The sequence below is a fragment of the Abramis brama genome (assembly GCF_963993115.1).
Source record: "Abramis brama genome assembly, chromosome: 22".
In the NCBI taxonomy this organism is placed as follows: Eukaryota; Metazoa; Chordata; class Actinopteri; order Cypriniformes; family Leuciscidae; genus Abramis; species Abramis brama.
In genome coordinates this window covers 23,811,662-23,955,840 of record NC_139984.1, presented here as the reverse complement: position 1 = coordinate 23,955,840, position 144,179 = coordinate 23,811,662, and the positions used below count along the sequence as shown (strand labels likewise).

The 144,179-nt window shown below is 37.2% G+C and overlaps 9 protein-coding genes across 13 annotated transcripts in view; 6 read left to right on the top strand and 3 right to left on the bottom strand.

Moving 5' to 3' along the window:
• Nucleotides 1-18,847, top strand: part of LOC311073911 (L-rhamnose-binding lectin CSL3-like) — a 22,679-nt gene extending 3,832 nt beyond the window's left edge. For 2 of the 3 annotated variants that reach the window (XM_084100026.1, XM_084100027.1), the window contains exons 4-11: nt 16,808-16,847; nt 16,924-16,947; nt 17,033-17,089; nt 17,197-17,332; nt 17,449-17,558; nt 17,696-17,740; nt 17,888-18,008; nt 18,248-18,847. In XM_084100026.1, coding sequence (XP_083956152.1) covers nt 16,808-16,847; nt 16,924-16,947; nt 17,033-17,089; nt 17,197-17,332; nt 17,449-17,558; nt 17,696-17,740; nt 17,888-18,008; nt 18,248-18,353 — 639 coding nt within the window. In that variant the 3' untranslated portion in view covers nt 18,354-18,847. Of the gene's footprint in view, nt 1-11,746; nt 16,848-16,923; nt 16,948-17,032; nt 17,090-17,196; nt 17,333-17,448; nt 17,559-17,695; nt 17,741-17,887; nt 18,009-18,247 lie in introns of all 3 variants that reach the window. The other variant, XM_084100028.1, reaches the window with a different exon arrangement.
• Nucleotides 18,848-24,761: 5,914 nt separating this feature from the next.
• On the bottom strand, nt 24,762-30,181 carry LOC311073173 (L-rhamnose-binding lectin CSL2-like; the record flags this gene model as incomplete). The annotated part of the gene is made up of 7 exons (XM_084098655.1): nt 30,068-30,181; nt 29,962-29,985; nt 29,448-29,841; nt 29,207-29,316; nt 29,001-29,045; nt 28,697-28,817; nt 24,762-24,867 (listed from the first exon to the last, which is right to left on the bottom strand). Exons 3-7 carry the CDS (start codon nt 29,621-29,623, stop codon nt 24,762-24,764), a joined length of 558 nt encoding a protein of 185 aa, XP_083954781.1. The 5' UTR covers nt 29,624-29,841; nt 29,962-29,985; nt 30,068-30,181.
• A 3,214-nt stretch (nt 30,182-33,395) lies between these two features.
• On the top strand, nt 33,396-36,101 carry LOC311073691 (ciliary microtubule-associated protein 3-like). Of its 2 annotated transcripts, XM_084099638.1 has the most exons (6): nt 33,396-33,526; nt 33,605-33,750; nt 34,104-34,202; nt 34,299-34,426; nt 35,051-35,168; nt 35,316-36,101. In XM_084099638.1, the coding sequence occupies exons 1-6, from the start codon at nt 33,433-33,435 to the stop codon at nt 35,379-35,381; spliced, it is 651 nt and encodes a 216-aa protein (XP_083955764.1). In that variant the 5' UTR covers nt 33,396-33,432; the 3' UTR covers nt 35,382-36,101. The 2 variants fall into 2 exon arrangements, with proteins under 2 accessions (XP_083955764.1, XP_083955763.1); XM_084099637.1 differs by having other exon boundaries at nt 35,051-36,101.
• taf8 (TAF8 RNA polymerase II, TATA box binding protein (TBP)-associated factor) lies at nt 35,600-40,801 on the bottom strand. The gene is made up of 8 exons (XM_084099636.1): nt 40,571-40,801; nt 39,856-40,015; nt 38,672-38,770; nt 37,316-37,378; nt 37,096-37,220; nt 36,836-36,983; nt 36,592-36,734; nt 35,600-36,228 (listed from the first exon to the last, which is right to left on the bottom strand). Exons 1-8 carry the CDS (start codon nt 40,616-40,618, stop codon nt 36,088-36,090), a joined length of 927 nt encoding a protein of 308 aa, XP_083955762.1. The 5' UTR covers nt 40,619-40,801; the 3' UTR covers nt 35,600-36,087.
• A 1,743-nt stretch (nt 40,802-42,544) lies between these two features.
• On the top strand, nt 42,545-66,314 carry ankrd52a (ankyrin repeat domain 52a). The gene is made up of 28 exons (XM_084099630.1): nt 42,545-42,709; nt 43,340-43,423; nt 43,629-43,707; nt 44,795-44,865; nt 46,157-46,357; nt 47,183-47,270; nt 47,410-47,552; nt 49,009-49,221; nt 49,371-49,449; nt 49,538-49,652; nt 50,026-50,108; nt 50,460-50,577; nt 50,786-50,854; nt 51,065-51,205; nt 51,287-51,349; nt 53,058-53,169; nt 53,292-53,363; nt 53,478-53,679; nt 53,767-53,854; nt 54,467-54,584; nt 54,671-54,890; nt 54,973-55,060; nt 55,375-55,461; nt 55,581-55,726; nt 55,833-55,915; nt 56,519-56,601; nt 56,807-56,898; nt 57,217-66,314. The coding sequence occupies exons 1-28, from the start codon at nt 42,683-42,685 to the stop codon at nt 57,465-57,467; spliced, it is 3,216 nt and encodes a 1,071-aa protein (XP_083955756.1). The 5' UTR covers nt 42,545-42,682; the 3' UTR covers nt 57,468-66,314.
• Nucleotides 64,698-75,395, bottom strand: slc39a5 (solute carrier family 39 member 5). The gene is made up of 12 exons (XM_084099631.1): nt 75,334-75,395; nt 74,523-74,691; nt 73,934-74,127; nt 73,696-73,846; nt 72,096-72,273; nt 71,828-71,997; nt 69,019-69,138; nt 68,826-68,883; nt 68,566-68,712; nt 68,235-68,315; nt 67,956-68,146; nt 64,698-67,287 (listed from the first exon to the last, which is right to left on the bottom strand). The coding sequence occupies exons 1-12, from the start codon at nt 75,351-75,353 to the stop codon at nt 67,138-67,140; spliced, it is 1,629 nt and encodes a 542-aa protein (XP_083955757.1). The 5' UTR covers nt 75,354-75,395; the 3' UTR covers nt 64,698-67,137.
• Nucleotides 75,396-75,500: 105 nt separating this feature from the next.
• On the top strand, nt 75,501-86,848 carry rnf41 (ring finger protein 41). Of its 2 annotated transcripts, XM_084099632.1 has the most exons (8): nt 75,501-75,598; nt 75,741-75,879; nt 78,105-78,204; nt 79,800-79,915; nt 80,288-80,559; nt 82,584-82,719; nt 82,816-82,919; nt 84,528-86,848. In XM_084099632.1, exons 4-8 carry the CDS (start codon nt 79,826-79,828, stop codon nt 84,880-84,882), a joined length of 957 nt encoding a protein of 318 aa, XP_083955758.1. In that variant the 5' UTR covers nt 75,501-75,598; nt 75,741-75,879; nt 78,105-78,204; nt 79,800-79,825; the 3' UTR covers nt 84,883-86,848. The 2 variants fall into 2 exon arrangements, with proteins under 2 accessions (XP_083955758.1, XP_083955759.1); XM_084099633.1 differs by lacking the exon at nt 75,501-75,598 and having other exon boundaries at nt 79,809-79,915.
• A 1,250-nt stretch (nt 86,849-88,098) lies between these two features.
• On the top strand, nt 88,099-120,228 carry dgkaa (diacylglycerol kinase, alpha a). The gene is made up of 24 exons (XM_084099293.1): nt 88,099-88,347; nt 101,601-101,689; nt 104,238-104,314; nt 107,169-107,298; nt 108,572-108,646; nt 108,736-108,785; nt 108,902-108,976; nt 109,264-109,380; nt 111,987-112,104; nt 112,328-112,416; nt 113,365-113,484; nt 113,694-113,792; nt 114,580-114,666; nt 114,784-114,857; nt 114,968-115,042; nt 115,228-115,313; nt 115,412-115,501; nt 115,584-115,744; nt 115,911-115,975; nt 116,972-117,062; nt 117,427-117,604; nt 118,307-118,424; nt 118,761-118,821; nt 119,163-120,228. The coding sequence occupies exons 2-24, from the start codon at nt 101,614-101,616 to the stop codon at nt 119,238-119,240; spliced, it is 2,190 nt and encodes a 729-aa protein (XP_083955419.1). The 5' UTR covers nt 88,099-88,347; nt 101,601-101,613; the 3' UTR covers nt 119,241-120,228.
• A 982-nt stretch (nt 120,229-121,210) lies between these two features.
• On the top strand, nt 121,211-137,829 carry tamalin (trafficking regulator and scaffold protein tamalin). The gene is made up of 8 exons (XM_084099197.1): nt 121,211-121,627; nt 125,303-125,355; nt 126,224-126,278; nt 129,569-129,671; nt 131,638-131,731; nt 132,350-132,416; nt 134,102-134,168; nt 136,578-137,829. Exons 1-8 carry the CDS (start codon nt 121,418-121,420, stop codon nt 137,078-137,080), a joined length of 1,152 nt encoding a protein of 383 aa, XP_083955323.1. The 5' UTR covers nt 121,211-121,417; the 3' UTR covers nt 137,081-137,829.
• The last annotated feature ends 6,350 nt before the right edge of the window (nt 137,830-144,179 follow it).

Genomic DNA, 144,179 nt, shown 5'->3' with positions numbered 1-144,179 from the left:
CTTAAAGACAAATGTTATTAAAGAATAGCATTGCATCAGAATCGCATCGTGCTTTATAGTGTAGCATTTCATACAGTGTTCACCTCTCAATATAACATATATTCTGGAGCACAGAGAAGGATTATCATTCACTGGTGGTGTGCCATTAGACTGCAGGCTGCCTCACTTCCACACTTAGATTGAGATGTCAAATGTAGGAGCATGCTGGGAACTCTGGTCTGTATTAAAGTGTGTCAGTCAGGTTACTCTGAGCATGGGACAATTTTAGCCATGTCCTGTTATCTTATCATTATAGTATGTGTACAAATATTTGCTATTTGATGGGATTGATGGGAAGCAGTTCTTCTGTCTGTTTTTCTGTAACATTAATGACAGATTAATCTAATATTTTTTTATCAGGATTTAGAAAAGTATTCATTTTAACATCCTGTTACTTAAAGGCTTTATTTTATTTAATTATTTTAATTTTGATAATGAATCATTTATAACTACTACTACTACTACTATTATTGTTATTATTAATCTATTTTTTTACAATTATTATTTTATGCAACATATTTTAATTCAGATGCGATTATCAAAGTTTACCCTCCCCGTATCCTCATACGTGCATCACTTCTGTTTTGAATATGGTGACATAATCCATGTTGTTCTGCTGTCTCCATAGTTACAGATCTGTAGTCATAAAACAGGAAGAAGTAGTCTATGATCATGATGTCTATTCATGCTTCTACAGTTACTCTTGTCTGTCATGTAGTCGTTTATCACACCATACATGTTTATTTCGCTAATCTGTCCGAGTGATGGAATGGTGTTACTTTATAAGACGTCACTAGTGATGTTCATAGATTCAAGATTCTTTCCGTCCCTGCCCATAGTATCCGATTTATCCATCCCCCGACAGCCTGGATATTTTAAACAGGCCGAGCAAATAGGCCGAGATTAAAAACACGAGAAACAAAACAGCCCAGTTGTTACATAACTGAAACAGAGCTCTGCGATGTGCCTTTAAAAGCTGCAGGCTGTCAGGTGATCACAGGGGCACCGTCATCTCAGTTCACCGAGACACCAGCACGTCTCTCCGATACACAGATGAGACACTGAAGATCTGGGGGGGCTGATGGGTAGAGGAACAGTTATAGGAGGACAGAGGGGAGAGGAGGACACCTGATAGACAGGAAAAGAGAGAAGCCAACTGTAATCAAAGTGCCTCTCTTGCTCTGTCTTTCACTTTCCCACTCGTTATGTGGATTTTTCGAGATGCTGCATTTGTGTGGTCATAACACAGAGAGAGAAAAAGACCCAAGAATTAAGTGCTGCGTCACAATGAGCGAGAGAGACAAACTGAGGGAGAAGGAGACAGAAGGATCGTGCGAGCGTTCGAAGCAACTATGGGTCTCTGCGATTACAATGAGCGTGTTTGTATGCGTCTATTAGCTATCGATTTATGTAGACATGTGTCTGTCTGAAAAAAACAGCAGCGATTCTGCTGTTGCAACAAGATGAAAATAGAGCGAGCAGGAGAGGGTGGAGGTCTGGTGGAGAGTGAGAAGGAGGGAGGGAGAGAGAGAGAGAGAGATTTTGGATTAGTTGCTACGTCACTTTTTCACGTCGAGAGGAAAACAGCAGCTAGGAGGAGAGGATTCGGACATGTGTGCTTTTCTCCTACCTGTGAGTGTATTCCAGCCCTTTCGTCTGCTCGTCCGCCTTTCACCCTCGTCTTCTCCATCTCTTTTTCTCTCCCACTCTCTCTGATTTCACATTTTAGTTCATTTCTCCACAATCGCAGCTCCAACATGGATGCTGAGAACGTGATAGAGTTTCTCGAATTGTGTGCGCAGAGGTTCGGTGTGCAACAACGTTTGCTGGGCGTGTGATGGCGTCGCGAGGTGTGTACGGGGCGAAAAAACGGTTAACAATACAAACGCAATAACAAAACAAACGCTGCTCTCTAACGTTCCTGAGAGATACAAGAATAGTTGACATAAATGCAGTTGTTTACCTTGTATTCAAGCCAACTCGTCGGATACCACAAGTGTCAGTACCGTAATTGCGATACGCATATTTACGGTTGATACTGAGACCGATATACGTTACAACATCTTTTCTGGCTCCTCGTAACAGGTAAGTGATTTAACGGGCTATTTACTGTTAGGCTGACCTGAGACCAGTCTTTGGCTCCGTAAGACATCATAACAAGCGACTTACTTTATGTATTGTATGCCCCATATATTGGGTAGGATGATAGAAGAGCAGGTGGAAGTGGTGCTTCGGCTAAATTTGTGATCTTTTGGCAGGGAAGAGGGCAGATGTCACACCTCCATCAACAACATTTGTTTCTGCAGAGTTACGAGAAACACAAGTGGTGACGCAGTCATATTTTCAGAGCGTGACTGTTTTAATCTCTGGTTCTCTCTCTCTCTCTGCATCTCACCTTTGATTTGGGGGTTAAATTGTGTCCTGAGGAGGGTCACGTTGATGAAAAGGATCTAAATGTCATGGGAGGGATCCAGGGAAAGAACTAGAATGAGAGAGAGTGAGAGAGAGAGAGAAAGAGAGAAATTGTTTACCTTGCTCTCTTGGTGACTGTGCACTGGCTGGCGTCCAGTTCACATGCGCTAGACTTCCCAATGCAGCCGCATCTGAGAGATGAGTGACAGAGCTGTGCTCCTATCAGGCGCCGGTTGCTGCTTCCGACTATTTGAAGCTCCAAATCCCATTGGATTAGCCCTGGAAAGCATCTGGAGAGAATAATCTGATTGGCTGGAAGGTAATGTTATCATTTGTGAGTACTCAAACAACCAGTTGGTTCTAATTCATTGTTACGTCAGAGAGTTGTTATTTTAGAGAGCTGTTACTTGGTAGAACCGCACTATGGAAAATGTGCAAAAGTGTGTTAAAGGAATAATCCACCCAAAAATTAACAATCTGTGAACTTTTGTGACTGGTTTTCTTTTTTGTGGAACACAAAAGGAGATATTTTGAAGAATGTATATGTTGTTTGTCCATATAATGAAAGTCAATTGGGTCCAAATAACATTCTTCAAAATATCTTTGTAACAACTTTAGGGTGAGAAAATTATTTTAATGCTGTATAAAGGAATAGTCACCCTCATGTCTTTTCAAAAACCCATAAAAAGAAGATATTTGGTGAATGCTGGTAACCAAACAGTTTCAGTTCCCATTCACTTCCATTGTATTGTCAAAAGCTACCAAAACTGTTTGTTTACCAACATTCTTCAAAATATCTTCTTTTGTGTTCCACAGAAGAATAATTCATACAGGTTTGGAACAACATGAAGGTGAATAAATTATGACAGAATCTTAATTTTAGGGTGGACTAAAAAGTAAAATGGGTTGCTTTAGCTTTTTCATATAAGCAATAGTTAAGATTAATTATCAGCACATTATCATGTACACAGTGTGGTCTAGTTAAAGCACATGCTGTTTCATTATATCGAATGATTGTATGACTAGAATTGTCATCTAATTTTTTGTTATTTGACTTCCTTTTTAATCCCTCCTGATTTGTCACAATCGGTCAGTTGCCTTCTTTCTTTGCTAGTTGACCGCTGAGCTTCTTGTTTAGTCAGGCAGTATCATAACAGCGTCTTGCCAATGAAGTTTGTTTACGTGTACGCGATTTGTTCTATTAGGGAGACAGTCCTGTCCTGAAACCTGTTGCGTGTCGAGCGGCGCTGTCCCCGGGTTACGTCCGACTGTGTGTGTTTGTGTGTGAGGCAGAGGCCTGCACTGCAGCTGTTAATGCTGCATTAGACGCCACAGACCGGAGCGCTGGCAAACGTTGGTGGCACCAGAGGGCCAGAGGGGACTGCATCCTCGTCAACCTCATTCTCCCTATCACGTGGGAGGGGCTTATTTATGGATGAATCTCACCACACGAGTTAACCCATGGGCGTCTGGGTTTAGCATCGTGTTGTGACGCAGATTGTAACTTGTGCTGTTCTTTCCTGATTTTTAGCCTGGTATTGTTGCACCCTGTGATATCGGTGTCAGGGTAGGCTATTTCTTCCAAGAACTCAACTTTACTTTTATATTATGGTGATGTTGTGATGGAAAACAAATATGTTTGTGAAGTGAAAGTCTGCGCAAGTGAATGCGTATAAAAAAAAAAAAACTGGTCAGTTATTCGCAATTGAGCTTTAATTTTTTAAAAAGCTGTTCTTGTCTCGATCCAATAGTTTCACTTTTAAATTGCGTGAATTGCATTTTTGAGCTTTATAGGCAATCCATAGAATTTTGGACCACAAAAAGAATTTGGCATGAATTCAATTGCATTAAATTATTTTTTGCAATGACATTCATTGGTTTTAAATGCACTTTGTGTCCAAATATTTTGGTGGACATTTATTTATTTTTGAAATTTACTACATTTTAAATGTAATAGATAGATAGATAGACATTTTTATGAACTTATTATTTGTTTTAAATGACATTTTTTCATTAATCACATATTTACTCATTTATTTCTTTTTTCATTTATCAGAAAAACAAAGCTACCCCTTTTAAGTCTTTTATAAATATTGCACAACAGGTCGAAGGCAAACAAACAGGCAGAAGAAAGTGAGAGGGGCAACCAGATACCTCTAAACAGCAACTGTCGCCATGCTCTCCTCTCGGTCGGGAAACTCCCACGAGTTCTGTCCTATCAGCCAGATAAGGGTCACCGAGCTCCTGGGGCATGTTTCAGCTCCGCCACACGGCTCAAAGCAAACACAGACTGCAGGCTTTGAGCAAACTATAGAAACTAAAAAAATATTTTGACATCCATGAATTGCTTTACTGAATCTCTCTTAGTATTAGTCTGTGGGAAGGGACACTTGAAAAGATTTAGGACTTAAAACAAGATTTAGAAGGAAATTGTAATAAAGTTGAGGGATATATGTCGCATGAGTGGGATGTTTATATGGCAAAGGGTTTGGCTCTGAGGACGCAGATAAGAACAAAAAACCTTGGCAAAGCGTCAGTCTACAGGGCAGTACCTGCCGCCACACCCTCGCCGAGTGCTGGCGTCAGGAATCTCCCTTCCAGATTACTCCATTTCCTGCGCTCACTTCATTTTGAAGAGACTGCGGTGGTAGAGGCAGCAAAACACAGAGTAACAGCCTAAATGAACATCTCCTTTAAAGAGAAGCTCGATCCTATATGCCACAGGTCTAGTGAGTACTTGTCGTTTGAGGTTTAAAAACATTTTTTTACATAATTCTATCGATTTTAAAAGCCAAGCAAATGACATTTTGACATGGTTGAATGCATTGATCTTTGGTCATATACTGTATGCTGACCTGCTTTTGCTGTTAAATCTTTCCTGGTTTGCCTGCGTAGGCGCTGCCTCACATTCCCAGGCTGTGTGCGTGTGCCATTGAGGGACAGATGAAACTGCTGTAAGCATACAGGGCGTTCTCTAGAGCCGTGGTGCTCAACTGGTTTTCCATCAGGACCTAAAGTTTACAACCTAATGCAGTTCAATTGTTCACATGGTTCATGTAAAAGTAAACAAAAATGTATTTTTGTATATTGATGGACCTGTGCAGTTAATGAAAATGTAGGTAACACTTCACAATAAGGTTTCATTGGTTAACATTAGTTTACTACATTAGTTAACATTAACTAATAGTGAACTGTACTAGGGATGCACCAAAATTTTCAGCTGAAACAGCTATTTTTGGTTTCAAGCCAAAAATCAGTGAAGGAAACAGTTTATTTCGTCTATTTCGTGCACACAGCTTGGATAAGCAACAGTTAAACATGTCAGCTTGTCAACACTAGCTCTGGATTGAGAATTTTAATTTCTCTATTTTAATCAGATATGGTTTCATAAATCTAAACTCTTTTAGTCTAAGGTGTTTTCTGATGATACGTGAGCAAAACTTCACAAAACATTGTGTGCTTTGTTACTTTTAATATTAAGCAAAGTCTCATCTTTAAACGTGAACCGATTCTCATCTCTTTACTCCTAGTTATAGCACAAAATAAAAATGGGTGAACACCAGAAGGTATGTTGAAAGAAACATTACAGCTTACCGAAATGAATCCTGTTTCATGTAATCGCTCGATCAGTGTCCCAACCGATGAAAAACGTCTGTAAAACAGCTTGTAGGCTATACAATGTCACTTGAAGTTACATTTGCCTTAGGAAAACTCATGTCAATAAACTCATTAGTTAGCTCGAAAAACTTTAGAGAAGAGCATTTTGCTATATATATGCATATGCTTATATTTTTACTTAATCGGTTAGTGATGTCTTTATTATTTAAAGGTTAATTCCGGTATGTAGCACTTTGAGTCTTTTTTCTGGTTTGTTATGGATGAACTAGAGTGGTGGACACAGAAATTTTCTGTCTCGACTTTTTGACTCGTTTAGAATCGCCTTTGACCGCTTCAGAGTGGCTGGCTACGGGCATGCACGAACATGTCCTTAACCCTTTAAGGTACTACTCAACCGTTTGGTAGACCACACTTTAAGTCACTATATTTTATTGAAAAATGCATCAAGCTTAACTCAACCTGAATGAGCCATCTCTATCGTTTGGTGTAGTTGTGCAATGCTAAAAAAATCCACTAGATGGCACTGTGTCTGTGAGCAGCATGCCTTTTCAGTGTTCCTTCAAACAGCACGTGACACAGCGAAAATTTACTCATCCTTTGATGACGCATATCGGCGGGACTTTTAAAGGTAAAACTATTTTGTTGACATATTATCGTTTCAGAGGAGTTGTTAAACAGAATTATGTAACTTAATTAAACAAAAATAAGTCTTATAAGGGTCAAATAATTTTTTCAAAACATGCTCTACCAAACGGTTGAGTTGTCATTTTATGGTAGAGAAGTTAGCTAATGTTGGTAAAATTAGCTAATGTTGGTAAAATGAGCTATTTACAATGAACAAAAGGGTTAGTGTTGTTAAAATGATTAATTTTATATTATTCAATTACATATTTGATGAAAAATATTTGATCAATATAATTTTTTCACTATTTCTGGGAGAGCGGGCACAAAGTAACACTTTTTGACTTTCTCAATTTGTGTAAATCTACTTATGGTTCAGAGTATTTATTTTTCTCCACATTAATTTCCCACATGTCTAGTACAATTATGTGGTTTTGTTTTATTAATACAGTATATACTTTTTTCTTGATAAGAAAGAAGATACCCCGAAAGAATGGAGGTGAAATGTGACAACATGCCCCATAGGTGGGGTACATTGTAACATGTGAGGGGCACATTGTAACATGACCATAAAACAGCTTAAAATGTTATCTGATCTAATAAAAAAAATATACAAGACAGACTAAAATATTTTCTAAATAAAATACAATTATTAACTTTTTCATATAAAATAATGGCATTTATTACGGAGTCCCTAGTCCCACTTTGTCAAAAAAAAAAAAAAATTATAACTATCTTGTGGTCTCAAGATAGTAACTCGTGGCCTCAAGATAATAACTCGTGGCCTCAAGATAGTAACTCGTGGCCTCAAAATAGTAACTCGTGGCCTCAAGATAGTATCTCGTGGCCTCAAGATAGTAACTCGTGGCCTCAGGATACTATCTCGTGGCCTCAAGATAGTAACTCGTGGCCTCAAGATAGTAACTCGTGGCCTCAAGATAGTATCTCGTGGCCTCAAGATAGTAACTAGTGGCCTCAAGATAGTATCTCGTGGCCTCAAGATAGTAACTCGTGGCCTCAAGATAGTATCTCGTGGCCTCAAGATAGTAACTCATGGCCTCAGGATACTATCTCGTGGCCTCAAGATAGTAACTCGTGGCCACAAGATAGTAACTCGTGGCCTCAAGATAGTAACTCGTGGCCTTAAGATACTATCTCGTGGCCTCAAGATACTATCTTTTTTTGACAAAGTGGGACTAGGGGGGCTCTGTACTAATCAAATCTTGGGTGAAGTTTTACACACACACACACACACACACTCACACACACACACACACACACACACACTTGATATGTTTGGAGCCATCAATAGCAGCCATCAGATTTTTTATTGGTCAAGAAATTGCACTTAATATGACTTGTTCTGAATTTTGTTCTTTTATTATGAACAGACATCTCAACCGTTTGGTAGAGGACTGTATCTAAAATACTGTAGGGTCTAATTTAAAAAAAAATTTTTGATTGTTGTTATTGTTATCATAATTGAATAAAAAATGCAAAGAAATAATTTTTCCTTTGCTTTTTTCATGGTGCGTACCTCAAAGGGTTAAACCAACCCAAAATGTTAACCTTAAAACGTTCGTTTTCAAAACTGTGCAAATCACCGAGTGGTTAGTGATGTTCGTTGATGTTCCAAAACAAGTAGCGTAGCGAAATACAGTTTCTGTCGTGTTTTATTTGGCATTTTGTTGGAGGACTCATTGCTTGTTGATATTACTGCGCTTCAGACTCAAATATCGAGCGGAAGTTTATACGCGGTTGTGAGGTATCTTGAAAAAATAGTTCCACTATAGCAAATAACACGGATTGAAATCATACATTGCGCCGATATATTTGTTTTTAATCATCAACGAACACCACTAACCACTCGGTGAGTTGCACAGTTTTGAACACGAACGTTAAGGGTTGTTTTAAGCATAGATATCATATATAAACGCTAGATGTCTCGTGCGCGCTGCTGGCCAATGGAGGTCGACGTCCGCACGTGGCGGCCATCTTGCCACAGTGTGCTCGCTCACTCGTTTAATGGTGCATGTACTTTTAAATAACCATAACTTGCTAAATTTTCTACCGATTTTCAAACGGTTTGGTTTGTTATAAACGTCAGAGATGTAGTTATGACACTGCATACATACACTGCATACATATGAATAATTATAACATGTATGTTCAAACATTCGGAATTATAGCCACGTTAATAACGTTTGTAAGAAACCAAACCGTTTGTAAATCCGTCAAGATTTCAGCGAGATAAGAGGATTTGTGTGCGTGCTGATCACTTACCTTAATTCACAGCTTCACTGTGACAAGATGGCCGAACGGTGATGCCGGCATCCAAGTGACTGCGCCATAAGACATCTAGCGTTTATATATGATATCTATGGTTATTACAGTTTTATTTTCGTTTAAATGTTTATATTTCACTATCAAACTGAGTAGAAACAATTCTGTTATTAAAAAGTTTACATAAAAACTGCCTTTTGTGCAATTAAAATGTTTGTACTAACTCAGTTTTAGCTATTTGAGTGTTGATTATTAAATTACTTTAATTAATTTATTATTGATTGTCAGTTGCGGATTTTGGCCAAGCGCATCCTGACTTTTCAGTTTCGGCCCAGAATTTACGTTTCAGTCTATCCCTAAACAATACTTCTAAAGCATTTATTAATCTTAGTAAATGTTAATTTCAACATTTACTAATACATTATCAAGATCATAATTTGTATTTGTTAACATTATATGAACTACATTAAATTACATTAACTACATTTTTATTAACTAACATTGAAAAATATATTCTTACAGAATGTATTAGCCTTTGTTATTGTTAGTTCGTTATTGCAATAACCAATGTAAATTATAGAGACCTTATTGTAAAGTTTTGCCAAAAATTAGTAAATTTATAAATAAAAGAATTATACTATTTTACTTGTATACAATAAAATAAATTATTTATCATGCTACAATTAATTATAATAATAATTTTATATATGTATAACATTTTATTATTTGCATTTAGCTCACTGCCGTCAAGCCACTGTAGAGCATTGAGAGGGAGCTGTTAGTAAATGTCTGATATCAATATTCAAGTCAGTATTCTCATTTGCTGAGAGAAGTTACAAATTGCATGAGAAATACAATAGGTTTCAGTTTGTAAAGTGGCTGTAGCTATGGAGACGGAGGCAGGGATTGATCCCTTATAGGTATGAAGCTATACTGTACATACTTTCTGTATGTTTGCAATTTTCCACTTGAAGCCCACAAACTCCAGGCTGTTCACAGTTCTTCATCCATGCCAAATTTGCTTAGTCAGATTGTAAATCAGCATTGTCTTGTGTTTATTCATTATTCACAGGCATTATGCCACTGCATTTGCTTGTTATGGGTGCCTTATCTATAGCTTATGAAACCACGTTATCTTTTATCCTCCGATCGATAATTCTGCTAATTATATTGCTTAACGTCACGAAACATTTCCTTATGTGCGTTTAATGTTTAAAGCGAGTGGCCAGGTGGAGGGAGATGTGCAGGATTAAAGTAGCCTGTCTGAGCTCTTTCTGATTGTCTTTAGTAGGTTCTGCAAACTAATAATCTTGGTTATCCTCCGTGAAATGAGTCTAGCAGTGTTGGGTTTCCTTCCAGAACTGGAGGTGTGGGCTTTTTTGTCATGTTTTATGGTTTGAGTTGTGAATCTGTCAGAGAGGCTTGAGATTTGAGTTTCTGCTCTTAAATAAAAGCTCAGAATAGATAGTAAATGGAGATTATGTGATGAAGGTTTGGCTAGTTAACAACGGCCGTTTACTCCTACATGCCGTATACTTAACTACACCGTTCCTTTGACAGTAGCTGTGTAGATGTTTTAACAATGCTTATTTCACTGTATTATAAATAGTATTAAAATTTTTATTAAATGTGATTTATATTAAAATGATATAATTTGTATAATTACTTATAAATAAATTGTTTGTTTAATACATGTATACTAAATTAATAATTTAATGGACAAATTGCGGTTGGCACAAACTACGTTGATCTTTGTTGCAAGTGAACCCATAAGGCCCTATTTTAACGATCTAAGCGCATGGTCTAAAGCGCACGGCGCAAGTGCACTTAGGGCGTGTCTGAATCCACTTTTGCTAGTTTAATGAAGGGAAAAACCAGAGTCTCATCTCCCATTCCCTTTTAAAGCCAGTTGCGCTCTCACCATGACGGATTCACTATTTACATGGCGGAATTTGCAACGCTTCTCCAGAGAGGAAACGGATCAAGCACGCGAGACCATCTACGGGACAAGCCGGATTCCACCGTATCTTTATGTACACGATAATCATGTTTTACATTGTTTGTGTGCTGCTGCGCGTCCATGTGTGTGTAATAAGCAGAGTGTACACGCGTTGTGGACCCGCTTATAGGCGCACATTACTAACACGCTCTTTAAATAACAAAAAAAATACTGCACCATTGACTTCAGACCAGGTTTTTGTTGGTCAATGGCACAGTCTATTTCAGTTGCCTCAAAATAACAATGCGCCAGAACACACCTCATTTTCAGACCAGCACGCCTATGGGCGCACACATGGGCGCAAATGCATTTGCTATTTAAACAACGTGGCGCAGGACGTGAAAATGATAACTGCGTCGGGCTGAAACTAGCAAAAAACACTTGCGTCGGTTACATGGTTTTGTTAATGGTTTGTCATCTACCTAAATACTATTACATTTTATATAAATATTATTAAAATCATTATCAACCATTAATATTTATTTTATTAAATATTATAAAATGTATTATAAACATTATTAAAATGATTTATAATGTTAATATTTTGTGTTAAATGTTATTCAATTTATAATGAATAATACTGATGTTATTATTAAATATTCATATTTTATTTTGTTAAATAATATTCATTTTATTTTATTAATTGAGAAGTGGAAGAAGTTTCTTTTGCACTGTGGAAAAATACTACCTGTTTATTTAGCAACAAGAGGTAGAAATTATTACAAATATACTGAATGTGACTTAATATTCTGTTTTCTGTCTTTTTGTCTGAAGCCCTGCCATCTGTGACGCTGTTGCGTTATGTTTCGGCACCTGACGTCGAAGGAAGGCCTATGAAGGAGTCTGACCGTGTCTCCTCTTGGAAGCTGGTTTCAAGTGGTGGCTTAGAGTACTGAAGAAATTAATCTAGCACCATTTGAAATCAGTGTTCTTGGGGTGGGAAATGCATCACTGTTTATCTGGAAAACTGACAACATTCATGCTTTAAACTTTGTATACCTCTTATATCAAATTTGACTTCAAGACCTATGTCCTTTACCCAAGGTTGACCGATTTCTTTTGGTGTTCAGAGTCTTTTGGGGTTTCTAGCACCATTTGAAATCGGTTACAATGAAGGACAGATCTTCATTCTCTACTACCGAAACATCTCTATTACCGTATATTTAACAGAATGTTTCATGGTCTTGCCCCGAGTACAATAATTCAAAATTAATCATCAAGATAATAACAATAAACATAGTGACATTTATTTTATAGTATTTTGCAATTATATACAATACACATGATAAGTAATGCTATACAACATAAACTTTACAGTCAAACACAAAAAAGTGACTTTTTTTTCTTTCAAAGTCTCAGTCAGACAGTTGATAACTTGTTACAATACCATACAGTACCACTAGGTGGCATGCTTGCTTATTATTTGTGGTTAGACACATTATTATACCGAGAATGAAATGAAACTAGCATGAACTGCTGTCATTCTGTGCTCTCTGTACGATCTGTTGCCTAAAATGGTTAACTTTTTAATGTTGTATTTATATTTTAATGCAGTTTTATTGATTGCAATAAAGACGAAGCTAATGGGAACGTTGGAATAAGAAACAGTGTCTGTAAATGGACACGTGCACGCAACATTTTTCCAGCACTTCAAATGTTATTTTTCATGTGATGACCAAAAACATAATTTGTTCATCCTTTCGAGATTGTCCCCATTTGTACCCCATTTGGCCTGGCCATTTAAGTGACTAATTTCTAATTACAAACTAAGTATTACACTATTTATGTTTTTAAAGCTACCTCAGGGTGTGATGATGCCAACACATCAAAAGTGACATTTCACCGGAAGTTTTCCAGCTGGCTTATATTGCGGAAGTTCTTCAGAACGTTCTGTGCATATGGTCAATTGAAGATGAAAAACGTTTTGAAAATTCTAAATATACTTTCAAATATTCTTTAATAAATTAATACTTTGCTTGGTTATTTTATATTAAAGGTGCAATGTGTGATATTTCTGAGGATCTATTGACAGAAATGCAATATAAGATCCATAACTATGTTTTCAGTGGTGTATAAAGACCTTACTTAATGAACCGTTATGTTTGTATTACCTTAGAATGAGTCATTTATATCTACATAACCGCGGGCACCCCCTTCTATGAAGGTCGACATATCGTGACGTCATGTTTCTACCATAGCCGACAGCGAACAAACAGCGCTAACTTGAATGAGAAGCAGCAGAATACTCAGGTTGTCCCTGACTGCAAACGTGGAGAAAAACATGCTGTCTGAACGACGACTCGGACATCATAACGTTAGCTATTTCCCCTTACCTAGCTGCTTTGATGCTCTTATCCATAGATCTTATCTTATACTAACTAGCATGGAAACAGGCTATGGTAAAGTCAGTGAATAAAAGACTAACACAATGATGAACAAGTAAAAATAATCGAAATAACATGTGGTTTTACTGAATAATTAAGTAAATATAATTTAATATAAAATATAATATAAAGAAACCTCATTGCTTGACTTGCTACTCTCTGCTGACTCAGACGACGACATCTTCCGATCCTACGTCGGCCACTGTAGCTTCTCATTCGAGTTTGCAATTTGAAGGATTGGCCTTGAGTGACTGATTGCTTGCAATTCGCAAATCTCACCACTAGATGCCGCTAAAAAATCACACACTGCACCTTTAACCAAGTAAAGTGAAGTGAAGGCCAAGTATGGCAAACCATCCAAGTTAGTGCACACACATTAGGAGCAGTGTGTAGTGAACACACAAACTGCAAACCGTGGACACATACCTGGAGCAGTGGGCAGACATTCACTGCGGCACCTGAGGAGTGATTGGGGGTTAAGTTCCTTGCTCAAGGGCACCTCAGTCGTTTCCTGACCGTATTGGGAACTGAACCCTTGACCTTCAGGTTACAAGTCCTAACCAAGTCTGATAACCATTAGGCCACTGCCCCTGTCAACAAATTATTTTATTTTTTTTATTTTTTTTGAAAAGCACTACCAAAAACTCTTACTGACCCTAATTTTTTACCCTAATTTTTAGAGTGTATACGTCAAACTATTGACTTCCTAAATAGGAGACACAAGTTGTGTCAAGTTGATATAACAACATATCCAGGTATTTGTAAGTCCCAAACACAAGGGTCAGAGAGAACAGAGTTCACTGCAGGAACAGAACAGCTCTTTCTTCCATAACATCTATGATCACACACAAAGCATTTTAAAAAACGATTTTAAAGATTTGCTAAGAATTGCAGTAGTATCTGTTGTTCATACAGTACAATCATTTCTTTTGCTCGGAAAGAAGCAGGTACCAGACGGACAACATACGGACGGATGTTTCTTGGAAGCGGTCAACGTTTTAGAGCTGATGAAGTGATCATCCAGTGGAGCATGCCGTGTGGTCAGTTGGCCCATAGTTAACTGTAACAACCTTTATCTCCAATCTGACACATGAAACAACTTATCATGAGAACAATTACTAAAATTAGAAGTTTTAATTGTGAAGTGTTAGAATGTAGATTTACTCACCGCAACCGAGCTGAACAGAGCCTCCTTCACATGTGAAATATTTTTTTGTTTCAACACCTGGAGAGAGAGAAAGGCTGTTTAGGATGCAATAAAAAAAATTTTTACATAGCAAAACAACTCAATAAGGGCTTACCTTGTCGGCAAGGTAAAAGTAAAATTAGTGCTGCAAAATCAAACAGAAAACATTCAAATATCTATAGATGATATTATCAAAAGTCTCAAATTCGCATTGCAAGTCAACGTAAATTTAAATTATGCTTTCTTAAATTAAATAAAGAAACTGACTTTAGATTTTGTGGCATCATGCTGATATGTTTGAGAACAAGGAATAAACCATACTATTTATAAAGCTTTATCTCTGGATTAAGATTAGCTTGTCACTGATAATGTCAAGCTCTATGCCAAACAAGTCTAATGGCCCCAAATCAAAATGTGTGATATAATTCGACATGTTCTGAGGAAAAGTTAGTAGTTGCTGATCTTGTTTTGGCCTAAAGATGCTAATTATTACCATGCTGGACCTTACACACTATACAGCAGGTGTAGTTTTCAGATCTTTGATTGGTCATGCAACCATTCCTACTCGAGCAGGAATTGAAACGGCATATGTCCGTTACATTAGTTCATTTTAAATGTATTTTGACCCATAAACCTGAAATGTTATGTTCTTGAGGATTCTTCATCCGTATGTTTTGATCATATACCAATTTAAAGATTTACTGCTTTGGATTGATGATGAAAATCAAAGCACAGTATTCGAAAAACAGTAGAAAACCAGTAGACGAAAAGTCCCCAGATGACCTACTACTTCACTCAACTTGCAGATGACCTACTACTTGCATTCAGTGGACACTTTACTATCCCATGATGCCACAGGAGAGGATTTATGGATCACAACTGACTCTGAATAGCTTAATGAATTCCAACAAGTATTAAATAAAAAAATAATAACTCTATCTTACTGCAAAGGTCTAATTTTTTTCTTTTCACCTTTTTTTTTAAAGGTGAAGTGCATCTCCCTATGCTGACACAGTACTAAACAAAGCTAATTAATTCATAACTACTCCAAAATAACATCGTCTGCTAACAGAGATAACATGCTTTTTTTCGCGTTCACTGTGATTCTGCTTTTTATTAGGGTTAAGGCCCGGACACACCAAGCCAACGGTCAGGCAATTCAATTTTTACGCAAGACGCAGCCGACATGAGGCGACAACACAGTCAGCTTTCATCACTGTGTAAGACTTGATTTTCCTGCTAAGACAAAAGCTGAGATAAAACGCACCCTGCAATAAAGCAATAAAACGGACCCTGAAGTGAAGACCTCAAAGAAAGAGCAGTACATCGCCTTGTCCAAACTTTTCTCCTTCCTTATCTCTGCATCCCCCTCTCCCTCCTCCCTTCTTTTCCCCCCTGATTCAAGTCACTAAAAGTTCACTGAGAATGTCTTTACTATGTTATATCTTGTGAATCTATTGTTTTTTCCTTTTTAAGTTTGGTATCATTTTGTCTCAGTGTGATTGGTAAAATGGTCTTAATTTCATTGCAGTCATTGGTTCTCCTTTTTGGGTGGTGTCTCTTCAAGATATCTGATAATTCTCTCCTCTCCCCTGAAACCAGATGCACAAACAAAGGAAAACAAAGGAAACAATACGCACTCTGACGTCACAAGCTAAAATCCCCTGGCAGGAGTTTTCAAAAAAGTTTGGTTTCAGTGACCGGATACTACTTTTGCGTGTGGACGAACCGCTAAACCGCATATAAAAATCTGCAGTTTTGAAAATACCCGTGTTCATGTGGACTGGGCCTGAGATGCACCCTGTGTATTTGGCTCATTTGCCATGTCATGTTCTCATTGGTTTATGGTCTTGTCATGTGGTTTTCAGTTGTGTCTTCCCATTGGTTCATTGTGTTGATTACTTTCAGGTGTGTCTTGTTATGTCATTAGTCCATAGGTATTATATTTCCATAGTCTTTTGTCAAGCTTTGTTCTCAGTAACTGCTGTTTGGTGAGTCTCATGTTCATGTTTCTTTAGTCAAAGTCATGTTTTGTTTATTTTCAATAAATTGCGTTTGGATTCAACTGTCCTCCTATCAGTGGGCTAAATATAATAATGTAATGGAATTCAGTCCTTTAATGCAATAATTTGAGAGCGAAACAAAGTGTTTTGGAATCTTGTTCAAAATTTCAGAACATCTGAATTTTTGCATTTTGTTTTTGTTACAAATATTGTGTGCTCATGTGTTCCCTTAAAATAATACTAGGGCTTTCCTTCTGTTCAGACATTCAACATGCTGGTGCAAAAGCTAAGCTGGCTCACTTGTAAGTACTGAATTAGAACCAATTCAATTTGCATGATTTCAAGTGTTTTAACTCGTTGTTGTTGTTGGATTTTCAGTGCTGCTGTTTCTGTATCAACATGGTAAGGCAACTAATACATGTGCAGTCTCATTAAAGACTTTCAGGTGCAGAACATTTAAGTACTATTACTTGTTTCCTCTCTTCAGGTGCAGAAGCAAAAAAAACATTGGTCTGTGAAGGAAAATCTGCAGGTCTACACTGTGGTGAGTAATTAGTCCTTTAAGTTATATGTTTGGCTTTTGTTCCCAAATAAGACCGTATGAGTGTGGGTAACAGGATCATGAGTTATTTTTCTTCCTTTAAACATCAGATGTGGGTTTCATAAAGGTCATTAAAGCCAACTATGGGCGGACCACTTGCAAAACATGCACTACTGGGAAACGAGCTAATCAGATCTCGAATAAACACTGCCGCGCAGAAGCGTCCCTCTCTATAATGTCCAATCGGTAGGTTTAACCGATAACCGATAAAATAAGTTTACAATTTCAGTGTATGCATTAAGCATAAGATTCAAGTTGTTTATAATATATTAAGTAATTGTCACTGTCTGTCCATGAATCAGGTGTGATGGAAGAAAGAACTGTACTGTTCCTGCAGTGAACTCTGTTTTCTCTGATCCTTGTGTTGGGACTTATAAATACCTGAATGTATCTTATGAATGTGTCCCAGCAAGTAAGTAATTTCCATCGTTCACTTTGAAGTTTAATATTTTATAAAGGCATAGCAAATGAGTATAAATATTTGCATATCTTGTACTGTAGTTACTGTATTTCTGACCTCTGTCCCCCCTCACCCAAAAAAACCTGTAGAAAGAAATGTAACCTGTGAAGGTCGTCAAAGCATCATTAAGTGTTGTAAGTACTTTTCTTTCTGTATTTTCTTTACTATGCTGAGATCAGTGTATAGCCTCATGTCCACAATGCTTTGAATGGATCAGTGCTGCAGTACATGTTGGCAGAAATCGTTTTTTATTAAAGTGATTGATGGGTGTCTGTCACAAGGTAAAGGTGTTATTCATGTTCATCATGCCAATTATGGAAGGCGAGGTCTCTTAACCTGCCCTCATAAATTCGCAACCACAACAGACTGTTACTCTCCTCAGACCAGCAGCCTGCGTTCCAGGTACAGCAGCAGATACTTCATCTAGAGTAACTTTTAGACTTTAGGTCACACTGTCTTCAGCTATTTTTGAAATGTATATAAAATGTATCCAAGGGACAATGTACATTGAGAATCATCATCCTGTGTATTAAATAGCTAACACATGGACAAAAAATATAGACTAGTTTGCGATGGTAGAATGATACAAGCTACTGAAGCTAGTAGACAGTCTTTTCTAATTCCAGTTTTTCTTTCTTAAGGTGCGACGGGAAGAAGTTTTGTCATCTAAAAGCATCAAATTCATTCTTCTCTGATCCATGTGTGGGTGTTTATAAGTATCTGGAAGTGACATACAGCTGTAAATAATATTGACCATCCTGCCACAAATGCACCTTTGTCCATGTGTCATGTTTGTCAACAAATGATAATAATGGAAAGCAAAATAAAAAGTAGAATCCAGATGCTTTACAAATGGTCTATCATGAATTTCAGCACAAAAGTATGTATATATGTATATAAAATATTTTTTTAGGTGATGCTTGTGGGATTGTCTGTAAAATATATCGGGTTTTTTATCAGAATAAGCGACTTAGTTTTACAATTTTCAACTTAAGTAGGCCTATGTTAAATGTAGTTGAAGCTACTTCTACAGTTGAGTTGATTTTAAGGCAGCAAATATATTTATTGAATGGTGTAAAAAAAAGCTTTCAAAATATGGTTTTCAGTGATGCCATTACCATTTTTGGCTCCCAAAGAACCTCTCAACTTAAAAAAAACACAATTGTTGAACTTATAAAACAAGAGTTTTCATTTCTATTTCCTATAAAGCTCTTTTGTAAGAATTTGTATTGTAAAAAGCACTCTAGCCTACACTGTAAAACATCCTAACATTTTCAAATACGAAACCGCATGGTCAATGGACTCAAGGTGTTTACATTGACAAAATCATTGGAAACATTTAACAAAATTCTACAATACAAATAATAATTCCCATACACGAGCTTAAATACTCATTCATTTAACATTTTAATTTAAAAAGGAATAAGAGACTTCTTAAAATGATTATATCTACACATCAGAAATCTGTACCGTCTTCCAGAAGGTAACAATTCATACTCTGTCTGAATGCAGAACATGCAATGGATCAGCTAAGATTGTATGAGCTTCTCTAAGAACCGATTGTTCAGTGATTCAAGTGGCAAAAATTCCTTTCTCCCACTGGTCTTCATCGCTATTTTAACCAAGCGTGCAAGCTTCGACTTTACCTAAATTGTAAGGTTACCAACCAGTAATGCCATATCTGATTATGCTCTCTATAATTGCCTGATAGAACAACCACTTAATTTTCTGGTCCTCTCCATAAAGTCTAAGTCCATGCACTGTAAAAAATTTCTAACCCTCCCAAATCAAAAATTTCAAGTGACCGATAACATCTAAATTTTTAAGTGAAATTCTTGTTGCAATAGTCTGTTAACATTGGCTCAATGAGAAATATGTCAGACTAATTGAAAAATTTAGATGTTATCGGTCACTTGAAATTTTTGACTTGGGGATGTAATTTTTTTTTTTACAGTGTGCATGGGAGAACATATTGTATCCACATGAATCCCCCAACTAAGTGTATTATCCATATGGATACCAAGGTACTTGTAGGAACCTACTGGATGTTTCATGTAAAAGCTCTTGTGTGTGATCACCTAGTGATCTAAGGGCAAAAATCATCTTACACACTCAGAAAAAAAGGTACAAAAGTTGTCACTGTGGTGGTATTTTTTCAAAAGGTACACCTTTGTACCTAAAGAGTGCATATAAGTCCCTCAAAGGTACATATTGGTACCAAACGTGCACATATTAGTATCTAAATGGTACATATTAGAACCATTTTGAAGGGTATTGTCCCAGTGACAGCTTTTGAACATTTTTTTTCTGAGAGATTAGTCTTTTCTGTATTAAAAATAAGATGATTTAGATCACACCACTCTACAAACCTTGATACCACTGAGAAATAAACTGACATATCAGTATTCTCATACAAAAGACTATGTATCGCTGTGTCATCTGAGAATTTCACTATAAAATTATTATAATCACAACTTGAACACTCGTTGGTATACAATGTAAAAAGGATAGGAGAACTGACACATCCCTGTGGAACACCTGTGCTGATATTTTTCAGCTCCGATAAAGTGTGATTGAATCTAACCTGTTGGGACTGTTGTTAACAGCATCTTCTGAACTACGGCCCTGCCTGTATGCGAATTTTAATGGTGCAAGTACAGAGTTAACTTCGGTCTTTAAAATGGATCATATACTTCTCAACTTTTCATTACACAGGATGTCAAGGCTACTGGCCTAAAATCATTGTTTTCACTCAAACCTGTTTTGTTTTTTTTGGGTAATGGAACAATTATAGATTTTTTTCCATAGATCAGGTATAATATGCAGCATTGGTTGGAAAATGTTAGCAACATGTCCATCTCAGGTGGCTAATTTGTGCTTCCTTTGAGTTATTCATGTAAAAATCTGTTTATTTAATTATTTTTTGGTAAAGTTGCAAGTCACTTATCCTAGTTGTCCTGGCATACAATGTTTTGCACAACTTCTAATTTCCTTAAATCTTTTTAACAGAGATGAAGAGAGTGCATGTTAGCATGACCACAAAGATTCGTTCATGGGAAATACTCTAGGTTTAAATAAACCACAATTATCAATATACAACATACCCTCTAATACTCAGAGGTTGCTTTATTGCTGCATATAACTATATCAGTGACTTTTTGATTGAACTATGCTCATTGTAAGTGGTGTTGGGCTTCTTCTAATCTTATGTTCAATGTAACTCAGAGTGCTGTACAACAAGAGGATAAAAATGGACACTCATGTCCAGCTTGATGAAGATATACACTGTTAAAAAAAACCTGTGAAATTTACGGTAAAAAACTGGCAGCTGTGGTTGCCAGTATTTTACCGTAAAAAATATGGTGGCAACCATTTATGTTTTACGGGATTTAAATTTACAGGCAAAAAAACACAATGTAAAAAAAACTGTGAAATTTACGGTAAAAAAAAGTCAGCTTGGTTGCCAGTATTTTACCGTAAAAAATATGGTAACAACCTTACTTTGAAAAAAAAACAAAAAAAACAAAACATCAGCAGGATTTAAATGTGTGGTAAAAAAAAACATCAGCTGTGGTTCCCAGTACTTTGCCATAAAAAATACAGTAATAAACTTTTAGTTTTCACGGGACAACCCTTATATTTCATAAACCAGTAAATGTTATCATCATTTTCCACAAACTGAGGCACATATTAATGTTAAGAGGTGCACAGTGTCATACACACAAATACAAAACACCATCATGGTGACACACACATGACTCCAAATAATGCCATAAACATTCATTAAACAATATATGATGTAATATAAACCCCAAATGTATATAACTGATAACAAAAACCAAGAAGAAACATAATTGTTTGAATGAAATAGCATCAAATGTGAAATGTCACACAGGGAATTCTGGGAATGTCAATTTAGAGAAACAACAAGAAGAGAAAAAAGAGACGAGCAGAAACAGAAGAACTACAACTGACTTCAGCCACAGCCTTAGATGAAATCCACTGAAGATAAAAAACCATTAAATCTGTGAAGATCTCAGCAGAGGAGGATTAAACAACTCCACAAACAGCATTACCAGCTTCACTTATTACTAACCAGACTGACTTTATTTCTGTCATACATCTACAGTTCTGTTTGAGAATTAACAGAGGTTTAGATGTTGATGATTTATTGTTTCATTTGAAGTTACCATGATGGAGATCAGTGACTGCTTTAGTTGGGCTCTTGACCCTTGACTTTCTAACACTAGTTTTTTCTCTGCCTGCTGTAACTCTGTGTTTATAAGACATGTTGATTATGGCTAAGAAATCAGAGAGAAAATGAATCATGTGATATCGGTTATGTATCGATGATGGCAATCACCATGTTTGTTTCACTGAGCTCTCAAAGTGTCTTATCTTTGATTATATGTGTCATCAGTTTTACATTATTGATTGTAGTAGTCCTATGATTCTACAGCATGTGATCCATCGGTGTTGTGATAATCTGAAGAATTTTTAAAACAGTGTGCACAATAAAAGTTTGAACTACTGTATCTTTCAGACACACACATACATCAAGAATCAACGTATGAGTCTCAACAACGGTGATGATAAAAGTGCAGTGCACTTGATGGAGCCTCCAATCAAAACTCATCAGTATCTCCCAGCATGCATTGCAGCAGGAATAAATTATGCTGAATTGCCTTAGTATTTTCTTTTATTACTATATCTGCTTTTATTTTTGATGTTGTTTTTGATGTTGTTTTTGTTTTAGTAGCTTGTTTTGTGATGTTCAGAGTTTTATCTGATTATTTTGTTGATTGTCACCGTTGTTGAGATTCATACGCTGATTCTTGATGTCTGTGTTGGTTTAAATAATGCAGTAGTTCAAAACCTTTTTTCTACACCAAGTATTTTTCAGATTTTCACCAAGTTCTTCAGATTATCTGTTGCTCACTGCTGGCTCACGTGTGGGGTTACAGAGATATTATGCTCAAAAATGTGAAATATATAAATATTATAACTTTGCTCATAAAGTGAGGGATAAGACTCACAGAGATCAGTGAATCAGGCCACTACATGTCATCATTAACCTGCCAACATTACCAGGTCACATTTTCTCTCTGACTTTCATGCCACAACATTTGTGTTATATAAACACACAGTCAAGGCAGTCAGAGTAAATCTAAAGTTAGAAAGTCAAGGGTCAAGAGCCCAACTACAGCAAACACTCATCTCCATAATGGTAACTTCAAACTTTATTATTTTCAATAAAACATAGTCTGAACCTCTGGTAATTCTCAATAATAACTTTTATTATGACAAATTGGTTTGTAATACAATATTTTTTAAATTACAGGAAACCACATCTGGCAGTTTTTTTTGTTTTTTTTTACATAAACTGAAGTTCAATGCCATAAAACCTAAAATATTACTACCGTATTTTTTACGGTAAAATACTGGCAACCACAACTGCCGTATTTTTACCGTAAATTTCACAGTTTTTTTTTAACAGTGCAGTTTTTTTCCGTAATATTTAGATCACTGTTTTTTACCGTAATTTTTAGTGCGATGATGTAAAACTCTGTAAAATTAGTAAAAAATTGCTACCGTATTTTTTACGGTAAGGTACGGTAAATGCAACGGTAAGTTTTTTTTTACAGTGAAATCCGTACATTTAACAGTATATTACTGTAAAATTGCATGAAATGTCCCGTGAGAGCTATTACAGTTTTTCACTCTTTATAGTAAGGGTACATACTGTTAAGCAATTAACATTTCTTTTCCGTTGCTTTTTTACAGTCTTTTACCATTAAAATTATGAACATTTTTTACAGTGTAGTCAAAGTAAACTAGTAAACTAGTAAACTAAAAAGACAACGGAATTCTAATGCATATCTATGCAAATTATAACACACATATTCAAACATGGATACAAAAATGTTAATCACTGGTTAATTTTACTGTATATAAATTCTTCTTCCCTTTCACAGATTCTGTGATAAAGCCGTCTTCAAATACTTTAGGATCTGAACCACAAGCCCCCACTTTCGGAAAATGCGAGTTCTCCTTGAAGTGATTGTCCACTTGATGATGAAGATGTGACATTCAAACTCTTCTGTTTCTTTGGTTCATCCTTCTGTAGGCCTAAGTTTACAAATAATGCATTATTCACTTCAGCATATTGTTTTTCCGCAACTTTGTGATGCTTATTTTTTTAGTGATGTAATATTCATATTCATTATTCATTCATGTACTTTTCAGTAATACAGGTATAACAGAAATGTTCTACAAAAAAATTATAAAACTAGCACTGCCATAGCATTTTACTGCTCTTTCATGTATTATAACAGCTCCTGCCGATCGACTGTCCTGCACAGTTCATCTCCAACCCTAATCAAACACAGTCTTGCCTTTAATTTTCAAGTGATCCTGAAGACCTTAATTGGTTGCTTCAGGTGTGTTTGATTAGGGTTGGAGATGAACTGTGCAGGACAGGCAGGATTGGGCACCCCTGTATTATAATATATTTTGTTCAAGAGATTATATAGCTGCTGTACTTCTTTAATGTACTCTAGGTATTTATTTTGCAGTGTACTGTACACAACAATATAGTATATTAAAGTGTTCTTGATTTCAAAGTGTGTCTTAATATTTATATTAAATAATTTTTGCACTTTTAAATATAATATTTTGAATAAAGAAAAAACAGCTTTATAATAAACTAGTAGTGTAATGCTAATACATTTCTAATGAGCTCAAATGCTATTGAAATGTTCTTGAAGCACATTAAAATGAAGCTTCAAATATATTAAAAGTATATTGAGTATATTGTGAATAGCTTAAAATTGAATTTACTTGAAATACACTTAATATTGAAGTCAAAATAATACATTTAATATGCACTTAGTAAAGTATCATTTAAATATATTAAGAATGTCCAAAAAAGCACAATTTAAATGTACTTCCTTTTCACCTGGGTTCTCATTTGTTGACACATGATCAGTAATAATTACAGATTCATTATAATCGTTAATTTATTTTAAGATGACCCCATATTTCAATTTATTGTTTTGTTTGGTCTTGCTGGGGAATAATTTATAATTTAGCCCATTTTCATTTAAAACACACAAAACATATAAAATAAATGTATGTGGTAGGATAAGCACAATATTATTTACAGCTGTATGTCACTTCCAAATACTTATAGACACCCCGACATGGATCAGAGAACTCAGAATTTGAAGCATTTAGTTGACAAGACTTCCTCCCATTGCACCTAAGATAGGGTAAAAAAAACAGCAACCAAAAATATTATGTATTATTATTATTAACATAGCTTGCCTTGTGTATCATTCTGATGTCTATTTGTTTCAAATTTAAATTCAAATAATTTTTATGTCTATATATTCATTTGTTAAGTAGCTATTTAAAACACAGGATAATGAATGACAAAATGTACAGTAGGGTGGGCGACATGACCAGAATCTTACATTTAGACAATCTTACATCAATCTTACATCGCACTACGAGTTCAAGATCGCAATACGAGTCATTTTATTTTTATAATAATTATATATATTTATTTTTGCTTTAAATAAGGTTTTTATGATATCAACATTGAACATTGAAATGTTATAATTCTCAGTACCAATTTTGATATCACGAAAACATTAAAGGAGAACTCCGGTCAATTTTAACATTGAGCTCATTTTTTTGAAATGTGCTGTCAGTAGCCTACAGAGAACAACGACAAAAATCGGTGTTGCCTACACCGTGTTATCCTCTTTTTAAAATTTGCACCCTGTTGACTTAAATGGGGCAAGTTTTAAACCTGCTTTTAGCCTCTTAACATCCTTGATGTGTCATTACAAGTGCACAGCCAATGTGAGTGATTCCTTCGGGTGAAAAATCGAGTTCAGAGTTCACGCGCGTGATCATAGGTAACTAAGCAACAGTGGAGAACTCGACAATCGACTACTATGGACTTCGACTGAAAACAGGATGTAAATACAGGTACCGGTATGTGCGCTGGCCGAATTAACTTAATTTTTATTCATATCTTTCACATCTACTGCAGTCAGATTCACCGTGTTCACTCTGAAGGAATCACTCACATTGGCTGTGCACTTGTAATGACACATCAAGGATGTTAAGAGGCTAAAAGCAGGTTTAAAACTTGCCCCATTTAAGTCAACAGTGTGCAAATTTTAAAAAGAGGATAACACGGTGTAGGCAACACCGATTTTTGACGTTGTTCTCTGTACTGACAGCACTCCAAATTTACAAAAAAATGAGCTCAATGTTAAAATTGACCGGAGTTCTCCTTTAAAACTAGCCCAAAAAACCCTAATTTAAATAACTAGGAAGTTAACGAAGACAAGTAGTCTTCACTATATCAATTAAATACATTTATTACGCAAGTGATTCAGTCAAGAGCAGTGTATGATTTTCTTTGTTTTTGGTTGTTTGATTAACTAAATGACACAGATGTGCTTTTCACACTTGAAATCACCCTGCAGGTTATTCTAAACCCTGGGTTGCAAATCCTGGGTTATCTTGATTCACGTTTCACACTGGTCATACTTTACCAGAGGTTACCAATGAATCCTGGGTTCTCTTACGAGAGGTTCTCTCATATTGCGTAAGTTGCTTACGCTACGGGTAAAGTAATCTTTTCTCGAGATATTGAAGCCAAAAATTATCCTTAATTTTGTATTTATTGTCAATGCGTTGCAGCAGCTAGCAGACCTAGAGCGGGCTTACTAGCTCACCCATTGGCTGCTCTGCGGCAACTGCAGCAGCCTACCACTGAGCCCTGCATGACGTCGCGCCCTCACGCGTAATAGCCCGCCAGAATGGGTGTGGCTTAGCGTATATAAGGACGGGCTCGGGGGCTGCTTACCTGATTTTCATCTCTTCAGCGAAGCTCTCCGCATCGCTGGATCTCCTGAGAGAAGCTGACGCCATCAACTCAAGCGACAAAGCACGCCCCCGAAAGCACCTGAAGAAGCCGGACGATCCTCGCCGCCTTCAGCCATCCGTGCCTGCTACGCTATCCGGCGTCATATCCTTCTATTGTCTGTGAGTGCTTGCCGCCGCGACACACACTCTCTCTAAAAGAGCGCGAGGCATTTTACGTACAAATGCCTCGTACTTCCTGTGGCTCATCTGCGCTCTCTGCCTGGGCCGTGACCACACAGCCTTCTCCGCGCTCCCTCCCGGATGCACAGATGCCGGCTGCCGCCCTCACTGTCGACGCCCTGGGAGATGAAGCGGACGAGGACGCCATTAACGACAGCTGTTCCCTCTTGGCTTCAGGAAGCGAGGATTGGTCTGGTTCCAACCCAGACCCCGCCCCTTCCCTCCAGGAGTCCGGTGGGTTTCGGGCCAGCGTGGAGGCTGAGCTTATTCAGCCTTCCTGCCAGAGCTCCACAACGAGCTCACTAAATCGTGGAACGCTCCATTCTCTGTGAGACTTCACTCCTCTATCTCCTCGACGCTCTCCCAAGTGGACGACGCTAGTGAGAAAGGATACAAGTCCATTCTCCCCGTGGAAGAGGCGGTAGCAGCGCACCTCAGTACGCCCTCCGCTGGATGGCGCGCTAAGGCTGCCCTCCCGTCTAAAGCCTGCCGGGCTACTTCAGCTTTCATTGGCCGCGCCTTCAGCGACGCGGGACAAGCTGCCTCCGCCCTGCACTCGATGGCCGTGCTCCAGATCCTTCAGGCCGATCTCCTCCGTGAATGGGACGAGAAAGGCGCGGATCAGTCCATTGTGACGGATTTAAGAAGCGCGACGGACCTCTCTCTTCACGCTACAAAATCCGCGGCCCAGGCCATTGGACGATGCATGGCCTCGCTCACCGTTACAGAGAGGCATCTCTGGCTGACACTCACGGACATGAGGGAAGCTGAGCGGGCTGTGTTTCTAAACGCCCCGCTCTCTCCGACCAGCCTCTTTGGCCCAGCTGTGAGTGGGATTGTGGACTGTTTCTCTGAGGTACAGAAGACCACTCAGGCCATGAAGCTCTTCTTACCTCAATGCTCGAGCTCCGCCGCGGGCCGCTCTCAGAAGCAGCCGAACATCGAAGTCGATGTTAACCTCCTCTGCCCTGTTAGAGCGCTAAGGATTTACATCACGCGCTCCGCCGCCTTCAGGCGCTCGGAGCAGCTGTTCATTTCATTCGGTGGACGCACTAAAGCCCTCGCCACCTCGAAACAGAGTCTGTCCAGGTGGATTGTTGACGCTATCACGGCTGCATGCGTCTAAAGACCTGCAGTGCCCTTTGGGCGTTAGGGCTCATTCCACTAGAGGCATGGCCTCTTCGTGGGCTTGGTCCAGCGGGATTTCTTGGTCCAGCGGGATTTCTCAGCGACATTTGTACGGTGACAGGCTGGGCCTCCCCCTCTACATTTGTTAGGTTCTACAACCTAGAAGTTCCTGCCCTGCACTTCCTGCCCTAGACTTCTGTCAGTCTAAGTTGCGAGTATGTTCTGCTCAGGTTCGTTCACGCGCAGGCTACTCTCACGCTAATCTTAGCTCCCCTGGCTGAACTACACTGTGAGGACAGTTATCCACGTGTCAGTATGGACCGGCTGTGCCGCTCTGTATTCTTGGCCACATGATACTGTGTGCTTATGTACATGTACTGGCCCACTCAGGTTGGTCGTCTTATTCCCACTGATCTGTGGGGTGTGCCCTTGGGACTATATGTGGTTGATGCTGGCGTGCACGGCGTGTGCACAAAATCTCTCAGACATCGCGTTGTGCATATCGAATTGAGTTCTTTTCGCTGCTTATTGCACTTGAATGGTTTAAAATCACTTATTTTAAGCCGCATCTCTTAAAATTAATCCAAATTATACACTTTTGTGGTAGCGAAGCACTACAATAAGATGAGCATAACCAAGATAGACAATAATACAAATCTCTAGTGGTTGACTAATTCCTACCAGTTTATCATGTCTACCAGTATATCATCCACCCCTAATTGTCCCTTATGTATATTTTGCATAATGTTTTAAAATAGCTGAAGATTGAACATTTACGTGTGTGTGCGTGTTCTGATGTCTTAAGTGACTCTAGATGAGTGTATCTGCTGCTATACCTGGAACGCAGGCTGCTGGTCTGAGGAGAGTAACAGTGTGGTGTGGTTGCTAAATGATGAGGGCAGGTTACAAGATCCCGCCGTCCGTAATTGGCATGATGAACAAAAATAGCACCAGTATCTTTTGAAACAAAAACAGCACATTTTAAAACAGTAATTTATGCCACCATACACTGTAGCTGGACTTATCTATTCAAAATATTGTGGGCATGAGGACCTTAGGGGCTCTATGCTCTACCTTTTTTGATGCTACAGTATGATCTCAGCATAGAAAAAATGTACAAAAAGAAAAGATAGATCTTACCACAGACAATGACGCTTTGGGTAAATTCACAGATTACACTTCTTACTAAAATTAGTTTGAGGAAAATGGGAACAGAGGTCAGTAATAATAACAGTAAAGACCAGTTGTATATATGTAAAGAAAATAAAACTTTAAAGATTTTTTTTTATTAATAATCAACTTCAAAATCTAGGATGAAAATTATATGTATAAAACCACTGGCTTACTTGCTGGGATACATTCATAAGATACATCCAGGTATTTATAAATCCCAACACAAGGATCAGAGAAAACAGAGTTCACTGCAGGAACAGAACAGCTCTTACTTCCATCACACCTGATTCATTGACAGACAATGACAAGTAGGCCTATAAGAATAGCTTTAATATACTATAGACAAAATAATTACACTTGTAAAATTATGCATAAAATGAGATTGTAAACTTTTTTGTTATCTGTTAATCCTACCGACTGGACATCGTATAGAGGGATGTTTCTTGGAAGCAGTGTGTATTTGAGAGATGATTAGCTGGTTTTCCACTATCACATGTTGTGCGATCAGTTCGCCCATAGTTGGCTTTAATGACCTTTATGAATCCAAAATCTGACACATTTAAAGAAAAAAGAAAAGAAAAAATGAACATGAGAATTGTGGTAAAGTTTAAGCACACTGTACATGGTTAAATTCCAGGCTCAAGATCCCCGCCTGATCCTGTTCTACTGTCTTGCTTCTTGTCTATCTCGTACTGTCCTATTTAGACACAAAAGTCCAAAACTATAACTTAAAAATGATTGAATTACTCACCACAGCTGAGATACGCAGATCCTCCTTCACAGGCCTGTGTTACTTTTGCTTCTGCACCTGCAGAGAGGAAACATTCTGTTTAGGCGAAATTATATAAAATTACATGAAAAAATAAATTGCAATGTAATAATGTCTTTTTTATTTAAAGAGACTATAAACATTTGTCAACTGCCTTACCTTGTTGATACAGAAACAGCAACACTGAAAATCAAAATCAAATAGAAACTAATTTAAAAACTGAACATTTGAAAACATACTTGATTGGGTCTAAATCAGTACTTACAAGTGACCCAGCTTAGCTTTTGCACCAACATGTTGAATGTCTGAACAAAAGGAAAAATGGAAGGAGACACATGTGCACACCGTTTGTATTTATAACAAACACACACCATTATTGGTTTACTGTAGATAATGCGGAAAAAGAACCACATGAGGATATGATGACAAACAGGTTAATCATTTATCGTTAACTTGATTGATTGTACTTTGCAAATGTTTTATGATTATATGGTCTCCTATTTTATTGCTTTGTTTTGAAGTTTCAGTCACCTTTAGAACTTTTCTGGAAAATGTGTTCCTGTTGTGGGATTGCCTGATTTTGTGCACACTCCTAGAGCTTTCATTCACTGTGTTCTGTGCTCATCTCGGACAGTCCAGCAAAGTGTTTCCCAATCCTGTTTCTGCAGACACACCCATGTTTTTGACGTATTTGTTGAATCTCTTTCTAATAAAACACATTTGATTCAACTCATCAGCTTGTTTCCTGGTCACGTTAGCAGTCCGACTCACAATGATTTTTATGCCTTTGCCTTGTAAACTTTTTCATATTCTCTTTTCTCGGTCAAATAATCGCACTAGAACTACAGTATCAACAAGCAGACGCATTCTGGGATTGTTCTGTTGAAGTCGCTAAAACGCTTTCTGGAAAGGGGAGAGAGGTTTAACGTTACACACACAGCTCTTACTGGCCTACGTCCGTTCCAGTGGCGGAGCCAGAGGGGGGTCCGGGGTGGCACTGGACACCCCTGACATGCGATTGGCCACCCCGAGTGCCACCCCAAAATTGTATTTGCTACTGGCAGTTGCTGATGCTGATTAAAAAAAAAAAAAAAAAAAAAATTACGTTCGCCGGCAGCGCGGCGCGCGCGCAGTTTTCAAACGGACGAGCAGAGGACGAGAGATAGTTGCAAGAGACCGAACTTCACCGAATAAGAAAACATCATAGCCTATTTGAAGTAAGTTTTTAAGGTTTAGCATCAGGGGGGTGTGCTCCGAACACATTCGGCCTAATACACGCATACAGTAGGCTACCTTGCCGTGTGTACGTTGTATACAAATGTTCTAGCTAATGTGAGGATAGGAGATCAAAACGCAGGCAAAGAAGAGCAGAAACAAGCGATATCATAATGCGATCACTAGGACTGTGAAGCTTTATGGGTGTAGGGTGTTGATGGACTCGTTCTACTGTGTTTTGGTCATCATTAAATCTGATCTAGATGTAGTCTTTGATAAAAATACGATTTTCTCAGCTTTTTGCTCATGTTGCTTTTTATGAAACTTGCTAACATTCAAGTGGTGATAAAAGAGACGCACAAAGCTAGAATAAAACAGATTTTTTATTTTTTTAAAGCACAGGGTCTGTTCTTTCTTTTGGTATGTTCAGATATTCATACAATACATTTTTTTTACTGGAAAGAGTTAAGATAAAAATGTTGGTAATTGGATGATGATTAGAATATGATTGGAATCATATTTTAAATTTGGCATATTTTTGAACAGGGTCAATTAAAAAGAAAGGGAGAGATAGGCTTTAAGAGTTCTTTTTAATAAGCACAAACATAGTCCAGTCATTTTATGAAAAAAGGTTTAACAAATTGCAACAGAAGCAAACTCAAATAATTTTGTATCCTCATATGTCCTGAGTAAGGAAAAAAAGTCCAGAAGAATCCCATTAGGGGAAAGTTTTGAAAACTGTTTCTGGGGATTCACTTTTTATTTTACCTTTAGTCTTCAGCATTTTCCTTACCATTGTCTCCTGTTCTTCCTTCAGACTCGTCCCCCAGAAACAGTCCCACGGACCCAGCCCCAAACCCCGTCTCTTAAAAATGAATAAAGGCTGGTTTCTAAAGTACTTCTTCCTGCCTCTATGTATTAATGCTCATGGGTAGCCTAAATGAGTTACATTCAGACCTTAACATTAAGTATTTTACAGTTATAACAAGATTCAACCAGACATTTTCACCTGGCTATACCCAATGTTTAGATCTGTTGTGCAAATTAGCACATACATAATTAGATTATGCACCATTTGTCCATGTTAACAAACAATTTAAAAAAAAACTTGTAATACATTTTTTGTTTGTCTTGATGCAAGTAATCAACTCAGTAATTTTCATGGTGATATCTAAAGGTTAAAATTTTTACCCTATTCACGTAAGAAAAAGAATGAATAGGTGTATGAATAGGATATATTTGGGTCTTTTTTGAAACTTTCCCCTAATGGGATTCTTCGGGACTTGTTTTTCCTTACTTAGGACATATTGAGGATTCAAAATCAGTTGAGTTTGCTTCTGTTGCAATTTGTTCAAGGTTGACCCCCATTTTGGCTTAAAATGACTGGACTAACAGGCAGATCAGATGCAAACAGACCCCAGCCCTTGCATCACCACTGGCTAATCAGAGTCAGTGTGGTCAGACTTCAGGACCAGCAACAGTTCAGAGCATCTACCAGACACAGGCAGTCAATCACATACCAAATTCAGGAATTTAAGTTGAGAAGATTTTGCCAGATTAAAAGGATAGTTCACCAAAAAATGAACACAAAAAAAATTATAAATTAAATAATTAGAATTAGAAAGAATAATTATAAATTATTATAATGAAATAATTATGTTGTATTAAATCTTCCTAGGATAAGATTTTATATTGATGGGCAATAAAATTGTTTAAATTTTTCAATGTCTGCTTGATGCCTGCTATATCTAATTAAAAAAAAAAATTTGTTGTAAATGTTAGGGTTTTTTTGTAAATAAATGCAGCAGTTCATAACAGACACATTCTACGGTATCTTATCTTCTTGGTGCTTCAGCTTTGTTTTCTGCAAATATTTTGGATGTTCAACATTATAGACACAAACAGAGTGACCCAATTCCTTCCATAAGCTTTTCCATTGTGTGTGTGTGTGCGTGTGCGTGTGTGTGTGTGTGTGTGTGTGTGTGTGTGTGTGTGTACCCCCGCAAGTAGCAGTGGCCACCCCCTGGCCACCCCATGTATAAAACTCTAGTTCCGCCACTGGTCCGTTCACTCCCTTTGTGTGTGCATGGAGTTTAATAAATATTAGAACCTCCCGCACCCCCCTGATGAGAAATTATTTTAGGTTATATCATCTTATTTATTGTTTTTTATACAGTATATATATTTCTATTAGGCTATTAGCTATATTATGTTATGTTATATTATCTTCAGTTAAAACGAAAACGCATAGGCCTATCTGTTCACTCAAGAGGACTTCACGGACATCATGGCTATGTTGCAAATATTCATGTCAAATTTAACACGCGGAAGCTTTGGTTTACAAATGGCGTACCATTTTTGCTGCATACCCCTCTGACACCGGGTAGTTGCCCCATAGACATAATAAATACGTCTATGGTTGCCCCCCTTGCTATGTTTATGCATTGCACCTGGCTAGTTGCCATGGTTACTAGTAAACATCAGGACGCTATGGCGACACGGGGCGCAGGTAATTTTACCCATTTTCCAGACATCTTTTTCCATCAAAAATGAAATTTACTAATTGTTTTTTTTAACAACTTTCAAGCTCCACTGGTCGCGTTCGGCAGCTGCCAGAAACGTCTTATGTTCCCAACACACTTTGCGCCTAATCGCATGGGCAATGAAATGCTCGCACTGCACGGCTCGACTGACTCCAAGAAACTAGGACCTGGATGTTACGACAACCACACGGTATGCATGAAAGTAGTGCAGTTAGTAACTTATAAGTTAAAGCTGCAGTCCGTATCTTTTTGTGTTCAAAATTTACAAAAATTATATAATGAGCGAGTACATCATGGAATTGTCTTATCCTGAATCACTACGGTAAGTTAACTTACACCTATAATACATATTCGGCGGCTACTAAGCCCAGCACGTGCGTGACTCGCTCTTGACATAAACAGAGAGAAGTAGCTCCGGCTACAATGTTCTTCCGCAAAATGCACGCAGTTCTGTTTATTAACTGCTAGAGCTCCGAAAGTTACTGACTGCAGCGTTAAGCAACATGTTAGCCTATTCTTTTCATCTAACTTATCAGTTCACAGGTGGGCACTCTTATATATGACCTCCAACACAGACCTGAGAGTAAGAGGGGGTATGTGTTAGGAGCCCGCACTGCACCACGCTTTCTGCCTCCATTTAAGGTACGTTAGGCCTATATTTTTTGCATTTCTAAGTAAAACCACAACCATTTTCTTAGTTTTTATTAAAACAAAAAATTGCATCCCCTGTTTTTATAGACAGCCACCCCTTCACCACAGAAATACCAGCAGGACTGGACGCAGTCTAAAGTGTGTCCTCCAGGAAAAACTCCCTTCAATAGTACCACTGTAAGATCCAGACCCTCAAATGCAGACTCCAGCCCTGGGTATGATCTTTTTTAACATTTGAGTATGAGTCTATCAAAAACTGTGTGTTTTGGTAACCAAAGCAACTAATCTAGAAAAATAGTGTTCAACTTTTCTGGCTCCGTTGTCCTCAACAATAATCGAAGGCCCCATGATTTTTCCAGTTGTTCCTGATTTACTGAAAAAAAATGATTAGGGATTAAGTAAAATATGCTAGAGCTTGGAATAATGTATTATAACATCTAAAATGAAATATCCCCCATATTTATTCTATTATTTATATACTGGGTTGAGGCAAAGCACATCTAAAGCATTAACTAAAGAGAAATGTGGGGTCCAAAAATGAAAATGTTTCTTTCTTTTTTCTTCATTTTTGTATTTAATTTAATTGTTTTGCATTACAAACCATATTACCAATAACAATCAGTGAATGTTGAATTGAAAAATCAGCATGAATTTCAGAATGACCATCTTGAACTCCACAAGTATGTGAACCTGATGGTGATGTTCTCCGGCATTATTTGGGAATGATTCAAAGAGCATCTATGTGCTTCTGTATAAGCAAGAACATCCTAAAATGTTTAATTCCAGGTTTAAAGTAAATAAATCCCAGACTTTCTATGTATATCTTTCTTTTTTTTTAGTCCAGGGACATATGCTCACAATACCATCCCAAACAAAAGGGTGTCGTGGCCAATGAAATTCGGCTCTCCAGACTGGTCAAAACTGCCGTTGCTGGAGAGAAGAGCACTGCGGACAGAGGTACAGATATGTCTGACACTCTTCTGCAAATTACAAATCAAAGAAGCAATAAAAGTATCTACACATTAACAGCCTGTTGAGCTTAATGTATTTTTCCTTGGCTGATATATTCGTTTCAGTTTTAACTTCATGTGTTTGTCCATGCAGCTCCTCCATGACAAAGAGTTTAGGAAACAGAGGAACAGGGTGGCATATCTGAGCTTGTTTTACTGATGACTCTAAAATACTACCACAAAAATGCAGTGTGATTCTCAATGTATACAAACATTAAAGTATTAAAGACAAGTTCTACTTGTTTCCCATTTCCATTTCATAATATGTCCAGTTTGAAACCAGTTTTTGAGGTGTCCTATATTTGACACAATCCAGGTACATTACTTAAAATTTAACTAATTTAGTAGTGTGTAAAGTAACAAGACACAGGACACATGTTTCTGAGATGGAGATGTTTACTTTATCCCCACGTTCTGGTTTAATTTTCAACTTGTCCTTTTGAAACAACAGCTTAAAATAAACAATAAAACACAAGTATTACCATCATTCACAAATGAGTAACAAATACGTACAAATCAAAAGAGAATGTCATGTTTCTGATGTGTGGAGAACTGTAAAAACTAAATGACATTTCAAGGGAAGGCTTATCAAAACAAACTGCCAAAGATCAACTGTAAGGGGTGTTACTCTTTAGGGAAGTTGCCTGTGTGAATTCCATCTAAAATTTGTGAGATGTACAGAACAGTCTGTTACAAGAATCCAGCGTCAGTAACATGATGGACCACTGCGTTTCCAAATTGCAGTTGTTGAAGACTCCTCCAAGTGTTAGCTGTTACTTCAAGGGGCACAATGTGATAAGCAAGTGCTAAGAAGTCATCATTCATCATAACCTGCTGATGTAGAAGTAGCCGAGACAAATCAGTTTTCACTTTTTCCTTCTCACTTTCGGCTTTTTGACTGGCCGTAGGTATGGGTTGTCAATCATGTTTTCCTCATTGGCCTTCCCTGTAGGCACAGAACCACCAGGTGGCAGCACTGCGTTCTCCTTATCTGCACCCGAGTCATCCTAGAAATGGAAAGAAAAATAATATATTTTTTTAAATGTATACTATTAGAATAAATTTTACATTATTATTATTAATTTATTATATATATAAAATGTAACATTTATAACATTATAAATTAATAAGAATGTACTTCTCTCTTCCAATAGTATGCATTGTATGTATATAAATAAATAAATAATAATAATAAATATATATATATATATATATATGTGTGTGTGTAAATAAGCACATTATTATTAATTTATTTTATTATTTATATGTATATAAAACATTACAATAAAAAATATAGAAAAGCAACAGAAAAGCAAACATTTTCTTACATAAATCAAACATTTTGACAAGGAAAAAAGCTTTAGGCTTGCCTGAATGATGTGACTGGGGTTGTTCTCTGTGTCTGTCTGGTCGTCCTGCTCGGATGAATCCGTCTCTTCCAGGGTCTGTAGCTCTAGTTCAGAGGGCAGCAGGGCGCTCAAGTAAGGGATGGAGCTCGGCCTTGCAGCGATCACTGACAGATGAATAAACAGATGAATAAACATTCACTAGGAAGGCAAAAGGTCAGTCAAAGTAAAATGGGAAACTAGTGATATATGGGACAGAAAAACTCACAAGGAAATGCACTGATGTCATCCTTAAAAAGGCTTTGTGTCTCTCCGGTCTTGGCCATGAAGCGTGTGAGAGCACGTTCCACATCTCTTCTTTGTGATGCCGCCTTCTCTCTCACCACCTGGTAATCTGACACAGGCTCTCGAAAGGTCTAAAACACACAAAAGTGAGATTTGCTGAATGTATGTGCTTAATGTTAGCGGTTGTTAAGCTGAGTTAAGTTGCACAATAACAGGGCAACAGGTAATCAATAAAGGACTTACTGGTGTTTTGATGTATGTATGAGGATCTGGGAACTCTGGGAAGTGGCTGGGGATGTGTGGTGGATGAGTGCGCTTATGTCCAGCCATGAGGGCTTTTGGGACCACTGGAGCATTTGTTACTGGAGCTGTTCAAAGCAGAAGTGTTGTACATTTAAAAAGGAACAGTTAAAGCAGATCATATAAGATAAATGGATATATTAGTGAAAAACGGTGCACATACGTGCAGTTATGACCATCCTTTGTGATCTTTTGGCATACACTGGAAGAGTATCCACATTAAAACCTGCAAATGTGACAAAGTGAACCTCAGATGAAAATGTTTCAACCACAAAGAGAAGTACAGAGCCCCTTAAAGGAACACTCCACCGTTTTTTGAAATAGGGCTTATTCACCTTCTTTCCTACATTTAGATAGGTGGGCAAATGCATTTTTGTCTCAGTGCATGCATTGTTTTAGTTTGACAGGGTCGGTGCTAGCTTAGCTTAGCATAATGAATGGAATCCTTTGTTGCCAGCTAGCATGTCCTGAGTAAAAGAAAAAAAAAAACACCTAATTACTTCTTGTGGCCTGCGTATTCACAACGAGTACAAATAGCGATGCAGATTAACACTAGGCGATTTCCTAGGCAGATATTGACTTATATATTAAGGACTATATTAGGGGGAAGCACAGCTACTTGGGCGTGATATCTCTGCGCCCAAGTAGCAGTGCTTCACCTGTGCTTCCCCCTAATATAGTCCCAAGTCAATATCTGCATAGGAAATCACCTAGTGTTAATCTGCATCGCTATTTGTACTCGTTGTGAATACGCAGGCCACAAGAAGTAATTAGGTGGGGTTTTTTTTTTATATATTACTTTTACTCAGGCCATGCTAGCTGGCAACAAAGGATTCCATTCATTATGCTAAGCTAAGCTAGCGCCGACCCTGTCAAACTAAAACAATGCATGCACTGAGACAAAAATGCATTTGCCCACCTATCTAAACGTAGGAAATAAGGTGAATAAGCCCTATTTCAAAAAACGGTGGAGTGTTCCTTTAAGGGACCTTAAAGAGAAAAAAATGTAAAAAAAATATAGACTTTTTACAGTAATAGACATTTTTTGCATGCTCACACAGTACAACTTCCATTTTATGTATACTATGACCTATTTCCTTTGTGCGTCACTGCCATTTTATTATGAAGAAAAGGAGAGTACTGATGTGCATGAATTAATAAAGATCTATTTGCTAAAAATGTGGCTTTCGTTAGGGCAGTATACCTCTAATATCACAGCCTTACGTCCACTTATCCTCTGTGACGGCTGAGAAACTGCTGTGAAATGGGCTGATGCCACAATACGGCTGTGTGCATTGTCCTACTTGCCAAGTTCAAGGGTCCATTAAAAAAGACAGATACAGTAAAAGTGCTCAAACTGCCTTTCGTTATGGCAGATGTCAAATTCATGTGAAAAAAGTTTCTTGTGCGCACGCAAAAGTCTGTACATTTTTTATTTTTGCAAAGGTCCCTTTAGGGGCTCTGTAAAGAAGTGCAATCATTTATACTTTAACTATATATCGATGAAAGGAGAACCAACCCATTTCGACCAGAGTGATGACCACATCAGAGAGGGTAGGGGTGCTTCTAGCTGTGTGCTCACAGTTTGCCCTCGCACAACGTCCAACCTCAGTGATATCTATCACAAGACAATAAGACTCTTAATAAGGAAAACCACATAAAATAAACTTCTGTTCATTTTGAATTTGAAATAAAAATTCAAACTCAATACTAATAGTATAATTATGAAATAAACAAAATAATAATACAAAAATGTAAATGTTATGCATATACACACTTATATACAGGTGTGTATATATAAATATATAATTTGTATAATTCATGCTATTTACAATATACTAAAAATAAGATAATTAAAATGATACCATGGAATTAGCAGGGTATGTTTTGTTAGTAACAGAAATTCCAGGAACTCAAAGTGTTTCTTACATTCCTGGATAATATTTATCTAAAGCTGGGTTCACACTGTACGATTTATAATAGTCCTTAATTGCTTGTCATTGTACGGACATGATCCCTGCTAAAAGCCATGTCACACTGTGGGATCTGTTATCATTAATGTTAGACTGGTGACTAGCAAACAGACAGAATTTCTATCATTCATTTTGCGTTAATTAAAAAACAAGACTTGTGTGTGCAGCAAGTGGCGATTTGCTGTTGTCTCACTTATTGCCTCAATAACAGACTCCAATCAGTTTTTGAATTGGCGGTTGTCATAGGAGAAGCCACACTGCAGGACTGCGCCTCAAAACTTCTGACACTGCCAGAATTTTGTCTGAGGTCAAATTTGATTCCAGTGGTTATTAATCAGCTGCCCACTGCTCTGGGTGTGTGTGTTTAATGCTCACTGCTGTGTGTGTGCACACATTCCGAGTGAGGGACACCATACCTGGATAAACGTCACGTCACTTTTACTTTACAGTGTGAACCCGGCTTTACATCCCTGGATGGTCTGACACAGGGTTCACCAATCTCGGTCCTGGAGGGCCGCTGTCCTGCAGAGTTTAGCTCCAACCCCAATTAAACGCACCTGAACCAGCTAATCAAGGTCTCACTAGGCATACTAGAAACTTTCAAACAGGTGTGTTGGAGCTAAACTCTGCAGGACAGCGGCCCTCCAGGACCGAGATTGGTGAACCCTGGGACTCTGACACATTTGACAAGCCTCACAGGTGACATGCTTAAGATAAATGAAGGACTCACAGCTCTGCAACATCTCAGTGAGTGTCTCCACCGCAGCTTTCTCTGCGCTCTCAAAGCCACACTCCGTCAGCAGAGAGCTGACCACCACCTGCAGTGTGCGTCTCCGAGCCAGCTGATAGTTCTCTGTAGGACTTGAGCTGGTCTTGCTGCTCCCAGAGCGCTGCAATTATTAAAAGAACAGAGTATTAAAGAGCAGGATGTCCCGTGCAATTTTTTTTCCTGATCTGCATTTATAAAAATAAAAAAATAAGGCAATTGTTTGGCCGTCTCAAAAACAAGTGTTGGTTCCTGCCATTTATGGTTCTAATCAAAAAGTTGAAACCAGCCTTAGATGTTTTGCTGGTTATCCAGCCTGATCAAACTGTGAGACAGGTTAAACATTTTAGGGACGGTGGTAGCTTTTTGGGTGTGTGTCTGTATTCCAACAGCATTTCTGGGCATATGATGCAAGACCACTAAGTTTTAGACTTTATGCTAACAGACACTGAACTGTTATTAGATAGCTCAGCAAATGTATTGACCACATATCGTTTCTATTTATGCATAACATTTTTTATTTATTTTTTAAAGTGCTTGCATATGAAACAGTGTCTACTTCTAAATATAGGAATCATTTGCCCTTAAACATGCCTTATATTTAAACAGAGTCATAAAGTTATTGTTGTTTGGCTAAGCTAACAGGCTGCAAGCAAGAGAAATGAAAGGAGATATTTACGCTTCCGGAGTTTAAAGATCCGCTCCCCATCATTACAGGGTCTGCCATTTTTTTACTCTAGTGGTTTTCCCTCTGGTGTTTAATATTCGCAAATAAACTCATTGTGCGTTCTGCGTTTACTAAAGACTGTATTTGTTTTTTTGTTTTTTTATATTGAGTGAAAATGGCAACCCTATCAGAATTTCCAACAGGGCCACCGGAAGGTTGTGGTTTTTGGTGTGTTTCCAAAGTAAAAGTCAACTAATAAACTTGCAGACGTATAGAGTAAAAAAAATATATAGATAGATAGATAGATTTGTGTGTGTTGTCTTTGAAGTCATCTATATGCTATTGAACTCCTAAACGTTGAAAAAAATACTTTTAGTAGATATGCATATTTACAATTGCTTTAAAATACAGAACAGTTTGTTTGGATGCATGAACTTTGACTTGAACAACACAATATATGGGACGCGTTTCTCCAACATTCATTTAAAAAAGCATGATCCTAAAACTAATCTTAAACATTCTAAAATGTTAACTGTTAAATGATAAGCGAGAAAGCTTTGTTTGCTCGTTTATTTTATTTGTTTGAACAGAAGAGGGCATTTTAGCTACACATGAACTCCATTTTGTAAAGCAAAAACCGAGCCAAGGATTAGAATCACTTTCTTACAGAAGACGCCTCATCTTGTTGAATAATAAGGAAAACAATCAAATCATCCTTCAGTATAGAACATCTACTTTAAAATCTCATAAATTATTTAATAGGTCTACAATATTTTTTAGTTATCATTAAGACCAGCATTAAAATATTTTTTAACCAATCTTAACATTTACATCATTTTATAGGCTATTAATTAGTGAAATTATTTGATTTGAAATGATTTAGAAATCATGATATTGTGATTATACTTCATTATAATTTTATCTATTTTTAACAGTAGGAAATTAAAACAAATGTGCATATGTTTGTTCAAATGTAAAGCTTTGCTGGAACAATATGTATCGTGAAAAAATGTTTGAATTGCAAATGTTTCTTTACAGGTTACACAGCAAAAGTGGCACAAAATAGCTTCTGAAGTGGCATTAGGTGTCTTTATACAGACTGTTTAATGCTGCTCAGGTGCATTTACACAGTAATTTTAACAGTATACCTTTATTCTAAGGGCTATGGTGAGTCAGAGCAGACACATTTTAGTCTGGCTTTTATGTGGTATTACGTCTTTACACAGAATTTTGAGCAGGCACAGTGCAGCCTTAATTCAGCTGTGTAAAAAATGGCTTTACTGTACTCTAATTGCAGTGTTGGGGAACTTGCACTTTGAAACTCATTTTCAAAGTTTGCATTTCCAGGCTCCCAAAACGGCATTGTCGTGTAAATGAACGTTTTCCGTTTTTAGTTGAAAACAGTGACGTGCAAACAACCCTTAAACTGAGCAAGCGTTTACTCAAAAACAGAATATTACCCAAACCTGCAATAATTAAATATGTTAAATAATATAAATATAGGCTACTTTTGCCTGTGTATTTAATCTGATTTTATTAATCAATGTCTTTGCTGCTGACCTTTGATGATCAAATTCAACCATAATAATAAGCAAAAATTACATTAGATAAGTTCAAGTAAAAGTGTTGAACTTTCTTCTCCTGCCTCCAATTCTTCTGCAATCCAGAATGGTAATTGTAATTAGTTACTTTTTAGAAAGTAACGCAATATTGTAATGCATTAGCCTACTCTTAAAAGTAACTTTTTCTAACACTGTCTAATAGTTGGTAGAATTTTTTTTTTATTTAACACAGTGAATATTTTCTAGTATTCCTACAATATCAAGCTTTCATGCACAGGATAAAAATGAAAATATATTTATTTTTATAAATGAAATATATAACTATAGTTATATTTTTTAATATACTTTTATAGAGGGGTCCCTTGCGAGGGTTAGCTCACGGGCATTTATTTTGAAAGTTGGTGCACCAGGCGGCCATCACGCTGGTGTCGCTATTTTCAACTGCCTCACCAGCTAAAGACGCACTCATCACGTCTATAATCGCAACACAAGATTGTAGTCTTGGTTTCCCAGCCTCGATTCTTTACTGATGAGGGACTTTCGGCCCGACTGACACAGGGAGATGGGGGTACTCAATATTTCAGACCAGGTGAGGGATATTAAAACTCCACGAGTGGCATAAATCAAGCACATTGTTGTTCGCTTTCTGCGCTTGTATGCACAGCCTGATATGTTAGCTAGCTTCCCGACGATGGATTATTCTATTTCCCCTATAGTTCTTGCATCAAAACGTGGGTTTTTTGTTATTCATTTTGGTAAAAACCTCACGGGTTCACCGTATAATGAGGGTAGGACTACCATAGAGGGGTTATAAATGAAAAATATCCCTTCTATCACGCCCAGACGTTAGCCAGCTAGCCTAATGAGCTGGGTGTCAGCCAGCCGCATAGGAAAACATCTATTGTGTGTTTATGTTTTTAAAACGCACATGTTTATTACCCTATTTAACAAATACTAAGCTATTTAGGAAATGTCTTTATATAACAACATTGTACGCATATATATATCCCATCTACGTAGATACAATAGCAATGTGTGTTGATTTGCTGCAGCTTGTTAATGATATTCAGTGATAATCATTTGATTATAATTATACAGCTATACACCTCACAATTGGCACTCAAAGTTATGCACTCAGAAGTATTTAAAAACAAAGGGTTTAAATTTGTTGTCATATTTCATAGCAGTTTCGTAATATCCACCTTTTTTCCTTCTCCAGCCGCCTCTGGTCCAGGCCATATTTAACAGAAATGCAGATGAAGTGAAGTTATTTTTGCACAAGAAAGATGAAGTCAATGCACTGGTATGTTCTGAATGGCATATATTAGTGTGAGCATGAATTATGTGCATCATCTGCTTGTGTGATGGCATAAAATATTAGTACGAATGGACAGATTTTCTGAATGACTGCACATTTGGCCTGTGTGGGCCTGTAAAAATCGCCAGTGTGGAAAAGAAAGTAAAAAAAAAAATCTGTTACCTTTTTTCACCCTCCATTCTCGTGTCAGGACCAAGAGCGCCGCACACCTCTTCATGCTGCTGCCTGGCTGGGGGACGTTAATATAATGGAGCTTCTCATCAATGCAGGTATGAAGTTATACAGCACTGCTGCCACCACATGTAGTATGTTTTTATTGGTAAAATGGATAGTTCTGGTCTCAAATGCTGATTGGTCAATACAGAATTCAAGCCTTGCTCAAATGCATAAAATAGTAACATTTATGGCCCATTTGCCTAAATTCAGTCTACATCAAGGTTTCCTTAATGGGGGTTTGAGAGTTGATGAAAAGCTAATAATGAATTACAGGCCCCGATATACTCACCGGTGAAGTTCTTTTTCGCTGTGAATGTTAAAATAGTGGGTATTACTCGCTTTTGTGTTTTGCCTCCCTCCGCCATTCTACGCTAGCGAGACCATGCACGTATGTGACGAATGACGAATTGCAGCCTTTGTGAATTCACCATACCACTATGCTATAGTATGGTTTTTAAATGGTATTAATAATCCGTGCAGCCTTAGAAAACAGTCTAATAATGTGGTTGATGAATTCTCGCCCGTGGAATGTGCCATTTCTTGTATTTTGCTTGTTACTTGACACAAGTAAATTGCAATCTACTACTGTAATTACAAATTACAGTATAAAACATACTGTAAATTACAGTATAAAACATGGAAAAACAGTGTCCGTGTCACTTTCATTTAGAACTACAACTTCAATTTCTCCTATATAGCAGCTCTCCAGTATGTTCTCATCTGTGTGCAGCTTATAATATAAGAAGTATAATAAAGTAAATGCTGCTTCACGTAAACAAATGTTATGAGATTAACGTGTATTCTGAATCTCAATATTTGTAAATTGTAACTTTTTGTTAGCAGTAGCAAAAGGGAGACATTTGCAACATTAGCGTGAATTTGTGACCTGTTTGGAAACAATCATTATTTTTGCCTTTTCATTTGCTGATGGAAATTACACACTTTAATTTACTAAGGGTTTTAATAAAAATGTGTCCATGTTTTAATTATTGTGTAAATTGTCACAACTCTGCTGCATGTCACAATGCCCTTTATCCATGAATGGAATTTACAATGTAGAAAGATGTTACTTAATTGCTAGTATTTGTCTTTTTTTTAAAAACTTCATTATTTCTTTTTTTACTTCACTTAACTGCATAGGTGCGAATGTCAATGCAAAGGACCATGTGTGGCTGACACCATTGCACAGAGCAGCTGCTTCCAGAAACGAGGTAAGCAGCACGTGTGATTTACGCTATGTTCAGACTGCTAGCAAAAATCTAGTTTTATCCAGATGGGTTTTTGAAAATCTGGACAGCAAAAAAACACCACATGAAGACAGATTTATTTTTTTTCCCACATTTGGAAGTGGTTTGAAATGCAAATCAGGCAGACTGTCCTGAAATGACCTGATTTAAGAAAAAATCTGATTTGCCTGCAGTCTGAACTAGGTACCGGTAAGTCACGATACCAAAATTCCAGTAGTCGGTACCAATACCATTAAAATTTTACAATTCTCTGTAACAATTTGAGTACCACAGCAAAATCTGTTGGAACAATTTTTCTAATTTATTTAACTATTATTATATTAAATATTAAATTTAATTCAATAAGTTTATAATTTATGATGGTAATCATGAGTAAATAATACATATAAACATTGAAGGATACATGCTGTTTAAAAGTAAACATTGTTTCTAAAAAAAAGATCAAGTGAAAAATAAGTAACCTATGCACACATTAATGTTATTATCGGTAGTATTATTATTACTACATTGAGACGAAGCTAAATCTTCTGTACAACAGTAGCCTAATATAATTATTTCTTATTCTATATAGTTTTTCTCAAATGAAACGGTAAAATGCTAATGAAGTGACTCAGAGCGGCTGTGGAGGTGAAGTTCATGCATTCATGTCCTCATATCGTGAGGCAACAGAGATTGAAGACCCTGCGAGCGTCACGTGTGCTTCAGAGTGTGTGTGTGTGTGTGTGTGTGCTAAATGAAACCGCACATCTGTGCCATTCATGATTAATATTTAAAAAGTATTTTTGCAGTTTAATATTCACAGAAACTAGTATATATTGTGGTATATCGTCTACAGTGCTCCCAGTAAAAACGTTTGACAAGTCATCTTTTTTTATATAGCGCTTATTACAATACACATTATTTTCAAAGCAGCTTTACAGTGATAACAGGAAAATAATGCAACAGTTTGTTTCGGCTGTACACCTGATCTGGAGCCCTGCGCTTAGATAAACACAGAAGCAACAGAAAAGCAGTTGCCTATTAGTGGGTACTGAATATACTCGGTACTACAGAAATGCTGGTATCGTCACGTTTTCAAAATTTCAGCACCGACTTGTGTACTGAAGTACCAGTGCTTTTGACAACCATAGTCTGAACATAGCTTTATATGCCTGAGTGGAGGCTTAGTCTGAGTAACCGCTTACTCATGCCATTGTTTAGCATTTGAGCAATTTAATATAATTCATGCATTGTTTTGTTTTGTTTTTTTACCCAGAGGGCTGTGGGGCTGCTGCTGAGGAAGGGAGCTGACGTGACCGTACGGGATAAGTTCTGGCAGACACCACTGCACATTGCGGCAGCCAACCGAGCCACGCGTTGTGTCGAGGCCCTGCTGCCCCATGTGACCAGCATGAATATGGCCGATCGTACGGGCAGATCGCCCCTGCATCATGCTGCTCAGAGTGGTTTCCAGGAGGTAGGGTGGAATTAGTCATCTAATGCACTGCATTAAAAGACAGGGTGGGCCATAAGTCCTCAACATCTTTATTACAGCACTCCACAAGGCTGTGAAAGTGCAAATTGCTATTTGAGCAAATACAGATACTTCAGTTTTGACATGTCTCTTTGTAGTTGTTTTAGGTAACCTTTGCTGCATTTAGTCTGTGGTCCTCATTTGGAAATGTTTATATAGTTGTCTCAATACCAAATTTCACTAGTAGTTGCCAGTAAATGTTTTACAATTTAGGCCTGTCACGATTATTAATCTCCTGATTGCGTTTATTTAAGATAATGGCAAATTGTGTGCACGGTCACAATAATTGAAATAGTTTATATAAATTTTTGCTTCCTAACATGTTCATTGTGTCTGCTTAACTGAATGCATGACGTTAAAACCACATCTTATAGCTGTATATTACTGCCATATGGACATTCATTTAACACCCTTATCTCAGGCTGATAACAGAATAACATTTAAACAAGCATTTTCTGTAAAACTGCTTTGAAACAATATGTATTGTAAAAAGTGCCATACAGATGCCATACTTTTGGTACATTTAGTACTCAATACTGCAAAAACTGGAATCATTACAATAAATAAAAAAATATAGAAATCAACATGGTACTGAAGTACTAGTACTTTTTACGTCCCTAGTGCCAGTTTGGTTTTAAATCTAGGCCTGTATTATGATAAAATTGTGACTGATTGTTTTTTAAATTAATTTCTAATGGGTGCCTCTAATGCCCAGATGGTTTTGATTAAACAGATACAATGTTACTTTGTGCTTTTGCTGCCAACTAGATGGTTAAATTGCTGCTAAACAAGGGAGCCAATCTGAGTGCCAGTGACAAGAAGGACAGGCAACCCATTCATTGGGCAGCTTACCTTGGTAAGTCCATATTTGGATCTCCTTGAAGTGTTTTACTTGTTTTCTGTAGCTAAATAGTAATTTTCCTTGTGTTAGATTGTGTTTCATCATATTTTGCTAGTGGTGATTCTAGTAAAACTAACCTGTTTGTTTCTCCCAGGACATCTGGAGGTGGTTAAGCTGCTGGTGTCTCAGGGCTCAGATAAGAGCTGTAAGGATAAGCGGGGATACACCCCTCTCCACGCTGCTGCTGCCAGTGGCCACGTCGATGTGGTCAAGTACCTGTTACGTAATGGAGCCGAGGTTAGCACTCACAATTGTTACTTTACTTTTTTCAGAATTGCACGTTTATATCTCGCATTCTGACCTTATATCTTGTGATTGTGAGTTTATATCTCGCAATTCTGAGAAATAAAGTCAGAATTGTGAGATAAAGTCGCAATTACCTTGTGGTTTTTTTATTATTATTTTTTATTCTGTGGCTGAAACAAGCTACCATGAATATCATAAATAATTTGGCAGGTAACCAAATTACTTTTCAATAAATAAATAATAAGGATCAGTACGAATTAGTTATGTCCAGTGTTGGGGAAAGTTACTTTTAAAAGTAATGCATTACAGTATTGTTACTGCGTGACTAATTGCCTTACATTTATGGAAAGTAACCTGTTGCAATGCTTTTGTGTTACTTTTTGACGGCTGGGCTTGCTTGTTTGTTTGTTGTTAACAAGTGGCACATGTAAATGCCCTTTCACACCAAAAGTGAAATGAATAAAACTCGGGCTGAAAGAAATGCATATTCACACCTGTACAGTAAAAGGCGCAGCTCAAACAAACCTTTCAGCTGTGCTGCCTTTCTGGACTGCAGAGGAAAGTCGTTTTTGCTTATTATTATGGTTGAATTGGATCATCGAAGGGCAGCAGCAAAGACATTGGTTAATAAAGTGAGATTAAATACATAAAGTAAGTTTGTATTTTTTAACATATTATTGCAGGTTTGCATGTTACTCCCTTTACTTGTAATGTTTTACCCCAGCACTGGTTAATACACAGTCACGATTTGCTTGGTGGTTGCAAAAATCTGTATAGTGCAGGATGAGTCATTAATATTTTTTTTGTCTATGTTCCCGGAAGAGAAATGTGGTTGATCCATGGTTTACAGAATATTTTATGCCATGGTGTCTGTTCCTCAGATTGATGAGCCTAATGCCTTTGGAAACACTGCTCTCCATGTGGCCTGCTACACGGGTCAAGAGGCCGTAGCCAATGAGCTGGTGAACCGTTTGTTGTTAACAAGTGGCACATGTAAATGCCCTTTCACACCAAAAGTGAAATGAATAAAACTCGGGCTGAAAGAAATGCATATTCACACCTGTACAGTAAAAGGCGCAGCTCAAACAAACCTTTCAGCTGTGCTGCCTTTCTGGACTGCAGAGGAAAGTCGTTTTTGCTTATTATTATGGTTGAATTGGATCATCGAAGGGCAGCAGCAAAGACATTGGTTAATAAAGTGAGATTAAATACATAAAGTAAGTTTGTATTTTTTAACATATTATTGCAGGTTTGCATGTTACTCCCTTTACTTGTAATGTTTTACCCCAGCACTGGTTAATACACAGTCACGATTTGCTTGGTGGTTGCAAAAATCTGTATAGTGCAGGATGAGTCATTAATATTTTTTTTGTCTATGTTCCCGGAAGAGAAATGTGGTTGATCCATGGTTTACAGAATATTTTATGCCATGGTGTCTGTTCCTCAGATTGATGAGCCTAATGCCTTTGGAAACACTGCTCTCCATGTGGCCTGCTACACGGGTCAAGAGGCCGTAGCCAATGAGCTGGTGAACCGTGGGGCAAACGTCAACCAGCCCAACCACCGTGGCTACACGCCCCTTCACCTGGCTGCCGTGTCCACTAATGGGGCTCTTTGCCTGGAACTGCTGGTCAACAACGGTGCTGATGTCAACATGCAGGTCTGGATAGGGAATGGGATTAGTTTATTAAGACCACCCTGTTATTGGATGATCTAAATTTACTTTTTTTAACACTTTAACAAGGTTTTTAAGCAAGACAGTGTGTGTGTGTTTTTTTTTAAGTCAGATATTTATTTTTTTCTCTGCAGAGTAAAGAAGGGAAAAGCCCTTTGCACATGGCAGCCATTCATGGACGTTTCACTCGCTCTCAGATCCTCATTCAGAATGGTAAGTTATCTTTCCTTCTTTCCTTTTCCACTTGATTTCAAATTCCTTTTGTAATATTTAAACCCTGTAATTTCTCTTGTCTCCTCAGGTGGGGAAATAGATTGTGTGGACAGATATGGCAATACACCTCTTCATGTTGCTGCTAAGTACGGCCACGAGCTGCTTATCAGCACCTTGATGACAAACGGTGCTGACACAGCCAGGTAAAGAATCATGCGTTTGTTTGGGTCTTTTTTGTAGAGATTGGGGTAAGATCGTCTCCTAAATGTTGACAGCTGTGCATAATGTCTCTATCATATACAGTCTTAAGCAAATTATCTGGCTGAAGATCATGAATTACTTAAACATTTATGCAAAATGTTATTGTAAAACAAATGTTATTTTAAAATGTAAAAAAAATGTATATTTATTTTAATTGAGTTAAAAGTGGCATAGCTTAACCCACTCTATATACACAAGAGACAAGGAATTTGCATTTACATAGAAACTTGATTCTAATCTCTTTTTAGTTTGCATGTAATCTGCTTCTGTGGCATGTGTAGTGAAATACTTTGCTTGTTTGTCCTCTTTCTACAGACAAGGGATTCATGGGATGTTTCCTTTACACTTAGCTGTGCTCTACGGGTCCTCTGACTGTTGTCGTAAGCTACTTTCCTCAGGTATGCACACTTACTCCCTACAAATTACAGAAAAGGCCAAAGGAAAATTATTTTGTCCCTTAGTCTGTATTATATATGTCCTTGTGCCTTACACACATGCACCGATTGTAGCAAAATGGTACTAAATGATTGTCATGTTATGTACAAATGGATTTACAGAGTGATTCAAGTAATACCATGATGATGCCATGGTCCTTTTGTGTGTGTTTTGTTTTGTGATAGTTTAAAGTCTTGATATTCTTAATTTTCTTCCATTAACTGCTTTTCACAAGACTGATGCACATCCAGCTATAATGAAAGTGTATTCCCCTAACTATCATTGCAGTGACTGTGTGCGTATCTCTTTTGCAGGTCAGCTCTACAGCATTGTGTTGTCAATGAGTAAAGAACACGTGCTCTCGGCCGGATTTGACATCAACACCCCAGACAATTTTGGGAGGACCTGTCTACACGCTGCTGCCTCTGGAGGGTGAGACTGCAGCTCTACTTAGAATGGGCTATTTAAAAAGCCACTGGCCCACTTTTTCAGGTTTCAGGTGGCCTCATTAACAGTGTTTTATGCACACAAATGCCAACCAAGGTCATTTTGCAGATGTCACTCAACAGCCACCATCTAAAAGTAATTGAAAAAGATGTGTAAAAGATTTATTTATGCATGCCTTATTTTCTTTACTCAGAAATATTGAATGTCTCAACCTGCTCTTAAGCAGTGGAGCTGACATGAGCAAGAAGGACAAGTTTGGAAGGTACACATCTTTCTATCTTTCTATAAAATGGGATGCTTGTAATTGGTCATGAACGCATCTGAAGTGTGCCTCATGAAAAGAATCTTCATGTCAACTTATTTGCCAAGTATAATTTCTTATTTTAACTTTTGGCTTGAAATATGATGTGGATATCTTTTTATGAGATTCACCTGTATGTTAAGTGTTAGAATGTCTGTGTCTCTCCTTCAGGACTCCTTTGCACTATGCGGCTGCTAACGGGAGGTATCAGTGTGTGGTCGTTCTGGTTGGAGCGGGGGCGGAGGTCAACGAGCGCGACCGCTCTGGCTGTACACCTCTACACTACTCGGCTGCATCGACTGCGTTCTGCAGGTGAAATGCGTTTACACACATCTATTAAATATAATAGTTCACGGTGTACACAGCAGTTCTAATGTCTGGTGTCTTTTTCAGAACGGATCGACCCCATGCCAGCACCCATCAGAACCAAGAAGATGGAGAGAAGGAATCCTTCCTGTAAGTCCACAAATATTTCTTTCCTGAATTTGACACCCACAATTTTTTATTATTATTATTGTTTTGTGCCGCATCTTTGCACCTATTACCTGGTTAAAAAAAATAGTTTTGTGGTTTCCACACAAATATTAAGCAGCACAACTGTTTTTCCAAATCAGCATATTAAAATGATTTCTGTAGGATCATGTGACACTGAAGACTGGAGTAATGATGCTAAAAAAATCAGCTTTGCCAACACAAAAATAAATTGCATTTTAAAATATATTAAAATAGAAAAGTTATTTTAAATTGCAAAAATATTTCACAAACTTTAATCAAATAAATTAAGCCTTGGTGAGCATAAGAGACGACTTAAAAAAAAAAAACATTGAAAAATTTAAAACGCCAAACTTTTGAACTGTATTGTTTAAAGCCCTATTCGCACGGGATTAGTATTATCTGGGGACCTCGTGTGATTTAGAAATTACCCCCCCACGTCTGAATTTCGTGTGGCGCATTCGCACGGGATAACCGAAGCCTGTGATTTTACTCGAATTTACTGACTTATCTCCCGGATATGATGTCAATAGGCTATTGCTTGGAAATGACTTGGCGTTATTATAGGTCTAGCTGTATGATATCATAAACAGAAGAATGTTCCTCACCGCATGCTCAGTAGCGTAACTTTAAAAAGTGGGTGGGACGGGGGACGTGGGACGGGGGACGGGGGACGGGGGGATTTATGAATGCGTGAATAAATGCATAAATCCGCTAAATAAAATATGTATATTAAAATGGTCTAGTGGTAGAACTTTTGCCAAGCGTGTCAGAGGTTCGGGGTTCTAATCCACACTCGTATAGGTTTTTTTTTTTTCCTCATCAAAACCGATGTTTATCAGTGGTTGTATATCAGGCAAGCATACGTTTGTATGCATTTTGTTTTGTAATTTCACCAGAACGAATAGAGTCTCCACAACGGATTGAAGCGCACGCCCGAGTGAAGACTGTGCGCGAGCCACAAGAGAACACAGTATCCGCGCCACTGATCGCAGCGGCAACGAGCACTTTGATCACTTGATTTCAAAAACAACACATTTCAGCGCTAGATCGCCTCTTACAAACTAACTAAATGAATGCTCTGCTAGTTAACTGGGGATGTTTTATTTATTTGTATTGGTACATTCGTGCTGCGAGATGTTTCAAAAATGGTGGGGACATGTCCCACCCGCAAATTACGCCTATGTATGTCATTCATCTCCATCTAATCATGGTTTTCAGCTTTCTCTTTCTGATAATTGTAGTTGTATCGTATCATGGTGTATAGCATATGACCCAGCACCCAAAATACTATCAGAACACTCCAACACAGCCTCCATTCTTCACGAAAGATGGATAAAAAAGCACACAGGAAACAAAAACTTTGAAAAAATTATATACACCCTGTTAAATCACAGAGATGCCGATTCGCACGGGACTAATATTATCACAGGACCTCGGTGTTCGCCGAAATATGGTAGGTCATTTGCGGGGGAATTTTTACTTTACAAATTACAGACATGGCCGATTCGCACGGGATTAAGATCACAGACAACCTCCGCAATTATTACAAATTACTAGAGGTCGCCAGGTAATACTAATCCCGTGCGAATAGGGCTTAAGTATGAGAAGTTGTTTTGGGTTATTACTGCTTATTTCAGTCTTTAAATCCCATACATTTTTATACTTTTAGGTGTGTGGAGCATTTGTTGGATAATGGTGCTGATCCATCTCTGTGCAACACTAAAGGATACAGTGCTGTGCATTATGCTTCGGCCCACGGCAACAAACAAAACCTGGAGCTGGTGAGATTGACCTTTCACTCTAGCATTGTTCACTGATTTTTAGCTTTTTTATTTGTTTAATTTTTTTATCAAAGTTTAACACTTGATGTATGCTATATCACTTTTTGTTCTTTATTCTGTAGCTTTTGGAGATGTGCTTCAACACACTTGGAGACAATGAAAGCAATGGGTCCGTCAGCCCACTACACTTGGCGGTACGAACGAAACAACAGCTATTTATTCAGGACATATAAATCAGCAGATATTCTGTAATTCTGCAGAACTCTGCCCCCTGTTGGTTTAATGTATATATTGATTATTCTTATCAGGTGGAGTCTGGTCACTGGGAATGTGTCACAGTGTTAATTGAGTCTGGAGCGTGTGTGGATGCGTGTGACCCGGTGGGGCGCTCTGTGCTTTATGTGGCCTCTCAAAGAGGGCATGCCCGCTGCGTAGAGCTCCTGCTCGGCCAATCAGCAGCTTGCCTGCTCACGGAAAACTGCAGCAAATGGGGCCCTCTTCATGTTGCAGGTACAGAATATATGTATGTGTGAATTAGCTTGTGAAACTTATCATTATGCAGGAGTTTGACACATTCCTGTGTTTGTTTGTTGACAGCTGCCAACGGCCACTCAGAATGTCTGCGGATGCTGCTCTGTAGTGAGGGAGGAGCTGATCTTGTTAATGTTACAGACGCGGAGGGACAGTACGTATGAGCTCATGGCTCATTTGTTTTCTTTAAAAAAATATATATATTTCTAATTTTTAATCGCAGCATTCAGTATTAATATGCAAGAAAGCAGATGACAAGTAATGCATAATGCAATTAATAATGGCCCAAATATGCAACAATTTGGAATGAGCTCATTAACATATAGATTTTTTTATACTATTGAGTTTGTATTATAATATTAATATAATTGTATTTATATTTTTAAATGTATATTGTTTTATATTAATATAGCTAAAAATATTATTGAAATTAATAATTATTATTAAAAATATATTATAACTTCTTGAAATGAAGACTTGAGCCTGTTTTGAACCACATTGCAATTAAATATTCATTATTATTGCATAATATTCTACTAATATTCCAAATAATAATAAATATGATCTGCTACAAATCAAAAAGAGATATTTAAGCATTTGTAAGATTTTAGTTAAGTACTATTCATCTCACACCCTGTGCGATGATTATTTACTGAAATCATACTTGTTCATACCATATACATTTCAGAGATGTAAACAAAAAAAGACAATTATTCATTCCAGTTGATTGTGTGTTGTTGATCTCACTGTTTCCCTGTCTTCATAGAACTCCACTAATGCTGGCAGTGCTGGGTGGACACACTGACTGCGTGCATCTTCTGCTGGAGAGAGGAGCTTGCCCTGATATGAGAGACAGGAGAGGAAGAACAGCCTTACACAGAGGGGTGAGATCCTGAAAACATTACTAAAGTTTGCAATGCGTCGTAGTCCTCATGATGTGAGGGGTTTCTAACCAGGACTGTTTTTGTAGGCGGTGATGGGTCGGGAGGACTGTATAACCGCCCTGCTGTCCCACAATGTCTCAGTCCTCAGCAGAGATTTTCAGGGGCGAACCGCGGTGCATCTGGCTGCCTCTTGTGGCCATGCTGACATTCTCTCCAATCTTCTTTCTGCTGCTGACCACTCCCATCCCCACGACCCAATCACAGACCGCCACGGCTACACACCCGCACACTGGGCAGCCTATCACGGTAAGAGATCGGACCTTATGAGCCCCTTAACATTACTAAAACTATATTTGGTTAATTAAGTGACGTGTTATTTGTGAAGCAGGTCATGAAGACTGTTTGGACGTTTTACTTGAACTTAAACCATGTAGTATCCAGGAGGGAAACCCCTTCACCCCACTGCACTGTGCTCTGTGAGTATTGAAGTATTTCTCTTTTTAGTTTCAAAGGTGGTGTACTTATTTTCAATGTTGTAATAATTCATGGAAAGACTGAAAAAAGTCAGGGAATTCTTTTTTTTTTTTTTTTAAAGTCATGTTATAAATAATTCTAGTTATTATTCACTCTACAATATTTTTAATCCTTTCATTTTTTTTGCTTATTTTCTTATATTTGCAGTTTAGACTGTATCATTGTTTCCACAAAAATATCGTTTCATGAGCAGCAATTCATTTAAGGCATGCATTTTCTAATCGCTATGCTGCATGTTCTTGTCATCGCATTGCAGCATTAATGGCCATAGTGGTTCTGCAGAGCTGCTGTTGGAATCCAGTGTTTGTAATTTGCTGGTAAACATCAGGGATGCCAAAGGAAGGTTAGTGCAAGTACATGTTTAAATACAGCTGCTTTGTAGTAGCTGTCAAATACTTACAAATTGAAAACCATTTCATAAATTGTACTAGCTAAATGACTGTTCTGACCTCTTGCTCCCAGGACCCCGCTTCACGCGGCCGCAGTTGCTGAGGACGTGGCTGGGCTGCAGCTGGTTCTGCGGCACGGAGCTGACATCAACGCCGTGGACCACTCAGGGCGTTCTGCACTGATGGTGGCCGCCGATAATGGCCAAAGCGGTGCCGTAGGTAAGAGTTTCACCATGTGTCATATGAGTAATCCCATACTGAAACCCTCAGACATTGTAAAACATGACTCCTTAGTTTTAACAGATGTTTTCATTGTTGTATGCAGCCCTGCTGCTGCACAGAGCCAAAGCTGACCTGTCCCTCCTGGATGTGAACAAGAACACTGCCCTGCACCTGGCCTGCAGCAAGGTAAAAGACATAGCTAGGGCCCTAGGAAATTAATGAAATTAATTCCATTTTAATGGTTGAATTAAATTTTAGCAATCAAAAAGCATGTCACATGCATTGAAATCATGAAACTTATACAATTTAACAACTTAAGTTTAACAAAAAAAAATATTTTAGGGCACAATTTCTTTATTTATTTTTTTCACAAATTATGTTTTATCTTTCACAAATTTATTTTTTATTTTTTATTTTTTTTACAAATGGGTTGTTTAAAATGTAATAATCAAAAAGCATGTCTAATAAATTGAATTAATTGTAATAATTTATTGTTACAATAGTAGGGATCTATGAAATGTTTTATTTTTTAGGTTTTAAATGTTCTACCTTTTTTTTACATAATTATTATTTTTTATTTTATTTTTATTCTTAGTTGTCTGTTTTAATTTAATTTGATAAATGTAATTTTTGAAAATGTAATCAAATGAAATGATTTACTGTTAAAGTTCAAATTAAAACATGGAAGAAAAATCGATATTCCTTAAATACATTTTTTATATTTTTAAAAACTTGTTTAGACTTGTCAAATGTGCGTATTGCTAACATTGTGAATATTACTGTTTAAAGGCTCATGAAATGTGTGCCATGCTGATCTTGAAGGAAATCCACAACCCTATCCTCATAAACGCAACCAACAGTATGCTTCAGATGTGAGTATCTTTGTCACAGTTTGCAAATACAAGTTAAAGGTTGTGCATGGCTCTGTATCATTATCAGCTCTTTGTTTGAGCATCCTGACGCAGAAAATGGGCTTTGTTTACCTTTGTGACAGTAATTATACACACCACCTTGTCCCAAAAGCCCCACCTTGGCAAAACTTTTAGCATTGTAACTTTAATTTGATCTATATTTCAGGCCCCTCCACATTGCCGCCAGGAATGGCTTGGCCACCGTGGTTCAGGCCTTGCTGAATCGTGGAGCCACAGTGCTGGCAGTGGATGAGGAAGGTAAGACAGTATAGAACAGGAAAATTCATGTTTTGTGATTTTGGTTAAAAATTGTTAGTTGCTCACAGCAGTAAATGACAATGTGGGTGGGACAAATGTTAATACTGTTGAAGTTTGCATTCTAGTAACAAATTTTACACATTGATTTTAGTTCTGAACATCGCAAATCTGTTGATTATCACCAGTTTAGGTTAGCCAGATTAAAGGGATAGTTCATCCAAAAATGAAAATTGTCATTATTTACTCACCCTCAAGTTGTTCCAAACCTGTATGAGTTTCTTTCTTCTTCTAAATGTCTCTGTTTTTGTGATGTCACAGGTCATACGCCAGCCCTGGCTTGCGCATCCAATAAAGCTGTTGCTGACTGCCTAGCTCTCATTCTGTCAACCATGAAGCCTTCCTCCTCCACACCTTCCTCATCCTCACCCTCTTCTCCCAGCCTCAACCTGCTCAAGCACTGTGGCATCACCGCCGCCTGCCCCCCCCTGCCCAATGGAGGCCTTCACCATGGTTACGGCAAAGATCGCCATGGTGCTACCATCGGCTTGGATGGCTGCTTGACCGAGTGAGGCGTTCTTACTTGTTAAAAAAAAAAAAAACCCACGTGGTCGCTTGGTTTGGTCCTCTCTACACACCTAGATACACCTATATGCAATTACAGCCACACATCCCTCCTGTGCCAGTATCAGAGCTTTTCTTCACGTCTCGGTAGAGAGCGAACACGAGAGGACAAATTTAGCTATTTATTTCTATTTATTTCCCCCCACTTTCCCTTTCCTCCCACCCCCTGACTCCCATCTTAGATGCTGTCCATTCAATATGAGTCTAATAAGTCTAAAATCTGAATCTAAGCCATCTATTCGAACCAGTATCCATCACTGGCGAGTCAGTCCTTTTATTTCTTCATTGCAGTCGATTTGACTCGGTTTGTTAGAATTATGCAGCTGTGTGTCTCCATGGTAACAGTGATAATGGATGGGTTTCCATATCATGCCTCCTATTTGCGTGACGCTGTGGCCTTGCATAGGAATTTACAGCCTGCCCTGAGGAACAATTTAAACGGGTTACACTAGATTTGCATGAATTTGCGGGACCATGTATTTGATAGTGGTCTTGTGTGTATGTTTGTGTGCGTGCGTGTTTGCGCTGTGTGTGTGACATCCACTTTTGCGCAACAGTCCTAGTTTTTCATCCCATACTTGATTCTTACTTTTTGAGGTTTTTATGTGAGGTGCAATCTGATTTAGCACAGATCAGGAAAAAACAAACAACCTAACAGAATCATTTTGACAGAAGGGAAACCATGCTACCTTAAGCCAAAAGACCAATGACCTCCTGGTAGAGGGGTCTGATATAATATAATGCTTGTTTACTGTTAGAGAGAAAAGGGATAGTGTTTGGATGGGTAAATTCATATTAGGTTTACAATAAAGGTAATAGGTAGTCCAGATCACTGTTTGCAGGTGGGCAGAAGAAAGAGGAGTTTAAAGTGTCATTATTGGGGGCGTTTAAAACATTATGAAGATACTACACTAAGGAAGTATAGAAAGCACAAATGTCATTACAGATGCAAACGTCATACACAGTACTTGCTCCTTGGGACCTTCGGTTTTATTTATTTTGGTTTGTTTTGGGTTGGCAGGGCCTCATAAAATATCTTCAATAAATCTACTGCTTTATTCGTTTATTGTTATAATATATATAACAATGGAGTTGCTTTCATAGTGCCTACTGAATTAATTTTTGACTATTTAGTGTCCAATTAGTTAAACACACCATATGCACTCCCCAAAGTTGTTGAGATGGTGCTTTGACTAGTGAAACATGAGTTGAGTATTTCACTATAATCCGTTATGAAATGATTAGCTAAATAGATGGATGTTTGATTCATGTATCAAGAACCCACTTGGGGGAGTGTACATGTCAAAAAATGAAGTGTTGAGGCTGATTGGACCTTTTTACATTTGTTTATGGTGTTGGGGAGCAGTCATGGGTATGACCAAAGTTGCGTGATTTCTAAATAGCATTTTATTAGGCACTTGCAGATATCCAAAAAAAAAAAGCATTATCTTTTCAATTATAAACCTTTTCTTTTCAATAATATTCACCCCTGCTCTATATAAAATGCTTCCTTATTGCCAAAGGTAGATTAATTAATAAAGTTAAGATTGTGCTTCCTTTAGGTTTTTTGCACCTAAACACAAAATAACAACATGTGAATGAGTGTTTTTGAAACATCCCTTTTTTTGTGCACCACAAACAGGCAATATATGCTCAGTCAGTAATGAGACAATCAGTTGAAAGGGCTTTTAATTTTGCCATGGATTTCTTTTTTCTTAAACAAGCAAAAGCATCTTTTTTTTTTCTTTTTTTTACAATTAGGAAGATCTATTCCCCTTAATTCAACACATCTACGAACTAATGCATACTTCAGGTATGAAATGTGGACTTGTTCTCAATTATACCAATACTATTATTTTCACTACAGTATATCAGGATTTTAGTGATGTAGATATAGTAGTATTGTAACTGATATTTTATTGATGAATGAAGGTGCGTAGAAAAATGAAACCGTAACGTTAGATGTTTAAAGGCTGTGTGGAGAGCATATTTATACTGATTTATGAAATGACCTCTTCGTCATTGTAATGACAATTTTTGGCTGCTTAAACAAGATTCTCCACTCTACGCTAGCCTGATATAAAGCACTTGCTTGTTCAGTTACAAAAAAGGTTGGAAAAATACGCTTTTGCATCTATCACAAGCTGTAAATGGGCAAATATCTGACCTCTACTTGCATGCGTGCAAATCGGATTAGTCGAGTTATATCAGTGTTTTGCCTGGGAAATATCTCTAAACTTGACTAAGAGGAAGTTGCTTTGTGGGAGTTTAATTCAAGCTTATTTACCTGTACTTGATCTTGACTTTATCACGTACACTAACTTTTGCTGGGGTTTGGTGGAGGGGAAGTAGTGTGTGTATAGACAGCACAGGGTACGATAATGAAGTGCAAGTTGATTGAGCTTGGAAGTTTTTTGCACTGCCGGTTATTCTGCTTATAGTTGTAGAAAAAACAAATTATTATTTATAAATTTAGTCTAGCTAGTCATACCACACTTAGTTGATTTCGAAAAACAAGTGCCCGTGGAGCCTGTGATTAGTGATGCATTTCATTTGGTGGAAAAAAAGTGCTGCTTTCGGTTTGTATCTTGGAGCTAATTTTTTTTAGAGGTGATCTTTGTCTATTTATTAGCGATAAAAATTCTTATCCAGCCAAAACAAACTAAAATGTACTTGTTTTAATTCCTCAAATTTCTAATTGTCTTATTGGCATTGCACTAAAATTGTTGAATTGTTTCGTCGAATGTATGCCGTGATAAAAGCAGCTTGCTTCGATGTTGGTGAAAATCTTGTATGCAGTAGTTGGCGATTGAAATAATTAGCTTGACGACAGGAACTTTGGAACTGAACCCTTTCAGAGCTTTTAATAGATTGAGTTGGTGCATCTGGTGTTCTGTGTTCGAACAATAAGGGAACCGGTCACAAAGTGGCAAGACTCTTTTTCTTTTTTTCTTTTTTTTAGGGTAGAGTATAACTTATAAAGGGGAGTTTCCTCCCTAAAATCATTTAGTGCCATAACTGTTCTTTTCCCTTTTTCATTTTGACACATTTGTAAAATGTGAATGAATGATTCTTTGGGTTCAGTTTTTGAGTGTGCATCAAGACCATTACCAAAAAAAATAATGAAGTCCAAGCTAACATAAGCTACTGTGCCCATTTTTATATATATATATATTGTAAAATGCCAGTATATTCACAATCAGACTGTCTCAAAATGCCAGTATATTCTTAACTGAGCTATACTGATGGGCTGGTTAACTCTTAGTGGAGCTCCCCTCCATTTGTTGAAGTGGACGCTTTCAAGGCTAAGCCATAACTCAACATTTGCCCTTATTAATTGAATAGCCGGAGTTGAGTCATTCAGTCAACGGCTCCTTTAAAAAGAATATTTTCTAAATCTTCCATTGTAATTAATCAAACCCACGAACCATTGATAACTTGAGGTTTATGTCTACGCAATGGAATTATGAAACGCCTTAATTTCATTATTAACTGAAGGGCAAATTTGAAATTTACCAAAATGACACATTTACTTAGCTTTTCTTGTTTTCTTCTGGATCAACAAAATGTGCAGTTTAAGGAGCTTTTTGTGTTCGTTTTTTTACGCAACTTTGCTATGAAGGGCCAGCTTTCATTGCCTGTTGACCAAGCTATAATGGTTGCAGTTACTTGCAGGCAGTTGTAAACTAGAGTTGTCTAATAATTGTAACCATTTTGTTGGAAAGCAGATTAATTGTAGCTAACTCAGTGTCCTTATTGTATGTCCATCCTTGCATATTTGTACCGATATCATTTGTTTTTCTCGCTAAGGTATTAATGGCTGATAGAATGTCTGATTTACCTCAGCGGACCTCAGCGTCCCTACTACTTGAAGACACATCCATTTAAGGCAATACTCAAAACACCTGTTTCATTTAACCTTTGTCTATCTCCCAACTTTTTGCCTTAAGAGGAAATGGTATAGTTCAGCAGTCGCAGCACTTGAGAGATTTTGTCGTTAACCTGGGATCTCATTTCGATGAGATTCATAAGAAGCACAGTTTTACAGGTTGTTTTGCTGAAAGATGTACCATACTGGCTTCTGGCCTAAAAATAATCATTTTCATGGAATTTATTAGGAGTTTTTGCACTAGGATATAGAAAAATGAAAAATGTTTTTGTTTAACACGTATGCGTATTTAGCTGTACAAAATAATTAGATTTTTAATATTTGACCATGAAACTAGAAACACTTTGAGGAAAAAAAATTCATGATTTAGTTCTCCTGGTTCTAAGTACTGATTTTCACACTTGAATGTGACTTATGAAAACATCATAATGAAAGTCTGCAGGGAAAAAAAAATCCGTATTGGAACGACTTTGGAACTACATCTAAAATCCATCGGTAAATTCTTTTTACAAAACAGGTCAGATTTTGTCCCCAGTTTTTTCAGTGTCTTGATTGAAACATTTAAGTTGTAAAACTTGTGTATTGTTATAAATGCAAATATTTCTAACAAGGTAAATAACAGAAGCACAAGATGTGCAAGATGTAATTCCTCACGTGTGGTCGGTATTGCCTTGACGTGGCAATCTTACCTCATCAACTAGCAGTCCTTAAAATCTATCGTGCTATAAATACTGGTACATGTAATTTGGGTGGGCTTTTTAGCTACGCATGATCCATGCAACTAGAATCCTAAGGTCACGCTCCAAGGCCTTGAAATGGGAAACATTGGAGTTTTCAAGGGGTGCTCTTGAACTTAAATGATGTCCTTCACCCTGGCTTAGTGTTACTTCACGTTTCTACTTTATAAGCGCTAATAGTTCAAATTGTAAATCTGCAAGCGAATGATCTAGTCAGAAAAAAAAGCTGCTTTTTGTTCTCGCCAGCAGCTTGTTTTCATAAGGCTATTTAGAAGACCATCGGAGCCTGACTGATTGGCTGATCTGACAGGGCACGTAGGGATCCCTTTAAAATACATTTTCATATTTAAAAAAAAAAAAAAAAAAAAGCTATGCAGGAATATTTTCTTTTTATCTCACAGAGTTGCATAGTGCCACCAGAGATAGCCCAAGAGCTTCACTGACCGATCACGGACCTTCAGAAGTTCATCTGTAAATCTAACACCGACCTCACTTGCTTGTTGGCTTCGGTTGAGAAAATGACTGCTTTGCGTGGCATGCTGCTATTTCTTTGGAGTCTGCAAGCATCTTCATCATCTCTTTAAAGTACTACACTTTGTGACGAGTGTGTGGGATTGTGCCTTTTGTTATCAAGTACATGCCACAGGGTATGGTCTTCCATTAAACACCTTTAGTGAGCCTTATGAATGAACAACTGTTGTAAGTTTCAGAAATAGCCACCATCCACGAGGTTGCGTTTTTGAGCCATCAAAACCTGCGATCAAATTTGTCACAACACCGCAAATGAATAAATAACCTTTGTAAATTTACTTCAACCACAATGGCGAAACATTTGATCGGTTCTAGCTAGTGACCTGTTGAAACTCTATGGAAAAAAAACGTGTTTAGTTTTACAAAGTGTGATCTCTTAGTGAAGTAGACGTGTGCCGTGTCGTTTTCGTGTGGTAATGCATTGGAGATTAGTTGTAACCCAGTGTCTTGTAGAATGTTGGCATGACTCCTTTTCTCTATGTTGTATTGACGTCAAAGTATCCACCTGAAATGGACTGAAGTGCAATAACTTTTTTTGTGCGCCATAGTATCCTTAATGGAGGAAAATGCCCTCTTACATAATCCATCATGTTTTGTTTTTTCTTCCTTTAAGCAGGGTATTTAATTTCACTTATTTATGTTTTTTGGATTGTATAAATTTGAACTCCTTCCTGCTTTGCCTTCGTAAGTGGCACTTTCTTGTGGAATGTACAATGGACTTGGTGGAAACTGTGATAGGTGTCAAAGCCTTATCGATACTTCTTGCTTACTGGAAAGATGGCATTTCTGTTTGTTCATCAGTTGATAGGTCAGAGAGTGCCGTTTTCCATGAACCTTCTTCTGCGCCACTTAAAGTCAGTGTCTGCTTTTTGTGGCATGTTAAGCATTTGTGTATGTTTGTGGGGGGGTGTTTAGACCTGTTAATTTACCTCTGATCAATTGATACCAAAAGCAAAGTGCATTGCCAGGAATTACAGTTCTTTTTTGGATTAGAGATTGTGATAGCTGTATTTGGAAATGGTATCTTGAATGTTGTTGTTGTTGTTGTTGTTGTTGTCGTCACCAGTGAAATATGCAGGTTTTTATTTCTCCCCACACAACATTTGAACTTTGGGCCATATGTTCTGCGGTACCAAAGAACGTTTCATTGCTGATCTTTGAATCGGGTTTTTTTTTTTTTTTTTTTTTTGACATAAAGATCCCAATATTTGTTGTTTCATGCCTTTGTAAATTTTTGACAAATTCAAAAAAGAAAAATGGAACTTGTACCATAATGAAACATTCCTTTGAATTTCATTGAACAAAACAGAGATACCATTGACGGTTAATACCAGAAGTCATATAATAATCTTCAAAGTAACTTAACTTTAAGCTCTTTCATTTTGGCCTCAAGCAATCAATGACTTCATATTTGATATCACAGGGAGCACACTGAATAAAGTAATCTAGTATTTCACAACATAGGACCAATGTATGTCTCTGTAGAGATGGCCACTTGATTTCATTCAAGAACAAGCAATACATGTATCAAGAGACAATTGTATATTTCTAAAGATTTGTTGGCTCTGGCTGCTTTTGGCCTGGCTATGTAATCTGTGGCACCTTAGGTTAACACCCTCTTCTTGTAACTGAAACAAACATAAGAGATTTCAGTGCTGAGAGAGCCTTATTTCAGTCAAACTGAATGTGAATTGGATGTGTGCAGGATTTGGCCATTTCAAAGCGACTGGCTTTAATCGAGCGGACCTCCTGCGTTCCGTGTTTGAATCCAGTTTCACTAAGACCTGCCGTCTTTAAGACTTTCCAAAAGATTGCTGTTTCAAGAAAAGCAAAAATACTACACGGTGGCTACGTTTCCATCGCCAAAATGCTGAACCTAAAGGCTGGGATGGATGAAAGGCTCATTTATTTCTGATAAAACAGGGTTACCGTCAAGCGCCGCTTGAACATGCCAAGTATTCGACTCTGTGATGTGACGGAAACGCATTACGACGTGAAGGAAATGTGACCCTGACTTTAAAAAAAAGCCACCGAACTGCACTATTTACTTGAGAATTGAAACCCAAGCTGCTCTCTGCTAATTGTTTAGACGATGGAAACGTGGTCACGATCGTGTAGGGCAGCACCCGGTGTGTATGTGTTGTGCGTGCGAGTTCGACAAACAGGGGTCATATCAACCCTGTATACCTCATCGACATATCTGCAAATATTCTTATCCTGTCTATCTTTAAGTTAAACGTGTAGGAGATACCATCACCAGCAGAAGCCTGGGACCATTGCAGGGTCTATGACATCACACCAATTCCATATCAAACAATAAGATCACGACTTGCTTGCCGCTTCAAGTCTGACCCATACCCGCAGTGTCACAAACACAATGGTTTTAGAATTAGCGAAACGTGAGGCATTTTAAGTAGCATTATCCTACCTCTGTGTTACAGCTTGATGCATCTAAATCTCCACCAGTTGTTGACAAATGGAAATATATATGTATATGGAACAGATATAACTTATAACCAACAATCGGTGATATAAGACAACAATTAGTGTACTCGACTGTGTGTCTGTCTGTGTGTAACATGACATTTGTAAGTGTATACACGAGTACCACTGGAATGTGAAGCCAGACTGTATTATGATTTTATTTTTTAGTGTGTGAGTGTATTTTTTTTCTTCTTCAAATTCAACTTCCTCCCCATTATATTTCAAATGATGTCAAATGTGTCTTGCCTCTATCGCTGCTTTTTTTTTTTTTTTTTGCTTTTTGCTCTTTTTTTTGACAAAACGGAGAAAAATATCAGCCTATACTAGCTGGCATTTACATTTGTGCTCATTTATTTCCCCTCCGTTTTTTCACTTTCTCTCACTTCTAAATGTTCACTGTGAGCGCTCTGAACTCAAGTTTACAGCTCTTCATGGTATGTACGTGTATTTGGTCGAGTTCAGTAGAGTGCGTGGATGGTTGTATGACTTTGGTACTGAAGCAACAACTCAATTTTCTACTGGTGGTGGGGGTTTGAAAGGGGGTTGGTTGGTTTGAGTTATGCACATTCATTCTGTACTAAAATATGGGGTATGTAGAATTCCCTAGCCTTACGCCCTTCCAAAAACACTACGCCGGTCACTGGCTAATTCGCATTAGCTATCCACCACCCTGCCAACTTTGTACCTCTGTACATATCCATTTTGGACCTGGGGGCACGGGGCGAATTCGGTGGATTCTACCTGAATCTGTCAGGACGGTCACGTGACCCCTTCCTAGACTTGAGGAAGGAGAACCTTCACCCTTTCAACCCCACAAAAAGACCTCAAGCCATTCATTTCCTTATGTGACAATGCAATCCTGAAAGCACTTTGCCTTGTTAATTCATAGTATGAGCTTGTGAATGGTTACTTGTTACTAACAGATGTGAAACTCTGTACATGTATTTAAGTAAGAAAGAACATAATCATTTTTAATTTGAGCTTATTAAAAATGAATTGGTCTCTCTGACTTTAAAGACAAAAAAAAAAAAAAAAAAAATCCCATATGTTTTTGTTAGTCAGGTTCATGAACTGCTGCAGCCAGTAGGTCTTGTCATTCAGTATCGTGGCTTAGAATTGGTAATGTTGAAATAAAATGCTATTGCTACATACAAGTTGTTGTTGTGTGTCTTCTGTTTCTCTTAACACTACACAATGTTAGCATGTTGTAACAGCATATTTTATTAAATATTACATGTTTGTGATGGGATGTATTTAAATCGCATAGTATTAGGCCTTTTAACTTGGAATTTTTAAACTGCTTTGGTTCAAATTAAGGTCAATCCATTTTCCCTTCTCTTTAGCAAATCATATGAATGTCAAGAAGAGCTATATTTTTCGTTAAACCATTTTTATTGCAAAAACTGTTTTTAATTTGCGATGATAGCTGGAAATTATTCTAATATAAAAAGTATTAAATTATAACCAATTTAAAATTGAAAGACACCCTTTTGCTGGAAACAATGACATGCTTATTGTAAATTTGTAAAGATTGTAGATTATCAGTTTAACAGCAACCATGTTCAATACATAAAAATAAAAAAAAACAATATTTAAGGTTGCATAGGCATAGAAATACTTATATGATAAATGAAAGTAAGACGTATTGATGACTATTAGCCTCATAGGGCAAGTTACAGTTACATCAACTGGCTAGAATCTCCTTAATCACATCATTCAGTAAGACGTATTTCCCACATAAATTTCTTCAGTTTAAAATATGTTGACCGATGATGCCTATGTATGAGATCCTCCCACTGTTCCTCTTTTTATAGCGATCCATTATCCAGTGCACTTTCTTCAGAATATCCACATCTACACAGTAGTTCATAATGGGATGAGGTATGTACACAATACTGCTGGTTTGGATGGAAATTCTCACACTGGTGTGATATCCTGAGGATGAAGTTGCATATGAATATTCTTTAGTTTATATCCTTAGTCTTCTCCCAGACTAATGGCAATATGATCCTCAAAAAGGGCGATGCAAAGCATGATGGCGCCCCCTATCAGCAGGCCCAGACTCTGCAGGAGGAAGCGCTTCAGAGGGCTCAGAGATCCAGCATCTCCATGGAGCATTTCCGGCATCTAGGGAAACAGCGTTATATAAAGATACTGTATTCATTATGACCGTTATGGAGATGCAGTGGAGTCTTTAACATCAACTACAATGGTAAAGTTGTAAATAAAACAACAGTGTGTTCTATGTCGGCATGATAACACAAAAAGGTTCAATTTGTTACCATGAAATAACATTGAAAAATATTTCTAAGGCATTTATTAATCTTCGATGTTAATTAAAACATTTACAAGTACATTGAGCCTATTATAATCAAAAGTTGTATCTGTTAGCCTGCCTATATATTAATATTATATTATTTAATGGATCTGAGCTAACGCAAACTAACAATGAACAGTTGTACTATTATTAGCTAACATTAACAAAGATTAATAAATGTTTTGCTTATTGTTACTTGACATTAGTCAGTGCATTAACTAATAGAACCATATTGTAAAGTGTAACCTTCAGTCTTTCTACTTCAAATTTCATGTTTAATTCGGTGTGTTACTTGCCATTTTTTTTATACTTAATTGTGAAATTACTAGCAATTTGTGAGTGAAAATTGTTTTAAAGGAAATCCTACACAATTTTTTTTTTCATTGTAGTTAACAGCAGCGACTTCATGACATAGGCATTCTGAATTATGTCAGCTTTTCAAATAAAATAAAGTCTTAAATGAACATTTAATGTTTACCATATCAGCAAGAGCAACATAAAGGAAGACCCCAGCTGTGACGGTGAGAATCCAAGGTGAGTGCGTCGCCCACTGGTTTCCCAACGCCGTCCCTGTAAAAACACCAAGAAAGCCCAGCAGAGCCGAGACTGCGCTGAACACAGCCAGTCTGCGTACAGGCCAGCCTGCAGCCAACAGAACCGCCAAATCACCTGCAGACAAGAGCAAACATATATATATGCAATACTGATGATTCATAATGACCATTTATAGGCTACTAGAAACGACTCAATCATGTACCCAGCTCATGCGGAAGCTCATGGCAGAACACAGCGATCGTAGTGCTGAGTCCACCGGTCAGACTCTGAGAAAATGCAACACCTAGAGGACAAAAAGGAAAAATTAAGATTAAATGCATTCAAAAATACTTTTATACCTAAATTAAAGGTCAGTGTTTCTCAGCCTGTTTTGTTACAGAGCAAACATTTTACATTGTGCACCAATACACGGTAATATATAATTTATTTTTTGCAAATATCTTCATCTAATGAGAGTGTAATTAATTAAACATTAATTTTAATATTATTATTTAGTAGTTAGTACACCTTTAATGAGTGATCGTTTTATCTACCAATGGCTAGTCCATCTGTAAGGTTATGTATTCCATCTCCCATCACCACCATCCATGCCATGCTTCTGATGCCTGTTTTCCCTGGTCCAGGCTGCCAATGAGAATGCCCATGCCCTGAGCTCTCATTCTGATTGGCTAATGAGGTACCTATAACAGAGTATGGATGCATTTATAAGTTGCGTAATCATTTTTTCTTTTCTGGTTCACTCTTTCTCACGTGTTAAATGTTACCTTAAAGTTAAAGTTAAAAGTTAAAATACCTTGCAGGGCGTCAAGCTCCCTTCCAGACTCTACATTGTGCCTCCTTTTCTTTAAAATCTGTTAAAAGAAGGGAACAGTTTGTAATGATAAATGACAACTACTCCACATCTCTTTCCTCAAAACAAAGTGTTTTTAAGTCAGCAGGTCATAATGAAAGTCCAAAAAATATGTTTCCCACTGGATGAAGCTCACCTTGAAATGCTGCTTAATTCCCAGAAGACTCTCAAAGACAAATAGAAGATAAAGTCCTCCCAGCACACTCAGACCCTTGAAAACAGCATCCTGATGTTCAGTGTGTTGACTGAAGATGGCCTGAAATCACAAACACCCAACATCTATAGCACATGAATAAGAATTTTTTATTTATTTTATTAGTTTTTTAATATTATTGTTTATATCTACAGTGAGGAAAATAAGTATTTGAACACCCTGCTATTTTGCAAGTTCTCCCACTTAGAAATCATGGAGGGGTCTGAAATTGTCATCGTAGGTGCATGTCCACTGTGAGAGACATAATCTAAAAAAAAAAAATCCAGAAATCACAATGTATGATTTTTTTAACTATTTATTTGTATGATACAGCTGCAAATAAGTATTTGAACACCTGAGAAAATCAATGTTAATATTTGGTACAGTAGCCTTTGTTTGCAATTACAGAGGTCAAACGTTTCCTGTAGTTTTTCACCAGGTTTGCACACACTGCAGGAGGGATTTTGGCCCACTCCTCCACACAGATCTTCTCTAGATCAGTCAGGTTTCTGGGCTGTCGCTGAGAAACACGGAATTTGAGCTCCCTCCAAAGATTCTCTATTGGGTTTAGGTCTGGAGACTGGCTAGGCCACGCCAGAACCTTGATATGCTTCTTAAAGAGCCACTCCTTGGTTATCCTGGCTGTGTGCTTCGGGTCATTGTCATGTTGGAAGACCCAACCTCGACCCATCTTCAATGCTCTAACTGAGGGAAGGAGGTTGTTCCCCAAAATCTCGCAATACTTGGCCCCGGTCATCCTCTCCTTAATACAGTGCAGTCGCCCTGTCCCATGTGCAGAAAAACACCCCCAAAGCATGATGCTACCACCCCCATGCTTCACAGTAGGGATGGTGTTCTTGGGATGGTACTCATCATTCTTCTTCCTCCAAACACGTTTAGTCGAATTATGACCAAAAAGTTCTATTTTGGTCTCATCTGACCACATGACTTTCTCCCATGACTCCTCTGGATCATCCAAATGGTCATTGGCAAACTTAAGACGGCCCTTGACATGTGCTGGTTTAAGCAGGGGAACCTTCCGTGCCATGCATGATTTCAAACCATGACGTCTTAGTGTATTACCAACAGTAACCTTGGAAACGGTGGTCCCAGCTCTTTTCAGGTCATTGACCAGCTCCTCCCGTGTAGTTCTGGGCTGATTTCTCACCTTTCTTAGGATCATTGAGACCCCACGAGGTGAGATCTTGCATGGAGCCCCAGTCCGAGGGAGATTGACAGTCATGTTTAGCTTCTTCCATTTTCTAATGATTGCTCCAACAGTGAACCTTTTTTCACCAAGCTGCTTGGCAATTTCCCCGTAGCCCTTTCCAGCCTTGTGGAGGTGTACAATTTTGTCTCTAGTGTCTTTGGACAGCTCTTTGGTCTTGGCCATGTTAGTAGTTGGATTCTTACTGATTGTATGGGGTGGACAGGTGTCTTTATGCAGCTAACGACCTCAAACAGGTGCATCTAATTTAGGATAATAAATGGAGTGGAGGTGGACATTTTAAAGGCAGACTAACAGGTCTTTGAGGGTCAGAATTCTAGCTGATAGACAGGTGTTCAAATACTTACTTGCAGCTGTATCATACAAATAAATAGTTAAAAAATCATATATTGTGATTTCTGGATTTTTTTTTTTTGATTATGTCTCTCACAGTGGACATGCACCTACGATGACAATTTCAGACCCCTCCATGATTTCCAAGTGGGAGAACTTGCAAAATAGCAGGGTGTTCAAATACTTATTTTCCTCACTGTATATCTATATATCTATATCTATCTATCTATATATGTATATATACTGTGTGTGTGTGTATATATATATATATATATATATATATATATATATATATATATATATATATATATATATATATATATATACACACACAGTATCACAGTATCATTTATCTATAATTTAATAGATAATTTTATTGTATCCCAGCTAACAGGGAACATTCTCAGAACTTCAGCTAATGTTCTTGCAAGGTTCTTTCAAAGTTGTGAACAAATGTCTTCCAGTAACGTTAATAGAATGTTCCTTCAAAGTTATCTGGTCTTTAATAATGTTCTCAAAACATTAGCACAAAAACTTTATTTATACATCTGAAATGTTCTGAAATGTTTTAGTTCATCTAACATTTTTTAAATGTTACTGCTTGTTTCAGATTGTTCAGAGAACATTCAAAAGTAACACAAAGGAAGATATTTTGAAGAATGTAAGGATGACTTTTTTTTCCTACAATGGAAGTCAATGGCCATCAACTGTCTGGTTAACGACATTCTTCAAAATACCTTCTTTGGTGTTCAGCAGAAGAAGAAAAATAATACAGGTTTGGAACAACTTGAGGGTGAGTAAATGATGACAGAATTTTCATTTTTGGGTGAACTAAACCTTTAGTCCCAGACTAAAATGCATGTTTTAACTCTTTTAACTGAAAGCAACTTGCACTGATATATTAAAATATGTCAGTGTCATTGTTTTGTCTCAAGATGCACACCAGAAATGTTTTTTTTTCTAAGGCATGTTTATAAAAACTACTTATCCTAATTGAACTAAAGCCTAATCCTGGCATCATCTAAGCCCTGTGTGTGAAACCATGGGGTTTTTAAACATTCAGAGAACATTTAAAACAATGTTTTTATTAGAACATTAGCAAAACGCTCTTATAACATATTTTTGTTAGCTGGGATATTTGAAGAATTACAGAATAATTATGTGACTTTTAATTTGCATTGTGTTACTTACATGGGGCAGGAGGTGCAGGAGGGCATCTCCGCAGAGCGTGCCCACTGCCATCCCAGCCATCGGGCAGAGGAATATTTGAAGGATAGAAGGTTGAAGCAGGGGTGCCAGTCCCAGGGCAACCAGAGAGGGCAAACTGATGACAAAGAGTGCCAAGGAGGCCCAACCTAGAGCTGAGGTAAAATTATTGTTTAATCATCACTATCATTAAAACAAACACAAATTTATTCTGATATCACACTTAAGGGAAACAGTTTACACACACACACACCTCTGAGGAAACCCTCACTGGTTTTGCTTCCCTGTGACTGCTCCTCTGCGTGTCGCAGACACACTCCGGTGTCAATCTGGTACAGGAGGGCAGGGCACAGGAAGGTGAAGTGGGCAGGAGTGATATGGGACGCTTGGCCCAGCCCAAAGTTCCACAAGAGCTGGGTAACGTTTAGACACTGCGATAAGGTAATAAGAAATGTGAGATAAGATTCAGATTCAACATTATTACATGGCTCTCTGGAATACTCGATTATGATTGGTCAATTTTCCTTACCATTGGAATGGTGTATATTACAGTGCTCTTCAGAGTAAAACTTCCATTACTTCCATTTCTAACACTTTCTCTTGTTTTATACACTGAAGTCAGAACTTAATATTACTGTAATATTGTTGCAGTGGTCATCATGTCAGTATATGGTCGATTGCAAAGAACTATTCTTTTCCTTATGGGACACATTAAGATAATATACAGGCAAAATAGTCCAAACTCATATTCATATTTGATCAAATAATGACTACCTGACTACCTATCTAGCACTTAAGAAAATAAATATGCGTTGGTAAATGATAAGTATGACAAAAAAGTTGAAATTATGAGATAAAAAGTCATGTCTGTTATGACATACTAAGTTATGAGATTATAAAGTCAAAATTATCAGATAAAAAGTCGAAATTTCCATTTCAATTATCTCATAATTTTGTATTTTCAACTTTTTATGTATATATATGACATTTTAGCTCATAATTTAAACATTTTATATCATAATTTCACAATCTTTTGTGTCATAATTATTACAGTGTTAACTCATAATGTCGACATTTTAGCATAAGTTTGACTTTTTATTTTATAATTATGGTTTTCATGTCATAATTTAAACTTTTTGTCAATTATGGCTTTTTATCTCATAATTATTACATTTTAACTCGTAATTTCAATATTTTATCATTTCAAATTTTGTCAATTATTTTTTGTCATAATTTTAACTTTTTACTCACAATTAAGACCTAATATGTCATCATTTTTACTTTTTTATCTCTTAATTATGACTTAGTATCTCATAATTTTGACTATTAATGTCATAATTATGATTTACCAAAGCATGATTTTTTTAATGTGGAAGAAATGGGCTTCCATACTCATATATATGTATTTACATATGCCAGATACTGTGTTTTAACAATATTTTCTGCTGGCATGCTGGTGGTTCAAGAAGGCTTCTTTAGAAGGCTTCGAGTTTAACCAGTATGATTTGATCAACCAGCATCACCAGAAAATGTCAACATGACCATGATGGTCAACTAACTTTACCAGTTGAGTTTTACTGATACAGTATGGCTTTTCTGGCCCACCAGCTAGACCAGCATTAAACCAGCACTAACCAGTTAAAACAAATCTTTTCAGCAGGGCACGTGATTATTATCTCTCTCCAAAATAGTCTGTGTACCTCACACAGACCGGGAAAGGCAAATGGATTGAATTTTACTGTCTGCACACCTCAAGATATCAACAGACCTTTGGTCATGTGATAGTGAAGAGGATTCATTTCGTAGACTTTGTCCATAACACCCTAACAGGAAGTTCAGGAGAAAATACTCACATTCCCATGAAGGTGTTTCTCTGTAGGATGGTCTGACAGTGGTGACACACTTTCTTCCACTTTGTGTCTTAGGCCAGGGTTTGGAAAATAGTCAGAGTGACCCCATTCTGCAGGAGATCCACTGAGCACTGATTTATTGTGAGGTCTAGGACTGAAAGTTTTAATGGATTAGTCTTTGGCACCAACAAGAATCTGTGAGTGTAGAGAAGATAATGCAATAAAGCTTTAGCCATCTTACCTTTCTTTGAGTGGAGGTGAGTTTGTGGTCTTTGGATGATGATGGTCATCATGCGAATGCTTCACTCCACCATGTTGGATCTCAAGGACACTGACTTCCCCCAGACCTAAACTGCCTAGCAACTTCTGCAGACCCTCATAGGTTAAAGTCCCATTGTCCCCATACTGAAGGAACAGGCGTTGCAAGTAGTAGCCCTTGAGAGAATATTAAATCTGAATTACTATTTTGTCAACAGCCATCATTTTCAAGGTCCACATATGTTAATATTTTTCTGATAGTGCATTGGGGTCATAAACTTAGTCTGCAACTATATCCCCAATCCATGAATTTCAACACAGGTGCTGAAACTACAACTGTAACCTAGTTCAATTTGAGTGATTGCATCAGAGTCATTGTTGATAAGATTTTTGCGCTCAGTGTTAAAATCACTTGATTTCTTTATGTTTTAAAAAAATCCCACAAGAATGTGGTAGATCTACTTTACAAGGTTTGTAGGAACCAGTAAATCACAAAAGCCACTGTGGATTATCAAAGACAAGAATCTGCTTCTTAAACTTTAGTTTTTAAAAAAAAAATCCTCTAAACATACCTGCTCTTCAAAAGCTTCCTCTAATTGTTCCAGTGTAGATTTGACTTGTGTGCTCTCATTCAACTTCTTGACCTTGTCGACCTGGGCATGTGTTGCCAGTGTGAGGAATGGTGGGATCATCACAGAAATCATACAGTGGTAGAGCAGAAGCTTCAAGCTCAGAGTCGTCCTTGGGGAAAATGCAAATAAATATGAATCATTTTATCATGTGGGCCTCAGCAATCAATATAAGTTTTAATTAAGCATAATTCAATAGGCATTGCTGAATCAAAATTCAATAGGCATTGCTGAATCAATCAGAATTGTCAAGTCACAATCATTTACATAGCGCTTTTTACAATACAGATTGTTTCAAAGCAGCTTTACAGTGATAATAGGAAATGAATGCATCAAAGATTATTTTGGCTAAACAGCAGCTCTAAAGAGATCTCAACAATGTCTGAAACCGTGCTCAAATTTCCTAAGACACCAAAGTCTGCAATTAAAAGTCAGGTTTTCTAGCAAATATGCTATAATTATTATTATTATTTAAATTTAGAAGAAATCTAAGAAACATTCAGAGCTAGGAGAGAGCAACATTTGAGCAATTTCCCTCTGTGTAAGCCTATTTGTGTAGAATTTCCATTCTTGTTACTATAATTTAAAAAAAAAATGTTTAAGAATAAATACTTTAGAAGATTCTTAAATCAAAAGCTTGCAGGAAGCACATTGTAATTCATTTACCACGCAGTCTTTAAAGTTATATGTAAGTATAATATACATATATATAATGTAAATGTAGAATTTATGCTTTAACGGATCAACTCTTTACCAGACTATCTGTCCACCCATGATTTTCTGCAGTCTCTTAAGCGCGTTACATGATCTCCTGTATCCTCTCCGTATCCCAATGTTTAAGCATGAGGTGTGCCGCACTGTTTTTATGAATCTGAGGTTAATGTTTCACCAGCGGCCAGCTTTCAATCTATCGGAGGAGATCACACGACGCGTGGCATTGATCAACTTGGTTTACCTCATGACTGTCTGTGATGTAAATTCAACACATTCTCACTCCCATCACGTCAAATGTTATTGAAGTAGGCTACTTTGACCTGTTCAAATAACTTTCATGTCATCTGTATTTTCATTCTTATAATGCTTTTAGATTAGTAAGCATGCAGTATGTTTTTGGGTAGATCTGGTATAATTGCTCCTCCACACACACACTCTGTCCTGTAGGCGCAGCAGCAGATTCAGACTTCATCCGCTCGGCTCAGGAAGAGAAATCAGCCATCTCTCAGATCACTACAAATATCAGCCTCTGCATCCAGAAATCACATTAAAAGCTTTGGAGGAATACCGCGATCTACGGGAACAGGTATTACAGTCCTGCTGAGAGATTTTTAACGCTTTATTCATGTCGACTTGTAAAATTACCGTATAGTAACGTTAGCACAAACTAAAGGCAAATGCAGCCACGAAACATGAACACAACAAGACAAGACGTTAATTGACCAGACGGTGTTTAAATTACATTTACATGGGTTTTGCTGACGGCTAGAAATTGTAATGTGACATTTAATAACGTGTGGTGTAATGTTTTTAGACCAAAGCTGCTCTTTCGGCATGCGTCAGCTAGTTGGATTTCATGCTAGTTAGCCACGCTAGCTCCTTAGCATGAGCGGATGCGTTAAATGTAATTTTACAGTGAGTAAAATACATTTTGAGCCATTCGTTCCTTGCTGTGCCAAGAAAAACGTGAACACGGCAAATACGTCATATGGTTGTGAGGATTATGTTGGTTGTTTTTGTACATCAGCCTTAGCAAGCCGGCTAATGCTAAGCGCCTCATTTAACGTTAGTCGCTCAAACACATCAGCAAACGTGTGTTTCAGCTTGCCAGACATGAAGCCTTTTTCATCGCCAGGAGGTTTAATAGCTATACATTCGTTTACAGGTGTGCTGTCATGTCTGGTTCATTACTGTATGTATGTTAGCAGGAGTGCAGTTAGCCAGCCTGTCTGTCTGAATCCAGCATGATATATTAATGTTCAAGACTGTCTGTTATGTTCATATGTAATTATTTATGTTCTATATGCATGTCGTTTAAATGGCTAACGTTACATCTGTCCATTTAGCATTAACCCCTCACGGAGTACCCTTGTTTTTTCAGGTCTCTCTCTCTCTCTCTCTCTCTCTCTCTCTCTCTCTCTCTCTCTCTCTCTGTATGTATATATAATATGTAATAATATTTGTTTTGGGAAAAGCGCTCTACAAATAAATGTGAATTGAATTGAATTGAATGATTTAGTCATGGCAGTGTAGGACCCTCTTGATGGCATCCAAAGGTCTCCCACTTAAATTTTGTGGTTTGTCAGATCTGTCATCTGCTAAGTGGTCCAAAATATGAGGCAGTTTACACTTGTTTAATGGAACAAAATGTTTTTGGCACTCGTAAACGCGTGCCAGAGCAGCTCTGTGCTTCCAGATGCACATTTGGTAATCATGCATCCGTGCATGATCGACTAGATCTTTATTGAATGAAAGCGAGGGATGCCATCGCTGAAATGGGGGTTTAGGGGAGAACGTTCTGAACCACCGACGCTCTCCCCCTCCATCTGCTTAGACAAGCTAAAATTAGGTCACCACCAGCCTACTGGGACAAAACACCACCCCTCCCTGGGCTGTTATGAATCGAAAGAGATGCTGTGACTACCTTTCTTCGCTTTTGATTGGTTTTAACAAATGAGAAAAATGTATCCGTGTAGTAACCCCAGCACTTTCCTTCTTCTGTTTTATGTCTTATCAGATTTAAAGGAAAATTTGTGCTGCTAAAAGTGTTTTTAGCGCTGTTACATCATACATGTTTAATCCTTGCAGACCACATCTGCTTTGTTTCAGTAGGCTGTGGAAAAGTGATGGATGTCTAAAAACAAAAGATTTTGTGATTGCATTGTGAAAATTCACCGCTATAATTCGAGGGTGTAATGGATGGTAGCCAGGGTGTTGCTGTGTTTTTGCCACTGCCAGGGTGTTCCGGGTGGTTGCTTGCTGCCATTCCAGCCATAAGCCTCTATGATGATTTGGTCCCTATATATGGCTCAATGTAAGACTATAGGATTTTTTCGCATGCCAGGCTAAATTCTGATTGTATGAACCACATTTGAGTCATTGTTTCTTAATCGCTCTTAAAGCACTATACACTGATGGCCACCCAAATATATATTGCAAAGTGAACACATTTCATCACACATCCAACCTTGTGATAGGGTGTGCACGTGTCTTGTTGTACCATTATGTCATCAGCCCTTTTAAATGAGCTGACTCTTAATTCGATTGAGATGCATCAAGGCTTTAATGGTTTTGGATTTTCGCTCAAGAGACAAAGTGGAAGGAAAAAGCACCTCGATAAGCTTAAATGGCGTCGTCTATTGGATACAAAACCTCTTGAAATAGGGAATGGACTAATTGATGATGGTAAATATGCCAAACTTGTCTGAAGCTTCCAGGAAGTGTTTCACACAGGCTTTTTGAATCTTAATAAATAGCAGTGTATTGATTGCATCGTAATGTATGTCTTGTTTTCACTTTCTCTGTCTTAAGGGGGATGGTCGGTCTTGCATCGTAAGGAAAGTCGCCTTGCCCACCTGACACATGAGGACCGCTCATTGTACAGGGATCATGAGGGCTGTGCTTTAGTGAGGTATGAATGGCCTTTTCTTTATAATGGCAGATAAATCACTTGGACTCCATTAATGCTACTTTGCACTTTCTAATTGCTCAGATCATGAATATTTCATAGAAGTTAATGCATTTTAGTTCATATCTTTTGTACTCTGTGGTACAACAAGGTCTGCTTTCTGTGAGTTCTAGGACAGATAATTCTATATATGAATTTTAATAACTTTCTTTGGAGTTTAGTTTGGCTAATAACCACTCCCTTTGATCGAAAATGTCGGTCTTACTGACATGTAAAATGACCTGCAGTTTGTTTTGTTTTTATTTGTAGTCTAGGAGTGAGTTTATCCAAAATGGTTGATGCCAATAGTATTTTGGCTCTGGAAACACTCAAATATATTCAAAATATGGCACTGCAGTCTCCGTAAATATAAAATATTTTCAGAAATGTGTTGATTGTTTTTAATAGAATTTCAGTTTGTTCTCGAGTATTATTTCAAAAACAGATACTCTGCTTGTGAATATCTACTTCTGTTTTATGTTTAATCTACTTTTGTTCTATATTTTACTTGCTAGTACTAAGTGAAAAGTATCACATGACAATCAGGGCTATTTAATGTTAGGCTACATGAAGCGATTTGGTGCCATAAGATTTTGTTGTGGAAAAATAGAAACCAACCAATTGACAAAATGCAGCTGGTTAGGACTAAAACTGAATTTACATGTAAGTGATGGCTTTTTTTGTGGTCTTTTTTTTTTATCATGTCACACCTGTTTAGGACATCGTTACATCGAACTGATTAATGATTGCTTTCCATTTTGTTGTTTCCCAAAATGAAGTCAGAAAGGAGGTGAAATTTCCATCCACACAATATTAATCTTAATGCAATCTCTAGGCCACTCAAAATGTTTTCCCATTATGTTGCTTTTCTGAGTTTGCCACCACACTTCACAGTGGACCCATATTCCTTGACAGCACATTAGTAATCTCATACCAGCATACACACAAACACACAGCCATTGCATTTTTCACTTGAGAGAGCTGTGTAGTCCTAGTGGAAAAAGAAGAAAAAGGTCACCTTTGAACAGGAAATGCGATCATGTTACTTCTGTATTGTAGCAGGACATTGAGTGCCTCCGTCTTCAGCTCAAAATGCCATGATCATTAAACCTCTATCGGTTTACTTTTAGTGCTTCTAAGGAGTTTTGTGATGGTTGTTCCGAAACCTACATTTTTAAGCATTGTTATGCTTCTGGCATAAAGACTGTTCCAGAAGCGAAAGCGGTGCCTTGTTTTAGCCAAATTTTAAAGGCTGCGTCGCTAGGATCCCTAAGAGAACACATCTTTTGTTATTGTTTTGACCCAAGCCGTTCGCTGTAATCCTGAATAAAAGCTTCAGTTTAGTACATTGGTTTAAATCAATTTTAGGCCTGCTTCCACAATTCTTCTGCTCCTGTGTTAGATTCGGTTTTCACTTAAAATTCCCAACAATGGCTACAAGTTTTCAGTTTCATTTTGTTGTACATCCAGGGCTTCTCATGCTTTTCTGTCTCAGAGGCAATTGGCAAGCGTACTGGCCGAGCTCTCACCACACGCTCATCCTGCTGGTTTTATTTCAGATATCAAAGGGTTCCGGTAATGTGCCATGGGGTACGACGTCACCAGGTTCCAAGGAGAGGTGGACGAGGATCTGTTGTGTCCCATCTGCAGCGGGGTGCTAGAGGAGCCGGTGCAGGTCGATATTTATTTTCATTCAACCGCAACATCTCAGAACACCTTGAAATGAGCCTCTGTCACGGCATTATGGGTTTGTGGTTATCAGATATCAAACATTTTCTTTGAAAATCAAAATTTTCTTTGTAAAACCTGCCAATGGCAAGGGAATTAAGGGAAATTTACAGGCTATATTTCTTTCACCAAAAAAATAATTATGTACACGCACACAGTTTTATTAATAAAATTGCTAATAAAAAATACTAACATTCATTATTTATAGATAACTGTTTTTCCTTGCATATAGACAGTAAAAGGTCTGAAAAATGCACATCAGCACGTCAGTGCATATTGAGTTCAAGTTACTTCCTGATCAGTTTTTCTGTTCTCTCAGGCCCCTCACTGTGAGCATGCCTTCTGTAATGCCTGCATCACACAGTGGTTTGCACAGCAGCAGATCTGCCCCGTGGACCGCACTGTCGTGACCCTTGCCCACCTTCGACCCGTCCCCCGCATCATGCGTAACATGCTTTCCAAGCTGCAGATGTCCTGTGATAACGCCGGCTTCGGCTGCACGGCCACCCTTCGGCTCGACCAGCTGCAGTCACACCTCAAGGATTGCGAGCACAACCCCAAACGACCTGTCACGTGTGAGGAAGGTTGTGGGTACGTACTTGAACAACCATCTTCACTATCTAGTTCTCACTTAGTAATTCATAGCAGTCTTTGGAGGGAGAATGCATAGCTCCAGACTAACATTTGAGAGAAAATCTCAAATCAGAAAATCTCTTAAGTTTAAAAAAAATCTCTGTTTGCGCCAATCATTTTGTGCCTGACTGCTTCACAAATCATACATTTGGGAGTCTACTAGTGGTCGACCGATATATCGGCCGATATTTGGCATTTTTGAAATATCGGCATTGGCCGACAAGTTTTTCTGATTGGCCGATGTGTTGGAAGCGGGACTTTTATTTTGACGGCGCTCCGAACTTGACAGGCTTGACAGGCGGCGCTGAGAACACCAGCACCAGAAGAGAACAGCAACGGTAGCTCCTCAGATCACACAGCGCTCACTCACATTCTCCGTCTTCATTAATTTACGATCTCTGTCAGTCATATCTAATACTTTGTTAGACAGAACTGGTAAACAGAAAGTAAATGGTATGCGAAGTAAGTGAAGTAAAGCGTTTGCTTTTATATTATTTGTAACAGAAAAGGCAAAAAATCAGGCTAAAATACTTTCTCATTTGCCGTCAACATTCAGCAAATGCAGATCTACGTCATTTAAACAAATCTCTGAATATCTAATAAACATTTCATTTCACAAACCTTGCGGATTTAATCGAATCCAGCTGTGATATCTTGTGAAGTGTGCATTACTGTCTGCAAGTGACGGTCGGTCCGTGCGAAGTGAGTGAATGCGAACAGAAGATCAGCTTCACAGGAGACGCGATCGAAAAACTTTAAATCCTTCATTTTAAAATATGCTGATATATTTTCATAGTTTGGCTGGTCCTGCGACTTATATTCAGGTGCGACTTATATATCAAAATTAATTCAGACTGAGATGAACCAAGAGAAAACATTACCGTCTACAGCGACGAGAGGGCGCTCTAGTTGGCGGAGTTGTTCAGAAGCGACACCAAGGATGAAGAAAATGATGTGGAATGAGATCGCGGGAGCTTGTGAACTTGTTTACTGGTAACTTGCTTGTTAGACTCGCTGGCTTATGTTAATTTAGCCCATTCAGCCTCCCAGGTATATGTTCTTTATGCTATTGTGTAGCTGAATAACTGTTAATGTGTTGCGTTAACATACCGGACACCTACTCAGCCTGTTGTTCTGTGTGCTACTGTGTAGTTGAATAACTTGCCTTTCCAGATTAAATGTCTGTTCTTGGTCTTGGATTTTCTGAAAAAAATGTCTAAATAAATGCGACTTATAGTCCAGTGCGACTTATGTTTTTTTCCTCTTCATGGCGCATTTTTTGACTGATGCGACTTATACTCCGGAGTGACTTATAGTCCGGAAAATACGGTAAACTACACCTGTTCTATCTTCATTAAGCATATATTCTCTGGCTCTGTAGGCATCTTACAACAGTTCCCACAGAATGCTAATCGACGACTTGAAGATGGTTGACTCCACATCAACTACATAAATTCGTCAATTAATCATTCAAAAATGTCCTGTTGCATTATAAATGTTGCTTAAGGCTGAACACCAATGCTGACAGTTTCTGACATTTTCAGTGTGTGAGATTGAACTGTTTTGTTGTTGCCGGTCGCCAGAGCATGAGTTCTTGAAGCTCCACCCTCCTCTTGAAAGGGCGCCAGGAGCACCAGCTCATTTGCATTTAAAGGGACACACAAAAACGTTGCGTTTTTGCTCACCCCCCAAAAGTGGGAATTTTAACAAGCTATAAAAAAATGATCTCTGGGGTATTTTGAGCTAAAACTTGATATACACACTCTGGGGCCGTCAAAGACTTATTTTACATCTTGTTAAAACTGCCATAATCAGTCCCCTTTAATAGTTTTCAGTGTCAACATGCGCTACACTGATGCGTTTGACTCTTGCGCGATGGCTCGCTGCTTTTTCAGCTTTTCGTCTTGCAAGAATGTATCCTGTGTGAACAAACGCCCTTCAGTTGTTCCATTTTGCTCAAATCTGCTTTGTTTACTGTTTAGGCTAGAAATGCCCAAAGATGAGATGCCAAATCACAACTGTATTAAGCATCTACGCAGTGTGGTGCAGCAACAGCAGACCAAGATTGCAGATCTGGAGAAGACTGCCGCTGAGCATAAGCACCAACTTGCAGAACAGGTCAGACCTGTGAATGTCACGGTGAATTCAACTTCCCATAACTTCTTGGATTCTATGATCTGTATTTTTAATCTGCCCATTATTTCTTTTTTTCAGAAACGTGACATCCAGCTCCTGAAAGCTTACATGCGAGCAATACGTAGCGCCAACCCTAACCTACAGAACCTGGAGGAGAGCATAGAGTACAATGAGATCCTGGAGTGAGTGATCTGTTCTTCTTCTGCCTTTGTTTATGCCAATATAAATTCAAACTAGACTGTTTAAACTATTTATGAATAAGAAAATAAATTTTTCCTAATTTTAACCTTGCATTAAAAAAATTGGGGTTGGCATGTTTTTTGTTCACCAAGGCTGCATTGATGTGATTTGATTAGAAATACAGTAAAAAGAGTAATATTGTGAAATATTACAATTATTAGTGTTTTCTATTGTAATATATTACAAAATGTTAATTATTTCTGTGACGCACAGCTGAATTTTAAGCAGCCATTACTCCAGTCACATGATCCTTCAGAAATCATTTGACACATTTTTTATCATCAATGGTGAAAACCGTTATGCTGCTTATTATTTTTAGAAACTGTAATAATTTTTTCACATTTCCTTGACTAGAAAGTTGAAAAGAATTGCCTTTATTTAAAAATAGAATTCTTTTGTCCTTGCTTAATAAAACTATTAATTTCTTTTTAAAAAAACTTACTGACCCCAAACTTTTAAATGGTAGTGTTAAATATATATGTGTTTGTATCTAATATATTTATCAAAAGAATATGAAAAACAAAAAATCTAAAGGCACAGTATGTAAATTTTGCTGCTGGAGGTTGCTTATTCAAAACAATAACAAGGGCGTAGCTTGATGATGCCGTGAATAAGCGTGGAATCATGGGAGTTGTCGTCTTCACCTCCACAGCCGATGGAAAGCAATTAAACGGGACTCAGGCAGAAATCATATTCATGGATGAGCTAATGTATTCAAGTTTTATTAACGCTACTGTGGTATGAAGCAGGGCGGGCCGAGAGCCTGGGACATTTTCGGATTAAAATTGTAGGGTAACGCAGCGCTGTTTTACTCGGTCAAAAACAATCATAATAAAAATACATTTGTGTGTTGAAAGTTATGTTATAACGTTACTCTGTGCGTTCACTCGGCGGCTGGTATGAGACAATTGCTGCCCACTGAAGTAAGCTAGATCGATATTTGAATATCATATTAATAGAAAATGTAATGGTAAATGGCATGCAAATAAAACTCTTTCTGATTATGCTATGTTAGCCACTTGACAAAATAGTACTGTCTATGAGGCATGGTACAAACATGTGTTCAAACTCATGGTAAATCTAGAAAACAACAGATTCAAACAATAGGACTAACCCGATAAAGGTATCCAAACCTAATATAGTCTAATATAGCATATAATATATTAAAGCATCTTTGGTGTTTCTACGGAATTAAAACGGAACTCGAGGGTAAGGCGGATATTACGTCATTGACGGGCAACGCAGTGACACGGGACGTCACACTGGTGATTTCTCTGGATTTAAACCTTATTGGAAACATTTGGGATAATGTTAGTACACAAGTCATATCTATAATATTGTTCTAGTGGATATTCATCCAAATCTCTTACATATTGTGCCTTTAAATATAAAGCCATAGTCATAGTTGTTTGTATTGTGCTACTATGTAAATAATGAGCGGGTAAATTACTCATGAATATGAATAAATTCCTGTTGAGCAAGTTATAATGCTAATACCATAATTGACTATCAGATGACTGTCAAACTAACTACACTTGTTTTGGCCACAGATGGGTGAACTCTCTGCAGCCCGCTCGCGTGACCCGCTGGGGAGGAATGATCTCCACACCTGATGCCGTCCTCCAGGCCGTCATTAAACGGTCTCTCATAGACAGTGGATGTCCTTTGTCGATCGTTAATGACCTCATCGAGAACGCCCACGAGCGCAACTGGCCCCAAGGCTTGGCTACGCTGGAGACACGGCAGATGAACCGCCGATATTACGAAAACTATGTGGCCAAGCGCATTCCGGGTAAGCAGGCCGTGGTGGTGATGGCCTGTGAGAACCAGCACATGGGTGAAGATATGATTCTGGAGCCAGGTTTGGTCATGATCTTCGCTCATGGTGTGGAGGAGATCTTATAGTCTGTACATAGGTGGGTGCAAACGATGAAAAGCAGGAAGGGGTTTACAAAAACTGAATTACCACCCCCACCCCCCACCCCAATCTAAAAGATTCTTAATTCATCCCACTAAAAATATCAAGACCTCTTCGGCAGTCTTTACCTCAAATTTTCTGGAAGGACGAAGGCAGAGAAAGCTCTCCACTCGTTTGACGACCTCCAGCATTTCTATTCTCTTTGCCTTAAAAGGACATTTTTCAAAAAGTGGACCCTAATGACAAATACCAACTTGAAACATTATCAGGGATGATGGTACACATATGTTTTAACATTAACATTGAAATCGAAAGGATTTGAAGTGATGTCTAATTTCCCCTTTAACATTTATTTCTCTTGAGAGCAAATACATGTCAATCACAGCTTTCAACAGTGTAAAAGACCTGTTAAGATTCTTGTAAATGCAGATGATTAAGAAATATAGACAAATATGCTATCTGTTCTTGTTCTAATAGAGTAGTAGACATTTTTTGCTGTCTTCATCTCAGTTTGCTATTTACAGTAGTGTGTTTTAGCTACCATGGATCTCAATGTTTTTTTTGTTTTGTTTCGTTTTTAAGAGAGCTATGATTAAAGTATGCTAGATAAAGAGCTCTCTTCTCGGTGTTTGCACTCTGTGGCGATTGGAAAAACAAGATGTCATGAAATCTCGTTTTGTGAAGATGTTTGTCCTTCTTGAGAGGAAAGAGCGAAGAAGGATTTGTATGATGTAAATCAACAGCCGGTTTGATACCTTTTATTCCACACTGCTTTTTGAGTTTTCATGCGCAACCAGAAACTCTAAATTTTCACACAAAAAAAATCCAGAAACAATATTTTTGTGCTTTTTATTATTTTCTACTGGCATCACTGGTTATCTCGCTATTAATAATCAGAACCAGATTTTTTTGGTTGACCTCAAAGGTTTCTTCTAGGTTTTTTTAACGAAACCATAAATGATGGATGAAATGTATATGAAGTATACAAACATTTTGAAAAATTACCAACCTACAGCTGATGTAAAACCATTATGTCTGCAGATGCTTAACCATATCTGGAGTGTACATCCGAACCGTTTTTTTTATCCATCATTTGCCACAGCACCTCTTGACGAATTGTAAAGAATAAAGAGATGGGACGGTGGTATATTTGTGTATATTGTGCAGTTGGTTTAAGAATTTATTTTGCATATTTTACGTACCTTCATTGTACATAGTTGATTTAATCAGTTTAATTTGTGTTGTCTTTGCAACCAAAGTGTTTTATTGTGTTGAATGCACATCGTGCTTGCTTTTTTTGTTGTTGTTATTGCGCGAACACCGAAAAATGTAAGTTCAGCGATTCTGAAATGTATCTTTGAAGCTATTGTGTGTCATCTGCTTCAGTGTTACATAGACCTGAATGCTCAGTGCGTTGTTTACAATAGCTTTTTTGCAAATGTAGTTTAATAAGAGCTGAAAACTAAGGACCCAGAATGTTTTAACTGCAATATTCAGCCGGGTCTATGTGAATTAGAGAGAAATGTATGTGAACTGCCTTATCACACTTCATTCGACACTTTACTGCATGATTGCTGTATAACGTGTCACATGGCTTCTCACAATCGCACCCTGAAGCTGGAGAAATTAAACATGACCCAGTGAATTTAACTTCATGGATCTGATCACCTTATGCTAGAAAGTTTCATTCATTAAATAAAGGTTCACTTCTTCTTGTGCTCAGTTTAATGAGGCCGGTTCGTCATCTCTTATTGGACACGCAAGACTTTCTTGACTCTCAGGATTTATCATCTGACGTCAGGGATGAAACGTTCAAAGAGCTCATGTTTCCCGCTGCAGCATTGTCCGTGGATGTGGCAGTCTTCTGTTTGTTTGTTTTTGTCTTTCATTCTTGCTTTTGTGCTGTGGGTTACTGAAAGAATATGAATAAATATCATTGATTTTGCAATATGACACTAGTGTCTTTGTCATTATTATTAACTTGGAAGCAGGAACTTCTGGTTGGTTGTGTTGTAATAAGTGGTTTTATAAATGGTCAATGCAATGGAGCATAGAGACCTTACTTCCTCTTGTTTTTGCTGTTTTTTCTCTCTTCTACCACACAATGTCACTAAAGTGCAATTTTACTTTTAACGGTCTTGAAGGGGTTTTCAAATATTTCTGTTTCCATATGACAATTTTCAGCTAACTTTGACATTATCACTGTTTAGTGACTACATGGTAACTTTTATCTGCTGATCTCCATCTATTTAATGGCTTGAACCCAAACAAGTGCACACAGGAATAATCCTCCTGTTGTTGGTATTTTCTTTGACCAGGCCATAGCCACTAATGCAGCAAGTCATTTTAATCCAGCCCATTATAGCGCCCGTGAGGAACGGAATGTCACATTGTTTTCCCAGCAGCTCTCTTGACCAGTTTCTGCTCGACTCAAACTGCGTCGGCTGGTCTCATATTTTGTAATCAAATTCTCTTATAGTTTTGATATTGCAAATACCTACCATCCATCCATCCATCCTGTCATGAGCAATCATAAAAGCCTGAGCAGTTTTGTTTCATGTCTCCCTAATAAATGAAATGGTTCTTAATCCCTTTCAAAAAGTAAGGATTTGATTGGAGCTTTTACAATCTGGTACCACAAATTCCTGTATCAGTTAATCAAGCATTTGACAATCAAATATATTACAGCTTAATTGTATGACAACTGTTAAAGCAGTTGCACTAAGAACTGATATAAATACAATCACTCAGATGCCAAACCTAACACTGAAAATAATGGCATTTAACGATGACAGTTTTAATAGTTTAAATGTCACACCACCCTGCTGATTGTGGATGTGTAACCAAAAATGTAACAAGTTTCTGTTGATTGTTTAATTACTCATGCATAGGCCTATACTATCTATCTATCTATCTATCTATCTATCTATCTATCTATCTATCTATCTATCTATCTATCTATCTATCTATCTGTCTGTCTGTCTGTCTATCTATCTATCTATCTATCTATCTATCTATCTATCTATCTATCTATCTATCTATCTATCTATCTATCTATCTATCTATCTATCTATCTATCTGTCTGTCTATCTATCTGTCTGTCTGTCTGTCTGTCTGTCTATCGTTAGTGCTCTCGATGAGAAGCACAGACTTCCACACACACGCACACACACTATATCTGAGCAAAGTGCATCGCTCAGCTCAGACACAGTGCGGGCGGTGCTGTGACTTTATGGGAGTGTCACTCACAGTTAGGCGTGTTCACTTTACTGTCAGTTCTCAGCTACGCTTTCTCACAGACGAGGCTAGTTCTGCCTCCTTCGCCACTTATGTACTAATTTTGTTAGCTCTGAAGCAGTTTTTGAGTGCATCTGAGTGATTTTGCTCTTGGCGTCTTTTTTAAAAACAAGACAGAATCACTAACCGGGTGCTGCAGACCCCAAGACATTAAGGTAACGCAAACGTTTATTTAACGTTATTGTTATGGTGAGACGAGCGAGTTTTAGGGAGTTGACGACCTTTAAAACAGTAGCAGGGATGTTATACTGTGCTGCATGTAGGTTTTATGCATTATTTCTAACGGCAGCGACTCAAAACCTCTGACTGTCCATACGGAGTGTTCATATGCGACTTCGATCGATTGTATCGATGCCCAGAATGTTGTCTTGATATTGATGGGAATTGTAAGGAATTTAATGATTCTTTTGATTCGTTTTAACTTGTTCGGTTCCTTAACGGTTCCATTTAAGAATGCCATACTTTTAGTAGCCTACTTTGACGAATACATATCTTTTTAAAAATCGACTGCACTCAACGGTTAGCAGGTGATGAATTAATTTCAGGTTTCAACAAAGAATTAGCATAACAATAATATATGTGTGTGTGTGTCTTTGTGTGTATGTGCGTGTGCGTGCGTGTACAAAAATAAACAATTTTAAAATGATAAAAGAGGTATTTACACAGACTTTTTTTTTTTTTGAGGACACACAAATGCAGTCCAATAATTGGCTCTATAATAAATACAAATACTAAACGATGTGGTATCATATTTCAATTCTTGTTTTTATAAAATAAACTCATCTCGTGTATCTCAGATAATTGTCATATGAACAACCAGTCAGTATCCTAACTCATCAGCCTTAATTAGGTTACAACATAAAAGACAATAAAAGATTTTTGTTTTCGAGTCGTTTATGATGACGGAATTAAACTTGCGGTTAAGTAAATGAGTCAGATGAATTCGGTAATCGATTCTTAAGTGTTTTTGATTCACAAAAAGAATCGGCTCATAATTTCCATTCGTTCAAGAATCATTCTACATTGCTTGCGCCGTATCTTTATGATTCTTTAAAAGAACCGACTCATCAACCGAGTAATTTGGTTGGGAATCGGACTACACTGCTGTGTGTTTCGGACTGTAAATTCATAGTAGCAGCCTATTGCGGTGAACAGGAGTGCAGAAAAAGGTCATTGTATTTTCTAGCATGCCTTACGTATAAATGTATGTTAACTGATCCGAACGTCTTGAAAATAATTCTGTTTAGGTATTTTAGTGATCTAAATAGATAAACAGCTCACTAGATTCTGTCATTCATGTCATGCACAGATCAGTCTATTTTCAATTCAATTGTAGGCCTACCAGTTAACCGCATTTTGGTGGTTTTACTCTTCGTTTCGAAGTTGTTGGCTTCATCTGATTGTTTTGTCAGATGTTTTGTTATTCTCTTTCACTGAATATAGACTGTGGAGTCATACTTTTATGTTAAGTATGTGTTACTGTGCTTGGAAACGTAAAATACACTAAAAAGAAGGAAAAGTCCTAGATACTGTGTTTTTTCGAAGGGGTTTTTTATGGTTTAAAAATATAAATATATGGTTACACAACATAGCCTACTTCAAAGAATATAGGCTACCATATTGATCGTTGGTGGTCTCATAATCTGACCAACCTAAAAGTCCCCCAAACCCATTTAAAACCATCAAAACCACCATACCTTGGTTTAATATGTTTTATTCAGCAATGACTTTTTGTGCTTCTTATCATGATGTTTTTTGACACATTTATCTGAACTGGTTAAGTAACTTTTGCATTCCCTGGAGTTTTCCCCTGAATTGTTTATTTTACCATTATCTCTTGACTAGGTTGATGAATATCTAAATGTCTGCAGTATTCACGCTGCCTTAATTATACAGATTTTATCTAAATGTTAATTTCAACCATCTTCTATTTAAAGGTTTCCTTTAACTGTGCACTGATGTCATTAAGTTCATCTTATTTCATCATCATAAGAGATTTCAACTCTTCCAGTTAGACAGACATATTGTTTTTTTAACAGACTGGAAGAATTTTGTCACATATCCAATTTTAGCTGACCGGGCTATATGAGTCACGACAGTTGAAGAGAAAGGGTTTTGAAAGTCTTTTTCCGCTCCCCTGCATTTACACCTTTTTGCCAAATTGCTTACAAAGTCAGTCATTCTTGTTTTTCCACTCTTGTTTCTGCTGTCGTGACCAAAACGTATCCATCTCAGTGGAACATGATTATATTTTAGTTTGCGGTTTTGTATCTCTGACTCGTTTGAAACCCTAAACTACTAAATTTGTGGATATCCCTAAAGAAATTAAAAGTTCTAATTTAGTCCCACATTCTCTCTGGAGCTCTTGGCTTAGTTTACCTGATAATGGTAACTCATTCTCTGAGGAATCTATAGCCTTTTGGGCTTGGCTAGAAAATCACAGGGTTGGTTTACTGTCTTCCCAGCAATCTCCTGCTTTTATAACTCATGAGCCAAGTAGTGAAAAACTGGATTCAGGAGTAGCTTGTCTTTCCTAAACCCCAATCATAATCTAACTGCATTTATGCAACAGGGACAGATGAAGGTCTAGCTTTGTAAATGGAATGTGGGTCAATATTCATTTCACCACAGATTTCCTCACTTTCACCTGGGGAATGGTAAGTACGTATTAATCTCTAAAAGGTGGGTGAACAAAACCTGGAAATTGCTGCACCAAAGAGCTTGTATTCCCATATTTCCATTCAGTGGTCAGTAAAACACCACCATCTTCTCTAGCTTGAATAGTTGAAAGCCAGAGTGGTGCAAGAGAGGACTGCAGACAAAAAATTATGAGGAAATAAAAAAATGTAGAAACCAAATTACATCTCACTTATACAACATACACACTCAGTGGTCTAATAGCGCTCGATTGAGATGGCCAATCAAATCAATGAAGGCAGGCCTTACTGTTCACAGAAGAGGAGTGAGAATTCCAACGCAACACTTCGTTTAAGCAGTGAAAGAGTGCATGGTTAGATACAAGGAGCTAAACATTTAATTTTTGATGACTGTTTTACGGTAGAAAGGTTCAGCGACTGACAGTAATATCCAGTGATGCAAACTACTCAGTTTTGAATTGAAAATACGCTTATATATCTTCATGTAAGTAATAACTGAATTTGATGAGACAAGAAACTTTTTGCGTGTTTTTATTTATTTATTTATTTTTTACATATTACACATACGAATAAGAGAGAATGTGTGTATATTTAAAATAAATAAATAAATTTAATTGAAATTGATCTTCATAACTACAATAGACCTGGATTTTTTACTGTTCTTATTTCTTTTTCGTTATTTCCTTAAATCCCTTTTAATCTTTAATTTTTTTTATTCCTTTAAATAAAAAGACCAATAACTCAATAATACTCAATAAAAATGTTGGCACATTTTTAATGTTTAAGAATGAAGCAATTGGGACATCCATAAATATTTGCATTGGAATTTTACAGTTGTACTTTAAAATTATATTATTATTTTTTTACAGTGAAATAGTGATGTGTATATACAGTGAGGAAAATAAGTATTTGAACACCCTGCTATTTTGCAAGTTCTCCCACTTAGAAATCATGGAGGGGTCTGAAATTGTCATCGTAGGTGCATGTCCACTGTGAGAGACATAATCTAAAAAAAAAAAAAATCCAGAAATCACAATGTATGATTTTTTAACTATTTATTTGTATGATACAGCTGCAAATAAGTATTTGAACACCTGAGAAAATTAATGTTAATATTTGGTACAGTAGCCTTTGTTTGCAATTACAGAGGTCAAACGTTTCCTGTAGTTTTTCACCAGGTTTGCACACACTGCAGGAGGGATTTTGGCCCACTCCTCCACACAGATCTTCTCTAGATCAGTCAGGTTTCTGGGCTGTCGCTGAGAAACACGGAGTTTTAGCTCCCTCCAAAGATTCTCTATTGGGTTTAGGTCTGGAGACTGGCTAGGCCACGCCAGAACCTTGATATGCTTCTTACAGAGCCACTCCTTGGTTATCCTGACTGTGTGCTTCGGGTCATTGTCATGTTGGAAGACCCAGCCTCGACCCATCTTCAATGCTCTAACTGAGGGAAGGAGGTTGTTCCCCAAAATCTCGCAATACATGGCCCCGGTCATCCTCTCCTTAATACAGTGCAGTCGCCCTGTCCCATGTGCAGAAAAACACCCCCAAAGCATGATGCTACCACCCCCATGCTTCACAGTAGGGATGGTGTTCTTGGGATGGTACTCATCATTCTTCTTCCTCCAAACACGTTTAGTGGAATTATGACCAAAAAGTTCTATTTTGGTCTCATCTGACCACATGACTTTCTCCCATGACTCCTCTGGATCATCCAAATGGTCATTGGCAAACTTAAGACGGGCCTTGACATGTGCTGGTTTAAGCAGGGGAACCTTCCGTGCCATGCATGATTTCAAACCATGACGTCTTAGTGTATTACCAACAGTAACCTTGGAAACGGTGGTCCCAGCTCTTTTCAGGTCATTGACCAGCTCCTCCCGTGTAGTTCTGGGCTGATTTCTCACCTTTCTTAGGATCATTGAGACCCCACGAGGTGAGATCTTGCATGGAGCCCCAGTCCGAGGGAGATTGACAGTCATGTTTAGCTTCGTCCATTTTCTAATGATTGCTCCAACAGTGGATCTTTTTTCACCAAGCTGCTTGGCAATTTCCCCGTAGCCCTTTCCAGCCTTGTGGAGGTGTACAATTTTGTCTCTAGTGTCTTTGGACAGCTCTTTGGTCTTGGCCATGTTAGTAGTTGGATTCTTACTGATTGTATGGGGTGGACAGGTGTCTTTATGCAGCTAACGACCTCAAACAGGTGCATCTAATTTAGGATAATAAATGGAGTGGAGGTGGACATTTTAAAGGCAGACTAACAGGTCTTTTAGGGTCAGAATTCTAGCTGATAGACAGGTGTTCAAATACTTATTTGCAGCTGTATCATACAAATAAATAGTAAAAAAATCATATATTGTGATTTCTGGATTTTTTTTTTTAAGATTATGTCTCTCACAGTGGACATGCACCTACGATGACAATTTCAGACCCCTCCATGATTTCCAAGTGGGAGAACTTGCAAAATAGCAGGGTGTTCAAATACTTATTTTCCTCACTGTATATATATATATATATATATATTTTAATATTTTTCAATATTATTAAATATTTATTATTATTATTTATTGTCATATTGATATATTACATGATTTGTATTACACGCATATGATACAAACAAGCACAGCAAACGTAGTTCAGTAAATCAGATTTTAAATTGTAATCACATTTTTATCAGGCAATTCACAATTTTTCTCCCAAAACGTGTCTGGAGCCCATGTCCATTGTACATTGAAACCTTTTGGAGATAATTGTTTTCTAGTGGTTGTTTTCATTGTGAAGTGTTCAATTGTAGTTTAGGCTGTACAAATGAAATAATTATCAGCATAAGTGATAAAAAGGTCCTCTTATTATTTTTGAGAACACTTGAGTCTGTGGTTTCTCATTCCCTCTCTTGTGCATGGTAATACAGTCTAACGTTCAATCGCTTCACTCGTGACTTCAACTCTTGATATTGCTCTGTGTAGGAAAGAGAGTAGCGCAACAGTTGCTGCATGTCTGATAGTGTTCTCTCCGAGTGGGTGTAAGTACGTTTCTAACATGCGTCTCCACAAGCGTGTTGCACAGGCTTTTCTGGAGGAGGACGGCGTGCACGGCTGCTGTGCATGCTGAGACGTGCCTGCGGCTTGGCAGTGTTGCTTTGAGAGGGTTTCCTGCGCACCGCTGAGGCCCCTTTGTTTTTACCAAAAACTCGTCCTGCCACAACTTAAATAGTCAGTGATGTTTTTTTTCCATTGAAATGCAAGAAAAAAAGAAGCTGAGGGAGGCAGGCACAGCTTCACAAACACAAGCACATTCTCAGATGAGGTGTGACTCGCGCTGCTTTACAGTTTGTGGCCTGCGTTTTATGGCACATCTTGAAATTGGCCTGTCATTCGTTTTGCAAGCTGTTTCAGAGTGTTTGAACAAAAAATGATCTCGAGTCGATCATTTCCACTTTTCCAGTTTCACAGTCCTGTATGACATGGACAAGTTGCAGAGCACCAAATAGTGCACATTTATAGACAGTAATCATCCCCTTTTGTTGAGGTGAACGATTCACACTTACATCAGCTGGTGTGGAATGCAAAGCAGTCTGTTTGAAGGCTGTGTGCTCCGAGCAGCTCGCGTAGGTGGAGCAGACCAGCAGGGGAAGACCCGCGAATGCTGGCCGGGTTTCCTCCCCCTCATCCGTCTCTCCCCTCCTCCCTTCCTCATTCTAGTCCTGTCAGTCACCCCTGGCAACAGTCTGAGGCAGCACAGCTGATGGGGAAACTCTTTCCATTTGGCAATCCTTCTGACCAGATGCACATTGTGTTTCCTTGGAAAAGCTGAAATGACTTGATTTGATTTGGCTTAATCTAATAAAGTGCAGCTCATAACCAGCAAAACGAACATTTCCCATTAGAACCAGTAGGGTAACCCATAGGAAAGAAAAAATGACAATTATCATTTTTGTCACAACCGACAGTGAAATCAATTATTCTTATTTTTAATTATCTGATGATTACCAATATGCAGAACCAATGTTTCTATTTCTATTGTATTATTTCTATTATTTGTTCTATTTTCTATTTTTATATATTATTTCTATTTTAATCATTTCTAAATAATTAAACTGCAAGGATAAAAATGTATTATGAATATAACAATAATAATTTCAACAACAATATTAATATTTATTTTAAGCCAAATATTTTTGTAATCTAAGGGGTTGTTGAAAATCTAAGTTTTCAACTTAAACAGAAAACTTTTTGTGTTTTGCCAGTTCATTTACACGACAACTGCGTTTTGTGGGCCTGAAAACGCAAACTTTTGGAAACGGGTTTCAGTGTAAGTGCAAGTTTTTGAAAACAAGACCGTTATCGTCTCCATGTAAACTACAAAAATGCGAATTTGTGAAAACGGTGACGCTGTGTGTATGCGTATTACGTGTTCAGTCTGTGGGTGCATATAGTTTCTTTGTGAAGTGACATCGCCAACTACTGGCCTGGCATGAATAATACAGCGTTTTTAGTCGTTTTCGCTGATCCGTTTGAATGGGGATCGTTTTGACAAAGTTGTCGGCTGTACACAAAAAAACTTTAAGTTAAATTTAACACAATTTATTTTTATTTTTTTTAGTTCATTGTCATGTAAATGTGCCCTAAATGTTTGCCAACTTTTCACTTGAATATGTTGTTGTGGGTTCATATGAATGTCTAAAGAATAGAGCCCAGTTTCTCGAATATTTTGAATATTTTAATATTTATGTGTGAATATTGGATTGAGTGTGAATTATCTCTAAATACAAATGAAATCTCCTTATTATCTAAGTATCTACTAGTGTCTTATATTTATAATTTTTAAAATCGCATTCATTTTAAAACTATACTGTATTGTCTCCTTTATTTTACTTTTAGGAAAGGGAATAAAGACAACTCAGATCATCTCAGATCATTTGAGTTATGAAAGAGCAACAATGAAAGGAAGGGGAATATATGAACTTCACTTGACAAAAGGCGACAGCTTGTACAAACAGCACAAAGCTTTAAAAAACATAATATAGTTTTAAAAGACATTGTTAAGGCAAAAAACGTGAACAGCTAATAATAGATCACTAGAAAAGGCGTGTATGCTCAGCACGTGAGAATCACACACCGCCCTTCTGTCTAGTCTATATTGTGTTCTAAGTCCAGCTTTTCTGGTAAAGTGGGTTGGAATTGCAACTTAATAGGCGAGATAGTGAGAGGGGTTGGGCGATTTACTGTTGTAATTGAACTTTTTGGCCTTATGCAACAGTCATTTACATTTTTGCATGTTTTCTCTTTAAACGTGTTGACTTGTTAACAGAGTTTTGCATTGCTGTTGAACAACATTCTTATAATTATTGTGAGCTCATATTTTAGTACGTAGAATATTTGAACACTTAAAAATGTGTCACACAATGCAGGACTATTTAAGTGCACTGCAAGGAAATCTGAAATGTGATTAGAAAAAAATGGTGATTTTTTTTTTTTTTTTTACAGCATTAATTTCCCTTATTTAATTTTAACTTAAAATATTGATGTTTAATTAAAAACAATTGTCAGCTACCTTGTTACAAATACAGGAAGAGATAAGCTTGCCACAATGCACAATACAAGGGAATCTCTCTGCAACACGAAACTAACTACTACAAACACCCACTACTTCCTTTAATGCTGTTGACATTTCTTTAATGCTACTGACATTTTTACCTGCATAGTTTTGAATGGCATTGAGATCGAGATCTAAAGAGACACATGACTGTCATGCACTTGTGGGGGCTGCCACGACATATAATATTAGAGTTGTAGAGCAAACAGTAAAAAAAAAGCTTCAAAGATATTTATTTTGTGATAAGGAGCAGCTGACTGTACATTATCCAGTGTATTATGCTGCTAATTACCCAATAACGATATAAACAGACATATTGATTTGAGTTTTTTTAATATAAATATTATATTTATTTTAGTTCTCTGGGACAAAGACTGATTATATAGATTAGCAGACCTTATGCAAAAAAATTACAAATTAAATCAAGTATTTGAGATCCATTTAATCAATAATGGTATTGGTAACCCTCATCTATAATGAAAAAAACAAAACAAATTTTTCCACCTCAGCAAATGGACACATTGGCATGATTGAATGTGCATCTGTATTGTATAAATTCTGGCAACTGTTTCTGAATATAAGAAAACAATTTACGGTTCAAAAGAGTGATGTCATGGTTTATTTCTTGTTTTTGTTGGTGGTCTCAAAGACAGTGTACTTTACCGAGCCACAAGGATCCCAATAGCCCGGTGTTTTAATGGACTAAGTGTTTGGTGAAGCAGAGATTTGTCTCCCTCCATAAAACAGAGCTATGCATGCAAATAAGTGATGAGAAAGGCCAGAATCAAATTACCACGCTTCTGTGCTCAACCCAAACAATTAGAGATGGAGAAAGCCAGAGAGAGAGAGAGAGAGAGAGAAATAGAGAGAGAGAATCCAAGACCTGCAGCCATCAGCTTCAGTCAACTGACTGTTAAAACTGTTGTGAAACAAGACCATCAGAAAATATCAAACATGACCATCCTGTTTGTGTTACGCGTACTGTCATTTGGTTGAATATCATGAAAAACAATTTTCATGTGTCATATTTCACCCTAAACTCATAATATAGTATGATATTAGTATGTTAATTTCAACATTTACTAATAAATGATTAAAACCTGAGCTAACATGAACTAACAATGTTGTATTTTAATCAACTAAGGTTAACAAAGATTAATAAATACTTTAACAAACGTATTGCTTATTGTTAGTTAATATTAGTTAAGACGTTAACTAATGGAAACATAATTATATATTATTTACCTTAAATTATATTTGCAAGTATAATAACAAAGCTGAATTTAATTCATGCTGATTTTACAAAATTATTTTCCTATCTGAAATCTATTTTTCTTAGAAAATTTTTCTTAAGTCCCCCTGTGGTGAAAATCAAGCTTTTAATGTTGTTTATATGTCTATGTGGTGTTTTTTAGTATGCTTTAAGACAAACCATGTACAAATGCATAAGTCATTACCATTGCTGAGTATTTTCTCCTTAAAACTGCATTGAACCAAAGACATTCTCAAAACGTTTAAATATGTAATTTTAGTGATTTTAAGATTTATTTTTGGCATTTTTTTGCCTTTTTATTAGAATAGACAGTAGCTAGACATGAAGTGAGGTGGGAGAGAGAGAGAGAGGGGGAACGGGATCGGGAAAGGTCCACCAGTCAGGACTCGAACTCGGGTCGCCCGAAGCACAACAGCTCTACATGCCGACCAAAAATGAGTTTTAAGGGATAAAATGATTGACTACAGGGGGACTTTAACTGTATTACAGTGAGAATGAGATTTTCCCACAGATTTTAAATTAGAATAAGAATTTAAAGGGAAAACTTCAACTGACTTCGAGTCAAAATACAAAATACTACCTTGACTTGACATTTCTCCATTTGAATGTAAATCTGCCATTAAAAATGTGATTTAGTAGGTATTATGGACATTTTATTAAATTACATGACTAAATGTTTTACCTTTTTCAGAAGATTATCTGTGAGAGAAAGCATAACTTATAAAACCAGCTTAGGATTTTTACCTCAGGATGTTTGATTTAAATTAATATTTTAGCCACGAAACTCGCATTCTGATTTGTTCGTTCAATGTGATGTTCTCAGCTGATTGATTTTGCGTATTCATTACTATTTCCCTTTATAACACGAAACATCCAAACGAATGCATCTCTACACACTATGCAAATTCTTATTAACCCTCCGTCTCCCCAGCACCACCTGCCTAGATGTGCTACAGGGGTCTCCCTCTCTCTAGCAGCAGCAGCATATTAATTTTATGTTCTGATCATTCAGTACTTGCTCTGTAGCAGCAGCGTAGCAGTTCTAGTCTGCCAATACCAAACCTGTACATTCGACTTTATCTTTCAGAAATGACTGATAAGACTGTAGTGTGTATGTAAAATTTGTCTGTCATGCACCGGCTAGCTTCCGCTGTAAACAAGAAAAAAGCATTGCTTCTGTTTTCCCAACTTTCTCTCTCTCACACACCCACCCATACATACACGGAATAGACCACACAAACAAAGTTCCTTGGCAACGACACTAACCTTTTGAGGGAATTAACTGAGAACGGTGTGACCCTTTGTTAGCTCACATCACATGAGAGGAGTGGGTGTATGGGCTTCATTCAATACGACAGCCTTTTCTGTCGTATCAGAGTTTTTCAGCTCTCACATTCTAGGCAGAATATAAATTGCCATTAAAGTGGATTGTACCCTATTTCATGCTGACAAACTTTCATAAGAGGTTAGGTTAAGGAACTCCTCCTGATGTTCGGACTAGAGCTTTGCATATGTTTGTTTGTTGGCTTATTTTCTGTGTTCACAGTCAAGTGCAGGATCACTATTATGAAACTTTTACTTTGGCTACTATGATTAGTTCCAAAAAAAGATCTGTAGACGTAACACTAGGTCACCCATTTATTCTCGCTGTTTGGCTTCTGTAAAAAAGTTTGAAGAAACCTTAATAAATGTGCATAGGAAGAAAAACTTTAGCCTGGCACTAGCATGCTAATCTCTCTGGACAGGCTTTTTCCTTAATGAGAGTGCTGATCCATTTTCCATTACAGATGAGAGCCAGAAACATAGTGTTTCTGTACAATACACACACAAAAAGATAGACATTGTGTGTTTCATTTAGGTCCTTGAATCAATGCCATGTACACACTTTCATTTTTAGTATTTTAAGCTGACATTGAACATTCTGTCAGCATTCCACCGGTGTCATACACAAAAACATAAGATTCATCTTTTAATTGGGAGCACAACTTTTTTGGTTGTCGAGACCACGAGCAGTGTGCGTTTGATGTTTTCTGTTCACATAGTTTTGTTTTCTTGAACATGACGCAGTGACTATGTAAATGAGGGATTTTATGTTGCATGCTTATTTACATAGCCAGGCTGGCATACATTATAGTCTAAAAAAACCTGTCAGAAGAATGTTCATATTATTAATGTATAGATAATATTGCAAATATATAAATTAAATAAATTAAATTAAAAATAAATAAATATATAAGTTTGGGGTCTGTAAGATTTGTTAATGTTTTTGAAAGAAGAATTCTCACCCAGGCTGCATTTATTTGAAACAGCAATTTTGTGAAATATTATTACAATTCAAAAGAATTGTTTTCTATTTTAATATATTTTCAAATGTAAAACTCTCCTGTGATGCAAAGCTGAATTTTCAGCATCATTACTCCAGTCTTCAGTGTCACATGATCCTTCATAAATCATTCTAATATGCTGATTTGGTGCTCAAGTAACATTTATTATTATTATTATCAATGTTGAAAATGTTGTGGTTGTACTGCTTAATATTTTTTTGTTTAAACAGCATTTATTTAAAATATAAATATTTTTGTAAAAAATGTATTTACTGTCACTTATGATGAATTTAAGTTTTTCCTTTTTCCTTTAAAAATGCATTATATACTTTTTTGTATTTAATTTTTACAAAATTATTGTATAATGTGACTGTACAGGGCTTTTTATATTTATATACGCTATAAATACACTGTAAAAAATTTAACCGGGATTTTTACGGTAAAAAACCGGCAGCTGTGGTTGCCAGAACTTTACCGTCAAAAATACGGTAGCAACCCGTTATTGGTTTTACAGACTTAACTTAAAATGTACAGTAATAAACCGTATTTTATTATCTGATATAATGTGAATTTACCATCCTATTGAAGTATTAATATCTGTTTTGTACCATAATACACTGATAACCACCAATCACAGCAGTGATGAGAGTCACATGATCAATCAAAGCTCATCACAAGCAGCTCTTCCACAAGAAAGTTAATACTATAGAAGCTGCACAGTGTCATTCACACAAACATTAAACACCATCACGGTAACACACATGAAATTTTAAAAATGCAATAAACATTAATTTAACAACATTAAATGTAACATAAAACCCTAATGTACATAACTGATTAGAAAAAAACGAAGAAAACTATGAAGAAACATTCAACAAAAATACATCAAATGTGAAGTGTCACACAGGGAATTGTGGGAATGTCAATTTACGGTTTTTCACTGTAAATTATACAATGAGTTGTTCTTTTTCACTTTCAAAAACTGTAAATTTAACGGTATTTTACAGTAAAATTACATAAAATGTACCATTAGATCTATCACAGTTATTTACCGTATATAGTACGGAAACTTTCTGTTAACCAATTAACAGTTTTTCACTGTAGTCTTTTACCGTTAAAATTACGATCATTTTTTACAGTGTACCTTACGTAATAGAAAAAAAGAATGGCAAATTATTTTGACACATTTAGAGTCTTTGCTCAGCCTTAAAGAAGAAAAAAATATCATTTTGGACACCAGAAAGTCAAAAGGTGAACTTTGAATTGTTACTTTCTTTTATAAAATGGTTCACCATGTTCATGGAGAATTTTAGTATCATATGGTGTAACATTATTCATGGAAAATGTTTTCAAAGCATTTATGTTATGTGCCAGAGGGGATGTTATGAGGCTGACAGCAATGTGCATGCATTGTATTTCCATAATTGTGTCTAGGCCTAAAGATTTTCTTTTCGCTTTAAGTGCATGAAAACTGTATCTAAAGTAAAGATGGATTGGCTTTTAATCTGTCTGTTTGCCTCTCACCAACCTTTCTCTTTCCCTCTTTCATTGTTATTCAGAGGCTCTGGCGTGATGTCAGACCCGGGCGAGTCAGATGATAGAGAGCTGAGGCCCATAGACTTCATCCAGCTTCAGCAGTACATTGACTGTGAGTCTGTGATGCCCACACATCCCTCCCACTCTCACTAAATGCTCGGCATCATTACAAACCATGAGTCACTCTCAGTTCTTAAGTGCGAAATGACACTGTATTCTAAGGGTCAAAAAAACATGCCAGTCGTGTGCATCCAAGACATCTGTGAGCCCGGTTTACTTACAGTTTTTCACTTGCTTAAATATTTTATACATGCAACTAGTGGTGGAAAAGACTGATTTGACTTGATTTGATTGACACCATTCAAATATTTATAATGTCACTAAAATGATGTGATTATTAAAAAGAAAATGTGCAAAAATTCACTTTGATAAAAAGGAACATTACGTTTCTCACTAACATCTCTAATTTAAAGAGGCCATATTATGCCATTTTACAAAGTCTTGATTTTGTTTTTGGGGTCTACTAGAATAGTTTTAATGCTTGAATGTTCAAAAACACATAATTTTTTACATATTTTACATTGTTGCAGCACCTCTCATCCCAGTCTGTCAGTAACGCTTTGTTTTGTGCTCTATGAAGCCCCTCCTTCCAAAAAGCACAATGTGCTCTGATTGGTCGGGCCACGAGTGTTTAGTGTGCCATTTGGGACAGGGCCTAACGCAACTCATTCAGGCCTTTTTTTTCATATACCTTGGGCAGTAATTATTTAAATGAGGAGTATTGTGACATATATGTCCCCAGAAGAAAACTCAAGACTATAAAAGAGGCGTTACATGGAGAGAAAGTGCTTATAGATAATTACTCCCTTTAGAATTTTGTGCTTTGTAACTTTGCCGGTAAAACAGCACATAACACACAACTAAATAAAGTTGAAAATGTAAAAAAGCAAAATAGGTCCTGTTTAATGGAGCCTGAAAAGTTTGATATGTTGATATTATAGAATAATTCAGTATTATTATTCAGCAGTATTATTAATAATGTTAAAGGCTCATTGTTACAATGCAGTATGTTTTCATGTAGGCCTTCTTAATATATTGGTTAAAATATTAAAATCACTGATATTTTGGTTTGAGTGATGTGCAATTGACACTTTTCGCACACTCTCACACCACACACGCAGAGAAAAATTGCGAAACAAAGAGGACACTGAGACCGACAGACAAGACAGAGCAGGTTACTTTTGACATGAAACAAATTCTCTGTTCTCAAATTATGTAAATTTTATTGCGAAATGCAAACAATAAATACCGTTTGGCACTTGTTAGTGACGTGACAGATCACTGTAGTGCCTCAGTTCAAGCGGCATGTGAACTGATCATCACTCTTTACTACTAATTAATAAACACGAATGAACAATAGGTATGTTGAAAGATACAGTACAACTTACCGAAATACATAATATCGATCAATCAGTGTTATTCAGCCATGGAAAGAAGTCAGTAAAACCTATGTCACATAACGTTACATTTACCTCAGGAAAGCCATTTAATGACCATAGCACGTTAGTTGGCTAGAATAATTAGCTATAGAGAGGAGTATTTTGCTAAATATGTGCACTATATTACTTGTTTATTATATTTTTACTTATTTTACTTTTACTTTATATATCATTAAAATATTATAACGTTGTTATTATAATAAAAACCTTATTATATTTAATTATTTGAGTTACTATTTTTAACTGTTAATAATAATAATAACCAGCTGACAGGGCTCTCAAATGTTTACAGCATTAGGTGAGATTTTTTTTCTTGAGAAAAATTATCAAGATAGGTATTATAGGTATTATAAATACCTAATATCTATCCAAATGAATCTATATTGAATCAAGATCGGTATCAAATCACAAGAATTGAATTGAATTGAAATCAAGAAATGTGTGTCAAGCAATAATAAAAACTAAAGCCTACCAGTCATTGTACCATGTAAACATTGTACATGTTGTCACTAAACTTAATAAAATTCTGTTCAGTTACCAAATGTTTTGATAATCATAATACATTTATTGTGGTTCAAGGTCTTTCCACAATTCTCACTCCAAGCTAAACTCAAAACTTGGCAGCCCTGATAAAAGTGTTTTTGTACCTCGTTTGATAGTATGTGGAGTTAGCAATGCCAAGGTCATGGGTTGAATTCCCAGAGAACTCAATATATATATATATATATATACAAACTATAATATATTTTTATTTTAAATTCTGCATTTAAAAAATGTGCATGAAAGAATTATTTTGATAGCATTTTTTGAATGGCGATCAATAAAGTAATATAGTTTTTGCAGTCATGTCCTGTAGTTAAAGCATCTGACCAGCATAGGCTAACATGCTAATGCTAAGCAGCCAAACTTTGGTGTCTCCATGCGTCTCATGCATGATTGAGGGATTTTAAAACAGTAAGGTGTTGTAGGTATTTGTCTAAGTATGTACTGAGTTTCTGCTTAGCTTATTTGTCATGCAGAGTTGATGCAGATACAGTTCATTAAAAGGTGTGATGTCTGTGGTTCATTGTTCCAAAATGTCATCTTGTCCATTTCTTTTTCTTATTCTCTCTTTCTCTCCTTCTCTGCCCCCTCCCACTCGCCCTTTCTATCTCTCTGCAGACTGCAGTCTAAAAGTAAAAGATGTGTTAAAGGAATTCAATGCAGATGGTAGGCTGGCTAAGTACAGACACGGAGAGGTGAGTGAACTTGCTGCCAGGAGCCGAACTGTCAGCACTCTGCTTTTACAGCATCTTAGTCCAATTACCCATGAACAGATCCATCCATCTCTGTAATGTAAATCACTTCACGTCTGGTCAAGCATATCAGAGCTCATCCGCTGGATGATTCAACATGTACCTGCTTAGTTAGTGAGTGTTTAGTTTACCTCAGTACTGATTTTAGTGGCGTTTCCCCACACAAAACTTGCTGCCATGATGTTAAGGTGTTGTGGGTGGTTGCCAGGACACTATTTTTCTGCAGTTCAGTGTTGCTTTGTGTTTACTAAGGTATCTGGGTGGCCAGAGTCAAATTATCTCATTATACTATTGTAGGGATTTTTCACTTGTTTTTTCACCTTGTAGGAAAAAAAAAAAAAAAAGAAAGAAAAAAAGGGGGGGGGGCTTTAAAGGGGTGGTTGATTATGATTTCACTTTTCTAACTTAATGTTGCTGTTTGAGCATAAACAACATCTGCAAAGAATTTTAACAGCATTTGGAATAAAAGACCTCTTAAACACATTTTTATTTGCTAGAGGGATTCTATAGCGTCTACCCGATTTCATGGGCTCGAATTGACTGAAGAAAGGATGAGAACTATCTGCAAGAATAGTCCTTGCCTTCTTCTTTGCCCTTTCAGCATAGAGCTGTACTAATGGCCTCTGTTGTCTGCCAACTATTCTGCTTGCCATTGTCACAATTCTGGCAAGTTTGTTCTTAGATCTGCAGTTTAAATGATCATACCAGGTTGTGAGATGAAAAGTTAGTACGACGCTCTAAGTTCAAAGCAAAGAGAGATATTTTCTTTTAAAGAAATTGCTTTTTATGGACTACAACAAAGGGACTACATGAGCTTCCTCCCAGGTTAGTGACATCACAAACCCTAAAATTTACATAAATCCCGCCCCCGGAGCACAATTTATAGATTATCAAGACAGAATATGCTAATCAATGACTAGAAGATAACTACACATAAGCTACATAAATTCATCAACTAACCATTCAGAAATGTCGTCTATATGTTGTCACTTCTTCTTGAGTCTCTCCATCTTTCTGGTTCCGGTTTGAACATAAAAGGCTAAAAGTTTTTAAAATTTTCAGTGGATGTCTGTGTGAGGTAATCGAAGCTGTTAAGGACACAAGTTGTTGTAGCTCCGCTCTCTGTGCCGGGAGCAGCAGCTCATTTGCATTTAAAGGGACACACAAAAATGGTGCATTTTTGCTCACCCTCAAAAAATTACAACTTTAACATGCTATATAAAATATCTGTGGGGTATTTTGAGCTAAAACTTCACATACACACTCTGGGGACATCAGAGATTTATTTTACATCTTGTGAAAAGGGCATTATACCACCCCTTTAAATTAGTAACATAGTCAAAACTTTACTGAAGAAAAAACTGACACATTCATCTACATGCCTTCAGCCCTCTGATTGATAGTTATAGATAGTCAGCCCTCTGGTAGATAGAAGTAAAAAATCAAATATGAGAGAGAATCGAATATGATACACCAGGCTTTTGTGAGGAACATTTATTTGATCTCCCAATCATCAAAATATTGCACTGAATTATGTTTTGCTCCTCACAATAAAAACTACAGAGTTTTGATCATAAGCATTAAAATATCATCTTACTAAAACATATTATTGGGAGATACAGTGACAACTGATATTCATTTGCATTTTATGCAAGTAGTCTTGTATATTGTTATAAATAGCTCATTGATTTACATTCCAAGCTATCAGAATTTCATCTTAATTTTTGACCATATAGATAACAACTTCTGCGCCAAATTGTATATTTTTGCTCAATTTGGGCCTTTGAATAAAACAGTTTTTTTCTTCCTTAAGTGTGAGCTCCATATTCTCACTATATCATACTATATTAGCCATTAAAGCCTGATGTATCAAAAATACAGCACATACAAAATATATGCAAACTTTTTTTATTATTATTTTTATTTTTAGATTTTGTCTTAAGGTTCAATAAACTGTTCATCCTTGTCCAGAGCATGAAAAGCTATGTGCCCTAACCCTAAGTTTAATGGTTCTAATGACATTTGTAATAGATAAACAACAGGAAGTGCAGTGTAAAACGGGAAGACTTTGCTCAGAAGTCGTGGAATTGTTGCTCTAAAAGATTTTCTATTCAGACATGCTCATATGATAAAGATTTGTTCAGTATACCTGATCTGTGCACAAGTTTTTCAGCTGACTGTGTGCTGACTTGGCTCTCAAACACTTTAAATCAATGTATAAGAGTTTTGTTTCAGTAAATTATGTGTTTGTCTCATTCTGAGCTTTATATCTTGCTTGTTTTGGGGGACTAAAACAAAGTAAACACTGAATTATGTCATGGAAATCTTATGTTCTATATGTCAAAATGGGGAGAGTATGTGACATAGCATAACATAGCCTTGGTTTTCCTTTTTTTCCCCTCCAGATAGAACAGCAGTATCCTGAGGCATTTTAAGTTTGAATACATCTTGCTGTTTTTTTTTCTGTGTTAAGAACTAGGGCAAGAACAGCAGGCACTGTTAGTAGAACTAGGATTAGGTTTGTAGTGCAGAATCTAATTGTATCTCAATTACATCCCCTTGAGAGGGTTACAGATAATTTTAAGACTTTATAAGTATCCAATAATGTGTCCCTTCTGAATGATCACCAGAATATACATTATAAAAAAAGCCCAATGATTTATTCAAAACGCTATGTTTGTGAATTGTTTGTTTATATTTTTGTATGTGTTCTGTGTCCCTTAAATTCATAAAAGCCTTTAATGTAGCACACTCATCTTTTATTGTTCATAATGATTTTTCTTCTTCATATTCTCAGTGCATTGATGAGGAAGGTTTCCGGCTCTTCCTGAAGACATATTTGGAGGTGGAGGACTTCCCAACAAATCTGTGCCAGCGGCTATTCAAATCCTTCCAGAACTCAGAGTCGGCAAAATCAGATGAAAACAGTGGGTCATGTATAGGCTTTCATATGTACATACGGATATAAACTACCGTTCAAATATTTGGGGTCAGTTCTTTTTTGTAATAACCTTTATTCAGCAAGGATGGACTGGCCATCTGTCAAGGGTGCTTTCCCCTGCCTCTGGTCTGAGAAACTGGGATATGCTCCAGCCCTATGACCTTAGAAGGTCATGTAAGGAATAGAGAGAGTGAGAGAGAGAGAGAGAGGTTCAGCCAGGATGCATTCAATTAAAGAATTAAAAAAAGTGACTAAATATATTTATAATGTTTTAAATTAAAACTTTTTTTAAAGTTTCCATTCATCAAATAATCCTGAAAAAAGAAAAGAAAATCACAGTTTCCACAAAAATATTAAGCAGTTTCTTGAGCAGCTAATCAGCATATTAGAATGATTTCTGAAGGATATCATGACACTGAAGACTGGAGTAATGATGCTGAAATTTCAGCTTTGCCATCTATTAAAATTATAAATTAAAATATATTAAAAATAGAAAACAGTTATTTTAGATTGTAATCACATTTTATAATATTACTCTTTTTTGTGTAGTTTTGATCAGATAAATGAAGGCTTGGTAAAAAATAAGATAATCTTACTGACACCAAACTTTTGAACGATATTGTACGTGTATAAACAAATATGTAAGTGAATCAACAGAATTGGTTGCATTACTGGGAATCATGTTTATTTATTTGAACCCTTTTTATCATAGTTTGATTTTTAAATGATTTTTTAATGCTATTAGTTCATTTTGAAAAATGAACTGTCACATCAGGAATTATTCTTGGTAACACTTTATTTTACAGTGTCCTTGTTACATATGTTACATGTACTTACCATAGTAATACCAGTAAATTAAGCATAATTACATGCAACTAACCCTCAACTAAACCCTAATCCTACCCTGACCCTATAGTAAGTACATGTAGTTGCTTATTATTACTCAGTACTTAAATATATAATTACACTGTAACAATGACACCTTAAAATAAAGTGTAACCAAAGTAACTAACCCTAAGCCAAACCTTAACCCTAACTGTAACTCTATAACAAGTACATGTGGTTAATTAATATTACTCAGTACTTATTTAAGTACAATGTAACTACGTCACCTTTAAATAAAGTGAAACCTTATTCTTTTACTCTCTAAAAATAATGATTTATTTTAACAACGCTTAAAAAGCTCTGTTTAAAATAATCAAACCAATGAAATAAACGATTTCTTGTATTGTGAATATATATCTTTGTTTCTCTCTAAGGGGAAGTCTTTCTGAAGGATGTATCCTGTTATTTCTCTCTCCTGGAAGATGGGCAGCCCAGGGACAAACTGGAATGTAAATCTCAATTATTATTTTTTGCCACTTCAAATATCTAATGATCGTTAACAACTTTGCAATACGTGCCCATGTTTTTCCCCTCACAGTTGCCTTTAGACTCTATGACAGAGATGGCAACGGTGTTCTGGACAGTTCGGTGGGTGATCTTAGCCTGAAATATAATCCACTTTCAATTCCTCATGTAACTAAATCATTGTGCTCAAATTGCATCTTTTGGTAATATCTTTAACCAGTCATGTTTCCGTGAAACAGGAAGTGGACCGCATTATTGCCCAGATGATGCATGCTGCAGATTACCTTGGTTGGGATGTGTCTGAACTGAGGCCTGTGAGTTGTTTTTTGTTTGTGTGTGTGTAACATTTCCCAAGAAGAAGTGAAATGCCTATGTGCTCAACATGACTTTTTCCATCTTAACCACACCCTGTTGAAGACACATTCCTCCCTCATATAGCATGAATCAACTTGTCATGGAGAAAAATAAGAAAGGGAAAAAAATAATCTGACAAGATGTTTGCATAATGTTGCTCCTTATGATGCAAATTATTCCCTGAAGTGAACATTTAGTTACATCATGTACATGTTACAACAGAAATGCACTTTGCGATTACTCTCAGGTGCTGAAGGATATGATGACAGCGATTGACGCAGATAGCAGTGGAACGGTGTCATTACAGGAATGGGTGGAGGGGGGGATGAATAACGTCCCGCTACTGGTTTTACTGGGACTGAAGGTAGGAAAACACAAGTACAGATTCTCACACAGTTTCAGATGCAAAGTCATAGAGCTGCGGTGCTATTTTTGGAGTGTACAAGACTATTCCTCAGATTACACTGCTCAGAAGGAGTGGCAAAAGGGAACAGAGAAAATAATGTAAATTTATTGCGCTCTTTCTATCTGAGGACACATCCGATTCTGTTGTGTCTCTCAGCCTCACAATAGCGTAACAAAGGTCCTGCTGACTTTGCACTGGTTAAGAGTCAGTGACACTTCTAACACATGCTTTGCTTGCATGCACGACATGAACATTAGCAGTATTTTTCATTTTATATTTAATTTAATTTGTATTATTTAAATTTGTTATTTATTTGATTCATTTAATTTTATTTATTCATTATGTTTCAATTTATTTATCATCATATTAAAATGATTTCTAAAGGATCATGTTTAATTAATTTAATTTAACCCTGGTGCAACAGTGACACTTCTAACACAAGCTTGCATGCATGTACCCGCTTATATGCGCAAACGAATCACATTAGCAGTATTTTTTTTTTTTCATTTAAAACTTTAAGAATTTGTCAGTGATAACCCCATATTGATTTTTCTATTAATCTAAATATTGCAGCACATGCCCGTGGTGGTTCCCAACCAGAAGGAAACAAAAACATACTAGCAGTGTGCTATGCAAAACAGAAATCCCGTGCATCTCAGTAGCACGCCATGCGTAGGATCTACTTTACATAACATCTCACTAAAATAAGCATGCATCTAAAGAAGGCATTTATTCAGAATATCCCTGACATGCATCTTTCCACACAAGCCACTTGACAGCTTTAAAATGCAAGCTCAAGCTGGCATCCAGCAAGTAAGGCCAGAGCGGTAGCTGGCTTCACACTTCACGCCAAGACCTCTGTCTGTCCGCACTGTGCCAGTGCATGACCTGGAGACAAGCCACAGAGTTAACTGCCACGACTAAATACGTCTTAATACAATAAAAACCAATGTTCAACCCTTAAATTCTAAGCTAATGTCACTTTCACACTAGAAATGAATATAAGTGTAATTCACAGTTAAACCACATGCACAGTCAATGCGGAAGTTGCGATTACAAGAAAATTGTTGTTAAGACCAACGGTCACAGTCAGCTACTCATAGATCACATAGATTATTTTATTCACAGAAGGGCTAACATGAATTTAGTTGTCCTAAACTCATATTCCCGACTGTCTTGTGTTTGTGATCCAGAGCTTTGTAACCATGTATCAAAGCCAGGGACTTTCCTGTGTGCTATTTCTACCTGCCCATGCAACGCACAAGGGCTATGCTGAGCCATTGGGCACAGTTACAGCTTGGCTGTGTGGGCTACAGTTTCTGACCTCCTGTTCAGCCGCCTGAAGTTCCCGCCTGAGTCATACAAACCAATAATATGATGAATTATTAATAATTATCTGATGTGACTTACTGCATGAGTCAGTGTCCTTAGCCCACCCTAACCACCTCCAGCTGGCCATTGAATTCATAAAAAAAATTGCCAGTAGGTGTAAAATAAGGAAGCAATGTGAAATAAACAATTAACACTCATGTGAGTCACTGAAAGTGGTAAAAAACACTTTCCACTGATTATCATTTTATTTACGGTTATGTTGTCATCTGTACCTTTAATAGATGAGTACTTTTCATCTTATTAAGATAAAAAATGGCAAAAAACACCAAAAAGCAAAAAGTAGTTCATGTGACTCATGTGCTTTAATTCAAGTCTTCTGAAGTCATACGCTAGCATTGAGTAAGGATTTACAAAATGTTCCATCCAGAGTAAGCTACGACTAGTTCATTGAGTTCAACTCAAGAACCGAATCTGGGAATAAATGAGCCGATTCTTTTCATTGAAACAAATGAGCCTTTTCACAAATCAAACAGATTAATTCATGAATCACAAATTGTTCATGAATCGTGACTTATAGTGAAATTTTGCAGAAAGCAGATTTCTGTTGGTCAACGTGGCGAACCTGCATGTTGCAAAATCTGTGTGGGGAAAACTTTCGCCCTCATGTGAAATTCTCAATCGTACAGATTCCTATTGAAATGACTGATTTCGCTCATGAAACTTCACTAAATTTGAATATGAGTTAATGTTTTCACATCTTTGTTGACTCGTTCACAGTGATTCTCAGGTTAACAGTTCACTGAAGGGGGATAGTATCATTGAATAATGACTTCAATTCGGAAGACCTGGAAAAAGTCACATGGAATACTTTTATAGTGTTTTTGTTGTAATTTTTTGAACTATCATTGCTACACTTTTAAGGTGTGATTTTTTTTTTTTTTAAATATCAAAATTTTTGCTCCACAGAAGAAAGTCAGTCATGCAGGTTTGAAATGATATGAGAGTGAGTGAATTATGACAGAATTTACATTTTGGGGTAAACTTTACCTTGTCATGAGGCTATATATGTCATAGCTGTTTCTTTACCTTTTTTACCTTGTATCTACAGTAACACCCTGGTTAGAGGCACATTAAATAATGTAAAGCATTAGCCTCATAAAAACATATTTGATTTAGATTATCAAGAAAAACATAACCTGTTCCCTAACATTACATTTTTCCGCTTTCCCAAGATGACCCAAAGAGACGGCCAGCACCTGTGGAGGATGAAACATTTCAACAAGCCTGTGTACTGCAACGTCTGTCAGAATATGTTGCTGGGGCTCCGCAAACAGGGTCTCTGCTGCACCTGTGAGTGGAATTCTGGGTAATTTGCAAGAAATGTTCACAGATTGTTTTGCAAATGTAATCAATATTTCCAGACTGCCAAAAAAATGTTTAATTGTAACAACTAAAATGCTAAAATTGTCAAGATACAGTCCAGAAATCCAATGTATATTGTGGTTTATATACCTAGTGAATCATGTTTAGTTCTGATCAGTTTGTTATGACAACCATTTGCTATCATACACAGGCTGCAAATACACAGTCCATGGCCGGTGTGCCAATAAAAACCCGGCTCCTTGCACCCGCACATATGTGATGTCAAAGAAAGAGACAGGGGTAAGCACACCTTTTTCTTTTCTTTTTTTAATTTAACTTAAAACCAATATATTAAAGTATATAATATATAGTAATATGCATACAACATTAAAAAAATGCACAAAACCCTTTCGTGGTACCTGTATATGTTATATATTAAGAAAATTTGAAAACTATTTATAATTAATTATAAAAACCTGTACTAAAATAAAACTAACAAAAAAAAAATAGTAATACATTATTTAATTACAAGAAATAAAAAGAATAAAGTTTAAGCCTTGCCATTTTAAATATTCAAGCTCAAGAAGACGCAAAAGAGAACTCAGTTCGTTACTGTGCGCAAACATCAGAAGCGCGCGCCCAAGTATCCACGTCTCAGACGTGTATCTGAGCCCATTTTGAATACTGAATTGAGTTCTCTTTCACGTCGTCTTGCTCTTGATCAGACGTATTCAAACTAAATGATGTCATTGCCCGTCTTGGCAAGCATCCTTGTAAACATAGTCAGTTATGTCTTAAGTGAACGTAAACAGTTGAGAAATAAAATGCATAACAGTATATTGGATCTGTGTATTAGCTCTTAAAGTGACAGCAGCCTAATATTCCTGCTGCTGTCTGTGTTTTTAATGTTAATCAAACAACAAAAGACAAAGAACAGTCACTTTTTGCTCTTGACTGAATAACTGTTTATAACTTTAATAAGGATTAATCTATGTTTCATGGCTGGTAAAAAAAAAAAAGTCATAGGCTTATTTCTTAAGTCACCGTTTTTTTCAACTGTGAACATTATCCAGGTCCTGTGATGAGGCAGCCTCACTAAGGTCATTTTATTGTAAATCCGACATATTGGGCCTAGTGGAGAAGGGACCCTCCTCAAGCATCTCCTATAAGCTTCTTTCTTTAGTACTGCCATCAAGTGGACACTGGAAATGTAAACAGCATATGTGCATCTCATTTGTTTGTATGCAGATTGCAACCCATGACTGGGTGAGTGGAAACTGTGATTCTGGGAAGTGTGACCGGTGTCAGAAGAAGATCAAGAGTTTGCACGGCCTTACTGGGAAACGCTGTGTCTGGTGTCACTCCTTGGTGAGATTGGGACTTTCTGAATTATACAGTTACTGAAAACCATTATATGATAAGAGATTAAATTGCTGTTAGGTAAAAAAAAAAACACTGTGGATAAAATATCTCTCTCAATATCAGAAATAGAATGTGCGTCCTAATAAAGCAGGTCAGTTTGTCATATTCATAATCTTTCTCATAATTTTTCATTACTTTTTACTCTCCTAATTTAGAGACATGATGAGTGTGCAACCCAGGAACCCTTCGAATGTGATTGTGGCCCTTTCAGAGATCATATCTTACCACCATGGGCAATTTATCCCGTCATCAAGGTAATGCAAACAAAAGTCTCTGGAAGAAAATGTGGCAGGGCAGGATTTGCTTATTTAATTTGTTTAATGCTAGGCCAGTGGTTTTCCCACGTGGGGGCTTCAACAAACATCCAAGGGGGCTTGGGGTTTGTCCCTCCTCGGACCACTGTTAGTAAATTCTCACCACTGCTGACCAGGAGCAAACCACAAGCCTTGCCATTTTTTAGATACTCTGATCGAGTCGCCTTGCCATAACAATCTGGCCCTTGTCAAAGTCACTCAAATCTTTATTCCTGCCCATGTCTCCTGCATCCAACACATTGATTACAAGAACTGATGTGGCTTTGTTAGTAGATCATCAATGATATTCTGTACACCTTTAACTGGTCATAATGTTTTGGCTCATCAGTGTATATAGATTAATGATATATAATATTCTAATTTAATATAATATATTTTCTGATAATATTTCTGATAATATTTTATTACATAGGGTTCCTTTGAATATTATTTTGGACAGTGAGGGCAAAAAGGTCCAAAAGGCAAAAAAAGGTAGAGAACCACTGTGCTAGACTGTTTTTTACCTAAGCGAATTACAAGACTTCCAAAAATGGATTAAAAATATGTTCCTGGTTTAGATAATAAATACTGCCTGCAAAGCTCTGTGGCTGCACAAAAGCACAACAACATCATTTGATGATAGTAAAAACAAAACATGAAGATAGTTAAAAGATTTAAGATCGGCTTAGAAAACACAGATTATTTGTGATTCTCCATTGTACCTTTTGTTCTTTGTTTCCTCACATAGGAGAGGCAAAACTGCGTAAAGAACAGCTGCGCATTTTCAGGTGATGACAGTGACCACAACACTACACCTGATGGACAGGTACTACAGGTAAGACACAGCATGGACAGTCTTTTATGTTTCTGCTATCTTACCATGCAGAGACAAGAGGTACTGATACTGAATGATGGCAGTGAAACTAAAACACAACTTCCTGTCCCCAAACAGATAAACCCAATTCCTAACACTCATCCTCTTTTGGTGTTTGTGAATCCTAAAAGCGGCGGTAAACAGGGAGAAAGGTGAGAATAATTCCATCCATCAATCCATCCATCCATCGTTATCTAATTGCCTATGTGTGTTAGATATGTGTATTTCACTATTTTTAATCACTAAATATGTGTTTTTACAGAATCCTTCGCAAATTCCAATACTTGTTGAATCCTCGGCAGGTTTATAACCTTTCCAGTGGTGGGCCAGGTCCAGGGTAAGGAATTCACTACCATTTTTAGCATACATAAATATGTATTTGTGCCCTGCATCCGCTTGGTTGAACTTCTGGAAAACAAAACTATTAAAGTTTTAGTTTTATAGATGTGGATGGTCTTAAATTAACTGAAGCTTGAAGAAGCTCAAAGTGGTAATCTATATGATCTTCTGTTTCCAAACCAGGTTATGTTTCTTCAGAGATCTGCCGAACTTTAGAATATTAGTTTGTGGAGGTGATGGCACAGTGGGCTGGATCCTGGACGCTATAGGTTGGAAACTAAATCAAACATACTTCCTGTGACTTCACTGTAAATGTGTAATGCTCTCATTTCCCTTTCAACCAACTGTTCTTTTCAATTCCTCAAAGATAAAGCCAACCTGCCAGTGCGCCCCCCAGTGGCCGTGCTTCCTCTTGGCACAGGAAATGATCTTGCACGCTGTCTTCGATGGGGCGGAGGTGAGGACAGAAGCAGAACTTGAAACTTGAACATGAGCCTATATGTCTATATTTAGTGTCTCTCATGCTTATGATGCTGTAGGTTATGACGGGATGGATCTGGGCCGGATCCTGAAGGACATTGAGGGCAGTTCTGTGGTGCAGATGGATCGCTGGAGCGTACAGGTGACCCTGGAGGACAGTAAGGAGAGAGGTGATCCTGTTCCCTACGAAATCATCAACAACTATTTCTCCATTGGAGTGGTAAGACACATACAGTACAGCATTCATCTGAAATCGTCTAATACATTACCTTTTAGGTAGTTTCAAGACCCTTATTTTCTTTCTGTGCTTTTCCTGCCAATATAATTATATTTTGTAAAAAAAAATAAAAAAATAATTCTCTCTGTGTTGGCTGTGTCTGGAACAGGATGCCTCCATTGCTCACCGCTTCCACACCATGAGGGAGAAACATCCACAGAAGTTTAACAGCAGGTGAGCATGTCTACACACTAAACCTATTTCTTTACAATATTTTCTTAAAAATAATTTTAATAATATACACAAAATCCATCACCTAATTTTAGTAGTTATGATATACGAAAAGAACTCAGTCTTGGCCATTTATAATTATGCTGTGTTTGTAAACATAGCGTATGTCTAATGTCCATTAAAATGCACGTCAATTGTCAATTTTCTATCATTTTTTTAAAATCTATTATAATTCTTTAAAAAGTTAATGGAAACATTGTAGGTTTAAGGTTGTTATAAATCAAGTGATTTTCAAGAAGAAGAAGAAGAAAAAAAGAAGAAAAAAATGTGTATATATATATATATATATATATATATATATTTTTTTTTTTTTAAAATAGATTTTCTTCTAATATATATATATATATATATATATATATATATATATTAATGCCTTTATTCAGCAAGGGCACATTCAAATTAATCAAAAGTGACAGTAAAAACATTACATTGTTTTAAACAGTTCAGTTTCCACAAAAATATTAAGTAGCACAACCATTTTCAACATTAATAATAATAATAAATATTTCTTGAGCACCAAATCAGCATACTAGAATGATTTCTGAAGGATCATGTGACACTGAAGACTGGAGTAATGATGCTGAATATTCAGCTTTGTTATCACAGGAATAAATTTAATTTTAAAATATATTCAAATAGAAAACAGTTATTTAAAATTGTTATAATATTTCACAATATTACTGTTTTACTTATAGCATAAAAAGACTTCTGTCAAAAACATTAAAAAAAATCTTACTGACACCTGTAAAAGTGCATACATGTAATAGCCTGATTTATTACTTTTTTCTTTTCTTTTTTTGAAAAGAAGTTTGCCTTAGCAGCATCCAATTTAATGACCAAAAAACATAAACCATTAAAAAAAACTCCAGAGAAAATGTTCTAAAAATGGTCTAAATGAGTTTGTGGCTTCCTCTTCATGCATATATATCTTTCTTTCAGGATGAAGAACAAACTGTGGTATTTTGAATTTGCCACGTCTGAGACAATTTCAGCATCTTGTAAAAAACTCAAGGAGTGTCTCACCATTGAGGTAAGAAAAAAAGAAGAAGATCGCACTCCCATGAGAGTTCAAAGAGGTACCCTTGTCCCTTCTTCCCTTGTGCTGAAAGCATCATCAAAAATGCCCATCAAAAAGCATCATCTAAAAAGCATGAGCACAGTTTGGGCATTAGAGTGATAACACCTGTTATTAACCTGCTTTTGGTATTAGTCGTCTGTCAGAGCTCAAACCAGGCCCATTTTAATCTACCAGATCAGGGGCATTCATTCAGAATATGAAGCAAATGCAATTCATTACTTAAAAATCTGCTTATGCATGAATTCGCCTTGAAATAATTTTTAAAATGGAAAAAGTAACGGAACTGACCCCAGCGCCTCTGTCTGGCCTTATCCAGTGTTGCGGGAAACAGTTGGATCTCAGTTGTCTTTCTCTGGAGGGAATTGCCGTCCTCAACATTCCCAGCATGCACGGTGGCTCCAACCTGTGGGGTGAAGCCAAAAAAAGTGAAAGAGCGGACCAGGACTTGCCTGAGGTCATAGTAGACCCTGAAGTCTTAAAAGTGAGCCCGCAAGGTACGTTTCATTATATACAGGGAGAAACCTATAAAGCCCCTATTATGCTACTTTAAGAGTTCCTAATTTTGTATTTGATGTCTCCTACAATATGTTTACACGCATTCCAAGGTCAAAAAACACATTAATTTTCTCATAATATACACTGCAGCATCACATCTTTTAACCTTCTTTCCGAGAGCCTACTCTACTCTGATTGGTTAGATGACCCAGTCTGATGTGATTGGTGTACAGCGTGTCGTAACGAAACACCCATTAGCATATCTGAATTTCAGCTCCAGAGGCTTTCTCAGCACTTGTATAGACAAAGATACGAACAGTAATGATTACTGTATCCTCATCCTTTGGAAGTGCACGCAATGTGGATTTGCTTTCACAGCGCAGAAAATAGTGTCTTCACGACATGTTAGAGGCCTCAGCTACAACTGAAGACCATAGGCTGGCATTTTGCAAAATTGTTGTAAACCTACCTTGGTTTGTGCAGGAAGTAAGACTGGGATGACTGACGACTTGTTTCAGAATCATTTATTTCTTTTGGGCGCCAATAACTCCATTCATTGTGCATTTTGATCTTTGAAACTTCACAGACCTTTTACATTCACAAGCTATATTACATGACATAAATGGTCATTTCCGAAAAAGCATAATAGGGGCACTGAAATGAAGGTTATCCAAAACACTCAACGGACTGTCTCCAAACAGACATGAGCGATAAACGTGTGGAGTTGGTGGGATTGGAAGGAGCCATTGAGATGGGACAGATATACACAGGGCTGAAGAGCGCAGTCCGGCTTGCCAAAACAAATCAGATTACCATCAGGTGAGACAAACTTACCAACAAATATCAGCTATGGATGTCTTTAAACAAGCTCTTACTGGCACAGACAAGTCAAGACATGCTCAGACATGTTCATTACTGTCAGTCCGCATTCCCTGCATTTACATACTCGTTTGGATTTTTATTCAAAAGTAAAATATTCAATTTACATCCCATTAATTCTTTTGTCATTTTTCATTGTTAACCATTATTGTGTCTTATGATGTGAATGTGTGTTTAGTCACCCCAAGCAATTGTGCATTATATCATTCATTCATTATTTTTGCTTAAAAAAATGTTACCCAAGTGTTTTATTCAAAAATGCACACTCATTTATAGGACAAAGAAGCCTTTGCCAATGCAGATAGATGGAGAACCGTGGATGCAGCCACCTTGTACCGTAAGTGTCTACCACTTTCAAAATACTACCTTTTTTTACACAAGAGTCATTCCAGTCTGTTCACTATAAAGATTTATTCAGATTCATACACTGATTTGTTCAGTGAACCTTTCTGCAGATTACATTGTAAGTGGTGAGAAGTGAGTGTCTTTTGTGTTTTATGAGTGAGTCATTTGATTCATTCACTCAACCAAAACAAGTCTTATTAAAATGTGTGTTTCTACAAATCTAATAAGCGACATAAACTGTTTAAGCATCATGAATGTTGTTTCCAAATGATTAAAAAATATTATACACAATAACTTATTGTTATTTTAACCATTTTTATTTTACTTCCTCAGATTCACATCACACATAAGAACCAAGCTAGTATGCTGATGGGCCCTCAAGCCAAATCTGGCTTCTTCAACCTGAAATAGAGTTTACCTTCGCTTGAGGATCATCCATATTGCTTCAAAACTGTGTGCATTAACAAGGACTGAGTCTGAAGCCAGTGAAAGTTTAAAGCGATTATGTAAATTTTGCAACAAATGTTTACTAAGGTTTTAGCTCTTACTCAGATCCTTGTGTTTTAGGAGATTATCCTTACATTAGGTACAAACATTTCACTTGTTCATCTTAATATCAATTATGCTCTCTTTAAAGAAATGTAGTGCTCTTAAACAGTAGGTCACGCATTCATTTTTGCATGCATTTTTTTTTTTTTTTTGCTGTGATATACATATCATATGCCCAGGTCATTCCAAGTACATATGTTGAATATTTGTTTTAAGGTTATGTAGATATACATAAAAATATGCATCACTCCAAAGCATCCAGTGAATGAAGGTTTGATGCGCAGTGACTTTGCTGTAAGATTAGAAAGAGATCTGCATTAACTCTGCACTGTGCTTTTTGTTTTTCCTTTAGATTTTTTTTCTTAGCCAAGCCTAAATCTTCTGTTGCTTCTGCAGTTACTAATCATGAATGTCAAGATTAATCCAAGGTGCCAGTGTACTCTTTGCCAGAACAATAACTAGATTTAGCAAATCAAAAGCTGAAGAGCTTGATGAGACATCTAATTTATTTGCTGTTAAATTGTACACCTAAAATAGTAGGTGTAATATTTAGATAATATTAAAACAAAATCCATGGTATGTTAATTAATTGTATTAGGTTTCATTGTAGCCTATCAAGAATGTATTCAGTCAGTTGTGTACTGTTTTTGCAACATTTCATACATTTCAGTAGTGATAGTTCTGTTATTCTATTTTCTTCTGATAACTCAATGGACAAAATCCTAAAGGTTTTAGATTACACACTGCAAATGAATGGCCCTCTGGCAAGCTTTATAATTCTGTGTTGTTCCTGAGAATGTAGAGGATCTATTAATTTTGTGAATTTGTCTGAATAAACATTTCAATGTTATATCTTTTCTTCTTTTTTCATCATTTGCTACAACGTTCATAAGATGTTTTACTGCATATAAGCACTAGAGGGCGCCATCAGTTTAACAATTTTACACCAGCCTGATCAAGCATCGGGTTCAAGTTCACTTTCTCATAGGCCTACCATTTCTGGGCTACTAAAACAAGTTTTTTTTATGTACAGGCCTACACCAAAATACTCAACTGAAACGAGAAAACTCTCATACTTAACTCTCATACAATTTCATAAAATAACCCAAATATTAAATTAATATTAAAATGTTCAAATCATTTTTAGTAAATTTTGCAAATATTGCTTAATTATATTTGGTTGGCCTTTATTAATTCAAGGTTCACCAATTTCAATAAACTTTCACTGACTCTGCCTGGCATATATTAGCTATGTCTGATTGTGAGTAGTAGACGTGCTCTTGTCTTTAGAGTCGAAGCTTTTTAATGAATCGGTTCGTTATGCTATCCGGAATGAATCGGCCCGAGTGATTCGAACTCAATGATTCGAGTCAAGAGCCTCTCTTACAAACATGTGCGATTCGAATGAACCGATTGTGGGCTTTTGAAGGGAACCGAGGAGTTGAATGATGTGGCTAAATGTAAGTTACTTTAATATCCAAACACAAAAATATTACAAATAAAATTTACTGGAAATGTTTATTGTGTAACTTTTATCAACTTGCATACAAAACTTGCATACAGAGTTGGTTTTAATAAATAGCTAGCTGTCAAACTACAGTACTTTAAGTCTTAATTCACTCTTGATAATAGTGTTTACTAAATGCCTTAAAATGCAATCGTAAATAATACTACTCTACTTCTACCTGCAAAACCGTTTCAAGTAATGGTCGTGGCTGAAGTACATCGCTTCTGTGCATGACGGCCAATCGCATCGCGCCAATTGTGTGTCCCCGCCCCCTTTGAATATAGCAGGATCGCTAGATCCCTCCCCCTTTTCAAGTATTTCATTCCTTCACATGTGCTTTCCTTAACTCGACGAGTCTGTCCGCGGATGCTGTTGCTGCTGCTGCTGAGCTAGAGAGCTGGGGATTATTGCACAAGTCAAAGTGTAGGCTGGTACCGAGTGGGTGTCTCCTCACCCACACTCAGTAGGCTACTTTCCATCTCTCGCTCTTCTTTTATCCACTGTTTCTTGCTTATTGAGTGACACGCGGACTATGAAAAATATGACTTTCCGACGCGTAAAGAAGCTGAACTCAAACGAGCCGGACAGCGGGTCGTTGTGTCATGACAGTGGAGATATCTACTTTACCTCCTCCAAATCGGACAGCTGTACTGTGGACCGTGGACCCTCAAACTCCACTGAGGTGTATAATTATAAGACCCTCGCTTACTCTGGAGGGACCCTACCAAGGAACTTTAAAAAGGTTAGAGCGTTTCATTTTAGTTTCAAGATTCGAAACGCTGTATTTGAGTCCTTAAAATTGTTTCATGAACATTGGCAGTTTACACGCAAAGTGATCCGTTTATGATATATACCCACCTTTTAATTCCCAACTGGAAAAAAAAACTTTTTAGTCCAGCATTAGATGGATTTTCCGGGCTTAGTCAGCCTCTCTATGGTCAAACTGGTATTTTGGGTGGTTTTAGAAAGAGTTCTGGACACTTTTCAGCTGGTTAGACAAGCTAAGACTGTTTGTTAAGGAAATCCTACTACAACATTGTAAACTACGTTATTATGATTTTAGCTGGGTTAAGCTGGTCTGGCCAAACTAATGTTCAACTGGTCTCGCTGGGAGACCAGTTAAGACCAGCACACCAGTTTGTGTTTTCTTCAGCAAGGATGAGCTGTAGTTTCCACTGTTAATACTGAATTCACACTCATATCAGCTAATAGAGAGAAAACTTTAGAAGTAATATTACACTTGTTAGCCTCTTTGATATCATGCCCTCTATGCACATCTTGAATGGATTGCATGATGTTGTCTGGCCTTAATTAAGCTCAGAAACAACAGTCCTGTGAGTTTTTTGATTAGAAGCAGCAGTGTGCATGCGCCACTCAAGTTTGATTAGTTGAAAGGCACACAAGTTGAGCTCTACCTCTCTTATTGACTTTAAATGCCATCATCATTGGCTAGAGCTGCACATTTTGGATGTGTCCCTTATTAACACACCTGATTCATATCATCAGCACATTGTTTGATGCTCTGAACTGGGTATGAGACATTCGAAATGTGCAATGCTGGAGTGCTGCAGGATTAACCTCTGTTGAAGGGGAGTATAGTTAAAGCAATGATGTCCTTGTTTGAGTCTTGCCTGAATGGTTCAAGCAGTTGTCACACTTTGCTTGGCATGCAAAGAATTTCAAGACCTGCACTCATTCACACCTGTCCATCAGTGTGCATCTGTGACCATCAGCATGTGACGGTTCCTCTGAAGAACCTTGTTTGCATGTATGCATATGAGCAGTCATGCGAATCTTTAGGAGTGACTACTTTTTCATTTCTGCATGACTCTGATTCATTATTGTTCATACAACAGATCACTCATATCATGCCATAAAAAGTAGAGATTGCAATGCCATGACACCACTGTGCTGTGCATTCAGCAGGAAACACCAGTGTTTGTGGTTAAGAACTAACTTATTTTTTTCATTGTTTGCAAAAATTTGCTCAAGGTCAAAGGGTTTGCATGCTTAAGCAACCATTCATTCTCAAGTGAGAAATGCGTAGCATTTTAAGCTAACAGTGACCCAAACAAGAGGAAAATATTGTCACGTGAATAATTTTATATTAAACATTTATTAATAATTATAATTATTGTTATTATTATTTCAAATTCGATTTCCATTTGCATATCTGAAAATGTATTCCCACTGTATTATTATATTTTGTTAATATTTATATTATTATTATTATTTATTAATAATTATAAATAATGCACATTTGATTTTCACTTATATGAAAATGTTTCACCTGTATTTTATTATTATTAATAATAATAATAATAATGCAAATTACATTAGTTTACATATCTGAACATGTTTCCCTGTATTGTTATTGTTATTACGGCAATTTGTAATAGTATGGACTATAGGTATAGATATATCTAGTATAAAGTCTCCCACACTTCCTTCCAAATCCAAAGAGAGACATTAATCTGCTGCTCACCTCTACACTCGGCTTTGGCAAAAGCAGTTGCTCTCCTGGGCTTTGACCATGCAGATGTGTGGTTTTGGCCCTTGGGTTTAGACACACTGAAGTGTGTTTCATGGTCACTCATGGTGTAAAGTGTTTCCCGGTGCCTTCGGACCACCCACACACAGGTCTTACTCTCTTGAGTAACTGTAAACATCTCATATGTGTCCCTGCTGAATTTTGGGCCTGCTCTTTAACAGTCCACCTCCTGTGTGGCCAGCCAAACCGTTTTATGGAACCTGACCAAGTGTCCGGGGCAGAGAAGCCCCCTCCGGATTGTCTGTGACCTTTGTGGTGTGGAACTGAATTTACTGCAGAATTGAAAAAGCTTGAATAAACTGGGGTCAGTGTGGTTTTGTTGTTGATCGTGTAATGAAATGGCTTTTGAAATTCAAATAGCTCTGATATGATCTTGATATCTCCGGGTAGCTGCATGTCTGGTGGCAATCAAAACAACATCTATACTAGTCTAGTATGTGTTATGGCTCTGATCTTCTTAAAGGGATAGTTCACCCAAAAATGACAATTCTGTCATCATTTTTTCACCCTCATGTTGTTTCAAACCTGTATGGCTCTCTTTCTTATTCAAATTCAAATTTAAAAACTTTATTGTCTATCCCCACAGGGGTAGAACATTGTCTTTAGACAAAGGCTCAACAAACAATACAAAAAAACCCATAACACATAACATCAGTTTTAAAACCTACTACGTTAAGACCTACGCAATTTCTTGTGATTCATCTTAAGATCCCATTTAAAATACCAATAGCAGTTGGAATTTTTTTTTCGCCTAAGGTACTTTATACCGTCTGCCAGAATAAAGTAACTGATGTTATGTTGGACGTTTCTGTTTCTGTTCTGAAAGTCACTGAGTCCAATGCTTTGTCATTCAGGTTTGGAATGACAGGAGGGTGAGTAAATGATGATAGTTTTCATTGTTGGGTGAACTATTCATTAAAGACTGTTGCTGTGTTTTAGATGAATTGTGTGGTATGACAGCAATTTTTCAATTGCCATTTTAAAGTAAAAAACAACAGCTCCTTCACAGCTGCTTGACTCAAACTAGCCAGCAACATTTAAATGTTGTATTTTAATTAGCAGAAATGAGTCCTAAACAAGGCTTGCTCACAGTGGAGTACTACACGGCAATATTTGGATTGTAGGGCAGGGTAGGTTTATGAACAGTTCTCTGTATCGTGACTCCTACATTTTGCGTAAACGCCGGGCCACAACAGGGTATTGTGCGGCGGAGAGCTTTGCTTCTCCATCCAACTGCCCCCGAGGGACCCTCTTAGTTACATGGAAATAAATGAAGTCATTGAGGGGACCCTACGACAATTCTCAAAGAGTACGAAAATAAAGAAAGGCAACGTTTTACTAGCTTAGGAGGGTTCTTGCACAAAGTGCACTCTGTGGAAAGCTGAAGTTGTTGGGGTTGAGGTAGAGCCCGATTGAATGGGCGTCTGTCAGAGCGGGCGTAATATGAATGAATACTTATATCTGTTGTGTTTTTTGTGTTGGGTTTTCAAAGTTATCAGCCGGAACATCAGGAAAGTTGTTGTAGAACATGCCAGAACCAATCTGGCTACATCGTAGATCATCCTTGTGATGATTTCCAAAACATTTACTGTAAGCAAACCTGTAGTCTGGAGATAAAATAAGATCAGAAAGCCGTGACAGGAACGGTTCAGAGAGGGCGTCAGACATGCATTTCCGGTTATTTGTCTGCGATTGTCATCCGAGCTGTTAAACAACATATGTGTGAAATGAACACACTGAGCACAACCTAAAGACCTGTTGATCAAGGGGAGTGCACAAGGGCAGATCTTCCAAAAGTCCCAGACACTAATTTTCTTTCTCTTGTCTTTCTATCTTTCCTCCGCATAAATCTGTCTTGCTGAACAGAACGGTGGGCTGCAAAAATGGAAGCCCCTCTCACAGTCTCCAGAACCACAAAGGTAAATTGCCCCTGCTTTTCTTCCACCTACACAGATTTGATTGGCGTATGCATGCGTCATCGTTATTTCCTTAAAATACGCTTGATTTATTTAGACAGTCATGAAAACGTCAGACCATAGTCATTCACGCCTTTTACAAGGTGTCATGGAATAAAAATAACCCCCTTTGAACAAACACAATTATAGATTTATATAAAGGGGCCTGTTTCAGAGGACTGAGTGAATGAAATGAGGCCTGAGTGAATCTGTGAATAAAAAGGGAAGTGTGTGTGTTGGATCGGCCAGATGGTCAAATATGATCTTTCTTGACTGTATGTATGCGTCTCTTTATTGTTGAGTATATGCAATGCATATACATAATTCATGAGTGCCTAATAATGTATGAGTGCTTTGAGAAAAACATGATTTACACGTTTGAATCCTGAAATTGCTTAATTGTCTAGACAACTAGTGTTATCAACACAGAAGTCATCTCTTGATTAAAGTGCACCTCTGTTTTAGTAATTCATGCCCTGAGGTTGTTGTTCTTATTGAGAAACAAAACGCACTGTATAAGTATGAAACTGAAAGTATACTGAAAACAACGTTTGAGAGTGAGCTATTCAGATATCACACTTAGTATTTGGTGCTTTTTTACTTTTTCACACGTTTACTATTACGCCATAAAGACGTATCCTCCTAAATAGCGGAATCATGGGGTTGATTATGCATTTCCTCTGTGATCTTTCGTCATCCTTGTTCCTGTAAGCATTGAGAGTTAGTCAAGCTCATAGACTGAGACTAAACCAGTCAGACCATCTCTGTATAGCAGCCCTTTCCTCTGTTCATATTAACAGAATCCCCTCTGTTTTGCTGAATTTCCTTCCAGGAAAACGGTGATCCTGGAGAAGAAAGAGGAGGAGGCCTTTGGCTTTGAAATCCAGGTAAGAGGGATTTAGACACTCTGTGTGCAAGACATATTATCTGAATTCGTTCGTAGCATCTGAACTGGTGAAAAATAATGTAAAATCTTTCTAAAGTGATCTAGGGTACGTTTACACGACAATGATGTACTAAAAACGGTAACACTTTATTTTACAGTGTCCTTGTTAAATGTTACAATCACTTAGGAATAACAGTAAATTATGCATAATTACATGCAACTAACCCTCAACCAAATCCTAATCCTGCCCTAACCCTATAGTAAGTGCATGTAGTTGCTTAACATTACTCAGTACTTAAGTATATAATTACACTGTAACAATGACACCTTAAAATAAAGTGTAACGATTTAAGAGCGCTGTATTCATGCCAGGCCAGTATTTGGCGACGTCACTTTGACGTCAAGATCTTCAAGTTCTCCTTTTTGTAGTTTACACAAAGATGATAACGGTATCGTTTTCAAAAACGTGCACTTTGAAACCCATTTTCACAAGTTAGCATTTTCAGGCCCCCAAAATGCCATTTTTGTGTACATGAGTGGTCAAAATCATGCATACGTTTTCTATTTTTAGTTGAAAACAGGGTCTTGTAAACGCCCCCTTAGCTTGTACATGTGGGTGGGCTGCTCAGGATTAAATAAAAGCAAGACCTTGGATGAAGGATCTCTTCATTGTTAAGTTATATTCAGCTTCAAGGTCTCACTTGTGATTAAACTTCAGTGGATTGCACCTCATTTCAACAGAAACAAGTATTAGCTAAGGTTTCTCCACATATAATCCAGTTAGTTTTGACAAAAAAAAAAGAAAAAAAAAGTGCTTGTCTTGTAATGTATTCATCACAACACTCACTTTATCAAAGCCTGAATACTCGATGTGCAACCGATTCTGAACTCAGCATTCGTAATTATTTATTCTGCTTCAAAGCAGTAGGTCATTTGTTGTGACATATGTGCCAGATAGCTAGTTTATATTTAGTAATGTATAATAGTTCAGATGCAGGACGGAGGGTCCCTCCTTTCCGGCCTTGTCCTCTAGTACAGGATATGACATCAAGTTTCTGTCACATGATATGTCGAAATATCAAGAAATGAATTGTTTTCTGGGATGGCGTGCTGTAGACAACATTGTTTGACTCTCTTAGCAGTTGGGGATACGGTTGGCCGTATCTACTATGTAAATATGTCTGTACTTTGCATCTCCTGAGGCGCTTGGAGTCTCAGAGATTCGTGTAAGCATTTGGAGTGTGTGGGAAGAGGAAGGAAGCAGGCTATTCCAAACCTTTGAAAACACTTTATAAATGATTCACTTTTCAGAGATAGACATTTGCTTTTTTTTTTTCTCCTAAATGAGTGATAATTGGGAGTTCAGACCTTACAATATTGCATCAGGTATTTAACACCATAGTGGCTTTTCTTAAAGGGACAGTTCACCCAAAAAATATGTTTTCAAAATTTACTCCTCCACATGATATTTGAAACCTGTATTACCCTTTTTCATCTGTAATATATAAAATAAGTTATTTATAGCAGAATGAGAATGTCGAAAAGGGTCTTTTCCATACAATGAAATGAATGGGGACTGGCTGTCAAGCAAGAATATCGGCTGAAATTTCAGTACGTTTCTCACATAAATTTGTTGCATTGATTTAGAAGACTTGAAATATAGCATATGGACCACTTTTATGGTGCCTTTTTGGACATTAACAGCCCCAGTCCCCATTCACTTTCATTGTAATGGTAAGGTGTAGTGTGAGCCCTCTTTAAAACATAATCTTTTGTGCTCTGCTGAAGAAAGAAAGCCATAGGGGTTTGTAACATCCAGAGGGTGAGTAAATGATAACAGAATGTTAGTTTTTACGTGAACCAAGGCAAACTTTATGAAGTCATCAAAAGTTTAGTCAGATTCACCTTTCTTTTGACAAATTGAGGTTTAACAGTGTCCTCCGCTCACTAAGCTGTTAACCTCAACAACAGCTTTGGGTTTCAGTTGAGGAAATGAGCACCAACATCAGCCATCCTCCAAGGCGTTGAAATCAGGCGTTCCTACGCATTTTACACACTTAACTAATTGTCATTCATTGTGAAAGTGAACATCGTGTGAACGCCTTAAAGCCACAGCTTGTCTCTTTGGTGACTGGTGTAAATGTTGCACGCTACAAAAAACATTATGGCTCCACTCACATCAGGAAATGAACAGCAAATTGAGACGCTCATTTGAATCTACACGTCAGTAAACCAAAGATACCACCGATATAGGCACCAACATGCAAATGACCCTTCCAAATGGCATCAGTATATCAGTGCGTGCGTCTTGAACTGAGCTACTGATTACAGTTATGGTGGAAACTGAAGCTGATGTTTTGCATATCGACGTCTCACTGTGTCTCTTCCTGCTCTGTTTTAAACTCTAGCTGTGTAGAGTTGCATTGTATTCTTAACTAGAATTTGTGGTGTAATTCTATAAAATATCTCACACCACTATGATATGTTATTGCCACTTAACATCCTTCACAGTTTACACAGAGATCCAGGTGCTAGTCCACTAAAGCTGACTTGTTGTTTTTATTGCAGAATAGATGAACTGTATAAGATCTTAATGATGCAAACTACATTTTATTGCTACTGCTAAAACATTTTTTTTAAACATAATTTACAGTTTAAAACAATGTTATCCATCCATTTTGAAACCACTTGTCCTATGTAGGGTCGTGGGTATATTATATTTTATTGTGTTATAATATAATATTTTGTATGTTATCCATCCATCTAATTTGGAAACCGCTTTGTCTATGTCGGCTATATTATATTTATATTATTATATGATTAGCCAAAAAAAAAAGTAGCCTCAGTCAGATGGCTTGGAGTTGTCCTGCATTCAGATCAAACATCGAAATGACAACAAAACACAGGTGTTTCAAACAGCCTAGTTTCGGTGTGGCTTGTTTATCAAGGATGTTTGCATGTGTGTAAACGACCTGAAGCCGCTCCTCACGTTCAGCTTCCTTTAAACCATTGAGGCTGTTAGTCAGTCTTTGTGAAGGCGTGCAGGTCAACATTCTCGTCATTGAGCACATGATGGTGTTAAGCCACTGTGGAAATGCTATCAGACCTGATTTAGCGATGCTACGTCGAACAATAAGTCCTAGTGTTGAAGAAAGTGGCACACCTTTACTAGCTAGACTATGACTCGTTTTGTTTACTTAAGTATAATCTGAATGCAGATCTATAAATAACATCACTCTCTGTACAAGAGGCTGCATTGTTTACCATCCTTTTTTGTGTGTGTGCCTGCAGACATACGGACTGCATCACCAGAGTGAGAACTCGGTGGAGATGTGCACCTTTGTTTGCAAAGTTCACGAAGACAGTCCTGCCCAACTTGCAGGCCTTAAAGTCGGTAAGTGTGCTCACATTAACACCACCCTTAATGTTTGCTCATTCAGTCCCGCTCTAAACCAGCATTTGACACCGAGGCTAGAATATTCAGAGTAGTCCTCGGGGTCAAAGGGAGTACATTTCAAAGCAAAAACAAGGATCACTTTCCTTCTTCCACCTCTTGAACGTCCTGTTTTGTAGTAAAATGAGTCTGTGTGAACGGGAGTAATATTTCAGAAGGCTTGCTTTCTGACTCTTAGATCTCGTCAATCTGTCAACAGCAGAACAGTTGAGTGACAGCCCTACTGTTTAAGCAAGAGCAAATATCACAGGTCAGCACCCACGTAGACAGGTGATGGATTTTTACTCTTTCAAACTGTAAAACAGAATACAGTCGAGTCACTCTGGGTTTTTTTTGTGTGGGCTGCATGCTTATATGCAAGCTCTATTTGAATCTGCTAGGTTTTTTTCTTGAACATTTCTGTTGTTCCCCTTTTGTTTGAGCTCTTATTGGACTTGGCATAAATCTTTCATCCTGACATATCATTTTGGAATAAATAAGTGTTTATATGTGTGTATACACATATATATTTATATTTATACACACACACGCACATACACACTGCGTTAAAATGTTTGGGGTCAGTAAGATTTTTTTTAAATGTTTTCAAAAGAAGTTTTATGCTCACCAAGGCTGCCTTTGGTCAAAAATACAGTAAAATCTGTAATGTTGTGAAATATTACAATTTAAAGTTGTTGTTTTTTTAAACATTATGTATGTCGTTATTGTCACTTTTGATCACTTTTAATGCATCCTTACTTAATGCAATCCTTGCTTTGAACAGTAGATCTGCGGTTAACATTACTTAAAGAAACTAATTTTGCTCAATGTTAAATTAATTACATCTCAAACGCTACAACGGTTACAGCGGTTCGTCATGCATGTAAACTTGCATCTTTGTGGTAGTTTAATCCTTATAGAAACTTGTAAGCAACTTTATTTAGAAGATGTTGACAAGTAAAACAAGATGGTTTTCTAAAAATACATCTTTGTCTTTGTGCTGTAAAGCCACATTCAGGCTTTTATGAATTGTTACCTCTTGAAATTTAATATATGCAGAATCTGTATTCTTTTCTATAATCTCTATGAGAAAAAAAACACTTCTGCATCTAAAGTATCCATTTGCTCTGTCCTAGAATCAGTTAATCTTCTCCTAGTCCAAAATATAACAATTATGATTCATACTGATGTCAGATCAGTAGTAAACAGGAACTCCTCCTCAGAGTTGCTGTGCGTGTGTGTTGGTTTCGCTTCCTGCATTCCCTGCATGCTTTGCGCTATTGTCACCTTCGGTCTGTCTCTCAAAAGCACATGACCTCATCGTTCTAAGACAAGAAAACCCCAAACTCTCCTAGGACAAAAGAAATTGTTTCATTACATATTGATGTGTGAAGTCTATTTGTCATGCGAGAAGAAAAAGAAAACTAGAAGATGGTAATTTATTCCAGTGGAACACAAAAGGAGGTGTTTAGCAGAATGGTTACGCTGCCTTTTTCTGTACAATGAAAGTGAATGTGACGTCAAGTTTTAAAAAGGTTAAAATAAAGCACTATAACAGTAGTCCATTCAACTTGTGCACTATTTTAAATGTTCAGAAGCCAAGCAATAGCTTTCTGTGAGTAACAGACTAAAACTGAATGTGTTCACTGAAAATGTTTCCTCTGAACTCTTGCGTAGCACTTGTGGTCACCATTCACCTTTGTTGTGTTGAAATTGGACATTCTGCAATAAGTGTCTTCTTTTGTGCTCCTTAGAAGAAAGTCAGTCAATACAGGTTTCAAAATAGATGAGGGTGAGTAAATAATCATGACAGAATTTATATTTTTGGTTGAAATATCACTCTAAGGCAGCACAGCACACTAAATGTTAGTATACAGTTTCCAATCAGATCAGTTCTCAGTTGAACACTCTTCTCTGGGCTTTGTAGGAGACACGATTGCCAGCGTGAACGACACTTCTGTGGAAGGCTTTCGCCATAAAGAAATCGTCCAGCTCATTAAATCATCAGGCAACGACATTAGGTATGTAGATGTTCAGTGTTCTTCCATGTCTGAGAAGCAAAATAGTCACATTTTCCCCAAAATAGAATGGTTTTAAAAGTTTAAATTGAAACTTAATTGTTTCAAGTGTACCTGTGGTCTTTTCTGATTAGCTTGAAGAAATAGATCTGCTATTACTTGATTGGAACCACACTTTCCTTCCCCCCGTTTATTTTCTGTTTAATAAAAGATGAAAGGCCAGAGAAAATGAACCTCCTTTTATAAAGTGTAGATGTGAACCACATGAATGCACAGCAGTTCATGCCTTCCCTCTCCACGGCTTTTAACTCAATTATTTCCACACTTAAACATGGGGTTATGCTGTAAATTTGAGTTTACAGCAGCCCAGTAAAAAGAGGTTCTTGCTTCATATCCATATCACCAATGCCGGTCTTGAAATCATATACATTTGGGGGAAGGGGAGTTTTAAATTGCCACTAAGCTCATATTCAGACACGTTGTGGTCTGAAGTCTGTTTTAAAGAGCTATTTGACTTTAATTGGTGTGTTTATTAGATTGAAGGTTTGAAGACATGTAATACTGCACAGTATAGGAAGTGACTTTGTCATGCAACACTGTTTTATTTTGTTCCTGTTTTAGGCTAGAAACGGTCTACAGCAACTCTATTAGAAAAGCAGAATTGGAAGCCCGACTGCAGTATCTAAAGGTAAGTCACATGCATGTATCAAGCGGCGTGTCGTTTACAAGTGTTGTAATGTAAGCCCAGCTTTAACACAGCTGCCCCGGCCTGGCACCAAACACTAGTGCTGACCACACCTGTTTCCTCTCACACCCCACCTGTTCCAATGACAGTCCAGTCTTAATCCGCACATACTCGCAGTACAGCTGAAAAGAAGCACGGCACATTTTTACATTCCTCAGGACGTTCTCATATGTGTAAGAAGATGCCTTGGCTATAAAGTTTAACTACAAAAAGAATACGGTTTCATTTTGATACTCGCTTCTGCAATTTTTGAGAGTTGCAGAATCATGGTGATGGTGAACATGGTTATATATGTGTTCATGTCATATTTGCTACACAGCTCTTTTGAATTCACAGTTGTATATGAGACATGCACAAGCTCTCTTTTATAAATATTATAATATTAACTGAGCTGATGATGTAACTAGAAGGGTAGAGTTTTGCAATTGTTGATTGGAGAACTTTAAACCAACATGTTTTGGCACAGATACCTTTGTCATGGTTGAAAGAAAATAATTTATTTAAATGCAAACTAAAAAAAAAACCTAATTTAAAGTCAACCAGTGGAGTGGTTAACTGAAATGTCTAATATCTACCAATTAATCAAATGTCTTATGGGAAAATAATATTGGCCGTATTGGTAATCAGACATAATTAGTTTTTTTTTATTAAATGTTTAATTTTGAATGCTTATTTACTTTTTTACATTTAGAGTACATGTGCCATCATGTTATGCTCACGCTTCAGTGTTTGCTTTTGTTTGCTTCAGAGTTATTGTTAACTGGAACGATTAAAAATTAAAATTTCCATTTAAGTTGAAGTATTAAAATGACTAAAACTGTGAATAAAAATAAAATTATTAAAACTTATTTAAAAAAAACAATAAATATGGCACAGTCACATAAAATAACTTAAGTAACATAACATAACATAAATTAAACAAAAATTAAAATTAAAACTGAAAAAAAAAAATCAAAACTATAATAGTATATAAATAACACTTAAAGTTAATATTTAAAAACGCTAGTTTAAACACTGTTAAATGTAATCTTTTGCAAACCCTAAAATTAATATAAATTTTTCACACTGTACATTATAATGTTGTGCTGCTTAAATGTACTTGTCTTGTAGCATTTAAAACAATTGATTTTAGTTTTAACTTTTATTTATTTAAACAAAATAGTATAGAATTATTATCGGCCGTTTAACAGTTATCTCCCATAACATGAAAATAATTATCTGCTCTTGACTTTGAATATCGGTGCATCCCTGTGAAATGCCTTCCATTGAGTGTTTTTTTTTATTTTTTATTCTGTAGAATAACAAATAAAACCAATCAAAACCACAATAGTTACAAAAAGTAAAAAACATCATGAAAGACCATCTTTTCATTCATTACTTCAACAAATTAACTTTACGAAAAGAATTATGATTAAAAAAATTGACCCAGACAACAAACAACTCTGCATTTCGTTCAGATTTGATGGCTTGTTGATTCGAGAAGTAGCGATGGAGAACTGAGAGCTAAGTCTGACCTCGCTGACCACGCACTTCCCTGTTCTCTATGATGATGATGGGGAAAAAAGTAAATGAACAGATCAGCCAAATGACACGTGGAATGACTCTTACTGTGTCTTTTGTCTCTCCAGCAAACCCTGCATGAGAAATGGGATGAGTACAGATCGCTAATGGTGCAAGAACAGCGGCTTGTGCATGGTGAGTTTTAGCACATGATAGAAATCTTGTTAACACAGGCCTTTGAATAAGCCACCAGTTGCTAATGAGGTTGTTTTAATAGCGTGTAAAAGTTGGACATCTGAGCACTTCTGCATGCATTTATGTGCCACAAAACACTTCCTGTACGCACAAGGTTGCTAGACACTTAAAGAGTGTGATAAATGAAGAGAAACATATTTAGAAGCATATGCTAGTATTTTTCCAGTATGACTAAAGCTCAAACTAAATGCCTTAGTATACCAACATAATACAATACTAGTCTGCAGAATCTCTTAAAGACTAATTATTAAAAAAATCTTAAAACAAAGAGTAATTTTCCTTGAATGCAAGACACTACATGCAAAACCTGTTTTTTTTTTTTTTTACATAACTTGTTTTTTTCAGACGAGTGGAAGGAAAACATGCAAAATACATTTTTATTTTATCGCAATTCATCTATTTGTGCACAAAGCCAGAAATTGCCATTTCAGTAGCTCTTAACATACACCAAACGTTTAACTGTTTTATTTCTATCTATGCATGTAAAGGTTCTTTACAGAGAGGTTTGTTTACATATAATTTCCCTGATTTTCATTCCTAAAAACATGGTAATTTTTGTTTTGTTTTACAGTATGTTCTGATTTATGGAATGATAAAGAGATATCAAAAATCCCTTTGACTCTATTGGGCTTTTCACACTTATAATTAACCCTGGGTCATCGTAAACCCCGGGTAAACGGAATCCTTGCTTCACGTTTCACATTGCTTATAAATGACCTGGGGTTAAAGGTTGTATCAGCGATTTCAGGACCAATCACCGACAGGGGTGGGGTGTTGTGAGGTTTTCGCGTGCAGGCGTCATAGGCAGCCGTGCACGAGCGCAAAACCTCACAACACCCATCCCTGTCGGTGATTGGTTGGAACACTATTTATTTTGGTTTTGAGTGTTGGTGAAACCAACTGTTTTTGTGTGCAGATCTCAGAGCCTAGGCTGCCTACAGAGACGCGTTTTTTTGACGGCATTCTTATGGGGCGGGCAGCTAGCGGATCGTTAGGAAAGATTAGATGAATGTGATCATTTATGTTTGGGCCTGAAATCGCTGATACCTTTAACAATTAATCATTGGTATTCTTTTGCTGTATTTCACACTCTACATTCCTAATCCCGGTGTTAACGTCTATATTTGTGGTGTCAGTGTCTCTGATTAGACTAACGCCCCCCGCACACAATACGTTTACATAACGGCTCTAGCATTGCGCATCCTCATATATTGCCGAATCAAGTTTTTTCTATCTGAATGGACTTTTCGGACTATGAGAATGAAACGGTCTTTTCAGTCACTATTTGACATTTTTGCTATGGTTACTCTCAGTGGCTACGGTTACATTCACAACTTTTGTTTCAATCAGACTGAATTCATTTCGATTGATGAATCTGAATGTAGTGTTTACATGAAAGCGAAACGTGATCTCGAGCTCCATATCGGAAGATATTTTTTGACATGCGCACACTGCACGAATATACAGACTTTCCTGCTGTTTGCGCATACTAACTATTCTCCTACATTGGTTCTTAATTTGTTTTAAACAGCAGACTTAATATTTATCCATTTCTGGTCATAATTTGGAGTAAATGAGCATATGAACCATTGTGCCGTGCGCTTATATTTATCACGCAGTAAAAATGCACAAAACCAGTCGTCTGTGGATGAGAATCCGAAACAAGGACTGGTGGGACGTTGTCCTGCTCCACTTCACAGACGCTGAGGAGTGAAAGGAGATTTTTAGAATGATGGGACACTCATTTATATGACACTTTATTCAACAGGAACAGCTCGTTCTGCGTGTCATACTCAATTACGCTATTTCAGCGTCATTGCACATGCGCACTTGTGCAGTCCTTTCAGTTTCGGTTTTCAATCCGATCAAGTGTTTACATGTCCTCTCGATCGGAATAGAAAAAGAATAAACCACCCCTTTCAATCCGATCGAAATTCCATTTGGATCAAGCTCAGTCGGATCGATTAAAGTGTTTACATGAAGGCTCTTCAGTCCGATTTAGCCGTCAATCCGATTACTGTCGGATTATTTATACGTAGCCAGTGTGAAAAGCCCTTCTGTCAACAAAATGAAACAAGAATTTTTAACCTGGTTTTATCCAATGTTCAGATTTCTGTGCAAATTTGTACATAAATTAGATGATGGCTTATTTGCATATTTAAACATGACATTTCAGAAAACTGGTAATACAATTTTTTTTGTTGCAATTCTTATTATAATCAGTCAACTGGGGAAGTATGGTGATATCTATTAGTTAATTTTTTTTTTTTTTTTACTCTGTTCAACTTTGGTGTCTTGCTTCAAAACATTTCCAGAGGTTAATTTAGCTATCTGTTTTCACTCTCACAGGCATCGTAATGAGTGACGTGGCTATGTACGAGTCTCTTGAGTCAGCCGGCGTGTACGGTAGTCTGGGAGCTCCGAGCCCCGCGGCCATGCGCGCGTTACATGGCACCGGAAGCACGAGCAGCAGCGTGAGCCACCTCAGTGCCGCCACGGCCGAGGACGATCCACTCTACCAAACCTGCTTCTACCAGGGGGAACGTAGCAACAACACCAGCAACGACGAGCTCGACACAAACCAAGAGAAGACTCAAAGCGGCCGTCCACGGATCACCAGACCCGCCAGCGAGCTCTTTGCTACTGCCAAGACAACCCTGATCCGCAGCGCCAGCACACGCAGCTACATGAGGGGCCCGACATCGTCCTCGGTGCCTAATGGAGAAAAACAGCAGTGCGGAGGCTTCAGCACACTGCAGCGCAAACCCAAACAGAAGAGCTTCAGGCGGAGGCTGTTGAAGTACATTCCCGGACTAAACCGACCCCTGGAAGAGGAGGAAAGCAAACTGTGAGAAACTAAAACAGACTAAAATTCAAAGACTCACTTAGCCAAAGACTAAATGTTTAAAATGTGAAATGCATCCAAAAAAACAAACTGAAGACCAAAATTGGAAGCCAAGACAAACCAAAGAAAAAAAAAAAGAAAAAAAAAAAGTGTTTTCAAAAATCGAGAGCCTCGTTCATTTCCAGTGTTTGGACAGATTAGAAGTAATTTAGTTTGAGTGTGCCAAAAGTTTCAAAGCATTTGCTTTTAAAATCTGAATCAAAACATTCACACAAGATTGGTTGGGCAACTTAAATGTTTGTCTAAAATGCTGAGTAGATGTGGATGCGTTTCTATTTGTTGCTGGAATATCGTTTAAAATTCTATAACCAGTAATATAACAGTTAACGACAAAAATATGGTGAAAATGTTGACTAAAATAAATCAACCAATTTGTCTTAATTACTTTGTCAACTCCTTAAACTTTATTAACATTGTTTAACTTTATTTCCTGGTGCACATTTTTCATCTAAATCAAGAATTAAATGTTTGTACATATTTTGTTAATGTTTAAGTTATTTATTTAATGTTTTTTTTTTCAGTTTTGTGAAGTTTTTTTGTTGTTGTTTGAAGTACAAAATGAAGAATTTTTCTTAGTTGATCATTTATATTTGCAAATACTTAGGCCCTGTAGGATATTTAATAAGTGCCTATTGGCATGTATGTGTAAATAACTTTTCTATTGTTTTGAAAAATAAAAGGATTTTTCCCTTAAAATTTCTTTTGTATGCTTTTGTATGTTGAATTCATATTGACATTTCTCAGGTTATTTTTCCCCGAAGTCCACTTGACAAATTCCCTGCCATTTGAGCACAAGTGTTCTTATTGTGTTGGACGTCTTTGATTTCTTCCTAAAATATTTTTCTTTGCACTTACGATACCGGCAGCTCATACAAAAGACTACAGCCTAATGTGCTTTCCTAACCTCAAAAACAACAGCTTCCTTTGGGGCAGAGACTGTGTGTTTTGTAGTATGAAGGGGCTGGTTACATTCCTCTAATGCTTGGCTCTGTGAGACCTTCAGTGATGTCAAACAAATTCATTGTAGGGTCGCTGTTAGGAATATGCATTGGAATGTGCATCTAAAGAGTGACCCCAGGATTCCAGACCACAAGCCTTGATTCTCTTCCTTTAGGTCAGAGCTGAACCCTTGCCCTCTGCCTGCACACACAAACACGTTCCCCCATGGTGCTTTGACAAGACACAAACCGCATCATCATCCCAGTGTAGCGCCTGACCCTCCAGGTCACAAAATATCCCCCCTTCTATTTTCTATGGCTCTCTTTACGTTGTTTCCCTTTTGTCTGCCTTTACAGCCGGTGCCCGTTACGTCAGAGCCTCTTTGGATGGTCGCTGGTGTCAGTACTGCGTAACTCCCTGTGTCTTGATTAGCTATTGTTTCGTCTTCAGTTACAGAGACGGGTGTGTGGGTAACTTGTCAGCTTAAGACATAATTGGGTTTTTGAGCAGATTTCGAAGGCTGAAGTCATTTCAAGTCATGAGGATTGTAAAAAAAAAAAGAAAAAAGAAGTAAAAGCATAATTAGTTTGAAGACAAGGGGACCTAAAGCAAAGCCATGAATGGGCCATTTAATGGTTGGGCGAAACAATGGGCTGACAGTGGGTTGCATGTAATTAGCACAGCAAGAGAGATGGGAGCTTGGTAGAGACGGGACACTAGAGTTTGTTTATACGTGTATTTATATTTTAGTGATGTTTCCTAAAGTAAGCATCAGTATTATTATTGCTTTTACTTGGGTTTGTTCTAAACCACTATCAAAAAATTTAAACATTGATGTGTAACTTGTTTGGACTGATACTTAAAATTTTTATTAAAAAATCTCATACAGTATTTGCAGTTTTTACCTGCTTGTCGAACAAAGCAACTTCAAAGAACATCGTGTTATAGAGAAATGGTGGCATGGAACTCGCTCCCGTTATTTTTGGTCTCAGAGAGTCACAATGTTAGTTTTTCCAAAAGACTGAGACTGTATTTATTTACTTTGGAGTAACTGTAATTATGTAATTAATAATGACTGTATAATGAGCTATGGCAATTGAAATGTGATTTTTATATTTTATATTATACCCAGAGAATGGTAATATTTTGTACATAGAAGAGCTTATATTGTTATATTGTTATGTTGTTATGTTTAGTGTATATGTGTTGTGCTGTGTTGTGTGTGTGTGTTTGAGTTAGAAGACTTAGACGATGTTGTGTGCACTTCTGTATTTGTCTTCATTGTTGTACAGCTTTGATGTTAATATTTTGGTAAAAATTGTTAAGACCCCAGGAAGAATAGCAGCTGCTTAATGGAGTAGCTAATGGGGATCTAAATAATAAACAAACAATAAACAAGCATTAAAGAAGCGACCTGGGGCACATGAACTGGCCAGAATATCAATGTCAGAGAGATGTGATAGTGGACTTTTACATGGGCCACCACCAAGCAACCACCAAACAAACGTTAAGGACGTGCTAAAAACCTTTTAGAACGCTTTAGCAACCACATAGCAACGCTTAACCAACCACCCACACCCTTGTAACAGAGCGATAAGTTCTGCACGTATCTGTGCGTAAAATGTGTGTATAAAAACATTTTTATGATTCAAATTCAATCTATTGTGATTTTTATTTTCATAATACTAATGAAAATCTTTTTTTTTTTTTATCATTCAAATTCGCAAAATTAATCTGAATTAAATAAATAATCAGAATAAATTCAATCTACATGTGCGCGAAAACAAGCAAGAGTCAGACCGGTTAATTTGTGCGGAAGGCCCTTATATGGATATGTTTGGACTTGTTTTATGCAAATTACTAACTGCAGGCACGCGCCCCATTTTGAGTTCAGCATTAAACCAGTGTAGAAAATATGTATGCGTAGGCCACTGTTGTGATTCCGGTGGAAGTTTTGCACGGAAACGTAAGTCTGTGCACATAAATACGCAATTTGTTTGAATGAGGCCAATAGTCTTCATAAAGTATATATAGAGTGTGTGGTTGTTAACAATGGAAAGTCGGTAAACAGTACCAAAAGTCAAGAGGCAATTACATGTTCAGCACCAACAACATATATCTGAGTTAATGGGGAGAACGTTTTGTTGAAAATCAGTTCAGTTTATGGCACACCGTCTTTTCTCCCCAGACGGTCCAACTGAACTGACTTGCAAAACTCGAGAGACTTAGCCAGTGACGATACTCCAGTTTTCTGAACTGACTGCATGACTGCATCCTTAATACTGTTTCCAACATTCACACAAAACAGTCTGTGTCTGTGGTCTATGTGCATGTTTTTAATTAGAGCGTGTTATACAATAACTTGAGAAATAGGCCAGAATGCATTGAGCTTCTTATGCATTGAATTATCCTGGTGAAATTAAATACAACTATTGGCCCTGATTTTTAAAGCATAAAACTGCTATTAAAAATAAGAAATGGAAGTCTGTCTGCCAACATCACTATGTATGCAGCCATGTTTTTTCATTACTATTTTGTTGTCTTAGCAACGTTTGTGAGTTTGAAACAGCTCATATCTTCACTGTATGCATCAGCTTTTTTCACACTGATATTATGAGAGCTTAATTCTTTATGGGCAAAATGGACCCCTGATCAGTGTGATGTGATATTAAAGCCGGTTATGACAGGAAGTAAATGAGATGAGGGTGTCTGGTTGAAAATCAGACTTGTCTCTTTTAGAGCTTCTAGTGTCTCAAGGGTGTAGGCTACAGATTTGTGCAACAACATCCCTCCAAACGGCCAATATCTGCATGTATAGTGAATATATGATTACATAAGTATAAGAGCAGAGAGGATTTTCTAATCCCCATCCATTTGCACCACTTTAGTCAATAGTATTACTTCAAAATATTTCAAAATTGATTTGACCCTAAAATTACTATCACAAAATAAATATAATCTATTTTCCATTTTTGCAAAAAAAGATTATCGCAATTATAGAATGTCGATATTACAAATAATATTAAACATTAATTGAGAAACAGTAACAATCATTAAATCTTTTTGCTGACAAAAAGTGCAAAAGAATATTGTAGCAGCCCACTAGTGTGTCTTGTTGCATGTTGCTAAGAAAGTTGAATGGATTGATGAACGTGGCATCTTGGCGAGCTCACATGAACATGAGAGAGTACAGATACTCAAGTCACATGTGCAGACAGGATGTGGCAGAGAGATTGCGAAGGAAATGCATCACAATGCAAAGCTCTCTGGTGAAAGAGAGACTGTTTCTCTTTCCAGAGAAAGAAAAGTTTTTATCTAGTTGTCCCATTTGAAGGGGATTCACAGGATATTATTTACATAATGTTTCGAGATTGAAATCAAAGTAAAACCTCTTTTCCACCTGAAAAGTTCCCTAGATTAAAACAAGACATATTTAGTCAGTAGGCTACATCACTTGAATCTTTTTTTACCTCAGTAATTACCAACAATGCCATTGGTGTTTTTTCCCAGTTTATTTCAGTAAACCTATGCTCATCCTTCTATTGCATTTATATAATGGAATGGAATCTAATTTAATTAAGTTAAATACCAGTTAAAGTTAAAGTCACCATCATATCAAAATTGACAATTCTTATTTTTATGGAATATTGCAGTATTTATTATATATTTATCTGTGCACATCTTTTTAAAAAATTTTTTACATGTGCCCTTGTTATCTTTAATCAAAATAACATCATCATCATCATCTCTTCTCTTCTCTGATGATGTGTTCACTGGCATTAGGGCGGGACAACCTGTCACTCACATAACATCACAGCAATAGCAAACCACAACCATACAATAAATTCCAGATGGACAAGGAATAAAAGTTTGCAACTTCCATTTAATGCCAACTTCATACAAAATAATAATAATAATACAACACAGTGGTAACATATTTAAATCAGTGGATCTCAACCTGTTTGACATCAAGGCCAGCGCAGCACTATAACCACAATGAAATGACCCTTCACAATTAATAATGCTTTACAATGAACTCTTTTAGAGAGCAACATATGGCAATTTATCTGTTCATTAAAATGTCTTACTCACCTGTTGAGTAATAAAAACTGCACCTCCGCGTTCCTCAGTTCTCGCCATCTCTGATAAGCCAAGCCAATGTTGATTCTCATTTAATTATGAGCTCTGTCATGTTCTCTTTGTGCAAGCAGACTCTCCTCGTTGTTTGCTGTTTTTTTTTTTTTTACAAGTGATTCCCCGGAGGTTTGAGATTGTCATTCTCACACCATGGATGCATCAAAGTAGGCAGAGCAACTTTTCTCAATTTATTGATATGACGAGACATGCACGGACGAGTCACACAATATAGCCTGGAAATTCATACCTAAATCTAAAAGATTAATGGTCTGGCGTAGATTAGACTCTTATCGTATCTGGTCGGCAAAAAAGCAAAAACGTCCTTCTTGCAAAGGAACGATTCGAGCGGCGTCTTTTGTTTCTGTTTTAGATAAAAAGCCAAGTCTAACTCGTTCATTATAGCGGCCAAAGCAGTTTCAAACAACTGGTGTTCATCCATAGCCATCTTGCAATGTTTACTAATGACTTCGACGTCACAGCGCTGTCGTCATCTGTTTAGCTCGCCTCTGGCCCGCCTATATCAGATAACCCGATGTGATTGGTGCAGCTCAGATAGAGGGGCATATTTAATGAGCATCATTACTCGACACCAGAGTAACTCGATGAGCAAATTCAGCTTGTGCTCTTGCGAGAATTCTGGATTACCAGGGTATACAATATGCAATTCTGCACAAAAAGCATCCTGCGCTGTCTAAAATATAAACACTTATAATAGGCTTACCATAGTGAATCAGGGTAAGACAAAAACACGTTTTGGAAGAAGGATTTATGGTGTATTGACTCATTTAAATGTTGTTTATTTTGAACAAAAAAAACGTTACATAGTGCACCTTTAAGTCATCTTGAGCCCCCTTGGCAGTTTTTTGAGTGGGTCCAGCCCCCTGGTTTAACACTATTGTATCATGGCAGCAGGTTTGGCAAAGCCAAGCATTACTGGCATTTTCTATGTCAAAATGTAGTTGCTAACTGAAATGAAACATTGCATTAATTCAATGCCAGTTTGCAAAAGTAAATGTGTGTGAACATCGAGCACATTAACCTGTAAAGTAGGTGTTGTTGAAAGCCTCTGTCATGCCTGAGAACTCAAAAACAACATAAAGTACTTTCCTAACTACTGTCCAAGCTCCGCACCGACTCACTCTTTCCACAGACGGTGAGGGTACTACTTCCAGCTTATTGCCTGAGACAATATTCCCTCTGTCTACAGGGTTTAATATGACTTTGCCTCCCATAGCAGGTGAGTAAATAATGGCCTCATAACAAATGAAAACATTCAAAACAAGCATGTGCAGCTTTGTTATTTATGCCAATAGAGAATTAACCATCTCTGCTTTTTTGTTGTTGTTAATAAATATTTATTAAATAAATATTTCATTTATTGCTTGATTGGTAATGTTTCTCATACACTTCGCAATCTGTTATTCAGGTTAACATATATACAGTACGCATTCATTCCAGTGCCTCAGGCTGTAACAGATGTGTAAATGTTTGTTAATGAGCATTACTCCATCTCTCCGGCCTCTCTGTTTGTCTTTCCTCTTGGAACAGTGAAGCAAAAGGGTCAGTTAGACTATAACGTGTCTGCTGATAGCAGAGATTAAGAACTGAGACGTATAGACAGCTGCACTTCAGCCGTTCTCAGTGGAGTGAATTAAGAGCAACCTGCTAACAAAATGGGAAGCTCTTCCATTCACATTAAACCCTATGGCTGTGAGCCAATACACTTATTAGGATTGTGTGTCTGTGTGTGTACACTGTACAGGTGAAATAGCTGAAGCCAGGATGTGGAGGCCGTTGTCAAGCATTTAAACAGAAGACTATCTAAATTGCACTCCATCCTGTATTTTGGCCACAGTCTTAGTTCCTCATTTTCAGTGGTTTTATGATGACAGAACCTCTCTGATAGTGGTTATCAGCGTAGACGTCAGTTTTCGAGTGGATGCCATCTGCCCGCCATTACAACCGTTTTT

Bases quoted from the DNA above. Each gene is read 5' to 3' on its own strand.
- tamalin (XM_084099197.1), top strand. From the start codon at position 121,418: ATGAAAAATATGACTTTCCGACGCGTAAAGAAGCTGAACTCAAACGAG. The intron at 126,279-129,568 runs GTAAGAGGGATT...GTGTGCCTGCAG, and splicing joins CCTTTGGCTTTGAAATCCAG to ACATACGGACTGCATCACCA. The intron at 132,417-134,101 runs GTAAGTCACATG...TTGTCTCTCCAG, and splicing joins CCCGACTGCAGTATCTAAAG to CAAACCCTGCATGAGAAATG.
- ankrd52a (XM_084099630.1), top strand. From the start codon at position 42,683: ATGGGGGTACTCAATATTTCAGACCAG. The intron at 43,708-44,794 runs GTATGAAGTTAT...TTAACTGCATAG, and splicing joins GGAGCTTCTCATCAATGCAG to GTGCGAATGTCAATGCAAAG. The intron at 49,653-50,025 runs GTAAAGAATCAT...CTCTTTCTACAG, and splicing joins AACGGTGCTGACACAGCCAG to ACAAGGGATTCATGGGATGT.
- slc39a5 (XM_084099631.1), bottom strand. From the start codon at position 75,353: ATGGGTGGACAGATAGTCTG. The intron at 74,128-74,522 runs GTATGTTTAGAG...TATTCTCTCAAG, and splicing joins AGGAAGCTTTTGAAGAGCAG to GGCTACTACTTGCAACGCCT. The intron at 68,147-68,234 runs GTACATGATTGA...TCTTGTCTGCAG, and splicing joins TGAGCTTCCGCATGAGCTGG to GTGATTTGGCGGTTCTGTTG.
- dgkaa (XM_084099293.1), top strand. From the start codon at position 101,614: ATGTCAGACCCGGGCGAGTCAGATGATAGAGAGCTGAGGCCCATAGAC. The intron at 113,793-114,579 runs GTAATGCAAACA...TTCCTCACATAG, and splicing joins CAATTTATCCCGTCATCAAG to GAGAGGCAAAACTGCGTAAA. The intron at 117,605-118,306 runs GTACGTTTCATT...GTCTCCAAACAG, and splicing joins CTTAAAAGTGAGCCCGCAAG to ACATGAGCGATAAACGTGTG.
- rnf41 (XM_084099632.1), top strand. From the start codon at position 79,826: ATGGGGTACGACGTCACCAGGTTCCAAGGAGAGGTGGACGAGGATCTG. The intron at 79,916-80,287 runs GTCGATATTTAT...CTGTTCTCTCAG, and splicing joins TGCTAGAGGAGCCGGTGCAG to GCCCCTCACTGTGAGCATGC. The intron at 80,560-82,583 runs GTACGTACTTGA...TTTACTGTTTAG, and splicing joins ACGTGTGAGGAAGGTTGTGG to GCTAGAAATGCCCAAAGATG.
- LOC311073691 (XM_084099637.1), top strand. From the start codon at position 33,433: ATGGTTGCCCCCCTTGCTATGTTTATGCATTGCACCTGGCTAGTTGCC. The intron at 33,527-33,604 runs GTAATTTTACCC...ACAACTTTCAAG, and splicing joins TATGGCGACACGGGGCGCAG to CTCCACTGGTCGCGTTCGGC. The intron at 34,203-34,298 runs GTACGTTAGGCC...CTGTTTTTATAG, and splicing joins GCTTTCTGCCTCCATTTAAG to ACAGCCACCCCTTCACCACA.
- taf8 (XM_084099636.1), bottom strand. From the start codon at position 40,618: ATGGCAGACCCTGTAATGATGGGGAGCGGATCTTTAAACTCCGGAAGC. The intron at 40,016-40,570 runs GTAAATATCTCC...TAATAATTGCAG, and splicing joins GATCTTTAAACTCCGGAAGC to CGCTCTGGGAGCAGCAAGAC. The intron at 37,221-37,315 runs GTATGTGCACCG...TGCTTTGAACAG, and splicing joins AAGGATGGTCATAACTGCAC to CTCCAGTAACAAATGCTCCA.